The sequence below is a fragment of the Hakea prostrata genome, chromosome 1, assembly GCF_041222555.1.
Source record: "Hakea prostrata isolate BN-2017 chromosome 1, UWA_Hpros_2, whole genome shotgun sequence".
Classification (NCBI taxonomy): domain Eukaryota; kingdom Viridiplantae; phylum Streptophyta; class Magnoliopsida; order Proteales; family Proteaceae; genus Hakea; species Hakea prostrata.
The window spans coordinates 43,872,688-44,016,866 of NC_142600.1; the positions used below are offsets into that span (position 1 = coordinate 43,872,688).

Consider the following 144,179-nt stretch of genomic DNA (forward strand, 5'->3'; position numbering starts at 1 on the left):
GGCTAAGGGAAGGATAACTGAGGATATTTACTTAGTCATTCGGAAGACCCCCTTTTGTAATATCCAGCCCTATTCTAACCTTGACCCTGACCCGGATCCACTGTTGTATTCAGGTCCGAGGACCCGAAGCGGTGGAAGAAGAGATTTATGGACCATTCTGATTGATGATCATGATTCGGAGACCGAGCCCATGGACATTGACAATGATACCCCTTGCTTAAATGCATTGTCGGTGTTTAAGGAAAGTCTGCGCATCGGAGAAGATTAATATGGTTGATGCACCAAATGACCTCTTGTGCACAATCCGAAGGTATTCCCCGAAACTAGACTTCTTGATTGAATTGTGGAAGAAAACCTCACTCAATTTGACCTTGTATAGCCTTTCAAATCCCTACTTGAAGTTGTTGTTCTAAACCTGAGTTTTCTGCTGAAAATATTTTGGTCGATACCATCGACCAAGGACCATCGACCAAAATATCCCAGTCTGCCAAGTTAATGATTCCATGGAATATTCCTTTTCTATTTAATATGACCTCGAGCCTTGAGCCTTTTGCAATCATTTTTCTCACCTGGGAAAGTGGGGAGAGCTTCCCAAAGCAGCTCCTTGGTTAGTGTGAAGGGTATCTCATCAAAGACACTTAGTTTATCATTGATTCTTGTCTTCATCTTCTACACTAAGGTATGACTCCTCATTCCACTCTCTACCCTACCATTTTCTACTCTTTTCTATTGTCATCTTGCTGATGGGACATTTGGAATGGTGCTGCAACCTTGCAACCACCACCCCAAGTGCCTACTCATTCTCAATCCATGATTCCCTTAGCCATTCATTGATGCTAATGCTTATATCTCATGCCTAGCATATGTATTCGATGATTTACCTATTAACATCATACCATTTGATATCAAACTGAGCTATAGAGTATATTATGTTTATGTTTAACATTGTCATATGATTCCAATCGAATTTCTATTAGTTCCTCTAGCTATTGCATGCTATTCCTCATCAATGCAATCAATTCCAACTCATGCCATGATGTTTATCACTTGAACTTGATAGCTCAAATTGGGGCTTTTTAATTGGACCATTGGATTGGGTTGATTCCTTGATTTATAGTGTCCTACTACTGTTGTTAAGTATGCCTCCAAGTTTCAGATTGATCCGAACACCGGAAGTCTCATTTCGGACCAAAATCCCCAAAATCCACTATTCTGCCCGAGGACAATTTTGGTCGATACCATCGACCAAAGTTGTTGCTGACAGCAACCTTGGTCAGTTTTGACCCAAATGACATCCAATCTTCCCGACTTCTTTTCTAACTTATTATTGATGTTTGTTTAGGGCCTTAACAATTCTATTGGACTATTCTTGGTATTCTCAATTCATCATCAACTCATCCAAGGTAAGGATGGTTATCTCCATAAACATATAAGTCATCAAATATTGAATTGTGCTTTATTTAAAGAATGAAATCCCTTAATTTCCTTTCAATCATTATAAGACTGTTACATATGTGTTAGAACAGTAACATTTAAATCTTTATACTTTTGTTGTGTTACTTTATCATTTTGATTTGCTTATGTTTATAATGATTCGTTTCAATATCATGATTTGATTACTATTATGAATATGCATTGGATGCATGAGAAATGATGAGATTGGATGTGTGATTGCTTACGTATGACTTGGGATTTGAGGGTGTCCTACTGCCACTTCTGTCCTTGGGCATCGGAGGGAATAGTATGGGGTGTTCTCTGATGGTGCCTATCGACACTCTCCCGAGTTATTGGATGACATACATAGGATTGTCTAGTTGTGTGGCTAGGTTCATCCTTGTCGTGTCAGACCCGAATCGGAAGGGCATTGAGACCGAACAACCCGTGGTAGTGTATGGTTGGATGGGCGCTCTAGGCCGGTAACCAATCCGGTAGGGGACATAAACCATGCTACGGATACCTGAAAGGGGCCATTTATTGGTAGAGTTGCATATGGATAGACTTGGGCTCACGGGTGCTCAAGACCGGTAACCAATCCGTGAGAGGACGTGAGAGCTTGCTGTTTACTATATGTGGATGACCAATAGGGTTGATGAGTCCGAAATCCGGGATTTCGCTGACTCTAGTGTGAAGGATACCGGAAAGGATCGCCGGGGGCGAGGAATGGACGTATCTGAATCGACTTGACCGATCGAGTAGATGACTTGCATTGGGCTAGGCTTTACTTGTGACATGCGCCAGTACTTGACCAAATGGTGATGTGAGAGAGCGGTGACCGATCCCCTTACCATGGTTTTTTGATGACTTTACCGATCTTCCCCGGGCATTCCCAAGATATGGAAATGGGAGAGTGACTGACGACCCAGAGAAGTACTGTGCTATGACTTAAAGCATGTCTACCTTAGAGACCAGCATTCATAGAGTTAGGTTCATATCTGCATCACATGTTCCATATCACATTGCATAATTATATGTTCTGAATGTGTATGATTTCTAATTATGGAATAACTTCCTTGCTGAGTTCTTCGAACTCATTCCTTTTTGTGCAAATGTTTTAGATTACATTCCAGGTACCGAAGATTACGATGGCACCTCCTATGAGGCGGACTATGATTCCACATACTACCCTCCGGGTAGTGGCATCGGTGAGGATCCGTATATTGGAGCCGAGGAGGATTACTATCCGCACTGTGGTTAGCCCCACAGTTGTGCGGCAGCGGCAGCGCTGGGTTTACTTCATCCGTACTGTTGAGGAGACTACCATTAGTATAGAAGAAAACCTAGCATAGTGCCCCATTCCCCTGGTGCATTTGTGGAACCTTGGATATTGTAATTAACTTGTCTTTGAATTATTCTGGTGACATTCGGATATGTAACTAACTGGATTTACTTTTTTTCCGCTGCTCTGAGAGGGTGGCTACCACACCTTCTCACCCTTTATGATTTTGATCACACTTTATTATTATCTATATTCCGCACTCTGATTTAGTTAATCTTGTCTTATTCATGATACTTAGTATTAGTTGTTTTTACCATTGATTATTACTGTTCATGATTGTGTTACCGTGTATGTGGGAGACATGGACCTCAGATCATTGATCCTTGGATTGTGGATCACATCCCGGGTATTCCAAATGGGGTACCGGCTGGGTGGATGTGACACCTTTGCCGAGCCAATTGCGGGATATCAGTTTCCCCATAACTTTCGTTTGCCTACCTTTTCTACATTCGATGGCTCTGGAGATCCAACAGCTCACATTGGCTATTACCAATAGACCATGGCAGTTTCAGGTAATTCTGATGAAATTTTATGCAGGGTTTTTGGTTCATCTCTTACTGGAGCAGCACAAAAGTGGTTTTCGAACCTCCCCTCTGGAAGGATCTAAAACTTTGATGAATTGGCGCGCAAATTCATAGGGCGATTCCAGAGTGGAATACAGGTCAAAAAGACAGAGGAAACTTTGTTTACTGTCAGACAAGGAAAAAACGAATCAATCAGAGAGTTTCTGAAAAGATTCAACAAAGTAACGATGGAGATAGAAAATTTGGATGAGCAAGTAGCCAAAACTGCTCTATTCACGGGACTTACTAATCGGAAACTCCTAGAGTTATTACTACAGGATATGTCTGTGACTTATGCTGAGTTGGTACAGAGATGCCAGCAGCAGGCTGAAGTCATGAAGATTCTAGATGCGCGCCAAGGAGATAATAAAATCTCCAATAAGGAACAGAAGGCTCCTGAGCAGAAGCAGAAGCCAAAGAAAAATGTCCGTGATCGGGTTGGAAAATCTCAGGCTTGGCGCCAAAGGTCTCCCGGTAAAAGTGAGTACACTCCATTGAATGTTCCTCGGGTTGATATTTTAAATATCATCAAACGAAAAAATATCTTGAAGTGGCCGCCTAAAATTCTTTTGAAACTCGGAGAGCAGCAGGATCGAGAAAAGTATTGTCGATTCCACAAGGACTATGGTCATTATACAAATGACTGTCGTCATCTGAAAGCAGATATTGAGAGATTAATATCTCAGGGACACTTGTCCAGTTTTGTTAGCAGAAGGAGGGAGGAGCCACGTGAGCCACGCGCGGCTGCTCCTAAAAGGGATCGTTCGGTTAGTTCAGAACGATCAAGGGAGGCTCCGAAGTCTAAGAAGGGCAAGGAGGTGATTGAAACTACTCGGTCACCGATCCTTACCATCTTCGAGGGACCAGAGCCCGAATCACTCCGGAGTTTAAAAACAAAATCCAAATTTGTCGGAACCGGAGAGACGCAGAAGCGAAAAAAAGTTGAATGGTGAAGATTCTATCACCTTTAGCGAGGAGGACGAAAGAGGCGTTTGTTTACCTCATGATGACGCCATAGTCATCAAGGTAGAGATTGCACGTGGGGAAGTGCATAGAGTTTTGGTTGATACAGGGTCTGCAGCTGACCTAATTTCTTATGAAGTGTATCAAAAATTGAAGGTGGATCAGAACTTGATGGAACCTTCATCCACACATCTATATGGTTTTGCAGGGTCATCTGCGGTGGCGGAAGGATCGGTCCAGTTGGACTTATCTATTGGAAGTTTTCCTAAGGAAACAACCGTCCGAATCAATTTTTTGGTGGTTCGGGAACTGCCAGCTTACAATATTATCCTCGGGCGACCATCTTTATCCAAGATAGGTGCTATTGTTTCGACAAAACACCTGAAGATAAAATTCCCGACTGATATGGGAATTGGTCAAGTCTCCTCTGACCAAAGGATCTCTCGGCAATGTTACGTTGCCTATTTAAAAGACAAGGAGGGCCCAAGGAAGGTAACTGCCCTACCTATAGAAGTTCAAGGCGATCGGGAAGAAGCAGAGATGCAAAGACCCGAACCAGTGGAGAAGCTGGAACAAATCCAGCTATGTACCGAGGATGAGAAAAAGATTACTTATGTCGGGTCTGAACAGCTGGAGGAATTTAAAGATGAATTGAAGTTATTTCTTCAACAGAATAAAGACGTATTTGCATGGTTTGCTGAAGACATGCCAGGAATCGATCGGGCTGTCGCAGAGCATAAACTCTGGATAGATCCTAAGGTGAAACCAGTGATACAGAAAAGGAGAAATTTCTCCATTGAAAATTATGAAGCCGTTCGTAGTGAAGTTGAAAAACCCAAGAATTCTAGTTTCATAGAACCAATTGAATGCCTAACTTGGTTGGCCAACGTGGTAATGGTAAAAAAGGCGAATGGGAGGTGGAGGATGTGTATAGACTACACAGATCTTAACAAGGCTTGTCCTAAAGATTGCTATCCGTTGCCTCGGATTGACCTCTTGATATGTGCGACTGCAGGATATGAAACTCTAAGTTTCATGGATGCCTACTCAAGGTATAATCAGATCCTTATGAATAAGGAGGATGAGAAGTTTACAGCTTTCATGACTGATCGTGAAAGCTATTATTATAAGGTCATGCCTTTTGGCCTGAAGAACGCAGGAGCAACATATCAGAGGGCCGTCAACAAGATTTTTGAAGATCTGATAGGAAAGAATGTTGAAGCTTATGTTGACGACATGCTAGTGAAGAGCTTTACAAAAGCAAATCATATTGCAGATTTGACTGAGGTATTCTCAGTACTACGAAAGTATCAAATGAAGCTGAACCCAGAAAAGTGCGCCTTTGGAGTCTCCTCGGGCAAATTTTTGGGCTTCATGGTATCACAGAGAGGAATTGAGGCTAATCCTGCCAAAATACAAGCTCTGGTTGATATGGAGGCTCCCAAAACTGTTCGTGATGTGCGGTGTTTAACGGGGAGAGTTCGTTGCTTTGAATCGATTCATCTCCAAGTGCGGAGAAAAATGTTTGCCTTTCTTCAAGGCACTCAAAGATTTGAAGGGCAGCAAGGAAGCAAAATGGACCGAAGAGTGCCGAGAAAGCTTTTGAGGAGTTAAAAGAAGCACTTGGACAACCACCGATCTTGTCCGGACAGGAGAGAAGGGGAAATATTACAGCTATATCTAGCGACGTCCCTTTCATTGGTCGGTGCGGTACTTGTTCGTGAAAAAGATAAAAAAACGGTGGCCGATTTACTATGTAAGCCACGTGTTGCTAGATGCGGAGACAAGATATTCGTAGATTGAGAAGCGGGCTCGGCTCTCATGATGGCCGCCGGGAAGCTAAGGCTATATTTTTCGAGCTCATCCAATTCGGTATTTACAACTTTTCCTCTTAGTAAAGTTCTTAATAAACCCGATTTATCCGGAAGGATGGTGTCCTGGTCGGTTGAACTCAGCGAGTTCCAAGTGAGCTTTAAGCCCGGAGAGCGCAATCAAGGCTCGGACATTAGCCGATTTTGTAGTAGAAACTCTCGCACCGGTGGAATCCACCATCAAGGATCCCATTATACCAACCACTTGGGAGGTATATGTGGATGGTTCGAGTAATAAAGATGGAGCAGGAGCTGGAATTTTATTAAAAAGTCCAGCAGGATTTATTATTCGATATGCTTTGAGATTTGCATTTGAAGCAAGTAATAACGAAGCAGAATATGAGGCTCGATAGCTGGACTTCAGTTGTCAAAAGCATTGTCTATTGCAGATGTTACTATTTATAGTGACTCTCAACTTATAGTCAACCAAGTCCAGGGGGAGTATGGTATTAAAGAACCACGCTTGCAAAATTATCAAGAGATAGTGCAGGCATTTCAAAACCAATTTCGGAATTTGAAGATATCTCAGATTTCGAGGAATGAAAATTCAGTGGCAGATGAGCTATCCCGACTAGCCAATGCCAAAGAAAAGAATCTAGACCCTTCGGTCTATATTGAAGAAATAACTTTTCCAAGTTATCATGAGAAAGAAATTTCTTATATTGAAGCAGAGCGTTGCTGGATGGATCTGATAATCGAGTATCTGAGAGATGAAAAATTACCTGAGGATCCGAAAGAGGCAAAGTTGATCAAGATACAATCAGCTAGATTTGTCATTCAGAATGGGAGACTATACAAAAGATCTTATTCTGGACCCCTTATGAGATGTATAGGCCCCGAAGGAGCAAAATCAGCTTTGGCTGAGGTTCATGAAGGAATTTGTGGAGCTCACATGGGTGGACGAGCCCTGGCCCACAAAATTCTAAGACTTGGGTTATATTGGCCTAAGGTCCAAGAGGCTGTTATGGAATATGTTCGTCGGTGTGGTAACTGTCAAATTCATGCTACAGTATCGAAGCGCCTAGCTGAAACCATGACTTCAATTCTAGATCCCATTCCCTTTGCGATGTGGGGAATTGATATCATGGGCAAATTCACCAAGGCGTCAGGCGGACGGGAATATCTGATAGTAGCAATTGATTACTTCACGAAATGGGTTGAAGCCAGTGCACTGGCAGCAATTACTGAGAAAAAAGTGGAGAAATTCATGCTTGAGTCAATCATATATCGCTTTGGGATTCCAAAGATTACTGTCATTGACTATGGTACTTAGTTCGACTGTCCGCAATTTGAGCAATTTTGCGAAACATATATGATCGAGCATCGTATGTCCTCAGTGGCATACCCCCAGAGCAATGGACAGGTAGAGGTTACTAACCGAACGCTACTGGAAGGAATAAAGAGAAGACTCGAAGCTGACAAAGCTTCTTGGGTCGAAGAACTTCATAATTTATTGTGGGCCTATAGAACTACGGTTCGAACACCCACAGCAGAGACTCCATTCAGGTTGGCATATGGATCCGAAGCATTGGCACCAGTGGAGATAATGGCGGGGACATTACGAGATCGAGAGTTCGAGGAAAAAGCAAATGAGCAAGGACTGCTTGATAGTCTTGATCTGTTGGACGAAGTTCGGGCAAAGGCAATAGCACGAACTCAACATTATCAAAGAAGGATAGCGTCTCATTATAATACTCGAGTGAAGAATCGTCGGTACTTAGCCGGAGATTTGGTGTTTAGAAACACCTTAGCTTCCGACCCGCGTCACCAAAGAAAATTGGACCCTTCATGGGAAGGACCTTATATGGTTGTGAAACCAGTTGGTTCAGGAGCTTACAGGCTGAAGAACATCAACACCCAGAAAAAGTTGGATCGGTCGTGGAATGCCAGGCATCTCAAAAAGTTTTATCCTTGATGATGATTTCAATTTTGTTCGCGAAGTAAACATTTTCAACTCAATCAATGCAATTTTTGGCTTTCAACAAATTATCTTTTGATTGGGGGGCATCATACACCACATTCAAGAACAAGATCCAACTATAAGGCATCGGATGAAAATCCGTGTGGGTCCTTCAACACTTAAGGAATTTTTTCGGATCTTCTTAAGTCGAGGCATCGGATGAAAATCCGAGTGAGTTCCTTTTGCAAGGCGTCGGTTTGAAACCCGAGTAAGTTCCTTCAAGACTTATTGAATTTTCGAATTATCCTTAAGTAAAGGCATCGGTTTAAAACCCAAGTGAGTTCTTTCTCAGACTTATTGTATTTCTCCTGAAATCCTTAAGTAAAGGCATCGGTTTAAAACCTGAGTGAGTTCCTTCTCAGACTTATTGTATTTCTCCGGAAATCCTTAAGTAAAGGCATCGGTTTAAAACCCAAGTGAGTTCCTTCTCAGACTTATTGTATTTCTCCGAAAATCTTTAAGTAAAGGCATTGTTTCAAACAACTAAGACCTAATTCAACAGCGATTCAAGTGGCTAGCAAAGTTCAAGATGAAGTTAATTTCTTATTTCTTCAAAAGATCGAAAGAGGCCAGTATCAAAACAATTACAAGAGTTGGGTACCAGAGAAGCCCTATTATCCGCCATTACTTGTTTCAGTAAACTACAAAAAGAAAAAGACCAGTAAACTTACTGATTCAGTGAGGCAAAAGCTTGAGAGCAAGAAGGCGCGAAGCAGACAACAAAGGTTCAAATTCCGGACAGGAAGAATGAAACCTACGAAGACAACGAACCGCTTTTAAAACACCCGCATGAGTGTTCGGGAATCTGAACGATCGAGATTGATTCAAAATCGACAATCGAGATTGAAAGACGTTTTGAAAGTTTGAACTCACGAATCCGAAACAGGCGTTCGGAAACCGTCGTTTGGATTATGTGAGCCACGACAGATCGACTGCAAGGAGACACTTGGCCTTACCCTCACAACGCTCGAGGAAAAGTGACCACCGCATTAAATGTGATATGACATTTAATGGAGCACGCAGAGACTATCGCCTGACGAAGAACCCAGTTAAAAACCAAGCCCTCGGGATCGACCGAAGGCTTGGTCTCGGGGGCTCGTGATATGGAGAAATTATGATCGGACCGGGTTCATACAGTTCGACCCTCGACCCCGGTCGAGACAGAGGGAACCGACTCGCTCCCGAGCGAACCGGATCCAGAAGATGGCTTGCTGAGGAAGAAAACTTATTTAGCTACAAGCACGCCCTAATCCTACTTATGGATTAGGTTAATTACCCTAATGATGACAGACTCGAATTGACGGCTGCGGCTAATCATTATCAAAGGGATAATCATCACATAACCTAAAGGTTATCTCAGGAGTCCTCTACTAGTCCAAACTAGTAGAAGTCTATTGCTCAACGGATCTAACTGTTAAGATCCAACGACTACCCGAAGAAGGCTCAAGTGCATCCAACGAGGGAGATTCGAAGGTACACTCTATATAAACCTCACTACCATACGAGGTGAGGGGATGGAAAAACACACAATCTGAGACTCAGATTCAGATTCAGATACATACTGATAGACGTAAACTATCGGCGGCTTACGATCTAGATCACCTTTCTCAGTTCTTTATTCCTTAGCTCTGTGCTTCTAGCAGAGCCGTTTGTGATTAAGTTCATCAATTGACTTAGCCTTCGGAGGTGGACTCCCGACCCCCGCGGTCGGGCCACATCTGACGCTTTCGTTTTGCAGGTCATCACGAGGAGATCTAAGGGCTGAGCAGATTTTGGACGCATCACATGTATTCTCAAATGGTTAATGGGACTCCACAACTTCTCGTAGTGGTCATGGAGGGATTATCAAGACATCCTTTGGATCATTTATAACTGCTCGTATGAAAGCAGGTTGGGCTTTATCTGCACCACAAATGGAGCTGGAAGCAATGTATGACATCCTTCAAATTGCTTCTAATATAGGGATAAATAATATCAAGTTATTTTTTGATTGTCAGGCTGTGGTGTCCAGTTTACAAGGTGCTTCTAGTACTTTGGATTGGAATTGTTCAAACTTAGTTCAGCTCATTAAGAACTTTTTGTTGGGATTTGACACTTGTGTAGTATTACATATTTCGCGAGCAGACAATGTTTCTGCTGATTTGTTAGCTAGAGGTGCTCGTTATTTGGGTATGTCTAAAGTTTGGTGGATGCAGCCACAATGATGTCTTGATCCTTTGTACTCAGTTCCTATTGGGAGGATTTCTCCATACTTGTTTTTGTGAATGAATTTCTTTTTTTGTGTTTGGCCAAAAAAAGCCAAAAAAAAGAATTTACCGTCCTTTCATTGGGTTTCAAGTAACGAAAGAGAACCTAGAAATTTCGGGCAGTAGCTAGAAGTCTAGAACACGGGAGACTTTTGCATTGATCAGAACCACGTGGCTACTCGTAGAACGGGAGGGGCCAAAGTTGACAACTGTGTTACACGTGTCAACTTTTGGTTAACTAGTCAAAGAAAAGTACGAAGCGACAAGCGACTACAGACGTGAGCCGAGCTACTGTAGAGTGGGCATTGACTGTAACAAGAATAAAATATGTTCAGTTGCTGTTGACGTCCCATCTTTATAGGCTTATAGCTTCGTACCAAACTCCGGTGAATCGTTTTTCATTTTATGCAGGTCATCAAGAGTTAGCGACAATGCGTGTTTTCTCCTTCTTCCAGACAGCTTCTCGAGCTTTCCATGAGTACCCGTCGCTCTCTAAGCTGATTGTCATCTTCACAGTCAGGTCACCTCTTTTGCTGGCTTTCCCTGTTTTATCTCCCTAAACCTCATAGTCGAATTGTTTCTTCCAAATTAGAGTTCGTTTTACCTATGATTGCTTTTGTAAGTGGAGTTATTAGGATTCTTACGGACAACTTTACTGTTGTATCAAAAGAATGTTAAGTTTGGATGACTGCTTCCCCCCCCCCCCTTCTTAGGCGATCGCACTTGATGTGCTATAAAATAATGACCTAATGCTCCAAGTTTAATTTGTTGAATCAATCCTGTAGTTTAGTTTGATCTCACCGGGAACTTAACATTTGTTTTGTTCACTACAAGGCTTGTATAGCAGTAGCTAAATTGGAGGGTTTTATCCGTGTTAACGAAGTTAATTTCATTAGTCAGTTTAGGCACAGAGATAATAACATAATTAACATAATAGAGCTGCTACTTTCTCTATGTGTTAGATCAGTATAGACTTTAAATGAATAAGTATTTTCCTAAAAAGAATCATTACTCCCTTATGTTGGTAAGTTTATAGTCCACCGAACCTCAGAGCAGGAGTAGGGTATAGGAGGTAGTCCTCGTTGTTACTATGCTTTACATGTGGTATGAACAATTGTGTAAATTAGGTGGTGACACCATCACAGGGTTGCTTGATTGGTAATTACCAACACGGTCGTGGGTTCGACTATGGTATTTGTAATGTCCCCATCCACTATGTATAAGCACCCTTGTACCAAAAAAGAAAACAGGTGGTACTACTCGACGAGAGCATCCTAGTAGATAAAATCTAATTTCATTAGATGAGTGCAAGTATTCGATTTGATAAATACAACAAGGACAGTTAAGATAAAGTCTAATAGTTTATCCCATACAAGTGCGTTGACTTAAATTCTATATCTCTCTTGTAAGTCTCAGTACTTAGGATATAATCCATCTTTATATTCAACTTTCGTTTGAGACATCTTCTATAATTAGCAAGTTCTAATACCTCTGTATACTGTTGCATCAATCATTTTGCTTTTAAGGTTTTTTCTGTATTCCAAATCAACTGTCATAATTCATATTTTCTACAGGCATTTTCTATTTCTCTTCTGGTTTGGAACATTCTTATGGTTTTACATCAGATCCTACAGTGCAATTACAATTTTTCGGTAATATTGTGTACACAGAGAAACTAACAAAGTTGAGATTGTTGGATGTTTTGGTCCATAGCCTATGAGGGAGTTAATGAGGAGTTACATTAACAATGAGGTGATAGCTTTTGAGGGTTGATTGCATTTTTTCTTGTAAATAGATGAAGAACTGAAAATAGATGAAGTTACTTTAAGGAGAAAGGGGGAGGAATACAGCAAGGAGAGCCATCCCTCTGTATGGTGATACTTACTCTGCCATCCATAATTATGAACACTACCCAAAGAACAAAGAAGGGACTCCATTTTTTATTCCAACTGATAAAGGCTTCATGACATGATCATCACCAAAGGACACTAGTAGGTATTAGGATAATAGGATCCATTTGACATATTCTTGTATGGGCCTAGTATTGTGTCCTCTAAACTGCCAAAATTTATTGGGACTAAGACTTATACTTTGCATATCCTATAATAAGCTAGGGAGTTGGTCTCAGTATGGTACGTGTGGCCTCTGTTCTAGGACTGGAACCATTTGCATGTGTAAGAGTATCATCAAAAGGGGTTGAATTGCTGCTTTTCATGGGGGGCAGGATCGTATCTGTGGAAATAGAAGACTTGGAATTTGATAAGTTTACTTAACCAGAACTTGTTGGCGGCAATTTGTATTTATACTTTATGTTTGGTATGGTTCAATACACTATAAATGACTTACAATAGTTATCTTCAGGTGGTTACAATTTGATAATGATAAATAATTTTAAATGCCAAATTTAAAATTCTAGTTTTGAATTTGAAATTCAGTTGCATGAAAACAGGTGAGTTGTTTATTGTTAACAGGCCCCCTCAAGTTGAAGGTGGGCCATTGTCAAATCTTCAACTTGGACTTTATTTGTTCATGGCGACAATGGGAAAAAGGCTTTGTAAAAGTATCAGTAATTGGTCACACACAGAGATGAAGCATACCTCAATTTTCTTTTGTAAGACCAGTTGTCTTACAAAATGAAAATTAACCTCTACATGCCTTGTTCATGCATGAAACAAAGGGTCGACGGTGAGATATGTTTCTCCTAAGTTCTCGCACCATAGAATTGGTGGCTTCAATTCTGAAACTCCCGATTCTTGAAGTAAAGATTGCAGCCAAATGTCCTCTGCCGTAGTGTCAGCTAATGCTCTGTATTTGGATTCAATTGAAGACTGGGTGATTGTATGTTGTTTTGTTGTGGACTAAACACTTTCATACATAAATAGCTTAACCACCAGTTGAATGTCAATCTATTGACAACCGGCACGATCCTTATATCACCAGAGGCATGGAGGATGTTAGTTGAGTGTGTGTCAGAAGAAGGCCATGTGTCATGGTTTTTTTTTTTAAATAGTGGAGAAACCATTTCACACTATCTAGTTCTGTTCAGTGGGTGCTAGGAAGAGTTGACAGACCTTGTTCATTGAAAATCAGATGTCTGGTCTGGTTAATGTTGCATATTGTTGAGCTTCAAGAACACTATGGTGTGTTGATGCATCCTTAAAGGTGGGCTAAGATCTGGTTAAAAGTCAACCTTGGTGGTCACTGGTGTTTAAACCAGTATTGCACCATCCATCTTCATCCATTGCAGCAGATCTGTCACATACGTTTGTTTGGAAAGAAGTAATCCACTTAGGTGTTTGATTCCCTTTTACCAGGAAGTAATGTAGGTCTCCCTAGTCATTCATCACAAACTTCTTTTTTTAGGAAACGATGATGTCTTGAACCAGTGGTGGGATGGACCGTATGATTGTACCATCATCTACATGAACAAACATGTAAACAGTTCCACCAGCTTGGCATTGGTTGAAAAGAGAGGTATTGGTCCTTGAGCTGATAAAGTCAATAGATTAAAGGAATTGACCAAGCTGCTGAAACTAGGCCCTTGGAGCCTGCTTTTGGCCATATAGAGGCTTTTGCAAGTGACAGATATGGTTTGGTTCATCTAGATTAATGAAACCTTGAGGTTGACTCATGTACCCCTTTTCTGTTAAGTTGCCATTTAGCAAGGCATTGATGGCGTCTAGTTGACGAAGCGTCTACCCATTGGTTGTTTCCAATGAAAGGACTAGTCGATATTGGTGGCTTTGACGGAAGAGCTGAATTTTTTGTGTAATCCATGTGCTCATATTGATCGTAGGCTTTAGCCACTTGGCAGGGCTTGTATCTGTTTACTGTCCCATTTGGATTTTTCCCGATTGGGTAGATGCACTTTGAGACCTGAACACTTGCATTTAGACGAGGTAGCACTAAATCCTATGTGACATTTTTTAACAGAGCGTTAAATGCCTCCAATATTGCTATTCACCCTTTTCTGGACTTTTGGACATCTGTAAAATGGGTGGTTCTTGTTCAGAATGGGCTTCAGTCATGTGGGCCAAAGAGTATTTGGATGTGGACGAAGACACATTCAGTCTATCTTGATTGGAACAGGGTTCATGCTATACCCAGACCCAAATTTATGTGCAAATTTGAGAATGGAGAGCCACAACTGCATACCTCACAAGCTGTGGTCATAACATACATAAAATCGTAGACTGGTATAAAAAGACCATTCGAGGATAGTCGCATAGTCTCATAGATGAGGAAAGTGGTAGATTTAAGCAGACCTGCTGCTCCTTGCTGCCCCATCTCTTCTGGGTTATGTTGCCCACTTGAGCAGATTCAGCTGGGTTTCACCCCTGGACTCTAATGCATGCTTGACAGGCTTCTAGAGTCTGATTTTAGGATCCTAATTCATCCTACATTTAGGTACAAAATTTGACCCTAATTAGGTCATTCGCATAACCGTGTTCATTTCCTTCTTAAAAGCCTTTGGTTGATAGGGCTGCCCTCCAAAATTTAATTTGCACTATGGGGATTTCGTTCCTCACATTGCTAATATGTTATTTGGAATATTATCAGTTCTTAGGTGATTTGAGTCTCTAACATGCTGCCCAACACTGTCATTGGCTAGAATGCATTAAATTAGACGTTCTAGATGACTACACCTAGGGTTGTTTACAGCCCAATGCAGAGCCTAGCCACCACTTGAACATCATTCTTCATCTGATTTAGAATGCTAAATAGCTATGACATGAGGGCATCATCAAATTCGCCCATTTAGGGTTCCAAATTCAAGACCAATTTGTGGCTTTTTCTATAGACCAACATTTTTGAATTCTCTGCTGTTTCAGGGGTGCATAGCCATTAAATACATCATGAATTTACTGATTCAAGACTGATTAATAAGGGTAAGCATGTTGAACATACAATTAGGGCCTTGGTGGTCTTGGTTTATGGCACATCGTGCCAATTAGGTTAAATTAGGACTGTTGTGAGCTCAGACCTAAGTCACCTAACAGCTTATTTACAGTCTAGCTGTCACATTTATTACATATTCCCGCGTTAACCCTAACCCTTGTTTAACAATGGTTAACAAATTTGGCAGACTAATACAAGATTAAGTTCATTGGGCTAAGGTATTGGGCAAGATTGGACTAACTCCTTATAATCAGCCTGGGTACCCCTTCATGGTAGAAGAGTGACTGCTAAGATCCCTCCATGTATATGTCAAGGATGTGAGAAAAGTAAATCAAACATCTAAATTCCTGCTGGATGACTCGTGGTAAGTGACTATCCTTTAAACACTCTCCTTATGACATGTAGAGTGCCTTCATGTCTAATGGTAAATGTGACAATATGGTTATGAGTGTCCTTTGGAGTTGGGACCACCTGACTACTCTATATAGGGGCTAGAACCATGACTCTTCGCCTTAATGGGAATACTTATATAGGCCTAAGTGTTATGCCCCTTCTATTGTCAATGTATAACTACCCATGGAGGCTTTAAAATGCCTAAAAGTGCGATGGATCACTTGTGTGCCCCACCTGGCTTATGTGGAACCTGCCTCATCCACATTCCCATGATGAATAGGACCCTTGTGTCCTTATACTAAATTAGAGACCATCTTGAAACATTGACATTAAATATGAATGATTTCCCATGATGAATAGGACCCTTGTGTCCTTACACTTGATTAGAGACCATCCTGAAACATTGACATTAAGTACGAATGACATCTTTTGGTCTAATGATGCATACAGAAAAATGGCGATGAATGGCCCTATGACTTGTTGACTATGCTGGGCATGAACCAGAAACTATTATATTTTATCAAGCCATATAATTTGAGAGAGCCTTGGTAGTCTAATCACTTTGGTTAAGTAATAGGTTGTGATTCTAGCCTATGAAAATCTAAGAAACTCGTGGACCCGGTCTAACCTTGGTTACAACACATGTGGGACCTACTTAGTAGTTAGTATGATCCCCCATGTATGATTCACCAACTTGGAGTATAAGTACCAAAAGGTAAAGCTTGAGCAGGAACAAATGGATATTAACAATTCACCATCCAAAGAAGCCTTAATTGGGAATGGCCTACTTTTAGAGACATTTTGGGGATAGAAAAATCCCATCGAGAATTAACTTGACTGTTGGTTGGTTGTTGACTGCAAATAGGATTTGAAATCCTTCCTTGATTTGTAATGTGTTTATTTTGTTTTCCTAGTTTGACTAGACCTATGGAATTCGAAGGACTAGGGGCAAAGCTAAGATAACTTTAAGGCATCGTTTGTTTGCTAGATAAAAAGGGGTGGGAAAAATAAACATGAGGGACCCACTTGTAATGGGGTGGGGGAATAGGAAAGAAAAGGAAAGGAAATGATTTTGTGGAGAAGTTGCAAATGTGGGTCCAACTTTTATTATATTCCTTATTTTCCCACAGTCACAGTAAATATGTGAGACTTTTAAAAGAGATGGGGTGGGGAAAGTGACATGCTGCTATGAGCAGACAATCTTCTTAATTAAGGAAGCTTGTTGGCCCAGTTTTCCACTGCATTGAACCAAACAAATTATGTTTTGGGATTTCATGAAAAAGTTTACTTTTTCCCACCCTACTTCAAATTCAGCAAACAAACAATGCCTAAGAGAAGTTGTGAGAAAGGATATGCGTAGATTAGGCCTTGTATCGAGTGTGGCCGCAAATAGAGCTGATTGGATGGCAAGAATCCATGTAGTTGATCCCATTTAGTTGGGAAAAGGCTTGTTGTTGTTGTTTTAGTTCGATTCAACCTGTAACAGATGTAATCACTTTAAATTAAGTTTGAAGGCATTGGAGGCTTCGAAAGTTTCTCACTGGCCAATGGACGATTAGCAGCATTCCATTGGTGAGGGATACACTTTACCTTGTGCAGTATCTTCACCCTGTATTATGTTTGGACCCAGGTGTACACTCCCAAAAATAACCCCTTTTCCCAATAATTTTCTTAATAAACGGAAACCTTAGTGGTGAATGTTGGATTTAGAACTGTTTGATGTCCCTCTTGGATCATGGTAGGAAAATCCAGTTTTCCCCTTCTTTGTGTGTGTTTTAAATTTTTTCCTTTTCAGATCCAAACTTAATTTCTTTGAAAAGCTAATCTTTCTTTATATTTCGTTTCAACTCAAAAGCTTAAGAAACCATATTTGTTTTGTTCTTTTTTTTCCTCATTTATTTTTCATCTTTGACATGTATACACTATATTAATTATTGCAGTAGTGGTGGTCTTGTGGCTTATTCTGATAAAGAATCAAATCATGGTGCAAATAATGTTCATTCATCTCAAACGGATTATGAGAAGAAGCGAGTGGTGGTACTTGGAACTGGTTGGGCTGGGACAAGTTTCCTGAGAAATATTGATAGTTCATTGTATGATGTTCAGGTGGTGTCACAGCGTAACTATTTTGCATTTACCCCTTTGTTACCGAGTGTTACATGTGGGACGGTAGAAGCACGGAGTGTTGTTGAGCCAGTCCGTAATATCATTAGGAAGGTAAAGTGCATATCTTATATTCATAGCATATCATATATTCATATGCGAATAATGCATCATTGATCTGTCCAATTATACAATTCTAATTTGCATTCTACAATCTTGTCATTGTAATCACTCTTTTTATATCGTGTCCTGTTGCTTTTATTTGCCTACGTGAGTCACTTTGGATCTTTTGGGATTCTGAAGATTTGGATGCTAACACTGTGGAGTTGAGAAAGGACTATAACACATAATGGTGCACCATTCCTACTATAGATTATTGTTGAATGAACTTCACCCCAATGCATATTGGGGATGTTGTTTGTTAAGATATTATTCAGGAAGTTGTTCTTTATCTATAGCCCCTAATAGGGTATCTGTAGTATACTGTTTGGAGGAAAAACAACTCTAAGAAGGAAAAAGGAAATACAAGTCAGAGAAGGAAGGGAAAATAAAAAACAGAAAAGTGGATGTTTGAGTCACTTATTTGGACCCAAACTCCTGTTCACTCCCTAAAAGTGTCCAAAATTACATGGAGGTCACAGCCGTTAAACACTGGATAAGAAATCAAAACTTGGAAAAATATTTTTGTTTAGGGTTTTAGGTATTACGAATGGAGAAAATTGGAAGGTACAAGAATCAAAGATCTACAGAAAGAAATCGCTTTCTCGTCTTCATCGTTTTCTTCTCTGAGAAACAGAAAATCTATACCAGAGAAAATCTCCAGAAACCATATATCTTTCAAAAATTGATTTGTTATTTCCTAAACCCAGGTTTCACACACACCTCTATTGATCAAATGGAAAAGCCCTAGACAATCCCCTCCTTTCCCCCGCTGGATATCACCCACCACTGCCCCAATTTTGTCTTCTCGTGTTACAAATGTTTCCTCTCTTTTAAATAGAAGAAGAAAGCTCTGCCTAGCATCCGAGGGTTTCCTGATGCCCTAAGAAAAGAGGTCTTATGTGAAAAACTTTGGTCTTTGGCACATTTGACTGGCGCTTGCGACTCCTCCTCCACCTCCTCCTCTATACACGGGTGTTCACAATGTTGTTCAAGCAACAGAACTGCAAAACAGAAAGAATGACATGTGATTATTAAGTTCATATAACATTGCAAAATCAATGTTGGGTCACTTTGGCAAACCAAAGTTAGTAATAAAATGAACTACAAAAATCAACAGAATTGCAGATGCTCTACTTAATTCAGTTTTCTGCAACTCTCAAGTCTCAACACATTGAAAAGTGGAGACAAGAGAGATTTGGATTCTTTAAATTCAACATTTGATTTATAGATAGATATAGATTTTCTTTGAAGATGTTCTTGTAGAGGTATTTGAGTTATACCCAACTGATGTTCTAATATAGGTGATTGGATTGGTTATGGTCCAACGGTGTTATGGGCCTTATGGAAGAGTCCAACTATCTGTATAACCTAGAATTGTCAATATAAATACTAGCTGGAAACGATGGTTTGGGTATTCCAAACTAGATACTCAAGGTGTAATGCTTTAAGAAACCTTGTGCTTAAAGCTTAAACCCTAAAAGTTCTACCTTCCAAGAACCAGGAGTTTGGGTTTAGGTTTAGGCTGAGAGAAAACCTTCCCATTTTTGCTCTTCTTCACTTTCTTATTTTTCAGCCTCTGAGTGATAATTTTAGATGTTGTCCAATTCTTCTATTTTTTTTGGGGTTTTGTTTGTTTGTTTGTGCTTTTTTTTTTTTTTTGGGGGGGGGGGGGGGGGATTGATTGGAGGAAGATATGGTTTTATGTTGAATCCTTAAACAACTCAGTGGTCGCCGGTGATGGAGGTGATGGTGGTGGATGGTAGCATTATCGCACGAATAAAGGGTTGGGTATGGAATGAGAATGAAGGGCGTATGGTATGAGAAAGAAGGCTATATTGGTAATTTTATCTCTTTTAATTTTACATAAGCGTATTTTGGTCATTTAACTAGTGAAGTTTACTGGGCTTAATGGTGTTAGATTCCCTTGTGACCCAAATGTAATTTGGGCATATTAGGGAGTGAACAAGAGTTTGGGTCCAAAATTAGTGACAAATGAAAAATTTTCTATAACATAAGCAACTCAAGTAGGACTTTTATGATTAGTGATGTAGCCTTAAAGGATTAGGGTTAAAGTCCATTATCTAATATGGAATCAACAATCAAAATTAGGGGTTCAAAAACCGTGTGTGTGATGCCCCATATTTACATTGTACTATTTATAGTATTGAATGTGTTATTGTTAGGTTCCAGAGGAAGAGAGGACTGAGTAAGCCAAAGCTATGGGAATGAATGAAATAGTACTTTATTAACTGAACTGGTAAGTGGGACCTATAGATTGTGAACCAGCCTTAGTTTTACTGACCCAATTCTAGTTAATTGTAAATAGTGATTAAATGTGATAAAAATGGATAATTGGACCAGAGGAACCTATTTGGTTCAAAGATGGTTTCTTGAAGGGGGGGCAATTGGAATTTTGGTTTAAAGATGGTCAAATGGTTTAGTCTGGTTCATGATTGGACCGGACCATATAAGCTGAGCTTGTCTCTTAGATTTGCCCTAAATCTCATTCTATTAGCAAAGAAAAGGGGGGGAGAGAATGATTGAGGGTTAGAGGAAGAAAAAAAGAGGAGACAGAGGAGGGAATTGTAAAGTAGTAGGAGCAAATTCAAACCTTAGAAAGAGAGATTGAACTCAAGCATGCAAGCTGAACCTAAAGGATTTAGAATTGGACACACTTGAAGTGGTGTTAAGTTGGATTTGAGCTCAGATCTAAGGTAAGACTTGAATCTGTATGAGATTAGGATCTTGAACTCATAAATAGACATTGAACGTAGCAATTGAGTTAATTTTATGAATTTAAGATGGTTACGGTCAAATATGAGTTTCAAGATGAAATGAAAGGAAGGTAGGGTTGAAGCTTTATTTTTGGCAGATTGACCCCCTATAGTATTTGGGTCATAACCCTGTCATCATGGCTCCAAATTATATGGTCTTGGTAGCATTTTAAAGAGAAGTTGAAGAGCTACGAATGTTGTGAAATAGGAAATTTCCAAATTTGGAAAGGGATCTAGGTCAATTGCCCCATGCAAATAGGACCAAAATGGAGTTTGGGTTGTTATAACAGCAGTGAGCAGCAGGCTACTCTTTTCTGCCACACGTGTTTTGGTTCCATCTGCCAATTTTGCAGGGTGGCCTACTGCTCGCATCAAATGCTTTTGGTTACCTTGGGTCCAAGTGGTTTCCAAATGCCCCGTTTAACCCAGTTTTTGATTTCCTATTAACCCCACATAAATGTTAAAATTAATGGTACCCATTTGAGATCTTAAATTGAATGAAATGGGTTGGGCATTATGACCTGGGACCTCAATGTAATGTTACTCTTGTCGAAGGTACGAATTGTAGACCTTATGGAATGGAACAAAATGTCTTGTAGGAGGGGTGCTAACAAGGAGGAGGGTGGACTGACACTTGATCTTTAAAACAAAAAGGGTGAACAAGACAAGGTTGGGTAAATAGTATTTATCATCTTATGTTAGTGTATAATTGTGATGCTCTTAATGTTCTTTTATCCTTAATGATCATGTTGACATGAGATTGTTAATATGATTATGTTGAAAACACCAATAGTGGTAGAATGGCTTATTTTGATCAGTGTGATCTCAAGCCCTCTATTTATAATAAAGTAGAAACAACACTATTACATAAATACCCTTACTTGGGTAAGAAGAAATAGAAATTTACATGAACACAAACTCTAATTCAACTCCTAGTAGAATCCAACACTCCCCCTCAAGTTGAGGCATATATATTATAATCATACCCAACTTGCCCACAATAGGAAGGAAGTCTCTTTCTTTCAAACTGTTGGTAATACTCCATATATATCAATTCTATTTAATTGACGGGGGAAAAATTCCTTACCTGGATTCGCTTTCCCTTTTATGAAGTATTCGCAGCGGAAGTAAATCTAGAGCCACGTTCTTGTTCCACCTCCAAAGCTCTACCGGGGTGATTCCACAATCACTAGGAAAGGGAATAATTTCCACAACCCAAATGCCGTGTGGGAAGAAGATGGAAGAGTGATCTAAAGCAAAGGAAGGAAACCTCCAATGGGTTTCTCCTTCCTGCGTTTCTTGAAGAGAGGGAGAGAGATATGGGAGCTGCCATTTGTGGAAAAACTTACGTAATGCAATCACCCTCAATTATGCGGTGGTTACCAAAATATATAACCCTATTTTGTAACCGCCCTAATAGTGAGTTTCCAAATTTGCCCTTGGGCATTTAATTTATTAATTATATTAATAAATTCCAATAGCTCCCACTTGCACAAAGGCAAGTGTTAATCTTTCAATGTGTCCCAGACACACATGTATATCATAGATATACACATTCAATCTCTCTGCTATGTATCCTAGATACATAGACCTCTTGTGTCCCAAACACACATGTATATCCCAGATATACATATTCAATCTCTCTGCTATGTATCCCAGATACATAGACTCTTGTGTCCCAGACACACATGTATATCCCAGATACATAGACCACCTGTGTCCCAGACACTAATATCCACAAGTCATACTGGCAAAATGGGTTGTGCGACCGGTGATATACCTGCACGCGTGAGCCCCAAACTAGAAACCTTCCCAGAAGGCTAGAATGGCACATCACTCAAAGAAACATATCAAATAAGCATTAGTATAACATAGTGTCCTAGGTTTATTCAAACTCACCAGACTGAAGGTATCTCGATCCCTCTGAGAGATCACCTTCTTGTCCTTAAAATGTTCACTACTGTAATACATACAGTTGGCGCCAGCAAACACTTTTAGGGTGCAGTTGAATCAAACCTTTCCTTTCGCCCCAGACCATCACTACACTTAGGATTGTCTCCTTTCCCGGTAGTGCCCCTTTAGGTCGAATATATCATGACCATAGGTAACACCCCAAAGTAGCCACATCAATCCTTCGTTTCATGATGTCGTCGAAAGTCCCTAAGAACACTAATGGACCATAAGGTCCAGGACTCACACAATGTGAGGAGCAGGGATCCATCCTCTCATTTCCAATGATCGCTAAGCACACATAGTATGATATACGTGCTATGGTGGAGCATTCTATATACAATAGAACGTATGTCCATCTCAACACCATACAGGTCTTAGTCTAGTCGCAATCTCTTGCGCCTAACCCGAGTATCTTTATTGTCGCCACCCTAGCGCCACATAAAGTACTCGCACCTGGCTCCTATAGGCAACATGAATAGTGGGAACATTCATGTTGATTCTCTTCACAATAGAGAAACTCATATTGATTCCAAATCAAGGTGACATCATGATTATGAACTGATCTACACAAAGTCATTCACAATCCATCTCATCTCTGCTCGCCTCCAAGGCACCAGAGGCGAATGCTTGTGTGAGTGAGCCATTCTCTTGCCTATTGACAAATCTTGTTTTATGCTAGAAGAACACAATCATACAGAAAGTGAATAAAATAAATGCTAGTATGAACTCATATTACTTAATAATAAGAAAGTTTCAATACAAAAGTAAGTCAAAATCTACGCAAGCCCAAGGATTTTACATGAGAAATAAAAACATCTTTGGCTATAGGTTTGGTAAAAGGGTCAGCTACCGTCTAACTAGTAGATATGTGCTTAAGTACAACTTTCTTCATTGATATAATGTCTCTAACAAAGTGATATCTCAACTGTATATGTTTGGTCTTCCTATGATACTTGGGGTCCTTAACATAGCTAAGAGCTGCCGTACTATCACAGTAGACAAGGGCAGCCTCTTTGGATGTCATCACAATTCCAGTATGTCGAAGGAATCTTCTCAATCAAATAGCCTCTTGAACCGCTGCTGAACATGCCATATACTCTGCTTCCATGGTCGAGAGGGATATACAGGTCTGCTTCTTGCTACACCACAAAATGGCCCCGCAAGAGCTTCCTGCACGCTCTTGCGAGGTATTTACTACTTGAGCTGACAATGTCATTCACGATCCGTCTCATCTCTGCTCGCCTCCAAGGCGCCAGAGGCGAATGCTTGTGTGAGTGAGCCATTCTCTTGCCTATTGACATATTTTGTTTTATGCTAGAAGAACACAATCACACAGAAAGTGAATAAAATAAATGCTAGAATGAACTCATATTACTTAATAATAAGAAAGTTTCAGTACAAAAGTAAGTCAAAATCTACACAAGCCCAATGATTTTACATGAGAAATAAAAACATCCTTGGATATAGGTTTGGTAAGAGGGTCAGCTACCATCTAACTAGTAGATATGTGCTTAAGTACAACTTTCTTCATTGATATAATGCCTCTAACAAAGTGATATCTCAACTGTATATGTTTGGTCTTCCTATGATACTTGGGGTCCTTAACATAGCTAAGAGCTGCCGTACTATCACAATAGACAAGGGCAGCCTCTTTGGATGTCATCACAATTCCAGTATGTCGAAGGAATCTTCTCAATCAAATAGCCTCTTGAACCGCAGCTGAGCATGCCACATACTCTGCTTCCATGGTCGAGAGGGATATATAGGTCTGCTTCTTGCTACACCATGAAATGGCCCCGCCATTCAGCAAGAAAGCATATCCAGAGGTTGATTTGCGCTCATCAATGTCTCCAACCCATTCGGCATCACTATAGCCAACTAAGCGCAAATCCAATCCTTGGTAACACAACATGTAGTTACTCGTTCCACTGAGATATCTCAATATCCTCTTGACTGCTTTCTAGTGCTCTATGCCTGGGTTTGATTGGTATCGACTAACCAAACTCACTGCATAACAAATATCCGGCCTAGTACACATCATAGCGTACATTAGGCTACCCACTACACTGGAATATGGAATTCTTTCCATCTTGGTTTTCTCCTCTAGAGTCTTAGGATCCATGTCAAGGCTCAAATGCAAACCCTTCTCCACTAGAGTATCAATTGGTTTGCAGTTGTGCATCTGGTATCTTGTCAAGACATTGTCAATATTGTCTCCTGAGATAAACCCACTAATCTCTTTTGCCTATTTCTGATAATCTTGACACCAAGCACATAGCTTGCTTCACTCATGTCCTTTATTTCAAATATGGAGGACAACCATTTCTTAACGGTTTCCAATAGCTGCTTGCTATTGCTAGCCATAAGTATGTCATCTTCGTATAGTGTCAGAATGACATAATTACCATCAGATCTCTTGGTGTAAACACAGTGGTCTTTCTCAAGCATGGAAAAACCTTTTTCGATCATAGCTTGGTGGAAGTGTACATTCCACTGTCTAGATGCTTGCTTTAAGCCATATATGGACTTCTTAAGCTTGCACACTTTGCGCTCAAGTCCATTAGCTTCAAAGCCTTGAGGTTGATCTATATAGATCTCTTCCTCAAATTCTCCATGGAGAAAATCAGTTTTTACATCCATCTGATAAAGCTCCAAGTCCAACTGAGCAACAATGGCTAGAATGAGGCGACTTGAGGCAAACCTAACCACAGGGGAAAAAGTTTCCTCATAATCAACGCCCTCTCGTTGGCTGTAGCCCTTAGCCACTAAATAAGCCTTGTATCTCTCAATAGATCCATCCGCTTTTCTTTTGATCTTGAGAACCCACTTGTTCCCAATTGCCTTTCGGCCCGGCGGCAAGTCAACCAAGTCCCAGACATGATTAACTTTCATCGACTCCCAACTCTTCCTCTATTGCTTTCAATCATTCCTTTGAGCTTGACCCCGCAAGAGCTTCCTGCACGCTCTTCGGTTCATGCTCATCGACTGAAGTCATCTCATAGTCGATCTCTTCAGGAGTTACCATGTAGGCTTCATCCTCTATGTCGAAACGTCGACGAGGAACTTGCCCGCGCCCACTACGACGCAAGTGCATGTCAGATTGCTCACCCTCTGAGGTAGCTATCACATCTGCACTCCCACTCCCACTAGGATCTTCTGGATGAACCCTAGGTTCATTATCCAAAATTTGAATCCCTGGAGTGACAAGACCACTATCTTGTATCTCAAAGAATTCCGATGATTCTTTGTTAACTCCTGAAAGAGATGGAAAATCATTCTCCAAGAATGTTACATCCCTAAACTCAAGTTCCGTTCTCCTCTCACTCTCATCTAGTCCAATGAAGACATGGCCCTTTGAGGGTTAAGAATATCTCACAAAGATACACTTTCTTCCTCTGAATCCAAGCTTTCCATATTGGTGAGAAGTAGAGTGAACATATGCTACACATCCCCATGCGTGCAAGTAACTCAAATCTGGCTTCCTTTTGGTCCACAACTCATATGGTGTGGAAGGAACCGATTTGGTTGGAACTCTGTTAAGGATATAGGCCACAGTCAGCAAAGCATCTCCCCAATAAGAGATGGGTAGATTTGCCTGCGCCATCATGAATCTAACTATGTCTAGCAAGGTTCTATTCCTCCTCTCAGCAACCCCATTTTGTTGTGGAGTCCCTGGAATAGTAAGTTGTCTAGATTTCCCCTTTTCATCACACAACCCTTTGAACATATCGGAGAGATACTCTCTACCTCTATCCGTTCTAAGAGTTTTAATCATTTTATCTAACTGATTCTCAACTAAGCTCATGAATTTCTTAAAACATTCTAGAGCTTTTGACTTATGAGAAATTAGATAAATGTGACCATACCATGTATAGTCATCTATGAATGTGATGAAATAAGCCTGTTCTTTTCTAGTATGCACATTCATGGGTCCACATACATCTGAATGGATAAGTTCTAAAGGAAGAGAGGCTCTCAAAGCCTTTTTAAATGGTTTTCTAAAACCATGTCTTAAAAGATAAATAACAAAAACAAGATTTCGCCGAATGTCTGGAGCATACAACACATCATGGAGTAACACCGTCTAGCCACCTCGCAAAACTAATTTGCATGTGCCTATGCCATGAACCTCCACGGTTGAGCTGTTCCCCATCGTTATTCTTCTGCTTCCTCTTGGAATACGACGGTATTCCACGAAGCTCGAGCGTTCCCTTGTTATGTGTTCTGTCGCACCTGAATCAACAATCCACAAAGGATTTAGTTCAGCAAGCATAGTAGAACTTGTTATATAACAAGATGAGGTATAACACACAGTACATACCTGTTGCTCAGTGCAATCACGAGCAAAATGACCAGGCTTTCGGCACTTGAAACAAACCAAAGCTGATTTCTTCTTGCTAGCACTAGTCCCCCTTGAACGCTTGGGGCCACTCTTGTTTTTGTTCCCACCCTAGTTACTTTGCTTGGACCGCTGAGGTTGAGCTTTCTCTCTCTTGCGCTTGAAGCCTACACCCTTACTAGTGCTAGCTTTAGCAGCAAATACATCAGTTTGAGGGGCATCGGCTAACATCCGATCCTCATCAAGCTCAAGGTGCTTGGCAGCTTGATCAAAAGTCTTGACCTCATTAGCATGAGTCAAGAAGATCTTCATATGCTCCAAAGTCTTTGGCAATGACCTGATGACTGCGGAGACTTGCTCCTCATCAGTCTTCTGGCGCCCACATGCGCTCAACTCACTAATCATGTTAGACATGATGGTTATCTGCTGCCTCATGGTATGACCCTGACGCATCTTATAAACGTCAAAGGTGAGACCGAGCTGGCGGCCTCTTGTGGTGGAAGTCCCTCCCGTCTGGAACTTCACAGCCTCCCATAAAGACTTTGCAGTCCTATGCTTCTCATAACGAAGCATCAGGTCATCCCTCATGGAGCTCAGGATTGTAATCCTGGCTACCCGGTCTTTCCTCTTCCAAGCATTGTATGTATCAAGGTCCCTGCGCGATGCTGTGCAGTGGTACCTTCCTCAGGTGCGTTCATGGTCTGGTTTATGGTCTCCAACATATCCTGCTCTTCCAGGAGATATTGCACATTTCGGTGCCAGAGGTCATAATTCCTCTCATTCAGCTTATCTCCTTTAGTGAGGTCAGCAACTATGCTCTTTGTAGCAGCCATTTATTCTAGAGATATTACATACAAAAATGAGTTCAATAAATCTAGCATAAAACACAACTCATGCAACAACAAATCACACTAGCATAGTCAACCTATGGGATAAACACTTAAACCAAAAGAGATGCTAACAAACTTTCAATCAAATTCTCATGCAAACCCACATAGACTTATACACTAGTTTCATTCTGTGCAAGAAACATGATTGATAGACCCATAAATAAAAAACAGTTTTATTAAAATAAAACATGCAATCATGTTAATGCTATGAGGTGGTTCACACAGAACACTTCTACCTCAATAGCTCCCACTAGGCCCCATTAGGCCCTCAATGCTCAAACATCACATAGATTGTGAGCCATTAATGTTCAGTAAATAGAAACACATTCAAAATTGGACAAAAAAACAACGTTTTTACTGATTTTTTCATGAACGAATTTTTTTTTCAAAAAACGGTAAAAACACGTTTTTTTTCACACCAAAGCTTGCTAGCTGTAGCTTCGTACCTTGCTTTAGCTCTAGCTTCCGCACTTCACTCGGTTCCACCAAATAATGAAGGGGGCCTTTTCAGATCCTCCGAAATACGGAGACCCAGAATCCAAAGTCTTACGAAAAAATAGGGATCATGGTGTAATTTCTCAATCTAAGTCGCTCCTCTCCTTTACAGTCGAGTTGCTTTCGCTCCTCACTTTTCAACTTTGAGAAAAGGATATGTGTGTTACTGGCTATCGAGTCGGAAAAGAAGAAAGAAGTACTTCTTTGACTTCTGGCTTCAGGACGGAACTCCGATCGGAGATCAAAAGAAGCTGAAAAGAGATAGGGGTGATTCTCTTGAAAAAAAAAAAATCATCCAAAAACACAAAAAAATCCAACAATAAATTTTAAACAAAATTAATTATCATGGATAATCAATTCATGCAAAAAATTACAAGGGAAATTCTCAAGGATCCTCCCATTCGGAGCCGAACCCAAAACATAAGGGTTTCCAAAAACCCTATCAATTCTCGCATGGGTTTCGTATTAAACCCTGGATTATCAATTCATGCAAAAAATCATAAGGGAAATTTACAAGGATCCTCCCATTCGGATCCGAACCCAAAGCATAAGGGTTTCCAAAAACCCTGTCAATTCTCCCATGGGTTTCTTATTAAACCCTGGATTATCAATTCATGCAAAAAATCATTAGGGAAATTTACAAGGATCCTCCCATTGGATCCATACAATGAAATTAAACAATGGGGAGGAACAAAGAACTGTGGGAACCAATGGCTCTGATACCAATGTTGGTAATACTCCATATATATCAATTCTATTTAATTGACGGGGGAAAAATTCCTTACCTGGATTCGCTTTCCCTTTTATGAAGTATTCGCAGCGGAAGTAAATCTAGATCCATGTTCTTGTTCCACCTCCAAAGCTCTACAGGGGTGATTCCACAATCACTAGGAAAGGGAATAATTTCCAAAACCCAAATGCCGTGTGGGAAGAAGATGGAAGAGTGATCTAAAGCAAAGGAAGGAAACCTCCAATGGGTTTCTCCTTCCTGCGTTTCTTGGAGAGAGGGAGAGAGAGATGGGAGCCGCCGTTTGTGGAAAAACTTACGTAATGCAATCACCCTCAATTACGCGGTGGTTACCAAAATATATAACCCTATTTTGTAACCGCCCTAATAGTGAGTTTCCAAATTTGCCCTTGGGCATTTAATTTATTAATTATATTAATAAATTCCAACACAAACCCTTAGTGAAAACATCTGCCACTTGGTCTCTAGACCTCAAAAAAGGCATGTAGATAAGCCCTTGTTCTAGCTTTCTTTTGACAAAAAACCTGTCAATTTTAATGTGCTTAGTTCGATCATGTTGCACCGGATTATTAGCAATACTAATAGCAGAGTTGTTGTCACAGTATAACATTATAGGGTTTGGAACTTAGACTCTAATATCTTGCAGCAAGCCTTTCAACCATAGTAGCTTACAAATTCCACGAATCATAGCTCTATATTTAGCTTCGGTACTGGATAAAGCTACCACATTATGTTTCTTACTTCTCCAAGAAACTAGATTACCTCCAACAAAGGTACAATATCCTGAAATTGACTTTCTGTTTTTTCTGGAGATTCGGCTCAATTAACATTAGTGTATGCTTTTACTTTTAAATTATCAGTGGGTGACAAAAGTATTCCTTTTCCAAGAGTTCCTTTCAAATATTGTAATATTTTGGTAACAACCTTCATATGAGATGAATATGGATCATGCATGAATTGGCTCACTATCCCCACGGCATAAGCTATGTCTGGCCTAGTGTGGGACAAGTAAATGAGCTTCCCAACTAGCCTTTAGGGGTATCAACTGCTTTACACCCCAACATTCCCACTTTTGATAATGAGTCTAGGACGTACTTTCTTTGGGATAGGAATGTATCCTTCTTTGATTAAGCTACCTGAATCCCTAATAAGTATTGTAACTTCCCTAGATCTTTAATCTCAAACTCTTTGCCAAGGAAGTTCTCAACTTTTGAGTTTCTTCACCATTATTCCTTGTGATGACAATATCGTCCATATAAATAATGAGAAGTGTGATGTTAGTAACTGACTTCTTGACAAATAGTGTATGACCAACATTGCTTTGCTTGTACCCAATAGAAGTCATTGCCTTCAGGCGGTGTCCAAACCAGCATCTAGGAGATTGTTTTAACCCATAAATTGACATCTTCAACCGACAAACTTTCCCTGTAGTTTTATCATCGGAGAAACCATGCGGGATCTCCATATAGACTTCTTCCTCTAACTCCCCATGTAAGAAGGCATTCTTTACGTCTAGTTCGTGCAGATTCCAGTCTTTGTTCATAGCTACAGACAATAGGACTTTGACAGTATTCAGTTTCGCAACAGGGGCAAAAGTCTCCTGATAATCAATCCCATGAGTCTACGTAAACCCCTTTGCAAAGTCTTGCCTTAATCTGTTGACTGATCCATCCATGTTTTGTTTAATCACAAACACCCATTTGTAGCCCACTGATTTTTTTCTTGGAGGAAGTGTAATCAGCTCCCAAGTATCATTTTTCTTCATTGCCTGCATTTCCTTTACCATAGCTGCTTTCCATCTTTTATTAGCATAGGCTTCCTGCCAATTTTTAGGAACATATATAGATGATAAAGATGATATAAGAGCACGGTAAGAGTCAGACAAAGAGTCATAAGAGACATATTTAGCTATGGGATGCTGAGTACAAGATTTGACTCCTTTTCTCACAGTAATGGGAAGATCAGAAGAAGATACCTCAAGGGGAACTGTAGAATCTGATTCTGGAGCAGGAGACTGAAGTGGTAACGTGTCACCTTTCTCCACCTGCTTTAGCCGATTGTAATTCTTCCTCTGATAAGTTTGCGCCTCTTTATTTTGGTCAATCTGGTTTTGAAAGACCTCAACAATGTGCCCTCACAGAGTGGTCTCTCCCTGACTAGGTTATTCACACGGTTCAAAAAACGAAGGGGGAGGATTAGAGTCCTCAGGTATACTGGCTGAAGTCTCCCCTTGGTCAGGAAACTCTTCTTGAACTCTTAAGTTGTGTTGGTGTGTGATAAGAAGATCTAGAGTTGGAAAGAACACCTCTCCTTTAGGACTCTCCCCTTGGAGAGGTGTATAGTAAGGGCAAGACTCATTAAAAATTACATCCATGGATACAATGGTTTTTCTGGAAGGAGGATGATAACATTTGTACCATTTTTGTGGAGCAGAATACCCCAAAAATATGCAGCGTAGGCAGCGAGGAGCCAGCTTACTCTGGTGGGTTGTGATTCTGGCATAACACACACATCAAAAAATCTTTGGGGGAATAATAAAAAAAGAGGCTCCTTGGAGAATCTTATTAGGACATTTAAAACCAAGTATCCTACTGGGCATCCTATTTATAAGGTAAGAAGCAATGAGTATAGCATCAGTCTAGTATTGGTTAGGTACATTCATAGCAATCATAATTGAACGAGCTATCTCTAAAAGATGCTAATTCTTCCTTTCAGCAACCCCATTTTGGGCAGCTGTATCAACACAACTGGTTTGGTGTATTATGCCGGAGTCAGAGAGATATCTCTGAAATTCACCATCAATATAGTCTGTGCCATTGTCACTGCGAAGGATCTTCACAGTGGCATTGAATTGAGTTTTAATCAACAACAACAACAACAACAACAACAATAAGCCTTGTCCCAACTAAATGGGGTCGGCTACATGGATTCTTGCCCTCCAATCAGTTCTATTCGAGGCCATGCTAGATACAAGGCCTAAGCTATACATATCCTTTCTCACCACTTCTCCTAAGGTTATCTTAGGTCTACCCCTAGCTCTTCTAGTTCCTTCAATTGAATTGAGTTTTAATCATATTATGAAAATCACGAAAACATCGAAAAACTTCATTTTTTTGTTTTAAAAGATAAATGCATGTAGAATGAGAGTGCCAATCAATAAAACTAACAAAGTACCTATGGCTAGTGATACACACACGTCGGCAGGGGCACCACACATCAGTATGAATTAGCACAAAAGGAATAGATTTTCTATTATGAAGAGAAGATAAATAAGTAGAACGAGTCTACTTCACAAAAATGCAGGCTTCACAAAAAAAATCATCCTTGTTACAAGAAGAAACCAAATCAGGAAATATTTTTTTAGGAGTTCCTAGAGGGGGGCGATCTAGCCTACGGTGCCACTGATGAAGGTCTGATATTACCGAATGGACCTGATTAGAAGATGTAGTCAGAGCAGAAGTAGATCCTCCAATTGGCTTGAGCAAATAAAGTCCATTGTCTAGTTTACCACGTCCAATCTCCTTCCCCGTGACCAGATCCTTGAAGACACAGTAAGATGGGAAAAAAGTCACTTTAATTCAAGTCATGTGTAAGACTATTGATAGAGAGCAAGTTAGTAGAAAAAGAGCGAAAATGTAAAACTTTAGACAAAGAAAGTGATGGAGAGTGCTGAATGGTCCCTTTTCCAACAATAGAAGAATAGGAGCCATCAACAATTTGAACTTTATCCTTTCCAGAAGTTGGAGAATATTGTAAGAAAAAGGAGGATATACTTGTCATATGATCTGTGGCTCCTGTATCAATGATCCAAGGAGTAGAAACTGAAGAAATTGAAGAAACTTGGAGGCTTGTAAAAGTTTTACCTGAAGTAGCAAGGTAGGAGTTGGTATGGGTAGTAGAGGAGGCAGTGGTAGAGGCTGTATTTACAGTAGAAGACTGCAGAATATGTCGTAGAGTAGCTAACTCCTCCTGTGAAAAACCAATGTCTACAGAGGGTGTTGTGGAAACTGTCTCAGAAATATGAGCTTTCGATTTTCCTCTTCTTTGTGTTATTTTTTTCTCAAAATCCGCAGACTTCTCATGGAGCTTCCAACAATTGGCCTTGGTATGATATGGTTTATGACAGTGGTCACACTTAACAATCTCCTTAGCTGAATCATATTTAGTGCTATCAGATTGTAAGGCTAATTTCTCCACAATAGGAGCTTGAAGCATGGTTAATCGATGGCTTTCCTCACATTGAACAAGGGCATAAGACTATTCTAGTGTAGGAAAGGGAGAATGACTTAATACTTGCACTCTGATCTGATCATACTCCATATTCAAACCTGCTAAGAAGTCATATATCTGAATCTTATCAATGTGCTTCCTATAAGTAGTCACATCATCTGGATTAGTGGGGTGATAATCCCCATAATGATCCAACTCTTGCCAAAGATATCGCAACTCAATATAATCTTGGGCCACAATCAGTTCCTTTTGGGTAGTCTCATAAAGCTTATTTTGTAGCTTATAAATCTGTGCATCATTCCCCAACTGTCCATATGTTTCAGTAGTAGGCCTTCCAAATATGGGCTGCAGTATCAAATAATAGGTATCCACGAGCAATATTTGGATTCATGGAATTCAAGAGGAATGACATATTAAGATAGTCATTCAAGATCCATTTATTCTGTGGAAACCCTGTGGTAGTAGGTTTGATAATGGTGCCTGTAATGTATCCAACAAGTCATTTTCCTGCAATAATTAGGTCAGCAGATCGAGACCAAATCAAATAATTTGTTCTATCAAATCTTACCGAAAGAGGATGAAGAGTGGGATAATGTTCGGAGCCGGTGGGAGCAGTATTACCATCGGTAGTTGCCATGTTGAAAAGATTGTTTGTGGTTCTTCAGTCTTCACCCTTAAAAAATAACTGAAACATCACAGAATGCAATAGCCAACCACGATTCTAGAAGTGCATATAAACACCATGTTTCTCTCTTTTTCTTTTCTTTCTTTCTCCTTTTTTTTTTTGTTGGGAAATTACAAACAAGTCCCTTGAAAAGATGAAATTACAAATAGATTCCTAAAACTATTAGAAATTACAAATAGATCCCTAAAACTATTTGAAGTTACAAATAGGTCCCTGAAACTATTTGAATTTATAAATAGGCCCCTAGAATTATGCAAAGTTACAATTAGGTCCCTGAAAATTTGTAAATTTGCAAATAGATCCCTGAAAATATGTAGATTTACAGAAATATCCCTAAAAGAATGTAAATTTGCAAATTAAAGCCCTCAATCATCGTATTTATGTTTTCTGTTGGGCTAATCGATCCTAAAACCAGCAGGCGTATGAGCCTGAAGTCTGGTCTTCAGGAGCGTCTCTTTCAGACGAAGAACAAGAGAAAAGAAATCGAAGAAATAACTCACTAATGGAAGTTGTAGAAGCAACGGTAGTTGCAGGAGCTGAGCTGAAGCTGTTGCAATTGCAGAAGCAGCGGCAGTTGCAGGAGCTGAAACTGAAGCTGTTGCAGTTGCAGAAGCAGCGGAAGTTGCTGATTTCTTCTTCTCTTCTTCTTTCCTCCGTTTTCTGTTCTTATTCGTCGAATCAAGACGGAACTGAATTGAATTTCGGAACTGAATCGAATGTCTTCTTCTCTTCTTCTTTCCTCTTTTTTCTGTTCTTATTCTTCAGTTGGCAACCAATATGGTACTGAAAAACTGCCAGCAGTAGAACTGAAGAATGGTGATGGGTTTTGAAAAAAATTCAGAAGAAGAAGAAGAAGGTAGGTCTCTTCCCTAATCGAACGATAGGTTACAGAAAATTTCAGAAAATTGAGAATTTATGTGATGGTTGCAGAAAATTCCTGCGACCGTTGCAGAAAATTCTTCTACGATGGGTTTCGTAGAGAAAAAAGAAAGAAAAAAAAAATCCTAATCGAACTTAGGCTCTGATGCCATGTTGAAAAAACCAAATAGCGGTAGAATGGCTTATTGTGATCAGTGTGATCTCAAGCCCTCTATTTATAATAAAGTGGAAACAAAACTATTACATAAATACCCTTACTTGGGTAGCAAGAAATATAAATTTACATGAACACAAACTCTAATTTAACTCCTAGTAGAATCCAACAGATTATGGTCTAAGATTGGAATGGTTGTCATATTTACATGTTTGTTTTGATATTGCGTGAAATGTCATGATGCCATGGTGTAATTTAGGATATTTTTCCATGTTTAATTGCTTATCTATGAACCATTTTAATGATGGCGTATGGGTTGTTTCTTACAGATAAAAGAGAATGGTTCATGATTGTAATTGAAACTAGAAATGTTAAAAGATATAGACTGAGAATGAATAAAAGTATTGTGCTGTTGAGCACAACCTCTGTAAGTCTTTCTACCTACTGTACCCAAATGGGAAAGTATGAAGTAAGACTGGAAAGACTGATGGTAAAGCAACTTCCATGTATGTTTGGGTAAAAGGTTTTCTCAACCTTACCATGTTCTTTCATGCAGGAAGTGTGGTGATAGGTTAGCGTGGTGAAATTTTCTCGTTATTGTTTGGCTTCTGCTTGACTTGTTTGTATGGGAGTAGTAATCATTTCAACAGTAATTTGTTTTCTTAAAATGCTCTGAAACATAATCCCATCTATCTGTATTTTCTATGACAGAGAAATGGAGAAATTCAATTTTGGGAAGCTGAGTGTACCAAGATTGATGCAGCAAAAAGGAAAGTTCATTGTCGGCCTATTCAAGCTGACGGTTCAGACGGGAAAGAAGAATTTATTGTGGACTATGACTACCTGGTGATTGCCATCGGAGCTCGTTCCAACACCTTCAATACACCTGGTGTTGAGGAGAATTGCCATTTCTTGAAGGTAACTATAATTGGCTGCAACTGAAAGGAACCTGGGAAAATGATACCATGCTGACAAGAAGGATTGCTTTCCATTTCCTCACTTCCTGATCATATAGGCTCTTAAATTATACTCTCTCTCCTTCCTTAAGATGTGGGCCTTCTGTTGACAATCTGTCTCAGATGCCCTGATTACTGGTGAGTGGGAGATTCCACCACATTGGCAGCATGCAGAAGTGTCTCCCATAATTTTTATTCACCTCGTACTAATCTTTATATAACCTTAGTATTGGCAGTGTAATGCTTTGATTCTTGGAAGGAAGCTCCAAAAGACACTGGATTTGGTTGGATTCTACAGTTGTTAGTGAATCCTATCATCCCTTATGCTTCCTGCTTCTGTTTTGTGAAACTCCTTCGTATGAAATACAAAAGAAAATTTGATAATGGTGTGTGGTATTTTGGTATTGGTGAGAGAACTAATGTGGTTTATTTCTTGTCTGCAAAGCACTGGTATTTCAGTAATTTTCATGAGAAATGCGTTTCTTTATGCAGGAAGTGGAAGATGCTCAAAGAATCCGTAAAAGTGTAATTGACTGTTTTGAAAGGGCCAGCCTACCTAACCTCAGTGAAGAAGAAAGGAAGAAAATTCTTCATTTTGTAGTTGTTGGAGGTGGTCCAACGGGTGTGGAATTTGCTGCTGAGCTTCATGACTTTGTCAATGAAGATTTATTTAAGTTGTATCCCAAGGTCAAGGACCTTGTAAAAATAACACTTCTTGAGGCGGGAGGTCATATTTTGAACATGTAAGTTATAGAATGCATTTTATTTTCAAGTTATGATATTTACCAATTCTTATTCTGTCATTGTGAAAGATGTCTGAACAGTTTATTCTTTTAGTTGGAAGTTATTGAACGTGTAGACCAGAAAGATTGATAGACAGGAAGTATTGAGGAAGAAGAAGATGGAGGTGACAAGGAGGAGGGAAGAATGAAATGGTAGAATGTTGTGCATCGGAATGACTCTCCAATACACCTGTATTTCTTCTCTAGTGGAAAATGAAGAAATTTCATACATCTCCCTATGGAGGTAAACAGAAAAAACAACATTATATAATAAGGTAACTAGTTAATAGACTAGTTCTTAAACTACCTGTGCATTACATGAATTCACACTCAAGCTCTTTCCTAGCTTGCATAGGAGAGTAACAAACTGAATGGAAGAAAGTTCCTTGGTGAAGATGTATGATATTTGATAACCAGTCTTTATGGAATTCCATGTTTGATCCATATCATCTTTTCTTTGATGAAGTGACTACCATTTCATTATGAATTGCCTTGTCATGTTGTGCTGGGTTGAGTGCCATGTTAACGGCAGCTTTTTTGTCCCAAACAGTCTCATGGAAGCTTTAGTATCAACCCCATTTCTCAAACTAGCCTGTTAAACTGCAGAAGTTCACCTATCCCATGAGCCACATCCTAAATTCTGTGTCTGCACTAAATCTGGTTACTGCTAATTTCTCCTTGTTTATCCAGTGACCAAGTTACCCCCATAGTTGTCAAGGCGCTAGGTGTTCCAAGGTGTTTGAGCTCCTGCTCAGGCACTTCAGGGTTTAAGTGGTGCCAAAGTGTGGTTAGATGCTATAAATCACTTTCAAGTACTACGTTTTAGTATATCAGTTTTATTTACTTTTAGTAGTCTAATATGTAGTGAAATGTAAATTTTCATTAGAAAACAAACAATATCCAAGAACTAACAAAGATGCTAAGTTATAAATATATGCCAATATTCATGCATAAAACTTCAATGTAAGAAGACCATCACATCATCACAATTTACAACACAATGGCATATAAAACTAATTTATAAATATAAAGGGGAAAAGAGGTTGTTGAAATATGTGAGCATACTTTAGCATCCTTTAAGAGTGATCCCACAAAGATCTTCAATGAAAGAAAGCTTTTACATAGGTATTTCAGTATTGAAGCCCAACTTCATCGGGTCATGTACCCTGGGTAATGGCTGTACTCAAGGAAGCACTGTTGTCACAGTAAATCTCACAGATGCTTCAGTATCAAAGCCCAACTCTTTTAAAGGCTTTTTTAGCCATAAGGGTTCAATCAAGGTTTTCAAGGCGACCAAAGCGATTGGGGTTCCATATAGGTAATTAGGCGATAAAGCAGCGCCTTGGCGGCAATAAGGCGACCAAAGCGGTTGGGTCAAATTTTTTTCAATACAACTACTTTTAAACTACTTTTTAATACAACTACTTTCTATAATAAGTTAAAAAAACATTCAATAGTCACATTCATCCAAAAAAGAAAGCATTCGAGAATCATATTTATGAAAAATTATCCAAAAAAAAAAAATAATACAAATATAAGTTCATCTCATCAAGCATCATAACAATGACTATGTACAATAGGGCGAACACGATAAATTAATAGATCTAATTATTTTGATTTCCAAGTCATTGTCCATTAAATGATTTATTGATTCTCGATGTTGAGTATGACTTATGCTTCACATTCTGTTGCCGACGGGCAAGGGTTGCGAGGAGGCTGCCCTGGTAGGGGTTGTGGGCAGCATCCCTGGAGCTTGTAGAGGTCCTATGTCACTTTGGGCCTCGGAATTCCTTTGCAATTTGGGACTCGATTCTGAAATAACTAAGCACTATTAATTTATATATGATTTTGTAGAATAAATTTTGATTTAAAAAAATTACGAAAAATATATTATGTACAAAATGTAAAAAAAGCGGTTGCTTTAGCGTCTAGGCGGCAATAAGGCCCATAAGGCGACAAAGCGGTAGTGCTTAGGTGAAAAATGGCAAAAAAAAAAAAAAAAAAAATCACGTTAATTAAGTGGTTGAAAAACCGCTTTGCCACCTAGGTAGACGTTTTGACAACATTGGGTTCAATAACCTTGTACTTTACCTCAACACTAGGTCTAGCCACCACGTTGTTTTTCCTCTCCATGTGACTAGGTTAGTTGCCACAAATGTGCAATAACCAGATGTAGACCTATTGTTTGAAATAAATCTAGCCTAGTCGGCATCTGTGAAGCTTATATTTTCAGGTGATTGTGCCTAGGATATAATGGTTCTTCTTCAGAGAGGACTTTAGTTATCTAGAATGTAATATCCAAGTGTCTGCTTTTAGAAATCATATGTAATTACTTGATAGTGCAGCCCAAATTTGGAAGGCTACTACCGAAACATATGGACAGTTGGGAATGATGCACAGGTTTATGAGCTACGAAAGAAGCTTCATGAGACTTCCCAAAAGGATCTAACTGTGGCCCAATATTATGCCATGTTGCGATCTCTTTGGCAGGAGTTGGATCCTTATGGAGATTATCATCCCATTAACCCAGATGATGTGACTACTTATAGGAAGCACATTGATAAGATTCGGGTATATGACTCTTGGCCAGGTTTGAATGTGGAGTACGATTAGATCAGAGTGCAAGTCTTAAGTCGTTCTCCCTTTCCTACACTAGAACAGTCTTATGCTATTGTTCAGTGTGAGGAAAGTCGTCGATTAGCCTTGCTTCATACTCCTATTATAGAGAAATCCACCTTACAGTCTGTTAGCACAAAATCTGATACGGCTAAGGAGATTGTCAAGTGTGAGCACTGTCACAAACCATATCATACCAAGGCAAATTGTTGGAAACTGCATGGGAAGCCTGCTAATTTTGAGCAAAAACTAACACAAAGAAAGGGAAAATCAAAGGCTAATCTTTCTGAGACAGTTTCCACCACACCCTCTGCAGACGTTTGTTTTTCACAGGAGGAGTTCGCTACTCTGCGACGTATTCTGCAGTCTTCTACTGCCGGTACAGCCTCGACCACTGCTTCTTCTACTACCCATACCAACTCCTACCTTGCTACTTCAGGTAAAACTTTTACTGGCTTTCAAGTTTCTTCAGTTTCTACTCCTTGGGTCATTGATACAGGAGCCACAGATCATATGACAGGTTTATCCTTTTCTTTCTTATAATATTTTTCATCTTTTGGAAACGATAAAGTTCAAATTGCTGATGGCTCCTATTCTTCCATTGCTGGAAAAGGGACCATTCAACATTCTCCATCATTTTCTTTGTCTAAAGTTTTACATGTTCCCTCTTTCTCTACTAACTTGCTCTCTATTAGTAGTCTTACACATGACTTGAATTGTAAAGTGACTTTTTTCCCATCTTACTGTGTCTTCTAGGATCTGGTCACGGGGAAGGAGATTGGACGTGGTAAACTAGACAATGGACTTTATTTGCTCAAGCCGATTGGAGGATTTGCTTTTGCTTTGACTACATCTTCTAATTCAATCCATTCGGTGATATCAGGCCTTCATCAGTGGCACCGTAGGCTAGGTCACCCCCCTCTAGGAACTCTTAAGAAAATATTTCTTGATTTAGTTTCTTGTAATGAGGATAATATTTTTTGTGAAGCCTGTATTTTTGCGAAGTAGACTTGTTCTACTTATTTGCCTTCTCTTCATAATAGAAAAACTATTCCTTTTATGCTAATTCTTACTGATGTGTGGTGCCCCTGCCGACGTGTGTCTATTACTGGCCATAGGTACTTTGTTACTTTTATTCATTGTCACTCTCGTTCTACATGGATTTATCTTTAAAAACAAAAAAATGAGGTTTTTAGATGTTTTCGTGATTTTCATAATATGTTTAAAACTCAGTTCAATGCCATTGTGAAGATCCTGCGAGTGACAATGGCACAGAGTATATTGATGGTGAATTTCAAAGATATCTCTCTGACTGTTGCATAATACACTAGATCAGTTGTGTTGATATGGCTGCCCAAAATGGGGTTGCCGAAAGGAAGAATCGGCATCTCGTAGAGATAGACCGTTCCATTATGATTGCTATGAATGTACCTGACCAATACTGGAGTGATGCTATACTCACTGCTTCTTACCTTATGAATAGGATGCCTAGTAGGAATCTTGGTTTTAAATGTCCTAATGAGATTCTTCAGGGAGCCTCTTCTTTTGTTATTCCCTCAAAGGTTTTTGGATGCGTGTGTTATGGCAGAATCACAGCCCACTAGAGTAAGCTGGCTCCCCCCCCGCGTCCTACGTTGCATATTTTTGGGGTATTCTGGCTACTCGAAAGGGTACAAATGTTATCATCCTCCTTCCAGGAGAACCATTATATCCATGGATGTAATTTTAAATAAGTCTTGCCCTTACTACACACCTCTCCACGGGGAGAGTCTTAGACGAGAGGTGTTTTTTCCAACTCTAGATCTTCCTATCACACACTAACACAACTTAAGAGTCCCCAGAAGAGTTTCCTGACCAGGGGGAGACTTCGGCCAGGATACCTGAGGACTCTAATCCTCCCCCTTAATTTTCTGAACTATGTGAAGAACCTAGCCAGGGGGAGGCCACTCCTGTGAGACACACTGTTGGGGTCTTTCTAAACCAGATTGACCAGAATAAGGAGGTGCAGACTTATCAGAGGAAGAATTACAACTGGCTAAGGCAGGTGGAGAAAGGCGATACGTTACCACTTCAGTCTCCTGCTCCAGAATCAGATTCTACTGTTCCCCTTAAGGTATCTTCTTCTGATTTTCCTATTGCTATTAGAAAAGGGGTCAGATCTTGTACTCAACATCCCATAGCTAAATATGTTTCTTATAACTCTTTGTCTGACTCCTACCATGCTTTTATATCCTCTCTGTCATCTGTATCTGTTCCTAAAAGTTGGCAGGAAGCCTATGCTGATAAGAGATGGAAGGCACCTATGGTAGAGGAAATGCAAGCAATGAAGAAAAATGACACATGGGAGCTGGTTACACTTCCTCTAGGAAAAAAACCAGTGGGCTGCAAATGGGTATTTTTGGTTAAACAAAATATGGATGGATCAGTTAACAAGTTGAAAGCTAGACTAGTTGCAAAGGGGTTTACCCAGACCTATGGGATTGATTATCAGGAGACCTTTGCCCATATTGCGAAACTAAACACTGTTAGAGTTCTGTTGTCTATAGCTGTGAACAAAGACTGAAACTTGCACCTACTAGACGTAAAAAATGCCTTCTTACATGGGGAGTTAGCAGAAGAAGCCTATATGGAAATCCCACATGGTTGCTCCGATGACAATACTGCAGGGAAAGTTTGTCGGTTGAAGAGGTCAATTTATGGGTTAAAACAGTCTCCTAGATGTTGGTTTGGACGCCTCCTGAAGGCAATGACTTCTATTGAGTACAAGCAAAGCAATGCTGATCATACACTATTTGTCAAGAAGTCAGGTACTAACATCATACTTCTCATTGTTTATGTAGATGATATTATCATCACAAGGAATGATGGTGAAGAAATTCAAAAACTGAAGGACTTTCTTGGCAGAGAGTTTAAAATTAAAGATTTATGGAAGTTACAGTATTTCTTAGGGATTGAGGTGGCTCGATCAAAGAAAGGTATATTCCTATCCCAAAGAAAGTATGTCCTAGATCTATTATCAGTAGTGGGAATGTTGGGGTGTAAAGCAATGGATACCCCTATTGAAGCTGGAGCTAAACTTAAAGAAAAAGAAGGAGAACCAGTGGACAAAGGTAGATATCAAAGGCTGGTAGGGAAGCTTATTTACTTGTCCCACACCAGGTCAGACATCGCTTATGCTGTAGGGATAGTGAGCCAATTCATGCATGATCCATAGTTAGCTCATATGAAGGCTGTTACTAGAATACTACAGTATTTGTAGGGAACTCCTAGAAAAGGAATACTTTTGTCTCCCACTGATAATCTAAAAGTAGAAGTATACACTGATGCAGACTGGACTGGATCTCCAGACAGGAAATCAATTTCAGGTTACTGTACCTTTGTTGGAGGTAATCTAGTTACTTGGAGAAGTAACTCAGTAAGAAATAGAATGTGGTAGCTTTATCTAGTACCGAAGCTGAATATAGAGTTATGGTTCATGGAGTTTGTGAGCTACTATGGTTGAAAGGCTTGCTGCAAGATATTGGAGTCCAAGTTCCAAACCCTATGATGTTATATTGTGACAACAAGACTGTTATCAGTATTGCTAATAATCCGGTGCAACATGATCGAACTAAGCACATTGAAATTGATAGCTTTTTTGTCAAAGGAAAGTTGGAACAAGGGCTTATCTGCATACCTTTTGTAAGATCTGGAGACCAAGTAGCAGATGTTTTCACTAAGGGTTTGAAAGAAAGAGATTTTCTTCCTATTGTAGGCAAGTTGGGCATGACTAATATCTATGCCTCAACTTGAGGGGGAGTGTTGGATTCTACTAGGAGTTCAATTAGAGTTTGTATAGGAGTTAAATTAGAGTTTATGTTCATGTAAAATTCTATTCCTTGTAATAGTGTGCTTTCCACTTAATTATAAATAGAGGGCTTGAGATCATTGATCAATAAGTCATTCACCACAATCGTTTCTTTCAACAAATCTGGCAAATAATGTTGGCAGCCGCAAAGATTGTATCTCCCTCAAAATGAGGTCGGACATGCATAGTGGACGTTAAAGTTCGAGCAACCTTGAAGAGATTTTGATTATTGCGTTTAGCGTCCCTATTTGAGGTGAGGTGTCAACACAATTGGTTTGGTGGATGATACCCTGATTTGTCAAACAGGATTGGATTTCTCCAGCAATATATTCAATCCGTTTATCAGTGCAAAGAATTTTAATGGATGCTTCACATTAAGTGATAAACCATTTTGTGAAAAATTTGAAAGTAAGCAAAAACATCACTTTTTGGGTCAAGCAAATAAACCCAAGGGGTTCTAGTGCAGCAAAGTAAAAGTAACAAACCAACAATATCCATATGAAGAATCACAATGTAAAGGCCCCACACATCGAGTGAATAACCAGAGAAAGGAGTAGTACTACGATTATTGGAAATAGGATAAATATGTTTTCTCTATTTGGCCAAAATGCAGGCATCACAATAAAAATCATTAAAATTACATTGTTTATCTAATTCAGGAAAAAGTCTAGCTGAAATAGATAAAGCAGGTGACCAAAACGACGACATTGAAGCAAGGTGAAAAAACAAGGAGAGGAGGAATTGGAGACCGTAGGCAATGCTGATAGAGAACAATCAAGCAAGTAAAGCCTCCTAGTCCGTCTACCGCTGCCATTCTTGCGCCTCATTTTCAAGTCCTAAAAAGCACAATGAGAAGAAATCATGGTTGCAAAACTTGGCAAACAACAAAGTCGGTGGTGAACCATCTGCAATGCGAACAATATAATTAAGAGGAACATGAGAGTAGGAATGAAATAACGAGGATGAACCAGTCATGTGATCGGTCACTCTAGAGTTAATTATCCTTGAGGAAGGACTTGCAGACACTATAGCAATTGGAAAAAAAATACTTGAGGTGGAAGGAGGTTCAGAGGAAGTAATCACGACAGATGCAACAATAGCACAGGATGTTGGCGTGGAAGAAGATATCTCAAGTCTAGTCAGTGACTGACGGGGATGCTGAAGCTCATCTGAGGAAAGGGGTGGTGGTGCATGAGAGTCCTCCAAATGGGCTTGATTGGTGCTGCCTATGAATTTCCACCATGACTGGTATTATGACCTCCATTTATAGGAATTTAGTGGTAGATTATGTAATTTTAAGCATTTATCCCTTGTGTGACGCTCACATCCGTAGTAGTCGCACTTTATAGGAGTACGGGAAGTCGCCAGTATGAGTTTGAGAGCCTCCTGTACGGCCGTACCAACAACCAATGCAGAACTTTCAGTAGTAAGATTGTGGACCAGAGTAGTTCTATGGCTATTTTTAGTATCTAGCGCAATATACACTTACTCCAAGGAAGGAAAAGGCTCCTGCGAAAGAATGTGAGCACATATCTGGTTATGTTCAATATTGTGACCAGCCAGGAAATCATGAACATGGAGCTTGTCTTCCCACTCTTGGCAAACAACAAAGTCGGTGGTGTAGGTTGGGGTAAAATGCCTATAGAAGTCAAGTGTCTCCCACTCTTGGCAAACAACAAAGTTGGTGGTGTAACTGTGTAAGTTGGGGTAAAATGCCTATAGAAGTCAAGTGTTTGATATCCTTGAAGAGTATCGTGGTGAAGAGAGTGAGGTCCATTTATTGTAATTGATGATTTTTTCTTCTTATTTTAAAACATTGTACATTGGTAGCACCTTTGAATATGTGTCTTTGGCAACTTTCCGAACCGTAGCAACATCAGGAAGGAGCTAACTTTCACCAATAGCAGGCTTAATATAATTGAGTAAAATGAGGCATTCATCAGTTTCCCACTTCTCTTGAGCTGAAAACAGGTATCGTAGATTTAACTGTCGCACCGTGAAGATGACCAATAAGACCTTGAGCACCCACTGCAAGAGCAACAACACAAGACTGTCTAAGGATAATTCGTCCCTTTGAGTTTAACAGAGTTCATCTGGAATGGGGAAAAATCTTGCTCACAAATAACAAAAGCATCCTTCGTAGTAGACAAGTCAGAAAAAGTTGTAGTAACAGACTCGATAGGCATCGCGCTGGTTTAAGTAATAACAGATATAGGAAAAATCACAGATCCTTCGTACAGAAGGAATTACACAATGAATGGGTATAGGAAGCCCTTGGTAGGAGAAAAGTGCTCGCTGCTAAGGGAACAAAGGCATGGAAGAGAGCTGCAGGCCTAAAAAGGGTAGAAAGAAGGTGATTGAGGGGTTCAAAAGGGTACCGGCAGGGTAGCGAGGCCCCAAGAGGGATCACAAGATGATGCACTAGGAACCTCATGATAGGGGCTTAAAGGGCTGCTGATGGCTGTTGGTGGTCCTAAGAACCTCGCGGTGGCTGGCAGTGGTCCTTAGGAACTGTCGGATGGTCTGGCAGGATTCTTGGGACAAGGCACAGGATTAGTCAGTTCTATTTCTCGATGGGGGCAGGGAAGGGGTATAACTCAGCGGTAGAGTGTCACCTTGACGAGGCTGGAGGAGATCCTAAGACCTGATGGTGGAGAGGTGGAAGGGTGGTGGTGGCGTGTTAAGATGCTCTAGGGTTTTTCAGAAATTTCTTAGATCCTTAGATCAAATTCCAAAATATTTTGGCTCTGATACCATGTTGAATGGTCTAAGAACTTATGACTTGTGTTAGGGAGACAGTCAGTCTGTATTTATAATAATGGAAAAGTTCAGAAAGACTAGAAATTCCTGATTTGGGATTATTACAAATAGGACAATTCTACCCATTGTTCTTAGGATTACAGCAGACCACAATGTTCTCCTAGTTTTTGGTTTTGCTCAATAGGAGAATTTGCTGGTTTACAGCCCAAAATGTTTCTTTCTTTCAACAAATCAAAAATATACTTTCTTTGACATATTTTGGTCACTTTTTAGACCTTTACACTTAAATTCCCAAAAAAGAATTTCAAGCAAACCAAAACTTTGAGCTCAAACTGTTGAGCCAAATAGATTTTCAGGCTAGTTATTTCACCACAATGTTATTAACATTGACAATGAGAGCTGAGATGGTACCATTACCTTGTTAGGTAAATGGAGTGTGGCTAGTTTGGCTATGGGAATATCCTTTCTTTTAAGTAACATGCCTGAATCACTCAATCGTGTCATTGGGGACTGTTTTAAGGCTATATGATGACCTATTGAGAAGTCTCACTTTTCCTTAGCTGAAGTTAGTTTTGAAAACTGGGTGGATTTGCATGTACACTTCCTCTTCCAAAGTCACCATGGCGGAAGGCATTCTTCACATCTAAGGGTGGGGTTTTCCTGGGTACTTAAACAAGTCACAGGAAATACTTATGTCCTCAAACAGAAAGCAACTCAAGGAAAGCTAGTAGAAGGCCTTGTTGTTTCCTTTAACTGTTATTCACTTGTTGTTAGTCTAAGCTAAGTTTGTATTTTCTGGTTACTTTCTAATTTTTGTATTGTCTATTATATAGTTGCTTAGTAACCAAGTTAGACTTCTTAAATTTAGCAGGGATTTCCCAGATGGTCATTGTCATAGTTCTCTGACAATCAAGAAGAATTACTTGGGGATCAAGTCAGTCTTTATTTTAATTTTAGTAACAAAGTCCTGTATAATATAATGCAATTATGGTACTAGGATTACCCCTTAAGGAGGCTATGTCAACCTGAGTCTGATCAGGCGCCTTCACATCAGCAAGCTGCATAGACCCATGTTTGAAGGATCTGTGTGTCAATTTCCATCAGGACAGAGTTAAAAATTATGGACACTATTTTGCCTTCCATAGACCTCCAATCTGTCAAGGTTTGGAGTTTATTGCTGGCAGCTTCATCTGAAATCATAGTACCTTTTTAATTTCAATCTCAATCACACTACCTATTATTTATATCCCTTCAGTTAGTGGTCTGTTGTCATTTCTTGAATTGTTTCTCTCTCTCTTTTTTCCCCCGTCAACTTGTTCTGATGATAGCTTATAGAACCCATAATTATTCAGGTTTGACAAACGGATCACTTCTTTTGCTGAGGAAAAGTTTCGCAGAGATGGAATTGATGTGAAAACAGGATCAATGGTTGTAAAAGTATCTGACAGTGCCATCTCCACTAAGGAAATGGGAAGTGGTGAGCTTTCTTCTGTGCCATATGGGATGGTTGTCTGGTCGACTGGAATTGGGACTCGCCCTGTCATTAAGGATTTTATGAATCAAATCAGTCAGGTTTGTTGATGTGTTCCTGTACAACTGTATGATCTTCCACTGTAGTTTGAATTTTACTCCATTTCCTGGAAGTCTTGCAGGTGTTGTTTATTACTAGTTTTCCTTGGATTTTCTCTACGTGTAGTTGAGTTTTTATTTATTTATTTATTGTTTTCTGAGATATCTTATGCTAACAAATGTCTACTGTTGGAACAGGCTAATAGGCGTGTTTTGGCAACTGATGAATGGTTGCGTGTTGAGGGATTGGAAACCACATATGCACTTGGTGATTGTGCCACAATAAATCAACGTAAAGTCATGGTATTTGCCCCATATATTGTTGCTCTCTTTATTTATTTATTTTTGTTTTTACCCAAAAATAGGAATTAACAAGGTGGTTGTTCATTTTCTGTCTATTTGTTAATAATAATATTCGTTAATGGTTTCCTTAACCTATATGATTGATTTTATTTGACTGTTTGTCTATTCAAATTCAAGACGTAGATATTTGTTTTCTACCCATGGGATTGATTTGGAGGTCATACTTGGTGCTTTGGTCAAGTGCTCACTTGCTAATTGTTTGGTCATGGGTTGACGTCCTAGAAACAGGGGTAAGGCTGCATACATTTGACTCTCCAGGGCCTTGTTAAATGCAGGTGCCTTGTGCACTGGGTATTGTCATCTTCAATTATGAAATTCGTCAATCTTAGCTCCCATTGGAGTGACACCTAGGTAGGGAATAGTAAGTAAATATTTAGGTAGGTACTAAGTCTCGAGATGGGTGTTTGCGCAAATATTTGAGTCCATATTGCATGCGACTTTCTAATGTTGAATTCGATTGTGTAAGCAGATTTATTCTATAAATAAAGTGTGAGTTATTTAGAGATCCTCACAACGATAGTGAGGTTCCTATTCTCTCCATTGAGCTCCCTCTCATCGGGTTCTCTGTTTCTGCATCTCTTCTTCTTCTTCTCAATCTCTTTCTTTTCTTACTTTCTGGAGTTCACAATCTTGCTAGGTATATCCCTTAGTCCCACCTTGCTAGAATTCGTTTACAGCTCTGGCTATTGCTGTTTGTTGGAATTGCTTACTATCTCTGACAGTTATCCATGGTTGTTGGCTTTTCTCTCCCTGTTGTTTTTCCCCTTACTCTTAATGCATTATTAAATATTTGTTGGGTGCCTCTGTTGCCTGCTATGTTCCGCACAAAATTGATTGTGATTTTGACATTTGTTCATAAGCCTACAGATCCTTACGGGTTGATTTGGTTTTTATCTTTGTAATGCTTTGTAGTAGACCTGTTTATTTCCCTAGTGATTACCCTATATGTATTCCTTATTTTGGCCTTAGATATTTTTTTACAACTCTAGCTATTGCTGTTTGTTAGAACTGCTTACTATCTCTGACAGTTATTGATGGTTGTTGGCTTTTCTCTCCGTTTTTTTCCTCTTGGTGCTTCAGTTCATACTTGTTGGGTGGCTCTATTGCCTGCTATGTTCCGTGCAGAATAGATTGTGATTTTGACATATGTTCATCTTACTAAACCTACAGATCTTTTGGGGTTGACTTGGTTTTTATCATTGTGATGCTATGTATGGACACGTTTATTTCCCTAATCATCATGCCTTGCTATTGTGTTCATGTATAATCGGTGGCTTGGTTCTATTGTTGTTTTTGTTTCTGTCTTGTTTGCATGGTAGAAGATCTCGCTCTCGAGCAAGATCTCGCCACCTTGGAGAACCAAGATCTCGACCATCTTGGCGAGAGCTCGGTTGAGATATGCAATTTTTTGGCATCAACTCGGTGGCCCATCTCGATAGGTTTTTGGATCCCAATTGGGCTAAAAATTGATATTTAGCATATTTTAAGGCCCTTTGAACACATTAGTGGCCTTGGATTTTTTAGAAAACAACCCTAAGTATGATTCTAAGTCTACCCATAGTGTGAAACTGAAATGTTGTAGGATCAAGGAATGCTAACATGTAATATAGAACGTTTAAGGCATATAAATGAAAAACAAGTGTATCAAATGCATCAAATAACTTAAATGTCATCAAAATTCCATCCATATGAGTATCACAATCTCATTTTCAAGAATAGAACAATAGAATTATACAATCATTAGAAGTTCTGTATAAGTCATTAAATCGTAAGTTCATAAGACAAGCAGAGAATGATTGATCTTCCTTTGATGTTGTAGATGTGCTAAGTGTAGTTGCAAATGAAAATCCAACCGAAATCTGCAAAAAAATGGGCAAAAATTAAGAGCTCCAGCCGGATATGGTGAGATCCTAGGTAAGATATAATGAGATATGGCAAGATATGGCAAGATCTTGAGCAAGATATCCCAAGTCTTTGCTCTCGATCTCCATCTTGTCTCGCTTCTTTGAAAAAGCAAGATATCTCACAAGATCTTGTCGAGATCTCGCGAGCTCTCCTACCATGCTTGTTTGATCATCTAGGCACATTGAATAAATCCCACCCTTCGTTTAATGGGGGTGGCCCACTGTTTGTAATCCACCTTTGATAGGTGGGATTTGTTCTGTTCCGTTTTATATGTCAAGCATACTTCCCGCTACCAGCGACCTATATACATGTTAGGTAGGCAACTAGCACTTTTATTAAGCAGTCATCTTGTATGGATCCTTTTGAGCAGCTTTCTACTGTTCTCATGTCTTTCCGCCTTTATTTTGTCGTAGTGTCACTCAAGTGTTTTGCCATGCTGATGACTAAATGCGGTGGTGATTAGGATAGGGCAAATGTGAGGTAACAACTTTTCTGAGATTAGATTTGCTTCCTAGATGGTTGGATGATAGATCCCTAATAGGTAAAACCATGGAGTTGGAAGATGATATGTGGATATGAAGGATAAATATTGGTTTTATTTAAAAGACAACACGCATGTCTCAACTTAGATGTTGGATGACCTCAAACTTTGGTATTTGAGAGACCATAATAATAGAAGTAGAGTGGACATAATTTTGTACGAACATAAAAAGGATGATATAGTAGAACTTAAGAGAAGGAGACTCTTGGCTTCTTTCCTTTGGAAGTGTTGGGAGTCAAAGACTATTAAGTTATAAGGGTAGTTCTGTCTATTATTGTTCTTTGTTTTATTTAGTACCACATTAGGTACTCTTGTATTCTTTCTTTCGTATTATCATTATAAATAAGAGCTTGCTACGCCACATTGACATAAGTCAGGATTCACTCAATTCTTTCAGCATGGTATTAGAGCCACCACAAATCTGAAAATCACCACCGCTACAAGCCACCAACACCTGAAGACCATTACCACCGTACAACACAAATTGCCTCCATCACCTTCTGACCCATCCGCCACCTCTTAAACCTATCGCCTCCATCTGTTGTTCAAAAACCACCTGTTACGATGGCCTAGAACTAGAGCACAAAAATTCTGCCAGGTTCTAGGGCCACTTGCACTTGTGTTTTTCATCACCAGCAATCTGAAACCACTCAAAAACCAAAAAAATAGGCCTAGGATGTTCAAATCACATATGCGATCATCCTAAGCCCTTAGAAGCATTGATCTCTATTTTTTGGCCTTTGCAATTCCTTTTTTATCCCTGCAATCCTCTAGATGCATCACCTAAATCATGCAATTCCTTTAGGAGAGTTGCAAGACGTAGTTGACACCTTATAAACCCTACGATTCCCTCGTTGATGATAAAAAATATTTTTTCCTACCATAATTTTTTTCCGATTGTTGGTTCTTGTGATGGCTGATCCTACTACACATAATTCTTTCTCTGGTGTCTTTAATGGATTTCCTACTTCCTCAAGATCGTGAGTTTTCTCCACTTCAGATGACTACAGTCAAGCTCAGTGGACCAATTATCTCTAATGGTCTCATCCCATCTCTTTAGCCATTGTTGCTCGTGGTCTTACTGGCCATCTTGAGGGGACTTCTTACCAAGCCTTCCTCTCCTTGTCTACAATTTACCATTGGTATACAGTTGAATGTTTGGTCATGGGATTTCTTATTAATTCCATCAAACCAAGCATAGTAGAGACCTATCTCCTTCTCCCAGATGTTGTTACTATTTGAAAGGTTGCTCAATATACATATTCTAGAGTAGGTAATAATGCACAATGCCTTGAAATTAGACGGAAGATTCAGTTGCAACAAAAAGACCTTACTCTCTCTCAATATTACAATACACTTCGAGGATACTACCAGACCTTAGATTTCTATAGAAAATTTACACCAAAGAATGCTGAAGATGATATTATTTATTAAAAGTGGGAGGACAAGCTTCGAGTCCACGACTTTCTGGCAAGATTAAACATAGAGTATGATCAAATTTTGAGCACACATCCTTTCCCATAAGCCATTTCCCTCCCTGGAGCAAGCTATGCCGTGGTGGATACAAAGGACACTTAACGGATAGCTATGGTGGATACACAAACTCCTAATTGGTTTGCATTGGCTGTTGTTTCTGGTAATCCTAGGCCTAGTTTTGGTGATTCTCGACCTCCTGTGAAGTGTGAATATTATGGGAAGGAACCCCCAACCAAGGGTAAGTAGTTTCATGAATGTCGAGCAAGTTCTTATGGAGGTGGAAAGAGTGGAAGTAGGGCCAGCAATCCTACATTTGCAAATCAGGCTATTCCATACATCCTGAGTACTTTAGCATCTATTTCCTTAGACGAGATCCAATCTCTTTCCTTACGTGATGACCAGGCTTGATAGATCCTCTTCCAAGTCTACTTGTAGCGTGAGTGTAGCATCTGCCGTTACCTCTACCTTTGTTTCCCAGCCTCCTACAGGTATTTTCAGTTGTCATAGTGTCAATTCTATTTATCCCTCCTAGATAATTGACTGTGATGCAATCAACCATATAACAGGCTCATCTTCCTTATTTCACATTTATTAATCTATTCCTTTTGCTCAGGATGTTTGAATAGATGATGGTTCCCTATCACCTATTTTTAGAAAGGGCTCTATTATTTGTTCACCTAAACTCACCTTTTCTTCTGTTTTGCATGTTCTTAAATTTTTGGCTAATTTATTGTGCATTAGTAGTCTAACTTGTGATATGAACTACAAAATAACCTTTTTTTCGTCTCATTTTTTTTATTACTTGGAAACAGGGTGTACAATTGGCAGTGGTAAACAGAAGGGGGGAGGGCTCTACTTGTTGGACAGTTCTGCATTAGTTTTTCCTACAGTTTCTGCATCATCTTCTCCTGCGTTAGTGTTTTTGTTATAGTGGCACAATCGTCTAGTCCACATTCTCTTGTCAGTTTTGTTTAGGCTATTTCCTGATTTAGTTAAAAGGTGTAATTGAATGATTTAGTTAAAAGGTGTAATTGAATGATTTTTGTTGTCATGCTTGTATTTAGGAGAAACAAACTAGACGTATTTATCCCATTCTGATAATATAAGTAAAGTTCCTTCTTTTTCTATTCATTTTGATACGTGGGGTCCTTCTCGGACTGTGTTATATTTGGCCATCGTTGGTTTGTTACATTCATTGATTGTTACACTAGAACTACATGAGTTTACCTCTTACACCAAAAAAAGTGATGTGTTTTTCTATTTCCAGAATATGGTTAAGACCTAGTTTGGGGCTATGATAAAAATCCTTAGGACATAAAAGGGGACTGAATATTTAGGTGGTGATTTTCCCTCTTACTATTATGATCACAAGATTATCCATCAAATTAGTTGTGTAGATACACCTCCCCAAAATGGGGTTGTAGAGCGCAAAAATAACCATATTTTGGAGGTAGCACGATCTTTTATGTTTTACTATGAATGTGCCCCCTCAGTTTGTGGGTGATGGGGTTCAAACTGCCATCTATCTCATTAATAGGATACCTTCACGTGTCTTAGACTAGTTCTGTCCTCTGAGGTTCTTTTTGGAGCAACAAACTTTATTGTTCTCCCTAAGGTCTTTGGATGTGTTGCATTTGTTCGCAACCATTATAGTCACAGTAAGCTTGACCCTCGCGGGTTACGGCGTATATTCTTAGGCTATCCCTTACGCAAGAAGGGTATGCTATCCTGGGTCTCATAGATTTTTTGTGTTTATGGATGATGTTTTTAAGGAATAAGTCCCTTCCCCCCCCCCCCCCACTCTTCTTAAGGGGGAGAGTATTAGTGAAGGAGCTCTGGTGTTTCTTAAGATTCTTCCTGAAATTCCTACTATTGAGTTTCCTTTGGTAGATTTTCCGTTAAAAGATGGATTGACTAGATAGGAATAGCTGGTGGTTGATGTGCTGGGGAGTTTAAACCTCCTCTGAAGACCTACCAAAGGAAACAGAAAGTTCCACCAATGAGCCACGACAATTAGAAGCACTACATCCTTGTTCTGAAGCAACCACTCCTCCTGGTGAGTTTATATCTAATCTTGATTTGCCTATTATAGTAAGAAAACAGCCACGTGCCTCCATTGGACACCTTATTTCTAACTATGTGTCATATCAGTCCCTATCCCTAGAATTTCAAAGCTTTATTTCCTCTTTGTCTTCCGCCTCTATCCCTAACTCATGGTAGGAGGCAGTGTCTTATTCAGATTGGAAGAAAGCTATGGATGAGGAAATGCAAGATCTGAGAAAAAATCAGACATGGGATTTGGTATCTTTACTTGTAGGAAAGAAGACTGTTGGGTGCAAATGGGTGTTTCTAATAAAACACAAAGCAGATGGAACCATTGAGAGATATAAGGCAAGACTAGTAGCCAAGGGCTTTGTTGAGACTTATGGCATTGACTGCTAGGAGAGCTTTGCCCCTGGTGCCAAGGTGAATACTGTTCGGGCTATTCTCTCATGTGTTGTAAACCAAGGATGGAGTCTTCAACCATTAGTTGTGAAGAATGCTTTCCTACGTGGAGAGCTGTAGGAAGAAGTATATATAGATGTACCCCCCTAGCTATTCTAGTCCAAAGACCTAAAGGAAGGTGTGCAGATTAAGAATAGCCTTATATGGTCTAAAGCAGTACCCTAGGGCATGGTTTGGAAGATTTAACAAGGCGATGGTCTCTTATGGCTACGGGCAAAGTAATGTAGACCATACCTTATTTATCAAACGGGATGGATCTCATACTATGGTACTCCTTGTGTATGTGGACGATATTGTCATCACAGGAAGCCGTGAGGAGGATACTACAGCCTTGAAGACCTTCTTGAGGATAGAGTTTGAGATAAAAGACCTAGGCAAGCTTAAGTACTTCCTTGAGTTGGAGTTGGCTTGCTTTGCTAATGGTGTCTCTCTCTCTCGAGAGGAAAGTGCACCTTGGACCTATTAGAAGAGATTGGAATGCTAGGGTGTAAACATGTAGAGAGTCCAGTAGAGCTTAATCAACACTTGAAAGCTATGGTTGGAGAAGCAGTTGACAAAAGCCACCAAAAATTGGTTGGAAAGTTGATTTACTTGTCACATACTAGACTGGTTATCACTTTTGCAGTCAACCTTGTCAGTTAGTACATGCATGGTCCTTATTCTTCACATTTTTATGTAGTATATCGGCTCTTGAGGTACTTTAAAGCATCTCTAGGAAAAGGCATGTTAATTTCTTCCCATGGATATATTAGAGTTCAAGCATATACAGATGCAGATTGGGATGATGTCCAGATGATAGGAGATCTATATCAAGCTATTGTGCTTATGTGGGGGGTTATCTAGTGTCATGGTGAAGTAAAAAACAGGCTGTATTGCATGGTCAAGCGCTGAAGCAGAATTTAGAGCTTTGGCTTAAGGCATTTGTGAGATGATATGGTTAAATGGTCTTCTCCAGGAGCTTAGGACAGACTTATGAGAGGCTATACAGTTGTACTCTGACAGAAAATCAGCAATTAATATAGCTCACCATCCAGTTCAACATGACAGGACAAAGCTTGCAGAGATTGACAAGCATTTTATTAGGGAGAAAATTAAGCTGGGATGATTTGGGTTTCCTTTTGTCGCTTCTGACAATCAATGTGCTAATGTTTTCACAAAGAGTTTTGTGTGTCAAGTTATTTTTAGCATCATTAGTAAGTTGGTCATAATAGACATCTATGCACCAACTTGAGGGGAAGTGTTGTGAGTCAAGACTCAAAGAGTATTAAGGGTAGTCTTGTCTATTATTGTTCTTTGTTTTATTTAGTCCCAATTCGGGTACTCATGTATTCTTTCTTTTATATTATCAGTATAAATAAGAGCCTAATATGTCACACTGACATAAGTCAGGATTCACTCAATTCTTTCAACGGGAAGGGATATGAAGCCTCCAGTTTCCTCCATCCAACCAGCTGGTCCTCTGTTTATTGGCTGAAAAGGGAGAGAGGTTGTGGCACTCACCAAATTAAAGAACGCTAGCTCTGTAGGGATTTTGATGCTTCTTTGGAAGAATGTCACTAAATTAAGAGCATCTAGGTCGATTGGCTCTACTCAGGTCCTTTGATATATGGTTCTGCTTGGGGCTGCTCCTATCACCTCTAATGCCTGTTGGAAGAGTTAGATAAATCCTGACTTGTGTCCAATAACACAGGAAGAGCTTTATTTATACTTGAAACCTACTAAATACAGAACAAATAAGATCTTCCTAGTGTGGGAATCTTACAAGGAAAAAATATCCTATCAAATCTACTTTCAATTAGGAAAGAACATAAAGAGAAAATAAACTAGTTAAAGCAATAAAAGCAATAAAATCAGTCAAATCTCTAGATCTTCTCCAACAGATTTTGACTTGCAACACTCCTCAAATTGGAGCATAGATGTTTTTTATGCTCAACTTGCCAATGACACTACTAAACACCTTTGTGCTTAAGCTCTTTGTAAGCACATCAACTTGCTGCTCATGTGAAGTAACAAAAAAAAGTGATATGGATCAACCCATATTCAATCTTCTCTTTGACGAAATGTCTGTCAATCTCCACATGCTTGGTCATGTCATGCTATATTGGGTTATGAGCTATGCTGATTGCTAACTTAGTGTCTGAGTATAGCTGTATAGGAGCCTCCGGACCTAATCGCTTGAAGCAGTCCTTTAAGCTTTAGTGCCTCACAAATGCCTTAAGAAGTTGCCCTAAACTCAGCATCAGCACTTGACCTTACAACCACAACATGTTTCTTGCTTCTCCGTTGCCAGGTTACCTCCCATAGATGCACAATATCCAAAGGTGGATCTCCTATTATTAGGCATCCTGCTCAGTCAAAACATTTTTATATGCCTCAATCTTCAAGTTTCCATGAGCTGAAATCAAAACCCTTTTTCCTAAAGTGGCCTTCAAGTACCTTAAAATCCGATACACTACATCAAAGTATGAGGAGTAGAAATTGTGCATATACTGGCTAAAAAGACTATCTAGAAACGTGATGTCTAGCCTTGTATTAGAGAGAGAGATCAACTTCCCCTCTAACTATTGATACCTCTTCTTGTAGGTTAGACTCAATGGGAGTCTAAAATTCACCCTAGCATCCCAATTTTCTTGAGAAGATCCAATGTATACTTCCGATGAGAGAGAGATACACCACTAGTGGAATATGTTAACTCAATAACTCCATCCTAGGAAATATCTGAGTTTTCCCATATCTTTGATCTCAAATTCAGTCCCTAGAAATGTCTTTAATGCTGAAATCTCATCCTTGTTGCTAGCGGTGATCACAATATAATCCACATATACTATAAGTATAGTAGTATCGGAGCCATCTCTTTTGATGAGCAAAGTATGGTCTACATTGCATTGCTCTACTTATAGCTATTAGATATCATGGCCTTATGGAACCTTTTAAATCATGCTCTTAGAGATTGCTTCAGCTCATACAATGCCCTCTTCAACTTACACACTTTCCCATGAGTCTCGGCACTAGAATACCTAGGTGGCACATCTATGTACACCTCTTGGAATTCTCCATTTAGAAAGAAATTCTTCACATATAACTGTTAGAGATTCCACCCTTTATTCACCGCACATGAAAGAATAGTAGGAATTGTGTTTTCTTGGCAACAGGGGCAAATGTCTCCTAGTAGTTAATGTCATAAGTCTGAGTGAAGCCTTTGGTCACCAATCTTTCCTTGTCTCTTTGCGGGCCCATTTGCCTTGTGCTTGATCACAAAGACTGATTTGCCCCAACATTCTGCTTTCTTATAGGCAAAGTCACTGATTCCTACATTTTGTTTTCTCAAGAGCTCGCATTTCCTCATGTATAGCTTCTCTCGGTTTGAGTGAGATAAGGCTTCTTGCTAAGTGTTAGGAGCAGAAGTGGAGGATAAAGAGGAAATGGACTTTAAAATTTTGGGGATAGGGACTGATATGAAACATAATTAGAAATAGGATGTTTGGTTTAAGTCCACGGCTTCTTTCTCAATGCAATTGGTACGTTTAAGGTAGAATCAAAAGGAGGGTCAGGGCCAGACTCACCTGGAAGAAGGGATTTGCAAGACTAGGAACCGAAGCTTTCAATTGGCTCGTTTATGAGGGGTCACTTGCTGCTTTCTTTGATAGGTGTTTTGAGGTCTAAGCCCCCCCTGCACATCATCCATTTGTTGTTCATGTCCCGTCACTTTATCTTCCAAAGGAGAATCATCTGTAGGAACTAGAAGAAATACCAAAAGGAGGAATTAAGATCGGAACCTCTTCATTAAGATTCTCCCCCTAAAGAGGTCTGGGGAAAATAAAGTAACTTAAACTTGGAACATAACATCTATAGTGACAAAGAATCAATAAGAACCAGGATGATCACACTTATACCCCTTTTGTGTACAAGGATAACCTAAGAAAATGCACCGTAACCCATGAGGATCCAACTTACCATGGACATGGTGGTTTCAAAGGCAACACAATAGAAAACCTTAGGTAGTACTATAAAGGCAACTGTCCTTAAAAGAACCTCAAGGGGGCAATGCAGGTCAAATATTCGAGAAGGCATTGCATTAATCAAACAACCTGTAGTAAGAACCGCATCACCCCAAAACCGAGGAGGCATGTGATTAACTAAATGTCTGTTCTTGCATTCAACAACCCCATTTGAGATTGAGGGTCGACGTAACTGGTCTGGTGTATGATGATGTAGTTAGCTTGGTAGAGGGGAATGCCCCACCCAAGCACGCAATCCCATATCCATATGAAGGATTTTTACTGTAGCCCAAAACGGAGTCCTAACCATACTGTGAAATTTTTTGAAACATGAGAATACATCACTCTTTTAGTGTAGCAAGTAAACCTATGTTGTTTTAGTGCAACAATCAATAAAGGTAACGAACTATCTACGACCAAACAAAGATACGGTCCAAGAAGGACCCCACACATCAGAATGAATAACTGAAAAGGGAATAGGACATCGATGGTCTGAAATATGGTAAACATGTCTAGTCTATTTAGCTAAAATGCAAGCCTCATAATGAAAATCATTCAAATTATACCTTTTAACTAAATCAGGAAAAGTTTTAAGGCAAAATGGGAAAAGGAATGTGGCCAAGACAATTATGCTATTTTAATGAGGTAAAAAGTACAGGAGAAGTGGAACTAGAGGCCGTAGAAAGAGTTGATGGAGACTTGTCCAATAAGTAGAGTCCCCCTTTCTGTCTACCACTGTTAATTGTACTCCCCATTTCTAGGTCCCAAAACACACACAAGGAGATGGAAAAAAAGTTATTTTGCAATTCATATCACAAGTAAGGCTACTAATAGATAGATGGTTAGCAAAAACTTAGGAACATGAAAAAACAGAAGTTGGTGAACATATATTGGATCCTGCCTAGAAGATGGAGAAAGTGACATCAGCTATTTGAACAACCTGAGTTAAAGGAGCAAAGGAGTAAGTATGAAACAAGAAAGATGAACCAGTCATATGGTCATTTGCCTCAGAGTCAATTATCTAGGAGGGATAAGTTGAATTGATGTTGTGACAACCAAAAATACTTATGAAGGACTGTCGATCAGCAGAGGGAACAAAGGCAAAAGCTACATCGCATTGAAAGTTGGTGTTGGAGAAGATACATAAAGTTTGGATATTAACTGGCAAAGGTGTTGGAGGTTGTTTGGGAAAAGAGATGTTATAATACATATGGCGTTAGAACTAGGTTGATTTGCAGATGCTTGATTGTTGCCCTTATTTCCACTCCTACCTCCGCCATGGGAATTTGTTGGATGTCCAAGCAACTTCCAACACTTGTCCTTTGTAGGTCTCTCTTTTCCACAGTACTCACGCTTCAGTGGAGAGCTAGAACTAGACTTATTATTGCTAAAACCAGCCACTAATGCAAATTGATCAGATGTCTGAGTGTGTACCATTGCTGTCCTTCAACTATCTTTAGTATCAACTATAGCATATGCTTGCTTTAGAGAAGGAAAAGGCTCACGGGAAATCTGATCATACTCAATATTCAGTAAGGAAAAAATATCGATCGAAATGGAAATTTTGACCTTGAAAAAGGTCGAAACTTCCATGTTTCAGTCGAAATTTCGACCGAAACTAGATACTTTTTATCTGACTCTTGAAAACTCAATTTCGAGCCTTAAATGCACTCAAATTGATTTGGATTCTTGCATACTACCTATTTCAAGCATAATAAACACTATAGAACTACAAGTTTACTAAAAAAACCATTGAAAATGTAACATCCAACTTTCCAAGTATATACTACATGTGAGAAGAAGCGAGAATGTTTGGTTTTTACAAGTCTATTCTATTCAATGTCTCCCTCTTCCGTCTGCACCCCATACAAATGACAATAGAAGTCTCATGATGTTCGCCCCATATAGTTTTGGACGTAGTCAGTAATTGCATCTCTGTACGTGGCCTCCTATTTTTAAATATAAAATATATATATATATATATATATATATATATATATATATATATATAAATAAATAATTTAAAAATATATAAAATACACACTATCTATCTTAAAAATATCCACAACATGCTCCAAAAATTTCATACATGCTTCCACTAATACTCTCCTATTTTAAAGTTTAAAACAGAAATTAATTTTTTTAAAATATTTAAATATTTTTTTAATTATTTAAATATATATTAAATACAGCAAAATTATATAATTAACAGAAAAAAAAATTAATTCAACACCATAACAGCAATATGGTGTCTCAATTCTCACATACATTAATTTGAAGCTCATACATGTACTATATATATACATTTTTAACAATATACATAATTTACTAAATAATTTTTAATAACAGAAAAATAAAAAAATAGTAGGAAGAATCAAAAAATAATTTTGACACTACAAATTTATAGATCAGTACTCTAAAGTAAACATACTTAAATTTGGGAAGCAATCTAAGATGATTTAAGGCACAAACAAAACAAAAAAAAAAAAAGAAAAAGAAAAAGGAAGTTGGTTAGTCACCTTTCAAGATTTGAGAAAATGCACAAATGGAGGAGCAAATCTAGTGTATGAATGAAATTGACTTATAGAAATTAGATGAAAAGAGGGATGAAAGCAAGAGAAATAAAAAAAATTCAAAAGAGGGTTGAAATGTCTCTGGCGATAGGGGTCGAAACAGATAAATTTAGCGATAGGAGTCGAAATGGCTCGAAATTGGACATTTTAAAGGCTATAAGTGTGTCGTTTCGGCTCGGTATGCTATTGGGCCGAAATATCGTGTCGTATCGACTGATATATCGGTCGATACGACACGATACATGACACTTTTCGTGCCTGTCCACTAATTTCGTTTTGAATTCAAAATATGCAAACATATCGATCGATTTTTGTTCCATGATATTCAGCCTTGCTAGAAAATCATATACTCTGAGCTTGTCTTCCCACTTCTGGTAGGCAGCAACATCCGCAGCACAGGATGGAGTAAAGTGGCCATAGAAGTTAAGAGTCTAATAATAGCCTTAAAGAGTGTTGTAGTATTGAGACGGGGTAAGATCCTTTTGTTGCAACTGATGAATTTTCCTTTTGATTTTAAAGCATTGAGCATCATTTTCAACCTTGAAATACGTTTCCTTGGCAACTCTTCAAATCGTGGCAGCATTAGGGAGAAGAAGGTAACTCTTTGCAATACTTGATTCAATGGAATTGAGAAGAAATTCCATAACTAAGCAGTCATCGGTCTCCCACTTATCCTAACACCAGGTGAGGAAGGCATGATAGAAGTTCCATGAAGATGGTCAGTAAGATCACAAGCACCAACCACAAAAGAAAGAAAATGAGATCAACGAAGGTAATTGGTCTCATTAAGCTTACCAGTGGTCAACTGGAAAGCAGAAAAATCATGGTCTCGAAAAATAAATGAAACAGGAGGATTCTTAATACCAAATGTACCATAAGAGGCAGAAGTAACTACATCAGCCATCGCAGGAACAAAGAAAAAGGAATAAAATTGTTAGTAAGAGAAAAAAAATACTCTTTTTATTATTATTTTTTTTCTTTTTAATGTCATAAGATGCATGGGTTTGTTGGTGGGGTTTAATGGATCCAATTGGTCTGGTTGGGTTTTTTATGGGTTCAATGGCTATGATTGGGTTTCTTATTGGTTCGATGGGTTCACTAGTTCTGGGTTCAATAGGAAGAAGAAGGGAATGGTTCAATGGGTTCAGTCAGTTTCGATGGTTTTTATGGGCTGGTGATGTTGAGGGAGTTGCGATACCAGTTCGGTTGCAGACGATGGAGTGAGAAGGGAGTGGAGTGCAATGGCTTCTAGCGGGATGTTTATGATACAAAAACAGGGACAGAGTGAAAGTAATGATTGCGATACTAAAGCAGATTAGTCTTGCTAGGTTTTTTGAGGGTTTGATGGAGGTTCTGGTTTCAGGTTTGGAGGTGGCAGAAGTTCTGGTTGGAGAAGTTGCAAGTGGCGATGGATTTCTTGCAAGTTTGAAGGTGGTGGAAATTCTGGTTGAAGAAGTCGCAGATGATGCTTCTGCAAATTGGTGGGACAAAGAGAGAAAAAGGTTGCCAATGGATTTTCTGCAAATCTATTATTGCAGGTTAGTTCCGGCAGTAGATTCTGCTTTCCTTCTCCTTTTGCTTCTTTTTCTGTGGTTAGCACACGGTAGGATGTTGAGAGAGAAGCTAGAAAAGGGACTTTGGTGGTGATGGTACTCAGTGAGGGATCAAAGTTGGCTCTGATACCATGTTGGAAGAGTTGGAGAAATCCTTGTGTCTAAGGACACAGCAGGAGCTTTATTTATAATTAAAATTTACCAAATACAAAACAAATAATATCTTCCCAATGTGGGAATCTTACAAGGGAAAAAGGATCCTATAAAATCTACTCTCAGTAAGGGAAGAAGAAGAACAGAAATAGAAAGTAAACTAACTAAAAGCAATCAAATCAGCGAAATCTCTAGATCTCCTCCAATCAATTCTGGCTTACAACAATGTCTCATGGGGTTGGTGCCAAATCCTTGCTCTTCATCTCCCTACACTTAAGGGGATGGTAGATCTCAGTCCTTTAGTTGGACCATTGGCACCCAAGAGGCACTCTCCTTCACTCTATCGGCTTCAAAGCCTCTCACAGCAGTGGCAAATTGAAATATGCTTCCAGCTGTTGCTGAACTTTGGAGTGCTCTCTACTTAATAAGTAGAAAACCTACTGGCTCCTCTAATAGCAAAACTTGGCTGCCCTCCTCCTCTGGCAAGTTCAGCTCCAAATCAGCCTAGCATCACATCAGTCTCGAGGTCTTCTTGGCCCCCAGTCAAATCCTAGTTTGGTGCAAGTGGTATGTTCCCACTTCCCAAGCGCAGCTTCATGGCTTGGCGTGTTTTCTCTAGTTGCCACCCAGTGCAATCTTTCCTTTGAGATTGGCAGATTGTCGTTCCCAGCAGTTGCTTCCTTTTTTGGATTGCTTCTGAAGACTTAAAGCGTCTTTCTTTGCTATGTCGCTTGCTCATGCCATTTGGAAATGTGTTGTCGCAAAATGGTGGTCTCAAACCATATGCATCTTCCCTTCCAGAAGGGAGTGGATTTAGGTGAACATGGCTTTTGGAGATTCCATTCTATCTGGCTTCATTGGAAAGCTGGCTTCCTGTGCCACCATAAATCACAACTAGATGGATCATAATCTCAGGAAATGGATCTCCAACTCTAGAGTTCTTCGTCATATTGGGACTTCATCTCCTTTGAAGTCAAAGGAAAAGTTTCTTCTTCATCTAGTTCTTGTAATAACTCTCCTAGATCACTGGGAGTCGATCCCTCCAAGGCATTTTGGTCTTGGATTGGGATATGTTTTTTTTTTTGGTGGGAGAATTTCTCTCTCTCTCTCTCCCCCCCCCTTGATTTACTCTCTATTAACTTTTGCTCCCCTCTCAAAAGTTGTCTCTAATTCCCCCCAAATACTGAACCCTTCCCTTATCTTTCTCCCTTGATATTTTTAAATGGTCAACTTACCCTCGATTTTTGCTTTTCAGTTGATTAAAGCAATTTCTTTCTTTTATTTGATCAATTTTTTTCCTTCCTTTTCTCCTTTTTTCTATAAGAAGTTACTATGATATTTTGATCTTCAGTCTTTAACTTCCTTTTTGTCGCATCATGTATTCATCATAATATAGAGGAGATTCCATGTAAGAACTACCATATAACTTCATGGTAATTTTTCTTTTCTTTTTCATTTTTTTTTTTGGGGGGGGGGGGGGGAGGGGGTGGGAGACTAGGGAAGATTAGGAGTTTTAAAATTAGAATTATCGTGTTATTCTAGGTTGAAACTGGGGGAGGGGTGAATTAGTGTATTTTAGAATTCTTTTTAATAAGAGGACACTTCTTTAATCTCGAGTCAAGATGGGTTAGAACGATCCGATAGTTATTAACCATACGGACGTGTCTACCACACACCACAACGTAGCTAGGTCTACCAGACAATGTTTCACCATTCTACAACTGAAACACTCCAATGTATGCCAAAAAAAAATAAAAAAAATTCAGACACAAGACACCGAACTTATATGGTTTAACCAAACTGGCCGTCCACGGAATAATGCCTTGAGAGGATTTCATAATTACTCAATACTCTCCTAGTAAAAATTTGTTCAATAGAATGATTAGAGAGCACCTACTTTCAATGCATTCAATTGATGGAGCAGCCACTCCAATAAGAACTCTTTCCCTCACAAGATAGTGAGGCTCCAACCTCAAACTTACCTCTGCTTCTTTACCACAAGCAGCAACTACTGGTGCTTAATGGATTTTGATAAAAGATGGAGGAAGGAAAAAAAATTACAGTCAATCACGTTTAATGAATTCTTATAAAGAAGTGAGAAAGGGGGGGAAAAATGTATAAAAGAGGAAGAAGAAAATATAAAAATAAATAAAAAAAAAGCATATCCAGGTATAGATCCCGACAGAAAGGGGGAAAAGGAAGGGGGGAAAAATAACGAACAACAGTTAAAAAATTCATAACCTCTTAAAAAGGTAAAAACAAAGGGTAGTTTGGTCATTTTAAAATATAAGGATAGAAGGAGAGGTAAAAGTTCCTTTTTTGGGGGGAATCAGAGGTGAAACTTTAGAGAAGGGAGTAAGAGTAAATAGAGAGTAAGTACAAGGGAGAGAGAGCAATTTTCCCTTTCTTTTTCTCCACCTTTACTGGGGTAGTTTATTTACTGTTAGTCTTGAGAAGCACCAAGATGAAGTGATTATCCTTTTAAGGCAACCTAAATGGACAAGTTGAGTTAGACTTCAGATGTTATGAAGGGGGTCCATGGTGGTTACAGAGCTGGAGAGAGGGACAAGACTGGGGCCTCAATTATTAAGTCTGTAGTAGTTTATGATCTTTCTGTCATGAAACTTACTTTAAGAGTGAATAAGACCAGCAAAATAGACCTCTTTTTAACAAGAAGGGTAGACATACTGAAGTGTAAGGACTGTAATTTTATCCCTGTGGAGAGCCTAACCACCTTGCATAGACTGTTCGTCCTGGATATATGGCTCAGTGCAATAGCGTGTAGAATCCATGTAGCCAACCCTATTTACTTGGGGGAAGGCTTGTTGTTATTGTTGTTGTTGCAAAAGGGTGGAGGAGGAAATTTATACCCCCTAAGGTAAAGTGATGGTATTAACTATTAAAGCGGAACTGCTGAGGACGTTTACTAATAATGTGCGTAATACCCTTCCTCCTACCTACTAACCATAGTTGACATTGTAGATGTTCTGCTGAAGATTGAAAATGCTGGATTCCTTTGGTAATCAGTTGTGATGAACAAGTAAAGCCGTCCTTGTTTGTCATTTATATCAATATATTGAATGCTGAGTTTTTGAACATTTATGTTTTAATTTGAAGTTTGTGCTTCAGACGTCTCTTTTGTTACATTGTTTCCCCATAAGACCCTTTTATCTTGTTGGAAGTTGCTCTTGGCTCACAACTTAACATTAGCTGAACTCGAACACGGTGACCTTTTCAAAATTTGATGATAACTGGGGATTGACTGGTAGTAATCGGTCTGTTGGTGTTATAAGACTTAGAGTTCAACGTGTAGCTTTGGAATTTTGGATGGAATTCACTTTATTTTGGATTCAGGAGTTCCTAAAAACGATAGCAGTGCCCTGCCCTATACTTTTCCATATAAATGACAACCTATTGTGTGAGACCCATTGTTTGTTTGTTTTATTTGGAAAGTAAGGGAAAGCTTGGAGAAGGAGAAGCACAGATAGAGGGTACATTAGAGGAAGTGTTTCACAATCCTTGGTATGTTAACAATACATGATCATCTTTCCTCACTTGAATTATTATTTACATCGTATGATTGTGAATCTGTTCTATATGGCATTATTTATTGTTTGATTGGTTATACCCTCACTATCATGCTTGAACCTATAGGGAACCTATGATCTTTATTTCAACCCATTCATGTAATTGAGAATTGTTGATGTTTCAATGTCGCAAATAAGGAAAGCGGATTGCGGAGCATATAAAATTAAATTAGGAATGTGGATCATGGAGAATATAAATTCAAGTGGTCAAGCTAGCTGAGTTGGTGGAATATTGTCTTTCCCTTTTTAGTTAGATTAGATCTTATGATTGTTAGATTTATATTGTTATGTATCCTAAATTAGTAGTATGGATCCCATCATATATTGGGATCTAATCTTAAGCTTGTACCAATTATAAATAAATTGCAAACTCGATTTGCTTGAGTTGTCCCTCTCTCCCATTTCTTTTTTCTTGCTTTCTTTTCTCTTTCTCTCTTGTCTTCTCTCTTCTTTGTCTTCGGTTGATCTTCAGTAGAAGTTCTGCTTTCATTACATGGTATCAGAGCCTATCTACTATAGTTGTGATCCACCCACAAATTGGATCTTGGTAGTTCTTGTGATTGTCCGTGCGTGGCAACAGTAGCCTCAAGCTGCAAAAGTATTGTAATTGTCATAATGCATTAAATATGAAGAAGACAATTGAATCTTTATGTTCTGATAATTGTTCATCTCTGTAATTAGTATATAGCTGATCCTTTGAAGAATATGTCCAAGGAAGGTATACCATTCCAAATCACGAGTATTAAGTTCAAGGGAGTCTAAAATTATTAACTTTGGACGAGGGTGATGTACACCTTTATCCATGCCTAAGGTAAATCAAAGTATTTAAAGGAGGATTGCCTCGTTGTTGATTCGAAGGTTGTAGTCTTGATTTCCGCACATGAAACATGGATCGTGATTATGCTGTCGTCAAGGTGTATATATAGGATAGGTTTGATTATTCTATTGCTAATAATATTATGCTTTATGACACGTCCATGCAAATCCTGGAGGACTTGCATATTTCTTATGGCCAAGAAAAAAATATTTTGCATTTATATGACTTACATGATTGGATGTTTAGTCACTCTCAGAATGGCTGCCCATTGGTGGAGTATTATAGTGATTTCAAGGGATAGTGGAAGGGTTGCAACAACATCAACCTCTAACCACTATAATCTTGAAACATTAAAGACATAGAGGGCTGAATTTTATGTCTCAAAACTCTTGTCCGGTTTCGACCCAGAATTTTCTACAGGTAAAAGTCAGATTTTTAACATCCAAAACTATTCCTACCTTGACTGATGCATTGTACAAACTGTTGCGTATTAATGGAAGTAAAAATCCTCAAGGAAGCACAGAGAATGCAGCCATGTTGCTGGTTGTGGCTGCTGTACCTATCCATCATGTGGTAGCGGTGGTAACTGAGAAAGAGGAGGTCGCACTCTGCCACCAAATTAATTAAAAGGTATTCGATTTTGTTCTTACTGTGGCAAACAAAATCTCACTGAAGAAAATTGTTGAGATAAACATGGTCGTCCTAAGTGGGTAGAGAATTATGTTAACATGACAACAAATGTTGGAGAAACTCCTACTGATCATTCTTCTAGGCCTACTCTTTGTGGCATCCATAAGTTCTTCGTCTCCTAATGTAGACCTCAATCAAATCTTGAAGCGCCTATAATAGTTGAAGAAGGGCCAAAGTACACCGTCTTTTAATCTTGCTCAAACAGGTATGTCTACTAAGTCTTATGCTTTGGGCTCCTAGATTGTAGACTTTGGGGCCCCTGAACATATGATTGGTATATCCCTATATTCAGAGTTTTCTAAGTTTCCTAACCCTACCCCTATTGTTATAGTCAACGGGGAGAAGTAGTCAACAGTCGGGAATGGAAGTGGTTTTCCTTTAGCAAATTTGAACCTTTCATATGTTTTATATGTTCTAAAATTTTCAGTTAATCTAATTTCTATGAGTCGTATTGCCAACGCCTTATATTATTTTGTGTTGTTCTTCCCGTCTTTTATTGAATTTTAGGATTTTCAGACCAATAGGAGGTTTGGTGGAAGAATTGAAAAAGATGCAGTACTGACTAAATTTTTTATTCTTCTGCTGTGAAGGCATATAGTGTGTCTCCGTTGGATTGGCATTATTGTTTGGGACACCTTTATATGAGTAGGCTTAGGTTGGTAGTACTTGATTGCAAGAATGTTACTTCAATAAATTGTGAGGTATGTGAGTTAGGTAAAAATCTTTGGACAGGTTTTCCTACTATAACTGAACCTAGAACTACAAGTTTGTTTTCTTTAGTGCTTCCAATGTTTGGGGCCTAGTAGCATTCCTCATAGATGTGGTTTTAGTATTTTATTGTTTTTATGGATGACTTTCCAAATTTACTTGGTTATTTCTAATCAAGGATTGGAGTGAATTATAAAAATAATTACAGATTTTTTTTTGTTGAAGTTTCTACTCAATTCAATACCTCTGTCAAGATTTTTTGGACTGATATCACCTTGGAGTATATGCAAAATTAGATTTCTTATTTATGTTCTTATATAAAAAAAATAAAAAATAAACCTTCATTAATTCTGTTGTCCTACACACCACAACAAAATGGTGTGGCCGATCGAAAACATAGGCATTTATTAGAAGTAATGAGGTCTCTTATACTCCCTATGCATGTTCCTAAACAGTATTAGCTTGATGTTATACTTATAGCACATACTTTGCTAAAATGGATGCCATCTTTAGTTTTACAAAATGAGATACAGTTTCGAGTTGTTTATCCAAAGTCACACCTATTTTCTATGTCACCTGAAGTCTACGTATGTTATGCACATGTTTTGCCTAAACCAAAAGATAAGTTTTTGACCAAGGCTCATAAGTGTGTTTTTCTAGGTTATTCTCGGTTTTCAAAAAGGATATAAAGTTTTTGATCCTGTGACTGAGCGTTAATATGTCACGTTTGATGTTACTTTCTTTGAAGATACTCTGTTTTATGATCCTAACCAATTGTATGAAGATGACAAGTTTGATCCCCCATATGTGTGGTTGTTTCGTTTTCAACTAAGGCCCCTAGAACAGTTTAGGTGCTTGAGGAAACACCATAATATTTTGAGCTTCCCTTTGGAGACCTAGACAAACCTCTTATATCTCCAAGTCTGGACGAGGTGCAATTCCAATTTCCACCATTTCATTAGTGAAAGAAACAAAACCAGTCATATGGTACAACCATTGATATCACTTCTTCTACAGATCTTCAACCAGCATGGACAATCCTGATGATCTTCTCTATTAGCCCATTTGAATTCTCTTATTGTTATTGGTGGCTAACTTGGGATGGCCTCTCTATCAGTTAGACGCAAAAAATGACTTTTTGTATGGAAATTTAGCTAAAGAGGTATATATAGAGTAACCTCCTGGGTTTGTTGCTCAGAGGGGGATTTTACTAAAGTATGTCGACTTCACAAGTCAATCTATGAGCCAAAGTAGTACCCAAGAGCAGGTTTGAAAAGTTCAGCTCCATATCATTTGGAGTGGGTTTTTCCGAGCGCTATTTGGATCACTTCGTCTTTGTACGCAAGACAAAGTCTGGAATTTGATTACTAATTGTGTATGTGGATGACATAATTGTTTCTTAAGGTGATGCTACAAGCATCGAGGAAGTGAGGACATTTCTTGGTTCTCGGTTTCAGATAAAGGACTAGGGTCATTTGCAATATTTTCTTGGAATTGAGATTCTACGAAACAGTCAAGGTCTTAGTCTTTCTCAACCAAAGTATGTGATGGACTTGTTACTAAAACCAGTATGCTTGGATGTAAACTAGTGGCCACACCCATGGATCCTTATCTCAAACTCACTAAGGACGATGGTGAGGATTCCTCTAATCCTCAGAGATACAGGTGGGTGGTAGGTAAACTTATATACCTCACGGCGACTCCCCTAGACTTATCATATTCTATAAGAGTCTTCAGCCAGTTTATGCATTCACCTAAAAAGCCGCATTGGGATGCAGTGATTTGGATCTTACAGTACTTGAAGAAGGCCCCAAGAAAAGGATTAGTGTACAAAAGCAATTAGCACCAGAAATTGTGTGCTTTTTCAAATGCGGATTGGACAAGATCAAAAGATGATTGGAGATCCACCACTGGTTAATGTACATTTCTTGGAGAGAATTTGGTCACTTGGAGGAGTAAGAAGCAAGTTACAGTGGCTCGGTCTAGTGTTGACGCAAAGTATTGGGCTATGTTTCACACAGTCTCAAAGATCTTTTGGGTCAAATCATTCTTAAAGGAAGTTGGAGTTGAGGTTGAAGAGCTTGTTGAGATGTTCTGTGATAATTAGGCTGCAATCTGCATAGCAAGTAGTGCATTGTTTTATGAGAGAACCTAACATATTAAGTTGGATTTGCATTTCGTGCATGATGCAGGTATGTGAGGAGTCATTACTACACCCTATGTTGCTTTTGGTGAACAAGTTGGAGTACATTTACTGAGTCCTTACCTGGTGCAGCCTTTGTGAAAGGATGTCGCAAGCCCGGAGTTGGTGATCAATACTCGCCAGCTGGAGGGGGTGTTAACGTTTCAATGTTGTAAATAAGGAAAGTCAATCCTGGAGAATATAAAATCAAGTGGTCAAATTGGCTGATTTGGTGGAATATTGTCTTTCCTTTTTTAGTTAGATTAGATCTTATGTTTATTAGATTTTATTATGTCATGTATTCTAAATTAGTAGCATGGATCCCATCAGATATTGGGATCTAATCTTGAGCTTGTACCAGTTATAAATAAAGTGCAAACTAGAGGGTAGTGGCTTGCTTGAGTCGTCCCTGTCTCCCATCTCTTTTTCTCATTTTCTTCTCTCTTTCTCTCTTGTCTTCTCTCTTCTTTGTCTTTGATTGTACTTCAGTAGATTTCGTTACAAGAATCATTTGGACAACGATGAGAAATCCCATGGTGTGCCAAAAGGATTTTAGGGATGACCTCATGACCTTTTGAATACTTCTGAACTGAAGTAGTAGATTAGGGAGTCCAACTGATTTAATCAACTTAACTTATGCAACAAATGGCTTCCCTATAATTTTAACCCATTATCATGGGAACTTAACACTAAATGAGGTGGAACATCCTCCATAATGCTTCCTAAGATTTGATAGTTCTAATTTGGATGAAGTTGCATGGAATTACATAGTTGGCCCTACCATTCTCATTTCTAAGGTGGCCATCGTTCTATGCCTTAATTGACTAGTAGTGAGGGGTGGAGCTTCCCCATGCCACCCCCCGGGGGGATTTTTCTATAATTCCCTTCAATCCATTTGATCTTCTTTTCCTCTTTCCATGTGTGAAATACCAGCACGTGCCCTCCCCTCCACCCCCACCCCTTATATATATATATCGATTGAAGAAATTTTCTAAGTAAAGATATTGGTAGAAGTTCATTGTCAAAGGTTACAATTAAACCCAATTTTGTTTGGTAGAAACAATTAAAACTCAGTTAGAAACCAAATCTCATCAGTCTCTAAAATTTCTCACTTTTTTCGCTCCTCTTTCCTCATATGCGGGTTAGGGAAGAGCCAAAGTATTAGCAGCTTCCTTGGATGAGATTTTTTCTCAACTTATTCCTAAATCATCTCCACTTTTGTAGTTCTTTATCCCAAGAATTTTTGCTAATCTACAACTATACCTTTTTAGGGATTGCTTAATTGCAGGTACTTTTTCTCTCTCAAATATTATTTGTATTCTTTTTATTTTGAATTTTTATATTGAAAAATGAGATATCTATAACTTGTTTGTAGGGTAACTGAAAAACTACCATCATTTGTTTGATTTGTATCTTCTAGCCTTTTTATTTTATTTTTATTATTATTTTTTTTTTGTGTAATTTTGATTTTTGGGTTCAAGCTATTTCTTCCCACAGACCCACCTCCACTCCCCTCCCTATTTCTTTTTAAGTATTTTCCTTACATGCCTCTTTAATATCTACTTGGATTTCAGATTTTATTATCTATTGGGTTATCCAGATTTGATATCCCCGATATGTTACATTGATCTCTTTACTCCCAATCCCTTTGGAACATCTTTATTACATGATTTTGAGGTTTAAGAGATGCACTTATTTTAACTATGCTCTAGAGTTTGTCATACAATTTCTACCATGTAGTTGTTTCTAACAATTTTTTAATCTCACTAATGATTTTGTCATTCTGATTTAGGTTTAGGCAATTAGGTTTTAATTTGTTATTTACTTTTGTTGCATTGTTGATTGCAAGTTTAGGAGAGGGTTTTTTATTCAGCTTTCCAGATTTAACAATCAATCAAATTGAGTGGATATAGGATTAGGAATTTGGGAGAACAGTCTGCTTTTGCAGTTTCTTTGTGAACCGAGTGGTGCGGTTTCTTTAGGAGTCCCCCCCCCCCCTTACATTTTCCAATGTTGAGTCTTAGCTCAACTGCTGCTGGTAGGGGTCAACCAATGGTTGGAACAAAACAATATTTGGTCCTGGATTTGTCTAGCACCTGGTGTAATGGTGCATGTTGTATTTATGCTTGTTATTATTGTGCTTGTTTAGGTCAAGAGGCAATCATTGTGGGGTTGTATATGGCACACATCGATTCTATATATTTAATAAGTCATTGATCAAGTGACTAGGTGTTTGGTCTTAATTTACAAAGTGTTTCTATAGTCTTATATTATGTTGTATGCATGCATGTATTATCTTTGATTTGATAATGCATTGGGAAAGGAAATGATATTGCATATTGTGATAAGGGTAAGTAAAGAAGGAATATGATGTATGTCTTGGTTTTAGGTTGTTTCATATTACATATTATCTATCTCACTAGTTGCATGCATTCACATGAAATTGAAAAACGATGCACATGTATTGATAAGTGATGACATCATCTGTACTGCCATTAGGAGTATTTTTTTCTTCTTCTTTCGTATGGGGTGAATACACTGCCTGTTAAGAAAGTTGATTGTGGTAGAATGGTTTATCGATCAATGATCTCAAGCCCTCTATTTATAATTAAGTGGAGAAGTACACTATTACATAAATATCATTACTTGGGTAACAAGAAATAGAATTTTACATGAATAAAAATTCTAATTGAATTCCTAGTAGAATCCAACACTCCCCCTCAAGTTGAGGCATAGATATTAGTCATGCCCAACTTGCCTACAATAGGAAAGAAATCTCTTTCTTTCAAACCCTTAGTGAAACATCTGCTACTTGGTCTCCAGATCTTACAAAAGGCATGCAGATAAGCCATTGTTCCAGCTTTTCTTTGACAAAAAACCTATCAATTTCAATGTGCTTAGTTTGATCATGTTGCACCGGATTATTAGCAATACTAATAGCAGTTACAATATAACATTATAGGGTTTGGAATTTGGACTCCAATATCTTGCGGCAAGCCTTTCAACCATAGTAGCTCACAAACTCCACGAACCATAGCTCTATATTCAGCTTTAGTACTAGATAAAGCTACCACATTTTGTTTCTTACTTCTCCAAGTAATTAGGTTACCTCCAACAAAAGTACAGTAACCTGAAATTGACTTCCTTTCTAGAGATCCAGCCCAGTCTGCATCAGTGTATTGCTTCTACTTTTAGATTATCAGTGGGTGACAAAAGTATTCCTTTTCCAGGAGTTCCTTTCAAATACTGTAGTATTCTGGTAACAACCTTCATATGAGCTAAATATGGATCATGCATGAATTGGCTCACTATCCCTATGGCATAAGCGATGTCTGGCCTGGTGTGGGACAAGTAAATAAGCTTCCCTACCAGCCTTTGGTATCTTCCTTTGTCCATTAGTTCTCCCTCTTTTTCTTTAAGTTTAGCTCTAGCTTCAGTAGGGGTATCAACTGCTTAACACCCCCAACATTCCCACTTTTGATAATAGATCTAGGACATACTTTCTTTAGGATAGGAATATACATTTCTTTGATTGAGCCACCTCAATCCCTAAGAAATACTGTAACTTCCCTAGACCTTTAATTTGAAATTCTCTACCAAGAAAGTCCTTTAACTTTTGAATTTATTCACCATCATTCCCTGTCATGACAATATCGTCTACATAGACAATGAGAAGTGTGATGTTAGTACCCGACTTCTTGACGAATAGTGTATGATCAGCATTGTTTTGCTTATACCCAATAGAAGTCATTGCCTTTAGTAGGCGTCCAAACCAGCATCTAAGAGACTGTTTTAACCCATAAATTGACCTCTTCAACCGATAAATTTTCCCTACAATATTGTCATCGAAGAAACCATGTGGGATTTCTATATAGACTTCTTCCGCTGGCTCCCCATGTAAGAAGGCATTCTTTATGTCTAGTTGGTGCAAGTTCCAGTTTTTGTTCACAGCTACAGACAACAGAACTCTGACAGTGTTTAGTTTCGCAACATGGGCAAAAGTCTCCTGATAATCAATCCCATAGGTCTAGGTAAACCCTTTTGCAACTAGTTTAGCTTTCAACTTGTTGACTGATCCATCCATATTTTGTTTAACCATAAACACCCATTTGTAGCCCACTGGTTTTTTTCCTGGAGGAAGTGTAACCAGCTCCTAAGTGTCATTTTTCTTCACTGTTTGCATTTCCTCTACCATAGTTGCCTTCCATCTCTTATCAGCATAGGCTTCTTGCCAACTTTTAAGAACATATACAGATGACAGAGAGGATATAAAAGCACGGTAGGAGTCGGACAAAGAGTTATAAGAAACATATTTAGCTATGGGATGTTGAGTACAGGATCCGACTCCTTTTCTAACAGCAATAGGAAGATCTGAAGAAGATACCTCAGGGGGAACAGTAAAATCTGATTCTGAGTAGGAGATTGAAGTGGTAACATGTCACCTTTCTCCACCTGCTTTAGCCGGTTTAATTCTTCCTCTAATAAGTCTGCACCTCCTTATTCTGCTCAATCTGGTTTTGAAAGACCTCAATAGTGTGCTTTACAAGAGTGGTCTCCCCCTGGCTAGGTTCTTCACATGGTTCAGAAAGTGAAGGGGGAGGATTAGAGTCCTCAGGTATACTGGCCGAAGTCTCCCCCTGGTCAGGAAACCCTTCTTGAACTCTTAAGTTGTGTTGGTGTGTGATAGGAAGATCTAGAGTTGGAAGAAACACCACTCCTCTAGGACTCTCCCCCTGGAGAGGTGTATAGTAAGGGCAAGACTTATTAAAAATTACATCCATGGATACAATGGTTTTCCTGGAAGGAGGATGATAACATTTGTACCCTTTCTGAGTAGCAGAATACCCCAAAAATATGTAGCGTAGGCCACAGGGAGCCAGCTTACTCTGGTGGTCTGTGATTCTGCCATAACACACACATCCAAAAAATCTTTGGGGGAATAATAAAAGAAGAGACTCCTTGGAGAATCTCATTAGGACATTTAAAACCAAGTATCCTACTGGGCATCCTATTTATAAGGCAAGAAGCAGTGAGTATAGCATCACTCCAATATTGGTCAGGTACATTTATAGCAATCATAATTGAACGGGCTATCCTTAAAAGATGCTGATTCTTCCTTTCGGCAACCCCATTTTGGGCAGCCGTATCAACACAACTGATCTGGTGTATTATGCCAAAGTCAGAGAGATATCTCTGAAATTCACTATCAATATATTTTGTGCCATTGTCACTGCGAAGGATCTTCACAGTGGCATTGAACTGAGTTTTAATCATATTATGAAAATCACGAAAACATCGGAAAACCTCATTTTTTTTTGTTGTTTTAAAAAATAAATCCCTGTAGAACGAGAGTGACAATCAATAAAAGTAACAAAGTACCTATGGTCAGTAATAGACACACGTCAACAGGGACCCCACACATCAGTATGAATGAGCATAAAAGGAATAGATTTTCTATTATGAAGAGAAGGTAAATAAGTAGAACGAGTCTACATCGTAAAAATGCAGGCTTCATAAAAAAAATCAACCTCATTACAAGAAGAAACCAAATCAGAAAATATTTTCTTAAGAGTTCCTAGAAGGGGATGACCTAGCCTACGGTGCCACTGATGAAGGTATGATGTTACCGAATGGATTGGATTAGAAGATGTAGTTAAAGCAGAAGTAGATCCTCCAATCGGCTAGAGCAAATAAAGTCCATTGTTTTGTTTACCATGTCCAACCTTCTTCCCCGTGACCAGATCCTGGAAGACACAGTAAGATGGGAAAAGTCACTTTGCAATTCAAGTCATGTGTAAGACTACTGACAGAGAGCAAGTTAGTAGAGAAAGAGGGAACATGTAAAACTTTAGACAAAGAAAGTGATGGAGAATGCTGAATGGTCCCTTTTCCAACAATGAAAGAATAGAAGCCATCAGCAATTCAAACTTTATCTTTTCCTAAAGTTGGAGAATGTTGTAAGAAAAAGGAGGTTAAACCTGTCATATGATCTGTTGCTTCTATATCAATGATCCAAGGAGTAGAAATGGAAGAAACTTGGAAGCCTGTAAAAGTTTTACCTGAAGTAGCAAGGTAGGAATTGGTATGAGTAGTAGAGGCTATAAAGGCAGTAGAAGACTGCATAATACGTCGCAGAGTAGCTAACTCCTCCTGTGAAAAACAAACGTTTGTAGAGGGTGTTGTGGAAATTGTCTCAGAAAGATTAGCCTTTGCTTTTCCCTTTCTTTATGCTCTTTTTTGCTTAAAATCAGTAGGTTTCCTATACAGTTTCCAACAATTGGCTTTGGTATGATGAGGTTTGTGACAGTGCTCACACTTGACAATCTCCTTAGCTGCATCAGATATAATGCGAACAAACTGTAAGGCTGATTTCTCCATAATAGAAGTATGAAGCATGGCTAATCGACAACTTTCCTCACACTAAACAAGAGTATAAGATTGTTATAGTGTAGGAAAGGGAGAACGACTTAATACTTGCACTCTGATCTGATCGTACTTTACACTCAAACCTGCCAAGAAGTCATATACTCGAATATTATCAATGTGCTTCCTATAAGTAGTCACATCATTTGGGTTAGTGGGGTGATAATCCCCATAATGATCCTACTCCTGCCAAAGAGATCGCAAAGCGGCATAATATTGAGCTACAATCAGTTCCTTTTGGGTAGTCTCATAAAGCTTCTTTCGTAGCTCATAAACTTGTGCATCATTCTCCAACTATCCGTATGTTTTAGTAGTAGCCTTCCAGATTTGGGCTATAGTATCAAGTAATAGATATCCACAGGCAATATTTGGAATCATGGAATTCAAAAGAAATGACATAATAAGAGAGTCATTCAAGATCCATTTATCCTGTAAAACACCTATGGTAGTAGGTTTGATAGTGGCGCCCGTAATGTGTCCAACAAGGCCTCTTCCAACAATTGTCAGGTAAGAAGAGCGAGACCATATCAAATAATTTGTTGCATCAAATCTTACCGAAAGAGGATGTTGAGTGGGGTAATGTTCGGAGCCAGTGGGAGTAGTACCATCAGTGGTTGCCATGTTGAAAGAATTGTTTGTAGTTCTTCAGTCTTCACCCCTTCAAAGTAACTGAAATGTCGCAGAATGCAATAACCAAATCACCCAAACAAATGATAGAATTCAAAAAATGCTTATAAAGAATACCATTTTTTTTCTTTTCTTTCCTTCCTGACTTTTTTTTTCCCTTGTCTTTTCTTTCTCTCTTCTGTTTTTCTTTTCTTTGGAAATTACAAATAAGTCCCTAGAAAAGCTGAAACTACAATTAGTCCCTGGAAAAATTGAAATTACAAACAGGTCCCTGAAACTATGCAAATTTACAAATAGGTCCCTGAAACTATTTGAATTTACAAATAAGCCCCTGAAAAGTCTAAATTTACCAAAGAAGCCCCTAAAACATCATATTATGTTTCCTTCTGTTTTTTGGACTAATAGACACTTAGTAAGGAGGGAAAACAAAACCTAAATATGGTTTGAAGAGATTAAGATGAAAAAGGCTTAATCCAAGGGTTGAAATAAGAGATTTAGACGAAAGAATCAGATGAAACTCACTTTTTGAGATGAAAAATCAATGGCGGTATTCTGAGATTCACAAGAATCAGCAGGAATGGATGAGATTCTGTTTGGCTTCTCTTGAAGCAGCAGAAAGCAGCAGAGCAGAGACAAACAGCGGTAAGTAGCGGCGACAAGCAGTGGCAAGTGGTTCTCTTCCTCTCTTTCCTCTTCTTCATTCCGTCTGTTTTTGTTGTTCTTGCAGATTTCTGTCCAAAACTGAAGAACGATAGGTGCAAAAAATTCCTGAACGATAGGTGCAGAAAATTTCAGAGAATTGGGATTTTTGCGATGGTTGCAGAAAATTCCTGCAGTGGTTGCAGAATTACGGTTGTAGAATTACGAGAAAATCTGCGATGGGTTTTGGAAAAAAAAGAAAAGAAAATCTGCGATGGGTTTGAAGAAAAAATAGAAGAAGATCCTAATCAAATTTAGGCTCTGATGCCATGTTGAGAAAGTCGATTGTGGTAGAATGGCTTATTGATCAATGATCTCAAGCCCTCTATTTATAATTAAGTGGAAAGTACAATATTACATAAATACCCTTACCTGGGTAACAAGAAATAGAATTTTACATGAATACAAACTCTAATTGAACTCCTAGTAGAATCCAACACTGCCTGAAACAGAAAAAATAAGAAAAACGGGGGGGGGGGGAAGCGTTGAGGGGACTTGGCTATCAATGCCTAGAAGGGAATGGCATAGAAGAATCTAGTCTTTAGGAAACAACAATAAGCTTGTTCCTTGGGGAATGTAACAAAGGTTTGGGCACAAGAACATAAGAGGTTGGAGCTGACATCCTTGCAAATGGCCTCCCAAATCTGCTCAAGAAAACAGGATCTGGAGGTCTATCTACGAAGGTTACGCTCCAACCAATATGGGCAACACAAGCACTAAAAAGAAGCTTCCCACAGTGTTAGCGATGGGGAAGCAACCTTGGTGGGAGGTCTTGAGAGATCTCGCTATTTTGAGATAGCGAGATGAGAGGAGAGACGAGATCTGTGAGATGGGAGATCTCGCCACATCTTGCCATGATCTCGCCACATCTCGCCGAGATCTCACCTCTCTCTCACTGCAACCATCAAAATTTGCCAGAAACTTATTTTTTGCTAGAATTCTTTGGGGATTCAACTTCTAAACATCTTTAAGACATCTACAACATCAACTTATCATCATTCAAGCCTATTTCAACTAGATCTTCAACAAAGGTAAGATTTTCCCCCAAATTTGAATTTTTTTCAAATAGAATATTCTAAAATGGGTGTGTGAGTCTAGTGTAAATATATGTTGATCCATAAGCTTTGATCTAACTTTCATGGAAACCAATTTAATGTGACATTTAAACCTATATGTGACATACTATAGTGATGAGTTGACTTGGGAGTCATATGTGGCCACCGTTCAGAATCAGTTGATGTAGAATACTGAGTGATACTCTTGCTGTCTTGTAGTCTTGTAATCTTATTACTCACATACTCTTGTGATTGTGAACTTATGCATTATGATTTATGACTTACTAAAACTCTAAAACTTCTTATGGTTGTAAAATTTTGAAGACATGTAAGTTCTTTGATAGTTTGATGTGTAATGTATTTAATACTTTATAGTTGATAACATGAATTACTTGATATCTCTACATTTCGGTTTTACAAATAGGGTTGACTTAGAAGACATACTTAAGGTTATTTTCTCACAATTCTAAGGCCACTAATGTGTTCAAAAGGCCTTAAATAGACTAAATGCCAAATTTCTGCCCAATTGAGGCCCTAAAAACCACCGAGATGGGTCACTGAGATTACGCCAAAATTTTGGTAAATCTCGACCAAGATCTCGACCAGAGATCTCGCCATCTTGGTCGAGATCTCTCTATTTTGGAGTGGCGAGATCTCGCTCGAGAGCGAGATCTCCCACCATGGAAGCAACCAAAGAGAGGTGAGCCAACAACACTTTATCTCGAATGGTTGAGGGCCTCTAAACAAGGGCCAATGTTGACAACAACACGTGTCAAAATCAACTTAGAGAGAACATGCAAGCAACGAAAAGGTGAGCCGAGTCTTCTAAGGCAAAGCAAATGATGCATGGGGGGCTTGGATGGAACAGCTAATGAGAGGGGACTAGGTGGGCACAAAATGAGATAAGGCTCTCCAGGCAACGAAAGCTTGGAGAGGGATTTGACCTTTGAACTGGACAAGATTGCTCTAGAAAACCTTGGGGGGAAGGGGTTCTATTATAGTTCAAATTAGAAGCGGAGGAAGGAACTTTTCTTGGAGGGTAGCCAAATGAGGGAGTCTCTGAGAGGGAAGAGGTTTTGAAGGGGAGGAAGGAGAAAATCTGATGAAAATCTAGGGAGAGGGCAGGGAGATATTCTAGCTTCGTTGGTGAGGAGGAAGTCTTCTCTTTCTGTATTTCATTTTTTTTGTTTTTTTTTTTTTTTGGGGGGGGGGGGGTGGAGTGTGTCTAAGGATATCAGAGTAGACTGATCTAGTTCCTATAGAGGATACCAAGAGGTTTTAGAAGTCTAACCAGAAGAAGATGTTGGAGCTGTCGGCGATGGAGTGGGTAATGATGGGGAGCGCTTGAGGGCAAGGATGGATCTCCAACTCCTAGAGGGGTTAGGAAGGGGGGAATGGTCTAGATAAAGTCGTCCTTGAGGAGGTAAGAGTAGACACAATTTACCCAGGGTGTTCTTTTTGAAGGAGAGATTCCAAATAAGTTTTAGGAGATTGCCAATGTTATTGTGAAATCCAGCCCAAACCTAACCAGGACACCCTATTTGTTTTGAGATAAAGAAAGACTTGTTTGGTGTTAGACCTTAATGTTAGAACTTGATTTCAGTTTTATTATCTTTGAAAACCTTAGGAGGTCATGTCCGACCTTTTCCTTAGGGATAAATCCAATGTCCCGAAGTGAAGGAAGAAGTCCTTGTGGGCCCTCTTTATGGAAGACATGGTGTTTGACCCGAAACCTATGGACATTGATGATGATCCCCCTTGAGTACATTGTCAGTGTTTAGTGAAATTCTGCGCATTGAAGAGGGTTGAATTAGTTGAAGTACCAAATGAACTCCCATGCTCAATCCGAAGGTATTTCCTGAAACTAGACTTCTTGATTGACTTGTAGGAGAAAACCCCACTCAATTTGACCCCGTATAGCTCTCTGAATTCCTGTCCGAAGTTGCTGAACTATTTCTGGATTTTTCTGCTGAACTGCCTTTGGTCGATCCTCCTTGGTCGATGCCATCAACCAAGAGCATCGACCAAAGTTTCCCAGACTCGAAGTTAATGATTCTTTTGGAATATTCTCTCATCTATATATGCTAGCCTCGTGTTTTGAACCCTATTACACTCATCTAAGCCACTGAGAACAAGAGTGGAGCTTCCCAAGGCACTCTCTTGGTATTTGTGATGTATTCTTGCCCCCAATCATTGCAATCATTGTCTCTTAACTCCTTTATCATCTTCTAAGGTATGATTCTCTCTCTTGCTCTCTATCCTACTCACCTCTCTTCTTCTTTTTACTGATGAGACCATGGCCAAGGTGTTGCAACCTTGCAAACACCTTGCCATGAATGTCTCTTCCCATTTACATTGATTTGCCTTCATTCTTGCTATGCCTCACTTGCATCTTGATCCTTGCATATGCATTACCATGATTCCTTGCTTAGCAACTTGATTTCTTGTACTAGACTGAAATGTGGAGTATGATTAGTCTAATTTCTGGCTTGCAAATGATTGTAATCTTGTTCCTAACCCATTCCCCAACTAATTCTCTAGCTTCCCTTTCAATTACATCGATTTCTGATGAATGCTAGAATTCTTGTCTTTAGAACATAGGATCTCTATTTGGGGGTTTTCATTTGGACTATTGGATTATGATAATACTTGTTAGGTAGTGTTCTTACATTGTTATTAATCATCCTCCAAGTTCCGGATCAATCCGAGCCCCGGAAGACCGATTTCGGACGAAAATCCACCTTGCAGCCTTGGTCGATGCCATCGACCAAGAGCATCGACCAAACATGTTGTTGACTGCAACTTCACCCAGTTTTGACCCGTTCGACCTCCGATTTTCTCGATTTCTTCTCTAACCTTTCATTTATGTTTGTTTAGGGTCTTAACACTATTTTTGGATCATTCTTTTGTGACTCTTGGATCATCATCAACTCAACTTAAGATAAGGATGGTTATCGCCATAAATACATAGGCTATGTGCCTATGCCTTGATATTCATAACTTAGCGAACATAGTTTCTTTATTTCTTTTGGATATCATAGGACTGCTGTATATGCTTTAGAACAGTAACATTGTGTTTATATATGTTCTTGTTATAATGATTAGTAATTCTTGTTACTTTTATATATGATGAATCATTTCAATGTTATGACTTAACTTCTATTATGATGATGTATGAATTATTTATGGTATGATGGACTTGAGCATGTAATTGCTTAGGTATAATTTGGAATTGGGAAGTGTCCTATTGACGCTTCTATCCTTGGGCATTGGAGGGAATAGTATGGGATGTTCTCCGAAGGTGCCCATCGACACTTTTTCGGATTATTGGATGACATGCATAGGGCTTGTCTAGTGATGTTTGGCTAGGATGTCCCTGTCGTATCAGACTCGAATTGGAAGGGCATTGAGACCGAACGACCCGTGGTAGCAGTGGGGATTTGTGGGCACTCAAGACCGATGAAATGATCTGTGAGAGGTCATGAATCACATTGTGGGAACCATTTATTGGTAGGGTTGCAAATGGATAGACTTGGGCTCATGGGCACTCGAAGATCGGTGGGTCATATCCGTGAGAGGACGTGAGAGCTTCCCGTCTACTATTTGTGGATGACCAATAGGGTTGGTGAGTCCGGTGGGTAATATCCGTGACTCTAGTGTGAAGGATACCGGAAAGGATCCCGGGATGGGAGGAATGGATGTATCTGGATCTGACATGATATGACTAAGTAGATGACTTGCATTGAGCTAGGCTTTACTTTGACATGCGCCAATACTTAGACCAAATGGTGATGTGAGAGAGCGGTGACCGCAACCCCAGCCATGGATTGTCCAAGAGGGATGCAGGACCCAATTCCCCCTGGTGATTGAGTGACTGGGACTTACCTAAAGAAGTATGGTGCTATGACTTAAAGCATGTCTACCTTAGAGACTAGCATTCACAGAGTTAGAATCATATTTGCATCATGTGTTTCATATCATATTGCATTATGTTATGGTTTGTATCATATGGCTTATGTTTTATGGAATAACTGCTTTGCTGAGTTCTTTTGAACTCACTCCTTTTTGCAACATCTTTTGTTAGACTCTATTGCAGGTACTATTACTATTGACTATGGCGGTCAACACTCTGAAGACTAAGTTGGTGACTCATACCACACTAGTTACGGTGAACAAGTTGATAAAGACTAGTAGTCCGAGATTGGGACTTATCTGGAGCAATTCGGTTTTGCACTTATGTGTTAGGGATGGGATATCATTTCATTTCCTTTTTAACCTTTTATTTAATTCGTTGAGACAGTAGTTTAGTTTGTTCCCTTGTCACTTTGGGAACCGGTTGAAATCCTTATTTTTTTGTCGACCTACCTTCCGCTATTATTATAGGATGGGTTTCCCCCCTTCTCTTCACACTTTGACTATTTATTCTATTTGTATCATTTCCGCACTCTGATGTTCTTTGTGATCCTTTTGAGATCCTTTATTGACTTTTATTATTAAATTATTTGAATACAAAGATTTGTTCTTGCTTTGATTATATTATTGTGCTAAGTGACTATGATCGTTCCTAAACTTGATCGGTAGGACTGTGATTCACTCCCTCGGGTAATCCAGATAGGGTACCCCCTTGGTGGATTTAGGGTGGGATGTGACAGTTATAGTCCCTAATCTTCCGAATGCCAAGATCTCCTTCGGATTTGGGCTTACAGACAGAAGCCTAGCTGGTTGGGTGGAGGAATCTCAAGTCTTGACCTTTTCAAAGGGAAGCTACAGAAGAGATATCTCATGGCATGGATGGTGGATCTAGGGAGAGCAAAAAGACCGCACTAGTAAATATAGGAAGACCGAAGAACTGATTTTTGTGAACAACTTTGCCTGGATAGGATATTCCCCTCCAAAGCTAAAGCTTTTGATGAATCTGGTCAAGGAGGAGGGATGTAGTGGTGGGCACAGAGATGGGCGGGAATGAGAGGGAGGCGTAGATACTTGACAGGGAAGGAGCCCAAAGAGAAGCCATTGATATGGAGGAAGGACGAGGAGAGAGAGCCAAAGGTGCCAGAAAGGACGAGTTTAGACTTGAGGATATTAATGCGAAGACCAAAGAGGGATTCAAAAAGCTGAAGAGAGGCCATGATATTGGAGATAAGAGGCAAAATCAGCTTTGCAGAAGACCATGAGATTATCAATATCAATGAAGGCAAGATGAATGAGGTTGGAGGATTTGCATTTGGTGAGAGGGAGATGAGGTGGAGATATGTTTTGGACTGGATGCTCTAAGAGAGGATTTCAAGAACGAGGGAGAAGAGAAAAATGGGAAAAGGGGCAGACTGGATCCCAACATGAGAATGGAAGAAGCCAGCCATGGAGCCATTGACTAGCATAGAGAAAGAGGGGGAGGAAATAGAAAGTAGTTGATTTTACTTACTCTAATGGTTGATTAATGTTGTTAGAACTTTTGATAAGTTAATTAACAATAGTTTATTCTTTCTTTTCACTGTTATGCTTAATTGGTTTCTCTTTTATGCTATTGGTAATTGTGATCTAATGGTGGAGACAGGGTCGTTCAAAACCTATAAGATCTTGAACTGAGGTGGGGTGTCTATGTGCATACAAGTCATGCCTTAAACCTATGGTTTGGGATGGCTGTGCCTCTGACAATGGGATCAAACCAATGGAAGAGGGACTTCGAGGGAGGCAGCAGTGTGATGGTGAAACAAGATGATGGCTTGTATTGAGAGTGTTGCCAAAGATGTGCTAGGTGAAACAAAGGATGGTTAACAAGCCTTAAGAGAGACTTAGAGGTGGATGATGATTTTTAAGCAGCCATTAAGTCAAAAGAATAAATGTTTTAAGACATGGCAAAGGACTAAATAAGCAGAAGATAAAATGAGGTGTATGATGATGCAAAACAAAGACTGAAGAAGTAACAGAGTATGGGGATGGTTTGTGTAATGAAATATGGAGGTCTCTATAACCTCAAAGCTAAATAAGTGCAGAAAGCTATTTGTTAAGATAGCTATGATGAGAAAGAATGGGTAAAGAGTTCCATCAAAGTTGTTCCACATTTTTATTCCTTCATATTATCTTTTGCAAGACTTGGTGACAAAGGGGATAGTTGGCAATGGATGTGAAGAGAAACGGTCTACCTTTCTGACTCTAAGGCACCTGTTTTCCCTCTTGATCAGTCTTATGTTTGTGGAAGAGTGACAGTACTACTAGACACCCAGTGATGTTTTAGCATCAACATTTGGGTCATCTATCTTTTAATATTATGAAAAAGCAATTACCACATTTGTTTACTTTGTTTTTTCTTCTTATGTTTCTTACTGTGAACCATGTATGTTTGCTAAACATTGTCATTCATCTTTTCCTAATCATGGTAATAGATCTAATTTTCCTTTCATTCTGATGCTTGGGGTCCTGCTTCTATTACTTACTCTGTCTAGATGTTATTTTGTTTCTTTGTGGATTATTTTTGTGTTCCACTTGGACCTTTTTATTGAAATAAAAAATAATACTTATGATGTTCTAGAAATTTTTTACCTGTTTTGTTCATACCCAGTTTGATACCATCATCCAAATTTTTTGTTTTGGTAGGAGAGGGCAAGTATATGTATGGGGTAGCTAAACATTTTTTTACTGATTGTGAGACCAATTTATCTAGTTGCTTGTATGATCCTCTATAGAATGGAGTGGTTGAGATAAACCATCACTTGTTGGAAATTTCTAGGAGTATCCTTTTTGATATCCATGTCCATAAGATCTTTTGATCTTTGGCTTCAAATCCTCTCTAGCAACTGCTTCACCCGAAGCTTCTGTCTGGCCTCTTTCTGCTGAAATGTTCAGTGTGTCTGCTATGTTCATGTTAATAAATCAGCTTGAGCAAATCTTGGCCCTAGAGCACTTAAATTATCTTTCTTGCCTATTTAGCTTACCAAAAGGGGTATAATTGTTACCTTTTTTCCTCCCAAAGGCTACTTCTATCAAGAGGTTTTACCAAAGGCTACTTCTATCAAGAGGTTTTACCTTCTTTTTGAGTCTATTACTTTCTTTCTCCATATCAACATCCTCTTTAGGGGAGAGCAATGGAATTGAACAGATTGCCAGTGATACCATCCTGTTTCTCACTTTGTTTCCTATTTCCACTTCTCTACATGATATTAGGAAACATAAAAAGCAATTGTGTAAAATAAAATAGTGAAAGCCTGAAGGGTTAAGGAAAGAGGACTTGACAAGAGTCCCTTCTTGATCCACATCTGGAGCTGAGCTTCCTTAGTCAGGTAAGGCTCCTCCTCTGTCAGAGTTAGATCTTTCCATTATTACTTGAAAGGAAGAGTGAACTTACACTAATTTCAATGCTACATGTGTCTTCTGTAATGCTATTTTTCCTACTAGTGTTGCCTTTTTCTTCTGTCCTACTTCCTCTTCCATCCCAAGTGGTGTCACTAAGGTTTTGCCTGACCCAGATTGGAAAAAGGCCTTGTTTGATGAAATGATGACTCTTGAGAACAGTTCTTAGACCCTTACTGATCTTTATTGAGGGAGAATTCCATTTGGATTCAGATAGGTCTAACAATCAAGTACCAATCTGATGGTACTGTGGAGAGATAATAACTAGTCACACTTGACCAAAGGGCACAGCCAAGTATATGCCATTGACTATCAAGAGATATTTGCCCTGGTGGCCAACCACAACTTAATTGGAGTTATCCTATCAATGGCAGCCAATAGAGGTTGGCCGTTTTATCCGTTTGATAGAAAATACTCTCCTTCATGGTGACTTAAAAAGAAGGGCTTGTATGCATTCTCCAACTGGTGTTAGGTTTCCTTCAAAAGAAGGGGAAGTCTGCCTTCTAGAAAAGGCACTTTATGTCTTGAAGCAGTCTCGTAGGGGTGGGTTTGAGCGGTTTAGGCAAGCCATTCTAAGGAATGAGATGAGTTAAGCTGACCAGACCATATTTATTCCAGCCTGGAGATGTTTGGTTACAGCCCTCATTGTTTTTTGTTGATGACATTGTTGTGATTGGGAATGATAATGATGAAATAATTAGATTGAAATCATTCCTAATCCAACCATTTGAGATTGAATATCTTGGACTGTTGAAGCACATTTAGGTATTGGAGTATGTAAATCATAGAAAGAGATCAATATTTGTTAGAGAATGTTTGTTTTCGGTTTTTTGAAAGAGATAGGACAGTTGTAGTATAAACAAGCTAGTTCTCCAATTGATCAAAGTCAAACTTTGTGGAGACTGGGGCAGGAGGCAAGGAAGTCCAACAAATTTATCTCGCCTTGACTCAGCCAGACGTCACTCATGCAGTTGGGTGGTGATTAGTTCATGCACACCCTCAAGAGAGGGCACTTGGATACTATTTATTGGATCATCATGTACTCGAAATCTACTCCAGACAAGGACTCTTATTTGCCAAGTATGTCCACTTGAGGATAGAGGGCAGAATAATGCTGACTTGTCTTGCTCTATTTCAGACACTACATAAGGTTAGTGTAGCTTTGTAGGTGGAAACTTGGTAACTGGGAGGTGTGAAAAGAAACCAGGTGTTGCTAGATCGAGCACTGAGGCAGAATTTAGATGTATGGCTCATGAGTATGTGAACTTAAATGGCTTTGCAGTTGACTAAGAGTTGGGCTTTGATTTTAAGGATTCTGTGTGGATTTATTGTGACCACAAAGTAGCTATAAGCATTGCCCATGCAACATGATTGGACTAAAGACTTTGATCTCGGTAGGCACTTAATCAAAGAAAAAGCTGGATTAGGGTTATATCTGCACTCCTTTGCTATAAGACAGGTGACCAAATGGCAAGCATCTTCAGGGTATCATCCCTAGCTAGTTAAAGCTCTCTTATACTAGCTGAGAGTGCATGGCAGTTATTCTCCGGCTTGAGGAGGGAGTTAGGGTACTTTTGTCACTGTCTTGTAACGTCTTGTTACAAGACAAAGTAAGTTGTATTTTTCCTTGTTTTACTTTAATCTCCCTAGGGATACTTAAGGTTATTTTAATTGAAAGGAAAATTTGGGTAAGCTTCATACTCTTGCACAATCAATTCTCTCAATCTTTCTACTTCTTCCTTTGGCTGCAACATCCTAGTCTTTTACCTGAACTGACCCATCCCTAACTTCTAACTTTCCTAGGGACTCATTCCTTGTCAACCCAGTACTTTCTATGCAAGTTGGGATGTATGACATTAACTCTCCCTTTTTCAGGGAGACCGGGGGGGGGGGGGGTTAGGGGCAAGGATGTAAGTTTCCTCTTTTGTTTATTGAGTGATGTATGATAGTGTTGTGAATAGTCACAAGTCACAACGTGATACGCCACTATCTTCTCCATCTTTTTCTTTATTCTTTACATCCTTAAACATTCAACTGTCAAATCAAACTTGCACTATACTACTTTCTCTTTTTGTAGACTATAGAATGTAACTTCTTAAATTGCATGTTATTTCGTTATTTTGTTCTTCCCTTTTCATTTTCTTTTGGGAATCCACATCCAGGAGGACATTGCAGTGATATTTGATAAAGCAGACAAGGATAATTCTGGTTTTCTTACAATTCAAGAAGTCCAGGATGTCATTGAAGACATTAAAATCAGATACCCTCAGGTGGAACTCTATTTAAAGAATAAGCGGATGAAAAATATTGTAGATCTGCTAAAGGATTCAAAAGCAGACGATAAAAAGAAATCTCTTGAACTGGATATTGAAGAACTGAAGTCAGCTTTTTCGGAAGTGGATTCCAAGATGAAAAATCTTCCTGCAACTGCTCAGGTGATTTTTGGGGGTACTTTTTGATACGTTTAGCTTGTTTGCACTGTCTGGTATTTTTCTAATAAACTTCTACTTAAATATCCTTTTGATCATATGGTGGGTATTCCAGGTTGCTGCTCAACAAGGTACGTACCTTGCTAGGTGTTTTAACCGAATGAAAGAGTGTGAAGAAAATCCTGAAGGTCCTATCAGGTTCAGAGGAGAAGGACGCCATCGGTTTCGTCCCTTTCAGTAAGTTCAACTACTTTTGATGTCCTACTTGTGTTCTCCTTAAGGCTCAGTTTTGATTTTTCTGAACTTACTACATATAATGTCTTTGGGCTCCTTTTCTCCAAGTAAAACCTATAAATATAATTTTCAGGTGAAATATGTATATTACAAGAATATTTTACCTGAAATTTCCTTTTCTGTAGTTTTTAACTGAAAACACCATCTTCGTCCTCACATGACAAGTGGATTCCCCTGTTTTGGGGGCTGCTGGATATGGCATCTGAATTACATATCCAGTGTTAGGAATGAGGTGAATCAGCTTAAAAATCAAAAGCTTAAAGCTCTATGAACCAGTCAAATGTTACTAAAAGTGTTATGAGAATTGTTCTAAGCGTGGTGCCTAGATTCATAGTCTAATCACTCTTGACCCATTTGATGTTCTACACCTCCTGGCCTATCGTTTTTATAGTCCAGAACTCCTTCCCGCCAAACCAGAACCCTGACACATCCTCTGTCTAGGGTAAAAGAAAAGAAAAGGAAAAACACTCTCCCCCTTCATCTATGTTTAGCGTGTACGCTGTCTTAATCCAAACTTGAATTAGTACTCCTCCATTGATTCCTCGTTGAATCACGGAAGAACCGTCAGTTGATTCCTCAAGTCACATTCCTGTTCTAAATTGCCGTTGTTTTTGCATTCGTTGAGTTCAATCTTCAGATATAATTTATTTTCGTGCTTGGTTTTAAACTTTGATTTGAAGAGTCAAAATCAATCTCGGGTAAAAATTGTAATAGAACCTGCAGTTTAGAAAGTCAGAACAGTATAAACACAGAAGAGAAGAGTGGAGAAGAAGGAAAAGATAACAAGGAGAAGGGGAGAGAGTTACATGATCCTCACCTCCTTACACATGCTTTATTAATTGTTAAAGTTCTACTCTCAGTCTAGGGATACTTTCCCAAACTGAGTTACATCAGAAAGGAAAGAAAATATTGCACTCATAAAATATAAAGTATTCAAAAAAAATTCAGATTAGAGGAATCTTCAAAGATCTTCAAATCTGCTTACAAGAGATCTTCACGTATCTTCAAATGTTACTATTCTGGACATCCGAGCAAAAAGGAGGAAGGGAAACAAACTGAGACAGAAACTGAAGAGAGGAACAATGAGCATGTGCACGACTGATGTGCACCCTCTTGATACACAATCTAAAAGCATAAAAAAAGTTGGTTTAAGAGTCTCTTTATCTTTAAATATTCATTTGATCATCATTATTTATTTATATGGAATAGAAAGATGAATTAAATCTGTGCGTGTAAAACGACATGTCTTATCTCTATTCTTCTAGTATTTTCAATTTTCCTGATTTAATGTACTACACTATTTCTTGTATACGGATCAAATGTAACAAAGTCTTTGTCCAATTATTTGCAGTCTATAACCTTGTATTCATATTTTGCAATTCATACTAGTCACTTCCAGATATTCAGTTATATCATTACTTCTGTTGTTTCCCAGTTGCCATGATTAACTTCCTTTGGCCTTCTCTTTTCTTCTCCAAATCATGTTAGTTATATTAAATAATTATTCTTTTTTTCATTTGAAGAGTCAGGAGGTATGCTTAATATGTCAGGGAACCATAACCATTACTGGGTTATACAAAACCGAAGGGGTACATGTTAAGAAAAGGCACCAGTTTGTGCTGTCCGTTGCCATCCCCAAGGGCAATAGTAGTCCTGCTTTGTTGCTTTAATTGTTGCTGGGATGGTTCCCTCCCATGCCAGAGTGCAGTTTCAGGTGTTGAGGGAGCCCAATTATTATGGGGAAAGTCGTTGAAAGAAAGGAAGGCTTTTGTTTTACCTTTTTATAATTTATTTATGTATTTTAATGTTTTTTGGGAGTGGGGGAGAGGAAGTTAGGATATTTTATCTGGAGATAGGGCGGGGGTTGCTGGAGAAATTTGGGTGTGGTTGTGCAGTTTGGGTTTTAAGCGGAATGTGAGTGGAAGACAACAAACAGAAAGTGGACAATCAGTTGATTTAGAAATTTGATGTGTTGAGTGTTCCTTAGGATCATTTACCTATTTTGTTGGTAAATTCTATATCTCTATACTCAAAATAGAAGGGAGAATAATCCTTACCTGGATTCACTTATCCCAATATAGAATAATTGCAGCGGAAATAAATTGGATCCACGTCCTGGTTCCTCCACGAAATCGTCACCAGTTTAATTCCACAATCACGAGGAAAGGGAATGTATTCCACAACCCAAATGCCGTGTGGTTCTTGGGAGAGAGAGAGAGAGAGAGAGAGAGAGAGATCTTAGAAATCTCATGTATGTGTAATGTGATCACACAAGTGATGTGGTGGTTACCAAAATATATAACCCTATATTTTGTAACCACCCAAAAGTGAGTTTCCAATTTTGCCCTTGGGCATATTATAAATAATTAATAAATGCCAACATCTCCCACTTGCACAAGGGCAAGTGTTAATCTCTTTGTCTTCTCACCAGACAAAAATTATGTCTGGTCCACTGTGGACCAACGGCATCAGTGATTCTCTTTTACAAATTTCGGTTACATGGAACAAAAAAAATCCGTTTTTCCTCCCAAAAAATTCATAAAAAAAACACATGATAAATCCAACAAACATTAAACAAAAAATATATATATTCATCATGGATTATCAATTCATGCAATTTTCACAAATGGAAAAAATACAAGGATCCTCCCACTTGGATCCGAACATAAAAAATTAGGATTTCTATTAAACCATCGATCTTCCATGGGTTTCCGTTAAACTTTGGATTCTCCAAGTGAGTTTCTATAAACCCTTGATCCTCCCATTGGATCCATTCAAGAAAAACAAACAATTGGGAGGAATGAGGAATCGCAGGAACCTAGGCTCTGATGCCAATGTTGGTAAATTCTATGTCTTTATACTCGAAAGCTTCTCCTTCCTACGTTTCTTGGAGAGAGAAAGAGAGAGAGAGAGAGAGAGTCGCCTTTCTTAGAAATCTCACGTTTGCGTAATGTGATCACACAAGTGATGTGGTTACTAAAATATATAACCCTATATTTTGTAACCGCCCAAAAGTGAGTTTCCAATTTTGCCCTTGGGCATATTATAATTAATTAATAAATGCCAACATATTTTAACACTTGTCTAGTTGCATTTGCATCTGATCTCATTTACTCATGTTGTGGTTTTCATATGATGAATGATAACTGTGATTTATGGTACAATACGTAGATTTCTACCATTTGTACCAGGGTTTTGGTAACACTACCATTGCTTTTCTTCCCAACAATTTGACTACAATTAGCGAAAATAAAAACACAACTTGTTGGAGGATCCAACCCAAACCGTAAGTCATTAGGTGGAAAAGAAAACCCAAACAGATGTGATATTACAGCTCTGTAACACAAGATCCATCTAATATTAGTGATTACTTGGCTTTTCCATCTAACTGAGTTGACTGTGAGAAGAAACAAGGAAAAAGGGGGAAAAAATTGAGTTATTGTTGTGGCTTGATTTTCTGATGCTTTCCCTCTGAAGGTACAAGCATTTGGGGCAATTTGCTCCCCTGGGAGGAGAACAAACTGCAGCTCAATTGCCCGGAGATTGGGTTTCAATAGGTCACAGCAGCCAGTGGCTTTGGTATTCTGTTTATGCAAGGTGATTTCTTTGCTTCTTTGCTTTCTTAGCTATAATCTGCTTGAATGCTGCTTCTGCTTCATGTTTGTTAGCTTGTCAATGTGTCTGTTAGTAGATAATTGGACACTCATATTTGTTTGTTCCCTATTTCAGCAAGCAAGTCAGTTGGCGAACAAGGTTTTTGGTTATATCCGACTGGACAAGACGATTCATTTTTGGGAGAGACTCAAGTCGCATCTGAGACACAACTTTGAATTCTTGCAGGCTGCTTCCAAGTTTGTGCTCGCTCTCTATGCATTGTTTCCTCGAATTTGTTACTGCTTCCAGTTTGAAGCCTGCTATCAAATTAATCCGTGCCTTTCTGTGGGTTCTTCTACTCTGGTGGAAGACATAAAAATAAGATGAAAAACTTCGTCATGGAAACAAACAATATGTGGCGTCTAGTAGCCATTGCGCAGGAACTGTGGCTTTAGGGTAACATATCCCACAGAACAGAAAAATGGCAGGGACATTGTGTAGGTTGATTCTATGTATATTGTTGACCTTGCCCATACCCTAGTCAGGGTGACACTGTTGATTGCATGGATGATAATTTGGTCAGTTTCCTATACATGTATCCAGTCCTTGTGCCTTAAAGAAATGTATTTCCTCTATTTTGCTAGTGTTTTACCAAAAAGAAGAGAAAAAGAAATGTGGAAAGTGCCATTTTTTATTAGTGAGACGGAAACATATGGCAACACTACATTTTGATTGTTGATATGAAGAATCAGATCTGACAAAACCGAAAAAATTAATAGTATGTGGGATATACTCGCCAACCACCAGTGATATGGGTGGTGTTAGAATAATACGTTTGTCACCTTGAATTTCTCTTCTCTTTACTACAAAAAATGTAGGGAATGGTTGGGGCGGCTTTTAGAATATTAGGTTGTTAAAATAATATATGTTAAGAAACTATATATATTTAAGCAGCAGAATGACAGATAATGACAAACTAGTAAGGAACACACCACGTTTTACTTGGTTTGGAAGGTGGATGAGTCTTTGTGACTCGCTGTCTCATGCACCAAACTAATATCAAAGGTGTATAAAGATGCATACGCTCACACCTATTCTCAAACAAGAATACAAGATGCGGTAAAGAAACTGAATGATATACAACCTATACTGTCCAAACTTCTGTGATCTTACCAAGCAAAGGAAAACACAGATGCATGGGCTTCATCCATGCTTCCGTGAAGACCAGATCTTCATCACCTAGAGATCAAGCTAGAGAGAACACCACAAAACGTAAAGCAGAGCACTACCAAGATAGAAGAACCCTAGAGACCCCAAATAGACTCAAATAACATCGACAACAACTGAACGTAAAATCCTGAAGAGCGTTTTTTATACAATACAAGTGGTTGACCATAATGCCCCTGGAACAAATACATAAGACCACCATATCCTAAATTGAATATAAAAGGACAGAAATAATCCTGGGATGAGCATTATATTATAACATCTCTCCACCCTGACTCTAATATTAGCTTCGCAGAAAATGGAATACATATAACTCATTACTAACATATAAATATAAAAGAAAGGGTAATATGAAAGACTTTGACTGCAATTTCATGTTGATGAAAATTCAACCTTTGAATTTCAAGGTGATCAAGGAAGGTTAAGTAGAAAGACTTTGACTGCAGTGTTGCAAGTGAATGCATTGGTTGAAAGTGCGTCGCTTAATGCTTCATCTAGAAGCAAGAGCAAGAAGGAAAAGAAGCTTGAAGAAGTCAATGTAGTGAATAACTTTGTTGATGTTTTTCCAGAAGACTTGTCAGGTTTGCCTAAAAAAAGAGAGCTTCAGTTTACCATAGAGTCGATTCCAGAAGCCGCCCCAGTATCAAAAACCCCGTATAGAATGGCACCTACCGAACTAAAGGAAATACAAAACCAGCTGAATGAGCTCTTGGATAAAGGTTTTATACAGCCTAGTGTATCACCTTGGGGAGCTCCAGTTTTGTTTGTGAAGAAGAAAGATGGTAGCATGCGTCTATGCATTGACTATCGAGAGTTGAACAAGTTGACCATCAACAACAAGTATCCACTACCTAGAATAGATGATCTCTTCGATCAATTGAAGGGTGCAGCAGTGTTCTGGAAAATTGATTTGATGTCTGGATATCACCAACTTAGAGTGAAGTCTAGTGATATTTGCAAGACAGCTTTCAGAACACGGTATGGTCATTATGAGTTTAAGGTCATGCCTTTTGATTTGACGAATGACCCTGTAGTTTTTATGGATTTGATGAACTAAGTATTTCACGATGTCATGGTTAAATTTGTAATTGTGTTCATCAATGATATTCTGATTTACTCAAAGAATAAAGAGGAACATGTGAAGCAACTTCATTTCACTTTGCAAAGGTTAAGAGAGAAGCAACTTTTCGCTAAGTTCAGATCTGGAATTGAAGGAGAAGATTGAGAAGATTTCTTTTAATCCTGATGCGAAACCCGATTTCTATATGTCTACTGATGGTGCATTGGATTTTAGAGGAAGATTGTGTGTGCTAGTAGTTAAAGAGCTTAAGAAAAAGATTATGAGAGAAGCACATCAGTTAATTTTCATAGTGCATCTAGGAAGTACAAAGATGTAAAGAGATTTAAGAAAACGTTTTTGGTGGATTGGTTTGAAGAATGATGTAGAAGATTTTTTGGTGAAGTGTGACACTTGTCAACATGTGAAAGCAGTTTGACAACCGCCATCCTGATTACTGCAGCCTCTTTCTATTCCTAGTTGGAAGTGGGAAGACATTACTATGGATTTTGTGACTAGCTTGCTTCAAACAAGCAAAGGGAATGATACGGTATGGGTGATCATTGATAGATTGACTAAATCAGCTCATTTCATTCCTATGAAGATTACTCACACTATGAATAAGCTAGCAAGACTTTACGTGGACAATGTAGTGCGACTACATGGTGTTCCAGTGAGTATTGTGTCTGACAGAGATCCTAGGTTCATCTCAAGATTTTGGAACAGTATACAAAAGGCATTGGGAACCCAATTGAACTTGAGTATAGCTCATCATCCACAGACAGATGGACAATCAGAGCAGACAATTCAGATTTTGGAAGATATGCTCAGATCTTGTATGGTAAAAATATGGGAGGAAATTGGGATGAACACCTAGTTTTGGTTGAGTTTTCCTATAACAATAGTTATCAATCAACTATAGGCTTGGCTTCGTTCAAAGCACTTTATGGAAACACTTGTAGGACACCTCTGTATTGGACCAAGACCAGTGAGAGAAGAATTCTAGGTTCGAAAATGATCGAAGCTACAAGTGCAATGGTGGACATGATTAAGGAAAGGATTAAGTCAACTCAATCAAGACAAAAATCTTATGCGGATAAGAGAAGACTGATCTTGAATTTAAAGTAGGGGAGGTATCACCTATAAAGGGGGTAATGAGATTTAATGTAAAGGGAAAGCTTAGTCCTTGTTATATTGGACCTTATGAGATTCTTGAGGATGTTGGATCAGTGGCTTACTGTTTGTCCTTACCGCTTTCTTTGGTTGAATTTCATGATGTGTTCCATATATCGATGCTTTGACAGTATGTAGAGAATCCAGAAGATCTACTTCAATGAGAGCCTGAAGGTCTAGGTGCTAATCATCTTATGATGAAGAGCCAGTTGAAATTTTGGACAAGGACAAGTGTGGAATCGGACCATCCCTTTGGTAAAGATCCGGTGGAAGAATCATGCCCCCGAAGAAGCTTCTTAGGAGAAGGAAGAAGAGATGAAGAGAAGTATCCTCATATCTTTGGAAACCCAGGTACGCTTTCAATTTTGAGGACGAAATTTCTGGGGAGGATGTGAAATCCCTCACAAACCCTAATCCGAAAATATATGTTGTAGGTCTAAAGACCTGAAGTCAAGGTAGAAGACAGCTATGGACCCTCTCTGTTGAACCTATTGGCTCTGACCTAGAACCAATGGAGATTGATAGTGAAGATTCCGTTATGGAAACTTTGTTTGACTTTGAGAGAAGATGTAGCTTGAATGATGATGGACTTGGGAAATGGACTTTGAGCACGGTATTGACACTTTCGGAAGGGCCTACACAATCAGGTAAGACCCTTTCTTAAGTTGGAAGAGGACCCAAGTGGTGAAGTTCGCTTCCGAGAACCAAAATTCAGCAATTGGACTTAAGGCACCGCCTTGGTCGATTGCTTTGGTTGCCCCAAGTGACCAAGGTAAGCGACCAAAGCAAGCCCAAGGACAAAATTGTCTATTTTGGGGAAATTAAGTTTTTGGACCCCTATATATTCAAACCTCGATCTAATTTGTACCACTTTGCCTCTTTGCCTCTAGAGAACCTGAGAATAACTCTAGAGCTTCCTCCTCAAGCCCAAGGTTGATTCCAAGCATCCAAGCGAAGTTCCTCCATTGAATCTTCTTTTACAAAGTTAGTATTTGATTCTATTCTCTATTGATCTATTCTCTCTACTGTTTCTACTCCTTGTTTTGATTGTGAGGAAGGTCTTACACTACTATAAAGACCTAATCTTATATCCTCATAGTTTTAGAGTGAATTCCAATTCACTCTTCCCTCCGTAGACAATACGGTGTGATTTCGATGTTTTGACTTAGCATGAGACCATGATCTACTCTTACTGTAGTTGTTTGATTCTAATCTATCTTAGATCTATTACTAGGTTGTTTTCTATGCATGATCTACTGTTTTCTTATTGTTAGAATGAATCCCCATTCATTCTAGTTTTTCTGTGAGAATCCGCGGATCAATCCTATTATGTGATTTATTAGGTTTCTATTCTAATGACCTTGTTTGATGTTTAGATCATCATAGATAGTCTTAGTATGTTTTTCTTTTTAAATTATATTAATCTCAGAGTGTTTGGACTTCAAACGAAGAGTTTCCGATCAAAGTTGGAAGTTATTGTCTGTACACATTTGCTTTGGTCACCTGCATTGGTCGCCCCAAGTGACCAAAGGGCCAAGCAACTAAAGGGAGCCCTGACAGTAGGCTTTGCCTGTTTCGACTCCGTTTCGTCTTTGATCATTGGGGGTTTGTTCCTTATACTCTATACATGTTTAGGGTTGTTTTGGTGGTTTTTGACATGCCCTTTTATCTCTTTCTCGAAGTTTATGAAGCGAATATAAGGTGAGTACATTCACTCACAATTTACATAATTGCATCTTATACTTTGTTAGATTGTGTTTGCATATGACAGCTACTATTTAGAACTCTTTTCTATATTGTTTTACTTCTATAATTATAGTAGGCTATTCATGATGTGATTTTCATACTTGAATTGAATATGAATGATGGAATTGTGAATGAACTTCTATATGATGATTTATGGAATCATGATGCGTTGTGATTGCTAAGTGTGGTTGTGGATTGGAGAATGCCCTTTCGGCGTTTTTGTCATTGGACATCAGTGGAGGTGGTATGGGACGCTTTCCTATGGTGCCCTTTGACGCTTTCTTCAACTACTGGATGACATACATAGGATCGGTCTAGATGTGTTTGGCTAGGGAAACCCTGTCATATCTGACCCTATTGGAAGGGGTATTGAGGCCGAGTGACCTGTGGTAGCAATGGAGATTTCTCAAAAGACATGAATTAGAGCCATGAGAGGACGTAAATCACATTGTGGGAGCCATTCATTGGTGGGTTGCACATAATAAGCCTAGGCTCATGGGCGCTCAAGACTTGTAACCAACCCGTGAGAGGACATGAGAGCTTTTTGTTTATTATATGTGGATGACCAATAGGGTTAAGAGTCTACCTATCTAAGAGGGAGACAGTGATTCTAGAGAGGGAGATGCCGGAACGGACTGCCTACACACAAAATGGAGGCTATCATACTAGAACTAACTGTATAGTGCACGGAAGGGAGGTATCCGACTCCAAGTAGATGTGACTCAGTAGATGACTTGCATTGGGCTAGGTGTAACCCTGACACGCGCCAATACTCATGCCAATGGTGGTGAGCGATAGTGTTGACCTAAATCCCAGCCATGGAATGTCTGAGATTGATGCAGGACCCAATTACCGCGAAGAACCCAAAAAACATGCTTCAGAGCTGTGAGGGAAGAGTGAAGAGCTATGGTGTTCTATCTTAATGCGTGTTTGCCACGAGAGACCAGCATACTTAGAGTTAGAAGCATACTTGCATTAATTATCTCATATCATTGCATCATATTTGTTCTGAACTGCTTGTAGTTGTTTATTGCAATTGAACTACTTGCTAAGTTCTATTGAGCTCACCCTTTGGGGAATATGTTTATAAATTTTGTTGCAAGTACCGATGACTTCGAGAACCAAGACTACGAAGCCACGACGAGTGACCGGTACTCTATGCAAGGTGTTGGCTATTATGAAGATAATAGTGAAGATCCCTTATGTGATTATGAAGCGTACCAAGATTAGTCCTATCCTAGAGTGGGAGCATTCATTTTTTATTACAAGAGTCTACGAATATGATCATACTTTATTTGAGTTGAAAGAGTTGTATGATTAGACGTAGATTGATTTTTGACTCCTTAGTCTTTATTTCTTCTAGACTTTTATCCAGTTTTAATAGTTTAGAGTTACTTTAGAGTTTTGATCTACTCTTCCACATTTAACCGATAGAGTTATTTTCTGTTATACTTTATAGTTATTCATTGATTGGTATCATTTTATTCCGCACTCTGATTATACTCCAAGATTATTTCTTTGATTTGTTTCTTAATAAAGTTAAATATTGATTATTCTTTGCTCGTGATTGTGTTATTGTGCAATGTTGGTAACTCGACCATGGGACTTGTGGATCACACCTCTGGGTATCGTGGTTAGGGTACTGGATGGGGGAATGTGATAGAAAGAATGGCTGACAAAGTGGGATGGCCAAATATGGTGTGGATAAGTCAAAACTTCTCCCTAAGCAATAGCTGTTTGTTGGGTGTTTGTGTCATGAAAATGAAGTGGATGAAATAATTCAGCAAAGGTGTCTTTATTACCTCAAGATGTGATATGTGTTTGAAAGTGGCAGAAAGTATTTTTCACCTTTTTTTTTTTTGTTTTTTTTTTTTTGGGAACAATATGCTTGTGGATTTGGTATTTTTGTAGATGGCAAAATCATCGTTACAAGCGTGATGCCCCACATTTTATTATATTATTATTTTAACACTATGCAAGAATGTTTCTATACCCAATATTATTAAAATTAAAGGATTGTTGATGGTTGAACCATGTGTTAGTGTTGGAATTTATTAATATAATTAATAAATTAGATGCCCAAGGGCAAATCTGGAACTCACATATTAGGGCGGTTACAGAATATAGGTTATATATTTGTAACCACTGCATCACTTAAGTAAAAGTGATTCATTCGTACGAGAGTTTTTCCAGAAAAGAGGCGGCTCCATCTCTCTCTCTCTCTCCCTTTTCTCCAAGAAACGCAGGAAGGAGAAACTCATTGGAGGTTTCCTTCTTTTGCTTTAGATCACTCTTCCATCTTCTTTCCACACGGCATTTGGATTGTGAAAATTATTCCATTTCCTAGTGATTGTGGAATCTCCCCGGTAGATCCTTGGTGGTGGAACGAGAACATGGATCCAGATTTACTTCCACTGCGAATACTTCATTATTTAGAGAAAGCGAATCCAAGTAAGGATCTTTCCCCTGTCGATTAAATTGAATTGAACTATTTGGAGTATTACCTACATTGGCATCAGAGCCTAAGGTTCCCACGGTTCTTTGTTCCTCCCCATTGTTTATTTTTATTGTATGATCCAATGGGAGGATCAAGGGATTATGGAAACCCACGGAGAATCCAGGGTTTAATACGAAACCCATGGGAGAATTCTTAGGGTTTTTTGAAACCCTTAGGTTTTGGGTTCGGATCCGAATGGGAGGATCTTGTAAATTTCCCTTATGATTTTTTGCATGAATTGATAATCCATAGTAAATAATTTTTTTAATATTTATTGCTGGATTTTTTTTGTGTTTTTGGAAATTTTTTGGATGAAAAAACGTGTTTTACCATTTTTTGGAAAAATTTCGTTCATGAAAAAATTCGAAAAACGCTGTTTTTTTGGTCATTGTGGACCAGACGGACGACCGTCTATTGTCAGACAATACACAGTGACCCAGACGGATTTTCCGTCTGGGAGAGGGTCATCCGTCTGGTTGCAGAAAGACAGACGGATTCCCAGACAGAGAGCCGTCTCAGAATCCTTCTGAATTTTTCTCTAGTTTTTTAATGTGTTTCTATTTACTGGACATCAATGGCTCACAATCTATGTGATGTTTGAGCATTGAGGGCCTAGTGGGAGCTAATGAGGTAGAAGTGTTCTGTGTGAACCACCTCATAGCATTAACATGATTGCATGTTTTATTTTATTAAAACTGTTTTTAATTATGGGTCTATATTCATGTTTCTTGCACAGAATGAAATTAGTTTATAAGTCTATGTGGGTTTGCATGAAAATTTGATTGAATATTTGTTAGCATCTCTTTTGGTTTAAATGCTTATCCCGTAGGTTGACTATGCTAGTATGATTTGCTGTTGCATGAGTTGTGTCTTATGCTAGAATAGTTGAACTCATCCTACTATATAATGTCTCTAGAATAAATGGCTGCTGTCACATCCTCCCAGCCGGTACCCTAACTGACATACCCGAGAGTGTGATCCACAACCCCGAAGATCAAGTATCGAGGAAATCATCCTCCCACATATACAATAACATAATCATAAACAAGAAATAATCAAGGTTTAATATTATAAACAATGTTCAAAACAAGAAATGAATAAATAATATAATCAGAGTGTGGAAAATGATACGAGATATCTGTAGATATCAAAAGAAGTAAAATGAAGCGGAAACTCACTCCACAAAATACAACGGAACTCAGTATGTAAGTCTAAAAGAAATAAAAACTAAATCAAAGGAACTAAGAGAGATAACTAAACATAAGAGTTTTCTATTCTATAGATGACGTCTTCAAAATAGTGGACTTCGTCAATCCATTTGAGACGTTCCAAATACACGTTGTCTTTAATCGTAGTACGCAACTTGATCAACTGAGGGATCATCAGAGTAATCTTGATTGTTGCCAACACCTTGGGTGTAGTACGCTTCATCGGCTTGCGCTTCATTGTACTGTTCGCCATAGTAATCAATACCTGTAGAATAGTCTAACAAAACAATGTACAAAAAGGAATGAGTTTCGAAGAAACTCAGTAAGGTAGTTAATCCATAACAACATAAATAACATGGAAGCAAACCATAATAAGATGCAATGCAATATGAAACAAATAATGTATGTATGCATCTATACTCTATGTATGCTGGTCTTTATGGCAGACATGCTTTAAGTCATAGCACTGTACTTCTTTAGGTAGGTCACGCATACGGCTCCTGTTGGTAGTGGGTTCGGCATCCCTCAGGACAAACCATGGCAAGGGGTTAAGTCAACACTCTCTCTCACAACCATTTGGCATAAGTACCGGCGCATGTCAGGGTAAAAGCCTAGCCCAATGCAAGTCATCTACTCAGTTACATCAACTCAGGTCCAGATACCTCCATTCTTCGCCCCGGGCGATCCTTTCCGGTATCCTTTCCACTAGACTCCTAATAGTCCTGGACTACGGACTCATCAACCCTATTGGTTATCCACATATGGTAAACGGGAAGCTCTCATGTCCTCTCACGGATATAACTCACCGGTCTTAAGCGCCCATGAGCCCAAGTCTAACCATATGCAACCCTCCAATACATGGCCCCCACAATGTGATTCCCGTCCTCTCACGGGTTGGTTACCGGTCTTAAGTGCCCGTGAATCCCCATTGCTGCCACAGGTCGTTCGGTCTCAATACCCTTCTGATTTGGGTCTGATATAACGGGGACATCCTAGCCAAACACTGCTAGACAGCCCTAGGTATGACAATCAATAACTCGGGAGAGCGTCGATGGACAACCCTGGAAACATCCCATACTATTTCTGATAATGTCCAAGGACAGAAGTGTCAAAAGGACACCTCTCAATCCCAAATCATACCTAATCAGATACAATCTCAGATCAGTCATGACATACACAGTCAACAGTTCATCATATACCAAGGAGAATATAAAGTCATGATCTAATCATTAACAACATAATAATAACCAATTCATATGAGTATGAATAATGAAAAGATAACCTAAACAAGTGCTACTGTTCTCACAATAGTATATCAGAAGTAAAAGTATACAAACAGTAATTAAACTCATAGTTTCTTAAAGATAGAAACCAAAGAGTATGTGATCTATGTAGTTAAGGAGATAACTGTCCTTACCTTCTAACTCGTAAAGGAACTTAGAGAATCAAGTTAAACCTTGACTAAACCTGAGAAAAGAGTCTTAAACAAGTGTATACAATGAGTTAGGAAAGATACATAGAAGGAAAGATCACAATTCAATCAAAACAGACCAAGAAAGGGGTTGCTGTACCCATTGGTCGATTGATTGGTCTACTGCCCCAATCGATCAATGAGTCGACCAACAGAGACAGTAGCCTTCAAAAATCAGAAATTTTAGAATATGAATCCGAATTTGGTGGTTCAAAAGGGTACAAAATAAGGGGGAAACTTCAATGGAATCATCCAAGTCTATAGAGGACATCAAACCATTAATCAATTCAAGTTTCCAGGTTACAACATAGGAACCAGAAAGTTAACATAATTAGGTTAAACATAGATCATGAAGAAAACATAGTGTGATCAAGGGTAAATAATTAGAGGATGATAGGATACAATTCTAGTAAAGAAAATAAAGTGAGTGTCTTCTAACATGATCAAAATAGGGGTTCTTGATTTTCCCCAAGAAACTAGGGTTTCACTCTTTTTGGCTCCTATGAAAAGGTTGAAGTACCGGATGAAGGGAGGTAAATTGTTAGGTCAAATACAACAAGAAGAATTAAAGAATATTGAATTTAGATCAACCTCCACATTACCCATGAGGTTTCCCTCACATGGGGGTTACCAAAAAGGTTCTCCTGATGACCACACAAGGTTAGGGTTTCAAGGTTTAGAGTTTCCAGGATTCAACTGGCAAGGGTTGAGATCATGATGATGATCATAGATCTCAAAGAACATGATGAGATCATGGAATAGATGGTTGCAAGAATGCAGCATCATTTTCCTGATCTCAATCAAGAACAGATTAAAGAAAAGAAAATCAGCGATAGAGAGGAAAGAGATCATAAACATACCTTTGATGCAGGAGGATGAAGATTACTTGAGTTCTTGCGAGATATCAACAAGGATGCAAGGGAATTGATTAGAATAGGGTTCTAACTCATTCCAGAGGCTTAGGAGGTAGATGAGGCGGAGTATTCCCGAGACTAAACTTAAATAGAGTAGCCACGACCTAAATTTCAAAAACAGACTCAATTGGTCGATTGGTCCAGTCGACCAATGAGTGAACCAATCAGAACAGCAACTTCAAAACAGGGAATTGAAGGCTTAGATCAAGTCCAAACATCAAGGGGTTTTGCACACACCTAAAGTGACATACCTAGTAGGTAGAAATGCCTTCGAACCAATACAGAGAGCACTCCAAGTCTATCAACTAATCCAATCTTCATCAGAGTGCAGTTTCCATAAATGGAACACTGACATCCACACTCAAGGATTCCAATCCAGCCATCAAGTCTTCTACAGAAATGGCCCAAAGATGACTTCTTGCCTTACTTCGGGTTGCTGGACCTACAAACAACAGGGTTTCCGGGTCAGGGTTAGGGCTAGGTTTCACAGCTGCTACAAAGAGCATTGTTGCTGACTTTGCGAAAGGAGATAAACTGAATGAGAGGTATTATGACATCTGACACCGAAAGGTGCAGTATCTCCTAGAAGAATAGAACATGCTGGAAACCATAAACTAGACCATGTCCCCACCTGAGGAAGGTACCACTGCACAGTATCGCGGGAACCTTGAGCTTTACAATGCTTGGAAGAGGGAAGACCGGGTAGCTAGGATTAGTATCCTAAGCTCCATGAGGGATGACCTGATGCTTCGCGGTTTGAGAAGCATAGGACTGCAAAGTCCTTGTGGGAGGCTGTGAAGTTCCAGTACGGAGGGACTTCAACCACAAGAGGCTGCCAGCTCGGACTCACCTTTGACGGTTATAAAATGCGCCAGGGTCACACCATGAGGCAGCATATAACCATCATGTCCAGCATGATTAGTGAGTTGAGCGCATGTGGGTGCCAAAAGACTGATGATGAGCAAGTCTCTGCAGTCATTAGGCCTAAGTCTTGGGAGCATATGAAGATCTTCTTGACTCATGTTGATGAGGTCAAGACATTTGATCAAGCTGCCAAGCACCTTGAGCTAGAGGAGGATCGGATGTTGGCTGATGTCCCTCACACTGAAGTGCTTGCTGCTGAAGCAAGCACTAGTAAGGGTGCAAGCTTCAAGCGCAAGAAGGAGAGAGCTCAACCTCAGTGGTCTAGCCAAAGTAACAGAGGTGGGAACAGAAACAAGAATGGTTTATGAGACATGGTTTTAGAGTTGTATTTGAAAACAATTCTTTGGTTTTGTATCTAGGTGATACATTTTATGGTTATGGTTTTCTTAATAATGGTTTTATTGTATTGGATACAATTGATTATTCATTTAATTGTAGTAATGCTTTTGTTTGCCAAAATACTGTGTGTATTGATTTTAATTTGTGGCATGCTAGACTAGGGCATATTGGCTTAGATAGGATGAACAGGTTAGCAAGAGAATGTCTCTTAGGCCAAGGTTCACTATCTGATTTGCCAACCTGTGAGTCATGTCTAGCAGGAAAAGCAACTAGAAAACCATTTAAAAAGGCTTTGAGAGCCTCTCTTCCTTTAGAACTTATCCATTCAGATGTGTGTAGACCCATGAATGTGCATACTAGAAAAGGACAAGCTTATTTCATCACATTCATAAGATAACTATACATTATATGGTCACATTTATCTAATTTCTCATAAGTCAAAAGCTCTAGAATGCTTTAAGAAATTCATGAGCTTAGTTGAGAATCAGTTAGATAAAAGGATTAAAACTCTTAGAACGGATAGAGGTAGAGAGTATCTCTCCAATATGTTCAAAGAGTTGTGTGATGAAAAGGGGATATCTAGACAACTTACTATTCCAGGGACTCCACAGAAAAATGAGGTTGCTGAGAGGAGGAATAGAACCTTGCTAGACATGGTGAGATCCATGATGGCGCAGACAAATCTACCCATCTCTTATTGGGGAGATGCTTTGCTAACTGCTGCCTATATCCTCAACAGAGTTCCAACCAAATCGGTTCCTTCCACACCATATAAGTTGTGGACCGGAAGGAAGCCAGATTTGAGTTACTTGCGCGCATGGGGATGTGCAGTATATGTTCACTCTACTTCTCACCAATATGGAAAGCTTGGATCCAGAGGAAGAAAGTGTATCTTTGTGAGATCTTCTAAACCCTCAAAGGGCCATGTCTTCATTGGACTAGATGAGAGTGAGAGGAGAACGAAACTTGAGTATGATTTTCCATCTCTTTCAGGAGTTAACAAAGAATCGTCAAAATTCTTTGAGATACAAGATAGTGATCTTGTCACTCATTGTCACTCCAGGGATTCAGATTCTGGATAATGAACTTGGGGTTCATCCAGAAGATCCTAGTGGGAGTGGGAGTGCAGATGTGATAGCTACCTCAGAGGGTGAACAATCTGACATACACTTGAGCTGTAGTGGGCGCGGGCTGGTTCCTCGTCGACGTTTCGACATAGAGGATGAAGCCTACATGGTAACTCCTGAAGAGATCGACTGTGAGATGACTTCAGTGGATGAGCATGAACCAAAGAGCGTGGAGGAAGCTCTTGCGGGGTCAAACTCAAAGGAATGATTGAAAGCAATAGAGGAAGAGTTGGAGTCGATGAAAGTTAATAATGTCTGGGACTTGGTTGACTTGCCGTCAGGCCAAAAGGCAATTGGGAACAAGTGGGTTCTCAAGATCAAGAGAAAGGTGGATGGATCTATTGAGAGTGTGAAATCAAGCTTAAAACCTAAATTAGACACCCTATTTGTTTTGGATGAAGAAGAACTTGTTTGATGTTTGACCTTGAAGTTGGACCTTAAGTATGGTGTTGATATGTTTAGAAGGTCCTAGAAAGTCAGGTTGGACCTCTCCCTTAGTGTAGATCTAAAGGCCCGAAGAGATGTGAAAATCAACTATGGGCCATATCAGTAGAAGACATAGTGTTCGACTCCAAACCCATGGAAATAGACAGTGATGCCCCATACTTGAAGACCTTGGTTGATTTAGAAAAGAGACTACGCCTTGATGAAGAGAATATTGGTTGATGACCTTAGAGCTTGGTTAGATATGATTCAAAGCCATTTTTCCATGATAGGTAAGTTGTAGTTTATGTGTTTAAAGTTTCGTTTGATTCCGAGTAGTGGAAGGCCCTCAAATCCCTGTTTCCGACTAACTTGACAGTCTGGGTCGACTGGGCCAGTCTACCCCACCAATCAACCCAAGGATGTTGAACTTGAGTAGAATCTTCTAAATAGGGTTATATTGCTATATATACCATAGGACTTCGTGTTTTTAGTATCCCTAGCCTCCAAAACACCTAGAGAACGAAGGGAACTCATCTCCAAGCCTCCATTGGTGTGGAAGAAGATCTACATTCAACTCTCAAGCTTTCTCTCTCTTGTTCTTCAATCAAAGGTTAGTATTCAATCTATTATGTTATTGATTCATTCTTACTATGAGCATCCTCTTCTCTGAACTGAAATTATGAGAAAGATATTGCATCTCTGCAATCATATCTTCTACAATCTCTTCTCATTCTATATGTTATGATTTCATATTCATTCTCAACATGATTTTCATGATTTCTTCTTAAACTATGATCATGTTCTTATTTTGATTTCTTCTAGCATATTAGATGCATCTCTATGATCATTCTTACTCTTGATTTATTGTATTCATGTACTAGAATGAGATCTCATCATCTCTAGTTCATCTCTTTCATTCATAGCATGTTTTCAATGAAAACTATGATTTTTACCAAATTAGAAAGTATGATTCTAAATTAGTAAGTATTGATTTTGATTAGTGTTTGATGTCTAAACTATGCTTTTTAGTCTTAGATTACTGTTTTAGAGATTCCTTCCAAGTTTCGTAGCATTCCGGATTGTGTAGGATAGGTTTCAGGTCAAAAATCTGATTTTGACCCGTACTCTACATTGGGTCGACTGGGTCAATCAACCCCACCAATCAACCTGCAGTGACAGCAACTCCGTTTTTTATCCGTTTCGACTCCAATCTTTTGGAATCTCTTCTTATGACCTATACATGTTTTGTCAAGCTTGTTTAGGTGATTTTGGATCTGTTCTCTGATCTCTTATTTGAAGACTATAAGTTCGGATTACGAGGTGAGTATTCCAACTCAAAATATGTCTATTTACATGTCTTTGTGTATTATGACATGAATGCATGATTTAACTACTGTTGTTTGGTTTCCTTTACATCATGATACTTCTGCAACTACAGTAGCTTGTCCACATTGTTAATTTCATATTAGAATTGATTATTGATTATGAGTATGTGTTATGGACTATGATGTGGATATGGATGTGAATATGACTTGTATGGAATCATGATGTGATGTGGATGCCTAGGTCGTAGTTGTGGAATGGGGAATGCCCTATTGGCGTTTCTGTCTTTGGACATCAGTGGAAGTGGTATGGGACGCTTTCCTATGGTGCCCCTTGACTATTTCCCTAACTACTGGTTGACATACCTAGGATTGGTCTAGCAGTGTTTGGCTAGGAATACCTCTGTTATATCAGACCCGATTCAGAAGGGTATTGAGACCGAATGACCCGTGGCAGCAATGGGGATTCATGGGCGCTCAAGACTGGTAACCAACCCGTGAGATGACATGAGAGCTTCCTGTTTACTATATGTGGATGACCTATAGGGTTGATGAGTTCGTAGTTTGGGACTATGCTGACTTTAGTGTGAAGGATACCGAAAAGGATCGCCAGGGGCGAGGAATACACGTATATGGATTTGAGTTGATATGACTAAGTAGAAGACTTGCATTGGGCTAGGCTTTACCTTGACATGCGCCAATTCTTAGACCAATGATGATGTGAGAGAGCGGTGACCTAAACCCCAGCTATGGAATGTCCCGAGGGATGCCTTAACCAACTACCACCGGCAGAGCCCAAGATGCCTAGATGGCTGAGGGAGAGTGAATGACCTTCCTAAAGAAGTATGGTGCTATGACTTAAAGCATGTCTACCAATAGAGACCAGCATACATACATAGAGTTAGAAGCATACTTGCATATATTGTTTCATATCATTGCATATATGTTTGCCTGTGAATGCATGTGAAGATGCTTATTGTGTTTGGATTACTTGCTAAGTTCTTTTGAGCTTACCCTTCGAGGGACTTGTTTTTAGATGACATTGCAAGACCGAAAGAGAACTCGTGCCCCAGCACGAAGGACCTTTCCATATATGGTACAGCTCCGGATGTCTTTGGACAAGGTAATGAACAGCGTGGCAGCTTGTACACAAACTTGGGCTGCATTGATGGCTCCTATTGATGGCAGCCAGCATCGTCTTATTCGTCGATGGGATCGTGCACTAGATGCTGATTTGAAGCTTCAAGAGCATGACCCTAAAGCGAAGAAGATGAAGGCTGAAGAAGAAGAAGAGCCGACTAAAGATGTGGATTAGATTCTCTTGTTTCTTCTAGACTTTTATTTTACTTGTATTAGCTTAGAACTTGCTTTAGATTTCGATCTACCTTCCGCAGATGTTGTGGGGTATATTTCCGCTATACTCTATAGTTGTCTTTTGATTTAGTATCTTGTTATTCTGCACTCTTATATTCTTTAGTGATCCTTCTGAGATCCTTTCTTGACTTTATTATTATTTTATTGGAATACAATAATTTTTTCTTGCTTTTGATTATGTTATTGTGCTAAATGGATATGATCGTTCCTAAACTTGATCTTTTGGGCTATGGATCACTCCACCGGGTAACCCAGATAGGGTATAGGCTGGGTGTATTTGGGCGGGATGTGACAGAGAGATTCAAGGCTCGTTTAGTGGCTAAGGGCTACACCCAACGAGAGGGCGTTGATTATGAGGAAACTTTTTCCTCTGTGGTTAGGTTTGCCTCAATCCACCTCATACTAGCCACTGTTGCTCAGTTGGACTTGGAGCTTTATCAGATGGACATAAAAACTACTTTTCTCAATGGAGAACTTGAGGAAGAGATCTATATGGATCAACCTCAAGGCTCTGAAGCTAATGGACTTAAGCGCAAAGTGTGCAAGCTTAAGAAGTCCATATATGGCTTAAAGCAAGCATCTAGACAGTGGAATGTACGCTTCCACCAAGCTATGATGGAAAATCGTTTTTCCATGCTTGAGGAAGACCACTGTGTTTACACCAAGAGATCTGATAGTAATTATGTCATTCTAACACTGTACGTAGATGACATACTTATTGCTAGCAATAGCAAGGAGCTATTGGAAACCATTAAGAAATGGTTGTCCTCCTGTTGCTTGTGTACCAAGATGTTACGCAAGTGCACGTGTCGCAATCAAGTAATAAATGATAAGTAGAGTATCGATCCCATGGAGAATTCTATCATTAACTTTCAATGTAAAAGTAAAATTGATTTAAACGAGATTAACAATGTTGATTTGTGATTGACTAACTAAATAACTAAATGACAGGTAATAAAACTAAGGAACTAAAATGGAGATTAAGCAATAGAAGGAACTTAGTGAGTGAAAAGAGTGTTGGGAATCAAGTTTCCCCTCCCCTGAATTGAATAATGCAAATACTAAAGTAATACTACAACCCCAAAATATATCAAGAACTTGGAATGAATGGCAATATGGTATTTTCCAATACAATTAATCTAGCATCCTAAATCAACATCTGCATATTCCTATGAAGAATTTAAGTATGAATGCAATTTAAACCCAATCCAATCAATGGTAATGTGAGGTAATTGGGTATTCCTACCCAACCTACTAATTAACACAAATTAATTAAAGATTATGCTAACTCACACAATTCAACAAACATCTAGGCTGCATTAACTTTCCAGTTAACTCAATCATAGCATTTGATCATGAAAGATCATTCAAAAATCGAAATTAATCAATATATATCATGCTGAATTCATTGACAAAAGGTTGTATTGTAGTAAGACTAAAGAACACATGATAAGTACATCTCAAAATTCAGGTTTAGGTACTACTATCATCCCAACACAACACAAGTTTAGCTCATAACAGACAATAAAAACATAGCAGTAGTTATAATTAACATTCAGCTAGAAGATGAGAAGATAAGTTTAAAAAAATGAAAAGAACTAAAGCTTCAATGCTTCCACAAGAGCTCCAGCCTCTTCTTACTTTAGATCAACTTCTCCAGCAACCTTCCCTTGCTTCCGCAAGGAGTCCAGCTCTGGTTCTTCCTCTCCTTGCTTCAGTCGTGTTCTCTATTCGCTTCCTTAGCCGTGTGTTACAATGTCCCTCTCTCCTCTTTGCCTCTCTTCTCCTCTTTTGTCTCTCTTTCCTCTATAAATGTATTCAATCATTAGGGTAGAACCTGGTCATAGGATTAGAATATTCCTCCTGAGATCAAGGGCTGAGAACCATCATGTATTTACAAGAATATTGTCCACTTAAGTTAGCCATTTCTGGTCATTTCCATTTGAATTGGATCTGAGAATATTCTGCTCCGTTGCTGTAGCAATGTTGCAGCAAACTTCACAACAAAGTTAGAGGACAACTTCTTCTCCTATTATGGCTCTTTACCTACATTTTTCAAGAGAAAGAGAAACAATCAAATTCATCCACAAATCTTAAGAGAAATTCATGTAAGAGTGACAATAATGAACTAAACAAGATGCAACATATTAAGACTAAATAAGACAACATCTAATGATTACTATTACTAAAACAAAGACAAAATACTCCTAAATCAAGCCATCTCAAGTATGAAGTTACCAATCTTAACTCTATTTCATAGAGTTATCACCTCCGTATTTGATATGAAGGACATGGGTGAAGCAAGCTATGTGCTTGGTGTCAAGATTGTCAGAAATAGGCAAAAGAGATTACTGGGTTTATCTCAACAGACCTATATTGACAATGTCTTGATAAGATACCAAATGCACAGCTGCAAACCAATTGATACTTTAGTGGAGAAGGGTTTGCATTTGAGCCTTGATATGGGTCCTAAGACTCCAGAGGAGAAAACCAAGATGGAAAGAGTTCCATATTCCAGAGGCATGGGTAGCCTTATGTATGCTATAATGTGTACTAGGCCGGATATTTGTTATGCAGTGGGTTTGGTTAGTCGGTACCAATCAAACCCAGACATAGAGCACTGGAAAGCAGTCAAGAGGATATTGAGATATCTCAGAGGAACGAGTAACTACATGCTGTGTTACCAAGGATCAGATTTGCGGTTAGTTGGCTATAGCGATGCCAACTGGGCTGGAGACATCGATGAGAGCAAATCAACCTCTGGATATGCTTTCTTGCTGAATGGCGGGGCCATTTCGTGGTGTAGCAAGAAGCAAACTTGTATATCCCTTTCGACCATGGAAGCAAAGTATGTGGCATGCTCAGCTGCGGTTCAAGAGGCTGTTTGTTTGAGGAGATTCCTTCGACATACTAGAATTGTGATGACATCCAAAGAGGCTGCCCTTGTCTACTGTGATAGTACGGCAGCTCTTAGCTATGTCAAGGACCCCAAGTATCATGGGAAGACCAAACATATACAGTTGAGATATCACTTTGTTAGAGACATTACATTAAGGAAGAAAGTTGTACTTAAACACATATCTACTAGTCAGATGGTAGCTGACCCTCTAACCAAACCTATAGCCAAGGATGTTTTTATTTCTTATGTAAAATCCTTGGGCTTGCGTAGATTGTGACTTACTTTTGTACTGAGACTTTCTTATTATTGAGTAATATGAGTTCATTCCAACATTTATTTTATTCACTTTCTGTGTGATTGTGTTTCTTTTAGCATAAAACAAGATATGTCAATAGGCAAGAGAATGGCTCACTCACACGAGCATTCGCCTCTGGCGCCTTGGAGGCGAGCAGAGATGAGACGGATTGTGAATGACTTTGTGTAGGTCAATTCATAATCATGATGTCGCATTGATTTGGAATCAAGATGAGTTTCTCTATTGTGAAGAGAATCGACATGAATGTTCCCACTATTCATGTTGCCTATAGGAGCCAGTGCGAGTACTTTATATGGCGCTAGGGTGGTGACAATAAAGAAACTCGGGTTAGGCGCAAGAGGTTGCGACTAGACTAAGACCTGTATGGTGTTGAGATGGACATACGTTCTATTGTATATAGAATGCTCCACCATAGCATGTATATCATACTATGTGTGTTTAGCGATCATTGGAAATGAGAGGATGGATCCCTGCTCCTCTCATTGTGTGAGTCCTGAACCTTATGGTCCATGAGTATTCTTAGTGACTTTCGATGACATCATGAAACGAATGGTTGATGTGGCTACTTTGGGGTGTTACCTATAGTCATGATAGATTCGACCTAAAGGGGCACTACCGGGAAAGGAGTTAATCCTAAGTGTAGTGATGGTTTGGGGCGAAAGGAAAGGTTTGATTCAACTGCACCCTAAAAGTGTTTGCTGGCACCAACTGTATGTGTTACAGTAGTGAACATTTTAAGGATAAGAAGGTGGTCTCTCAGAAGGATCGAGATACCTTTAGTCTAGTGAGTTTGAATAAACCGAGGACACTGTGGTATACTAATACTTATTTGACATGTTTCTTTGAGTGATGTGCCATTCGGCCTTCTTGGGAAGGTTTCTAGTTTGGGGTTCACGCGTGCAGGTATATCACCGGTTGCACGACCCATTTTGCCAGTATGACTTGTGGATATTAGTGTCTAGGACATAGGTGGTCAATGTATCTGGGATACATAGTGAAGAGATCAATATATATGTATATTTGGGATATACATGTGTCTGGGACACAAGAGATCTATGTATCTAGGATACATAGCAGAGAGATTGAATGTGTATATCTGGGATATACATGTGTGTTTGGGACACATTAAGAGATTAACACTTGCCCTTGTGCAAGTGGGAGCTGTTGGAATTTATTAATATAATTAATAAATTAGATGCCTAAGGGCAAATCTGGAAACTCACATATTAAGGCGGTTACAGAATATAGGTTATATATTTGTAACCACCGCATCACTTAAGTAAGAGTGATTCATTCGTACGAGAGTTTTTTCTAGAAAAGAGGCAGCTCCATCTCTCTCTCTCTCCCTTTTCTCCAAGAAACACAGGAAGGAGAAACTCATTGGAGGTTTCCTTCCTTTGCTTTAGATCACTCTTCCATCTTCATTCCACACGGCATTTGGGTTGTGGAAATTATTCCCTTTCCTAGTGATTGTGGAATCTCCCCGGTAGATCCTTGGTGGTGGAACGAGAACGTGGATCCAGATTTACTTCCGCTGCGAATACTTCATTATTTAGAGAAAACGAATCCAGGTAAGGATGTAAAACCCAGCCCTAACCTTGACCCGGAAACCTTGTTATTTGTAGGTCCGATGACCCGAAGTAAAGTAAGAAGTCAGCTTTGGGCCATCCCAGTAGAGGACTTGGTGTCTGGCTTTGAATCCATGAAAGTTGATGATGAGGTTCTATTTATGGAAACTGAATCCTGATGAAGATCTAATTAGTTGATGGACTTGGAGTGCTCTCTATCTTGGTTTGAAGGCATTTCTACCTATTAGGTAAGTCACTTGACTTGTGTGCAAAACCCCTTTAGGATTGGATTTGATCTGGACCTTCAATTCCCTGTTTTGGCCTTGCTGTCAGCATTGGTCGACTGATTGGTCGACTGGGCCAGTCGACCAATCCACTCGACCAATGAGTGCTGTCTTTGGCAATTAGGTTGTTCTTGCTCTATTTAAGTCCAACCTCGAGTCCACTTCGTATTTGCTGCCTCCAAACCCTCTGGAACGAACCAAAGACCTCTGCAAGTCATCTCTCTTGCATCCTTGGTGTTTTCTTGACGGATTTTCGTCGGAACTCTTCTTTTTGCATCAAAAGGTATGTCTACTCTCTCTTCTTCTCCTCCATCTTTGTTTTTCTTTCCTTTTTGAGTTGAGACAGTAGAAGAGATGCTGCATTCTCTGTTGCAAACATCTCTCGAACATGTTCTCATGATCATCCTAAGGATTTAAGGCTAGAACAATGATCTTAACCATGATCATTGCAAGCTTTTGAAGGATTCATGATCAAACTATGATTTAATCTCTGTTAAACTTCTAATCTGAATTCTGATCTCTTTGGATCTTCTTTTGTTGATCATGTTAGTAGTAATTACTGTGTTTTCTTTCCATGATCCATAATCTATAGATTTCTAGATGTTCTCTTCTACCATACTATGTGTTCTTCATGATGCATGATAGTTACATATATGGTAGGTTTTATTTCCTTATTTAGATTTATGCTTCTAAGCCTTATTCCATGAAGATCTATCTATGTTTTCATGTTTTCATTACCGAAAGCAATGATCCATCCTCCTATTGTTCTTGTCTTTGTTTTCTATTTCAAATTCATCAAGATCCATGGTTGAGTTAATTATGGTAACTTTTTGTTTCCTAATTTGGATCTTGATATCTTGATTTGATTGGTGTTTTGAGGTCCCCTATATGTTAGAATACTACTGATGTAGTCTACCCCTTGATTAGTACCCTTTTGAACCACCAAATTCGGATCTCATATCTTAAAACTCTGATTTTATAGGTTATCGTTCGCATTGGTCGACTGATTGGTCGACTGGACCACTCGACCAATCCACTCGACCAATGAGTACAACAACTCCAGATTTGGTCTGTTTCGGATGTTTTGATATCTTTTCTGTTAGGGATCTTTCCTAATATGTTGTATATACTTGTTTAGGACCTTCTTCTCAAGTTTGCCAAGATCTTACTTGATTTCTTAGGATCCCTTTGCGAGTTATAAAAGGTAAGGATGGTTATTTCCTTAATTACATAGATAGCATGAATCTAGTTTCTATATTTGAATATCATTAATAAGTTTCCTAAATTAGATTCTTACAATGATATACTACTGTTGCATAACTTTGATTACAGTAGCATTACTTATTCATATTAAATTGATTCATGTATGATTTACTTACCAATGTTATACAAGTGATTGTAATTACTGATTTCTTTCCATATATGAAGTTACCATATATGTGATGATATGAATTGATGCATGTGTATGCTTACGTATGGTTTGGAAAGGAGAGGTGTCCTTTCGACACTTCTGTCCTTGGACTACTACGGGAATATTATGGGATGTTTCCGGAGATGCCCTCTGGACACCTTCCTAAACTGTTGGATGACATATCTAGGATTGTCTAGTAGTGTTTGGCTAGGATGTCCTGTTATGTCGGACCCTAATCGGAGGGGTATTGAGACCGAACGACCCGTGGTAGCAATGGGGATTCATGGGCGCTCAAGACCGGTAACCAACCCGTGAGAGGACAGGAATCACATTGTGGGGGCCATTTATTGGTAGGGTTGCATATGGTTAGACTTGGGCTCACGGGCGCTTAAGACCGGTAACCAACCTGTGAGAGGACGTGAGAGCTTCCCGTTTACCATATGTGGATGATCAATAGGGTTGATGAGTCCGTAGTCCGAGTTGGTCGGTGCCATAGGATACGTTGACTCTAGTGTGAAGGATACCGGAAAGGATCGTCGGGGACGAGGAATGGAAGTATCTCGGATCCGACTTGATGTAACCAAGTAGAAGACTTGCATTTGGCTAGGTTTTACCCCGACATGCGCCGCATTTATACCAAATGGTTGTGAGAGAGTGTGTTGACTTAACCCCCGCCAAGGTTTGTCCCGAGGGATGAAGGACCCATTACCAATCGGCTGCTCAAGACCGGTGAAATGATCCGTGAGAGAATCCAAGATATCTTAAATGGTTGAGGATGTGAGTGGACTTTCCTAAAGAAGTACGGTGCTATGACTTAAAGCATGTCCGCCAATAGAGACCAGCATACATAGAGTTAGATTCATTCATTCATTGTTTGTCTCATATCATATTGCATTTATGTTTGTTCGGAATCCCGCCATTTATGTTATTATGGATTTTTAATCGCTTTACCGAGTTTCTTCGAAACTCATTCCTTTATTGTACAATGTTGTTAGACTATCCTGCAGTACCGAGTACTATGACGGTCCCTATGAAGAAGCGCAAGGCGAAGAGGCATATCCCCAGGAAGGTGATTGCGGTTACCACAATTACTCTGAAGATCCCGCGAGTGGTTATGCTCCGTACGATGCTTAGTCCGACCATTGAGTGGAAGCGTCCTTGTGCTATTTATGAGATTTACACTTACAAGGATGTTGTCTATAAAGTGGAGAATAATTTAGTTACCCAATGTACTTGTTACTGGGATTAGGTTTTGTCTAGTTTATTCTTTTAGAGCTACTTTTCCGCTGGATGTAAAGTGGGATTTTTGCTTCACTTTACTTATCTGTTTGATACTCTGATTATATCTATTATTCTGATTCATTTATGATTCATTCTTCTTTATTGGATCTATGATTTATCTTCCGCACTCTTGTTATGATTGTTCATGATTATGTTATTGTTTATGTGGGAGGTTGATCACTCGATACCTGATCTTCGGGCTGTGGATCACACTCTCGGGTATGCCAGATAGGGTACCGGCTGGGAGGGCGTGACAAAGGATCTTTCCCCTGTCAATTAAATTGAATTGAACTATTTGGAGTATTACCTACAGTTAGGATGGTTTGTTTCATTGTCTTACAAAGGACTCAGGTGTAATTAAAGGACAATTTAAAATAGAATTGGATTCCAAGATGTATTTTGACCAAAACCCAATACTGCTTGTTGACTTCGCGTACGGTAGAATTAGATTGAACTGAATATGGGAAAATGATCAATATAATTTTTTGGACCCGAAATACCATCAATTGAATCTTCAAATGGGTATCATGTAAGTAATTGGAAGTGATCCCACAAATGAAGGCTCATAATAAGTCCACTAACCTAAAGTAATTGCAATTATATGTTTGGGTGACATATGTGAGGCATTGATATAATACATACAATATATTATATATATTTTTTATATATCTAGTGGGTAGTGGGGGTGGAGGAAGAGGGGAGGGACATGTCTCACCTCCCCCACCGCCCCACTAACCTTCCACCTACAAGTAGAGGAGGAGGTGGATGGGAGGATTGTTATATTAATGCAAACACATATATGCAATCGTTAAAGGGTCATATGTATTAAAAGGTGGAAAAATTGTACATTATCATTCATACAATAAGGAACTAACACTCATTCCTACAACAGTTGCCCCCAGTACACCCAACCTCATTGGTTCCTACTCACAAATAGGAAAAGGAAATACGTTAGAATCTAAACCTAGGACATCCAAAAGTGTCTAGATCTAGTTCACCATTTATCGTTGTTGTCCTAGGAGTATTAATTGCAGAATTCCCTTGTCTGGATGCATTATTTTCCAAGAAATCAGCAGGCCTATTGGTCTCTCTATAGCAATGAGAAATCTTCCATTCAATGCTTCTAAAAAAATATTGGAGGCCTCTCCACTGCTGGAGTATGATCCAAGATATTTCCCTCTATTGTATAAGAACCACCACATCCATTGAATTACATCCAATCCATAGCTTCTACACCTCCAACCTTTTCGCCCATTCTAGAGTATGAATGAATGCCACCATTTTAGAAAAGAATTGGATCTCACACCCAAGAAAATTCTGAAAATAAACAGCACTCTTGTGGCCTCATTTTGAAACAATGCACTGGCCCCTTCTTTGCTAGGATTACCTAAAGAACTGCTATCAATATTAAGCTTCTCCAACCAGCATGCGGTGTGAGATCCAAAAAACTTCTTGTTAACGAGGTATACTCCTAATGTAAAGTCTCCCCAACGCTCTAGATTGGGCATGGACCCCTTGTGTAACCCTTCTTCCCTCAATAAAATTTCCCTCAAACACAAAACACAAAATTAAGGGAGAAAAGAGAGAATTTAGAAGAACGTAGAAGAGAAGAAACCATAGAGAGAGGAGAAGAGGAGAAGAGAAAGAACAGTTTGAATCATGAAGGCCCTCAATTTAAGGTAACTTGTGATTCTTCTCCTTAATTTTGATAAGAATTCCTCTATATGTTCCAATTCGAAAAACCATGCATGAAATTTGACAATCATCATCTTAGATTCTTAGAAAAATTGAAGAGGCGTTTGCTGAAATTATGTTCATATTTAGCTTCGATTGTTGGGGTTATGAAGTTATGGATTGTTATGTAAAAACCTTGAATTTTAATTTTGAAGGATTACCCAAAATTAGGTAATCCGGACTTAGAATCCCTAGTTTTAGACACAAATATGGAATTTATTGCATAATTAGTTCTAATGAATCTCTATAAACAAAAGCCCTAAGTTTTTTTAGTGTAATTTGGACCTAAATACTGAATCTAGGTTGAATGTATGATTCTACAGTATCGTCTAGTCATGCAGAAGTTACACTGGAGGATACTAAGGCTTTTCCACTTGAATAACCTACTAGAATTGTGAATTGAGTGAAGCTTAGCCTTAGCAAGGCCATACAACCAAAAGCCTCGAAGTTTGGTTTGAAAATGGGGCAAAACATGAATCTCGTTAATGAGTGTAGGACTTGAATGTATGATTCAGGTATATTGACCCTCCACTCTTGTCAAACGAAGTGCTAAGACTCTATTGGATTATTAAACTTTGTATGGATCCTTGCAAAAGGAAGAGTTAAACTAGATTAATGAAATTCTAGAGTCATGGTCTAAGATCCATAAAGGAAGAGTGTATGACAGAAGAGTGGAGGGATGACCCTGAGTGTAGGGTCATCATAAATATATATAAGGCTACACTAACATTATTCATTCATCGGTTTAGGTGTCAATTAGATCGTGAACAACTCAAAGGAAAAGAGATCCATTCTAAAATAGCATAAAATCATTCTGATTTTGAAGAGAGATATTCAAACTGGAAAAACAGGTGAGTATTGTAACTTAACTTATGCCACATATACAACTGCAACATGTAATGTGTGTATTATAACTCAACTCAAGGACATATATGATTGTAGTGTATGATGTGAGTAACATCACTCAAGTCATGTGCATGTATGATTGTAATGTGCTATGCATTACATGATAAACTCTATAGTCATACTATATTTTGTAGATGAATGTTTTTGTGAAATGAATGATATGAGAATATGAGTGAATGTATGACTGAATTAAATAACTGTAAGAACTTAATATTTAATCTTATGATTGTATGATTTGTAATATACTACATTACCTCATTTATACATGATTGTATTTAGGATTGAAATATGTATTTGTTTCAAACATAATGATAAGTGGTTGTTCTTATGAAGAATTTTATAAACACATGATTGAAATGGATTAAAAAACATTGTGCTAACGAGCATAGTCCTTATGGCTAGACTGTAAACTGATAAGATTGAGTCTAAGACAATGGTAGCAATCAATCAGGGCCTTATGCCTTGAGACTAAAGCCATTTGTGGTGGTAATATAAAATAAAATAAAAAGAAGAAATAAAGAAAGAAAGCTATTGAAATAAAATCTAGAGATGTATAATGAAAAATACAATTTTTTTCTTGGTATTTGGTAGCTTTAAATAAAGGAGGAGGAGGGGGGGGGGTAACTATTTTAAATATATGGGGTTTTGCTCCTTGTTCCAAGGTGATTCGAATTCTTAACCTTATATTATGATATTTTAGTCTTTATCAACTAAGCAACTCCCTAGGGTTAAAACACATAAGATATTTCTTAACCCAAAGGAAAACCAGACTATTTGATTGAAGGGTAGTAAGAAGTTTTTAACTATCTAGCATATTGCAGCAAAAGTTTTTCCACTATTCTTGATATATTGGATTGATTTGGCCACCTTCACTCATTGGATTTAGACTTCATTCAATGTTGATTTCATATGAAAGAGATTGAAGATTTGGATGATAAGCCTAGCCCATACAAGAATGTTATTCTATATGGTTTCCATATAGTGCCAAATGCATCTCAGGGTGTCTTCTTGTATACTACTACACATGGAAAGGTGAAAATAAGCATCAATATGATGGGCAACTTGTACTCTAGAGTGGGTGCTTTGACACGTACTATGATCTTTGGTATTAGCACTTTGAAATTGAGGGGAGGAAGATGAATTCCCCAACATTAATTCAAGCCAAAAGGATAAGTGTGAAATCCCCCTAAACCCTAACCCGAAAATCCATATTATAGGTTCGAAAACCTAGAGTGCGGGAAGAAGGCAACTGTGGAAGTTGAGACCATTGGACTAGACTCCAAACCAATGGAAGTAGATGGATATGATGCTAAGTTGGGAGTTCTTTCAAAATTTGGAAGAAGATCTAACTCGGACGTTGACGGACTTCGTAGACGGATCAAGAATACAGTAATGACATGTGTAAAAGGTCTCGAAAAATCAGGTACGATTCTTCTATAGCATAGAAAAGGACCCAAGGCTAAGCTAGGGCCTGTGACACCCACCCAAATCTAGCCCGGAAACCCGATCTGTTTTGCGTGAAGTCGGGTTTTGTTTAATGTTGACTTCGAAGTTTGACCGTGATTTCCGTTTTACTATCTTTGAAAATCTTAGGAAGATGTCTTTGTGGGCCATCTCAGTAGAAGATATGGTGTTTGACCCAAAACCCATGGATATTGATGATGGTGTTTCCTTATGGAAACCTTATTTGATTTGGTGTTGAACTATTTATTTGTGAAGAAGACCTTGATTGATGGACCTAAAGCTTAGTTGGACCTGGTTTGAAGACTTCCCTCCATACTAGGTAAGTAGTACGATGTATTGAAAGAAGCCCATCCAAAAATATTGAAGTTTAGCCCATTAAATCCCTATTTTTGAATAAGCTGTCCAGGCAGTGGCATTTTGGTAAATATCTGTTTTGAAGGTTTTCAAAAGCTTTATTTCCTTTAATTTCGTGGTAAACTATTCCCACCATGTTTCTAAACCTCTAGATAGTGTGGGATCGACCTTTGAACTTCCTCTTTGGCAACCAATCAACCACCGGGGTCAATTTGGTCAGTTTGGTGAAACCCTAGTAACTCTTGAACTCTTTGTGCTATCTAAAAGGGGGAACTCCATGTGTTTCACTCTCAATCTGTTTCTAAGCCTTGGGAGAACGTGGGAAGATTCCTATAACCTCTCCTTCGAAGCCAAGAAAGATCCTCAAGCATCTCTTCAGATTTCTTCATCGGTTTCTCTTCTAAAATGTTGGTATTCAATTCGCTTCTTCTTTAATTCATTCTTTCTTCTCTACTTCTGATTTTCTGATCATGAGAAGGGTATTACACTGCTGTAATAACCTCTTCTTTAATTCTTTTAGCCCTAGAGTGAATCCCCCAATTCACTCTATGATCTTGAAGCCATATGGCGATGATCCTTGAATTTGATTCCACCAAAGCTCTTAATGATACTTTCCCTAATTTCCTACCTATCTTTATTATTGTGGGGAAGGTCTCATATTATTACCATGACCTTCCCTTGTGTCCTCATGATTGAGGAGTTGATCCTTGTTTTTCTTTGGAACAATTGGCAACCCTTTTATTTTCTATTAATTCATTGGACTCTCCCCAAAACCTTTCTTGATTGTAAATTCTTTGCCTAAGGGTGAATCTTTATTCTCCCTAGTCTTTTCGTGGGATACACGGATTCTTGTTAGTAAATCCCTAATTGTATGATTTGAATTTGTTTCCCTTCACTTTAATTGAGAACCTTATTTTCTCTCATTAGTAGACCCTTCCTAATTCCATTCTTTATTTTGAAATACTAATGAGATTTTCCTTTATCTATCTTGGGTTGTTTTTGTGAGAATTAATTATGGGTAACTCTCATGGGAGGTAACCAACTCTCATGAGAGGTAACCATATATGAAACCCTAATGTTCTTTTATCTGTTGGAAACTTCCCAACACTTTTTCAGATTGTGCATTCTTTGTTTCTCTTTCCCATGGGTGAATCTTGATTCTTTGTTTCTCTTTCCCTTGGGTGATATTTGTGTTAACCTAAACTTGATCACTATATTTTATTCATGATCCATGTTTAACCTAATTAGGATTTCTAATTATTCTTTCTTCGTTCTTGTTCTTGATTGAGATCAGGAAGAAGATGATGCATTCTTGCAACCATCTATTCCATGATCTCATTCTATTCTTTGAGATCTATGATCATCATCATGATCTTAACCCTAGCTAATAGATTCTTGAAACCTTAACCCTAACCCTTGAATGATCTTTCTGGAAACCTCTTGTAACCTTCCATGTGCGGGAAACCTCATGGGTAATGTTTCTGTTAACATAAACTAGATTTCCTATGATTTCTTGTTATTTTCTTGATAACAATCATTCCCTCTCTTTCCGTGATCATAACCTTTTGATGAGCCATATGTTATGATGAAACCCTAACCTCTTTGTTACAAACCTATTATGATTGATTTTTCGGACTATGATCTCCCCCATGTCTTCATTTGGGTTTGGTTGTACTTGGTCTTCAACCCCATGAGCAAAGCACCCTTGTATAGCAATATACTTGGGGGCGGTTACTAGTGGCGGTTGATTAAACCAAGCGACCGCCCGGTTCTGCTTGCGGGAAAATGCCCTATTTTGCCCCCTGTTCGTTATAAATAGCATCCCTCGCCCTATTAACGCATTATTATGTTCGGGATTGCTATTTTGGGCGATTAGGCGGCTGTGGAAACGTGCGGGACTCGTGTCCGAAGTCTTGTTAATGATATGAAACCTTTTCTCTTCTATTCTTGGTGATTCTGATTAAGGTAATGAATCTCCATCTTCTATTCTCTTTCTTTTTAACCTCTAATTGATATGAACCCATCTCCTTTTTGTTAGTAGTTACCCATTTGATTTGTTGTACTCCCTTTTCAATGTTCTTGATGAGATCCTTTCCAGAAACGAATCCCTGCATTTGTTTAATGGATGGATCCCATCAAGGGGAATGATTTGGGTAATAAATCTTTGTTAATTTTAGGGTTTCTTGTTATCCCCTTGTTCTAGACCTTTTAAGCTTGAAATTCGGACTAAGATCATCCCAAAAAGGATTGAAATCGGATGATAAAAAGTCTGATTTTCGGAGTTGGAAACTGTCTGAAACAGGGGCGGTCGCTTGTGGAGGTCGCTTAACTTAAGCAACCGCCACAAGCAACCGGCTGGTTTCCAGTAACTGTGTAGGTTTGATTTTTGAATTGTTTTGACTCTTGACTCTTATACATTCTTGTAACCCTATGCCTAGGTGTTCTCTGTTTCAAATAAAAGTCTTATAATAGTTTTTGGATTGCAAGTTAGAGGACTTCTACTAAATTACAGGTAAGGACATGCATTCTTATTTATATGCAATTACATATACATGATGATTCAGTTGTTCTATTTACTATTCTTTGATCATGTAACTTGCTGTAATTGTATAAAGCATGTGAATCTTATTGTATACTTGCTGTTAGTGGTTTTCTTTGATGTACTTCATCTTTTATGATATTGCACAACTGTTCATGGTATGATAAAGAGTGATTGTAGTGTAGTTGTGATGGAAGGGGTATTCCTTTGGGATATCTTGGCTTGGGATATCGGAAGGTCGTGGAATGGGACACATGCCCGCTGATGTCTCCAACACTATCATGATTACTTGATGACATACTTAGGGAGTCTAGAATTGCATGGCTAGGTACCCCACATGCTATTACCCTTTCGGCAGGGGAATTGAAGCCGGGTGACCCGTGACAATGGTGACGTGACTATGTTTCATCCAACAGCGGTAACCAGTCCGTGCGGAGACTCAGTGGTCCACTATTGGTCATGTAATGGTAGGGTTGCATATGTTAGGGTTGGGCTCATGGACGTCCAAGGAGCGGACCGGGTGTCGCGAGGAGTCATGAGAGCATCCGCCCCAATAATATGTGGATGACCATAGGGTTAAGGAGTGGAGTCCAACAGAGGTATCCAGTCCGTGAGGATTCTTACTCCTAGGTTGCGAAGGATACTCGAACCGAGTTGGTTGGTGCCATAGGGGAAGTATCTGGACTTCATATAGTATGTTACCATTATGACCTTGCATTGGATTAGAAACCCCGACATGCGCCGAGTACTCATTGCCAATGGTCGTGGTGAGAGAGTGTTGACTTAACCCCCAGCCACGGTTTTGAGAGCCAGGTGTGGACTTACCCCTTTGCCCAGGATCCCTACAGAGGTAACCAGTCCTTGCCGGATCAGAGTGATGAGACTTACCCAGAGGAGGGCTGGTGTATATCTTAAAGCATGTTAGCCATTAGAGACTTGCATAGTTAGATCTTAGTAGCATTCATATTTCTGCATATCATCCATATCATTTCATATGTGCATTCGTGGATTGTATTGACATATATATGAGAATTGCTTGTTCCTTATCGAGTTCGTTGGAACTCATTCCTTTCATTGTATGTATTATATAAACTGTACAGATGGTTGCACAACGTCGGAAGTTGGGAATGATTCGTATAAAAGAGCCTTCTCGTTTGAAGCTGATGTGGCACAGACAGTGGTACATGGACTTGCAGAGCATGAAGCCTCCTGAAGATGAAGATTATCTAGTTATTTATTTTGCTTCCGCTGAACTCGATATTACATTTGATTCTTGATTCTTTCCTTTGATTATTTCTTGGATATTTATTGGAGTATTTGGACTCCTGTAACCTTTTTATTAATTATTGCACTATTCTTGCTCTTGATTACAGGTATTTGTATTTATTATTATTGATAGACTAAAACCATGGATCCTGTGACGGATCGCACCCACGGGTCGTCGGGCGGGTAACCGGGCCTGGCGGGCGGGGTGTGACAGAGTGGTATCAGAGCCCTGGTTTTACGAAGTCAATAATAGTTAATACAAGTATTAGATGAGCAATCTGAGTCATAGATCCAGAAGTGACTCAAGCTGTCTTAGAGGTGAATAATAGAGAACCTTGGATTAGAAACTTGAACAAATGAAGCATAATTCACAAGTTTGAATAATGCACAATAATTACAATTTATGACTTGTACTTGGGTAGTAGTCATGGGTTAAAGTTTAGTTGTCAGTTTTAAGTTATTGTATGTGTCGAGTCATGAGTTGTCCTTGTGAGTGAGTTTTGTTGTGAGATATTGTTGGGAGTAAGTCGTCATATGAGTCTGAGTCATGTTGTCGTCATGTGTTGTAGTATGAGTTTGAGTCGTGTTGTCGTCATGTGTTGTCATACGAGTTCGAGTCGGGAGTTGTTGTTTTAAGTTGTAATTGGGAGTAGTGGTTGTGAGTGGTCGTTATGAGTCATAACTAAACATTGAACAATTGTTAATGCAACAAAAGAAAAGCATAATATACAATAACACAAGTAATACAAATTTAACTTCACTAATCACTTAGGTTTACAATTCTGAAAGTGAATACATCTGTGTTGACATAAAAGGAATTCCTAGAACTGTCTGTCTTGGTAATCGTTTCTGAGAATCAAGCTGATCTTTCATAGTTTGAGATTCTTCCTCTAGTTGTGTCAGTCAATCTTCTATAATGTATATGTGTGTCTCTATCCTCTCCTGTTGAGTCTCTATCCTTTCTTGTGTGGAAGTTATCGCCGACAACTAAGAAACCGCACCCGATGCCTCGAAAGTTGAATTTGATGGACCTCCCACCTCAAACTGTCGAGTTGGAATAGTTTCCTCCTCATCTTCCTAAACCTCCTAATCCTGAGTTTCATCCTGAGCTTGAACCTCATCCTAGTGCTCATTCTTTTCCTCAATATCCTCATCCTTATCATCATTACCCTCATCAATCATCATCTTTCATCCTGAGCCTAAATCTAGTCTGAAGTTTTAACTGTTGTCTTCTTATCCTCGTATAATCTCTGCTTGTGTGTTCTGTGATGTAGAAGACCTTGGAAACCCTATAACCTTTTGGGAAGCCTAGAAAACTTTTCTTCATGTTCGTTATTCATAGCCTTTGTTCTTATCTTCGTTCGATTTGTCAACTGTACATCTCTCGCATTCTTATCATCTGCTTTGTTTTGAATTACTCTTTGCCATTTATGAAGTCAGCCAAGAGTCCAGTGTTCCATACCTAATCCTAACCTCGTTGCTGTGCCAAATGCATACGTACCATATGCATTGTTTGATTTATTCTCTGCCGTATAAGTTACCTAGTTTCGTTTGGTAGAAGTTTACCCCGAAGCTTACCTATTCTTTCTTCGATTTTTCTAGTGCCTTCTATCTCCCTTTGATAGGAGGGTAATCTTAAATCATTCCCATGACTGATCCTTCTATCCTTGCTGTTCTAAAGTGGATCTCCGTACACTCTTTAACCTTGTGAGAATTCTCCACATGATGATTTCGAAGAGAAATCAAGTGTGATCTTCATGAATTGTTATTCCTTCTAATTGTTTCAAGACTTCAAACTTTTCATCTCCTTTTATTCAATCAAAGATTAATAATCTCTTTTGTATTGTATTGATCTACTCTTACTATGTTTTATTCTTTGTGGTTGAGGCTAGGAAGAAGATGCCGCATCCTTGCAACCATCTCTTCTACAACCTCCTTTCATTCTTATGGTTTTATGATCTTCATATTGATCTTCGCCATGATCCTTGTGAAATCTTCATGAAGCCATGATCATACTTTCAATTTGATTTCAAAGCATGTTAGATTTTCTCTATTGATTTTCTTCAAAAAAAAATGTTATTTGTTTTCCGTTGTTTTTGGGAGAAGAAAGTCAAGATAAAAGCGATGTATCTCTATCTCTTTGGAAGCCTAGTACTTTTCGAATTTCGAGGACGAAATTATTTTAAGGGGGGGAGAATGTGACACCCAGCCCAAATCTAGCCCGGAAACCCGATCTGTTTTGCGTGAAGTCGGGTTTTGTTTAATGTTGACTTCGAAGTTTGACCGTGATTTCCGTTTTACTATCTTTGAAAATCTTAGGAAGATGTCTTTGTGGGCCATCTCAGTAGAAGATATGGTGTTTGACCCAAAACCCATGGATATTGATGATGGTGTTTCCTTATGGAAACCTTATTTGATTTGGTGTTGAACTATTTATTTGTGAAGAAGACCTTGATTGATGGACCTAAAGCTTAGTTGGACCTGGTTTGAAGACTTCCCTCCATACTAGGTAAGTAGTACGATGTATTGAAAGAAGCCCATCCAAAAATATTGAAGTTTAGCCCATTAAATCCCTATTTTTGAATAAGCTGTCCAGGCAGTGGCATTTTGGTAAATATCTGTTTTGAAGGTTTTCAAAAGCTTTATTTCCTTTAATTTCGTGGTAAACTATTCCCACCATGTTTCTAAACCTCTAGATAGTGTGGGATCGACCTTTGAACTTCCTCTTTGGCAACCAATCAACCACCGGGGTCAATTTGGTCAGTTTGGTGAAACCCTAGTAACTCTTGAACTCTTTGTGCTATCTAAAAGGGGGAACTCCATGTGTTTCACTCTCAATCTGTTTCTAAGCCTTGGGAGAACGTGGGAAGATTCCTATAACCTCTCCTTCGAAGCCAAGAAAGATCCTCAAGCATCTCTTTGATTTCTTCATCGGTTTCTCTTCTAAAATGTTGGTATTCAATTCGCTTCTTCTTTAATTCATTCTTTCTTCTCTACTTCTGATTTTCTGATCATGAGAAGGGTATTACACTGCTGTAATAACCTCTTCTTTAATTCTTTTAGCCCTAGAGTGAATCCCCCAATTCACTCTATGATCTTGAAGCCATATGGCGATGATCCTTGAATTTGATTCCACCAAAGCTCTTAATGATACTTTCCCTAATTTCCTACCTATCTTTATTATTGTGGGGAAGGTCTCATATTATTACCATGACCTTCCCTTGTGTCCTCATGATTGAGGAGTTGATCCTTGTTTTTCTTTGGAACAATTGGCAACCCTTTTATTTTCTATTAATTCATTGGACTCTCCCCAAAACCTTTCTTGATTGTAAATTCTTTGCCTAAGGGTGAATCTTTATTCTCCCTAGTCTTTTTCGTGGGATACACGGATTCTTGTTAGTAAATCCCTAATTGTATGATTTGAATTTGTTTCCCTTCACTTTAATTGAGAACCTTATTTTCTCTCATTAGTAGACCCTTCCTAATTCCATTCTTTATTTTGAAATACTAATGAGATTTTCCTTTATCTATCTTGGGTTGTTTTTGTGAGAATTAATTATGGGTAACTCTCATGGGAGGTAACCAACTCTCATGAGAGGTAACCATATATGAAACCCTAATGTTCTTTTATCTGTTGGAAACTTCCCAACACTTTTTCAGATTGTGCATTCTTTGTTTCTCTTTCCCATGGGTGAATCTTGATTCTTTGTTTCTCTTTCCCTTGGGTGATATTTGTGTTAACCTAAACTTGATCACTATATTTTATTCATGATCCATGTTTAACCTAATTAGGATTTCTAATTATTCTTTCTTCGTTCTTGTTCTTGATTGAGATCAGGAAGAAGATGATGCATTCTTGCAACCATCTATTCCATGATCTCATTCTATTCTTTGAGATCTATGATCATCATCATGATCTTAACCCTAGCTAATAGATTCTTGAAACCTTAACCCTAACCCTTGAATGATCTTTCCGGGAAACCTCTTGTAACCTTCCATGTGCGGGAAACCTCATGGGTAATGTTTCTGTTAACATAAACTAGATTTCCTATGATTTCTTGTTATTTTCTTGATAACAATCATTCCCTCTCTTTCCGTGATCATAACCTTTTGATGAGCCATATGTTATGATGAAACCCTAACCTCTTTGTTACAAACCTATTATGATTGATTTTTCGGACTATGATCTCCCCCATGTCTTCATTTGGGTTTGGTTGTACTTGGTCTTCAACCCCATGAGCAAAGCACCCTTGTATAGCAATATACTTGGGGGCGGTTACTAGTGGCGGTTGATTAAACCAAGCGACCGCCCGGTTCTGCTTGCGGGAAAATGCCCTATTTTGCCCCCTGTTCGTTATAAATAGCATCCCTCGCCCTATTAACGCATTATTATGTTCGGGATTGCTATTTTGGGCGATTAGGCGGCTGTGGAAACGTGCGGGACTCAGGTCTGAAGTGCTGTTAATGATATGAAACCTTTTCTCTTCTATTCTTGGTGATTCTGATTAAGGTAATGAATCTCCATCTTCTATTCTCTTTCTTTTTAACCTCTAATTGATATGAACCCATCTCCTTTTTGTTAGTAGTTACCCATTTGATTTGTTGTACTCCCTTTTCAATGTTCTTGATGAGATCCTTTCCAGAAACGAATCCCTGCATTTGTTTAATGGATGGATCCCATCAAGGGGAATGATTTGGGTAATAAATCTTTGTTAATTTTAGGGTTTCTTGTTATCCCCTTGTTCTAGACCTTTTAAGCTTGAAATTCGGACTAAGATCATCCCAAAAAGGATTGAAATCGGATGATAAAAAGTCTGATTTTCGGAGTTGGAAACTGTCTGAAACAGGGGCGGTCGCTTGTGGAGGTCGCTTAACTTAAGCAACCGCCACAAGCAACCGGCTGGTTTCCAGTAACTGTGTAGGTTTGATTTTTGAATTGTTTTGACTCTTGACTCTTATACATTCTTGTAACCCTATGCCTAGGTGTTCTCTGTTTCAAATAAAAGTCTTATAATAGTTTTTGGATTGCAAGTTAGAGGACTTCTACTAAATTACAGGTAAGGACATGCATTCTTATTTATATGCAATTACATATACATGATGATTCAGCTGTTCTATTTACTATTCTTTGATCATGTAACTTGCTGTAATTGTATAAAGCATGTGAATCTTATTGTATACTTGCTGTTAGTGGTTTTCTTTGATGTACTTCATCTTTTATGATATTGCACAACTGTTCATGGTATGATAAAGAGTGATTGTAGTGTAGTTGTGATGGAAGGGGTATTCCTTTGGGATATCTTGGCTTGGGATATCAGAAGGCTGTGGAATGGGACACATGCCTGCTGATGTCTCCAGCACTATCATGATTACTTGATGACATACTTAGGGAGTCTAGAATTGCATGGCTAGGTACCCCACATGCTATTACCCTTTCGGCAGGGGAATTGAAGCCGGGTGACCCGTGACAATGGTGACGTGACTATGTTTCATCCAACAGCGGTAACCAGTCCGTGCGGAGACTCAGTGGTCCACTATTGGTCATGTAATGGTAGGGTTGCATATGTTAGGGTTGGGCTCATGGACGTCCAAGGAGCGGACCGGGTGTCGCGAGGAGTCATGAGAGCATCCGCCCCAATAATATGTGGATGACCATAGGGTTAAGGAGTGGAGTCCAACAGAGGTATCCAGTCCGTGAGGATTCTTACTCCTAGGTTGCGAAGGATACTGAACCGAGTTGGTTGGTGCCATAGGGGAAGTATCTGGACTTCATATAGTATGTTACCATTATGACCTTGCATTGGATTAGAAACCCCGACATGCGCCAGTACTCATTGCCAATGGTCGTGGTGAGAGAGTGTTGACTTAACCCCCTGACCACGGTTTTGAGAGCCAGTGTGGACTTACCCCTTTGCCCAGGATCCCTACAGAGGTAACCAGTCCTTGCCGGATCAGAGTGATGAGACTTACCCAGAGGAGGGCTGGTGTATATCTTAAAGCATGTCAGCCATTAGAGACTTGCATAGTTAGATCTTAGTAGCATTCATATTTCTGCATATCATCCATATCATTTTATATGTGCATTCGTGGATTGTATTGACATATATATGAGAATTGCTTGTTCCTTACTGAGTTCGCTGGAACTCATTCCTTTCATTGTATGTATTATATAAACTGTACAGATGGTTGCACAACGTCGGAAGTTGGGAATGATTCGTATAAAAGAGCCTTCTCGTTTGAAGCTGATGTGGCACAGACAGTGGTACATGGACTTGCAGAGCATGAAGCCTCCTGAAGATGAAGATTATCTAGTTATTTATTTTGCTTCCGCTGAACTCGATATTACATTTGATTCTTGATTCTTTCCTTTGATTATTTCTTGGATATTTATTGGAGTATTTGGACTCTTGTAACCTTTTTATTAATTATTGCACTATTCTTGCTCTTGATTACAAGTATTTGTATTTATTATTATTGATAGACTAAAACCATGGATCCTGTGACGGATCGCACCCACGGGTCGTCGGGCGGGTAACCGGGCCTGGCGGGCGGGGTGTGACAAGGGCATTCATGGCCTCAATTTCACTCCTGAAACAAAAGTAACAAGGGTGGGTTGCCTGCCTTGGTCGCCCTAGGTGACCCCCCAGGCGACCCACCTAGTTTCGGGGGGAAAAGGGTATTTTTGGAAAAGTGATTTTGAAGCCCTATTTAATGAATTTTTGTTCTAAAACGTGTCATTATGTTCTAAAGCCATCAAGAGAATGTCGAGCTTCTCAAGAGAACCATCTCCAAGGTGAAGGAAGGTGTGGAGAGCATTTGTCAAGGTTTTTGAACGTTGTTTAGCTTTCTACAAGGTTAGTATTCATCTTCTTCGTTGTAGTTCTCTTCTATTGATTGATTCCTCCTACTACCAAGACCTAGTTGAAGGTTTTTCTACCTGTTGTAATAACCTAATTCTTCTATCCTCTTTACTCTAAAGTGAATCCTCATTCACTCTGGTTCATCTGTGAATCTTGCGGTTAGATTTTGGAGAAGACCTAATATAAGATTCGTTAGGTTTTCATTCTTTTTGCTTTGTTTGATCTCTAAACTATGATAAATCATGTTCTAGTATGATTTCATAATTTTCTAAATAATTTCGAAGTAGCATAGAACCCAAATGGGAAGTTTTCTGTTGATTTAAGCCAAATTTGTTCGTACATAGAAGGCTAGTTGATTGCCCTAGTTGCCCCAGGTGACCCACCCAAGCTTTGGCAGATTCATGTCCTGGTTGATTACCCTTGTGAAATCCCTCCTGACCCTAACCTGGACACTCTATTTGTTTTGGATGAAAAAGTCAAGTGAATGATTTTTGACTTGGAAGTTGGACCTTGAGTTTAGTGTCAATAGCTTTGGAAGGTCCTAGGAAGTCAAGTCAGACCTTTCCCTAAGTTGGTTGAAAGCCTAAGTGCTGGTTTTGACCTTGGAGATCCAAAATCAGCAAGCTGGAAAAAGGGGAACCTTTGGTTGATCCTCCCTTGGTTGATACCATCGACCAAAGTGGCTTCGGAAACAGAATTGTCTAATTTTGGATTTTGGATTCTGGATCTCTATATATATGAACCTTGGTCTAAACCTAAATATTTTGCCTCTTAACTGTTGGAGAACGTCGGGAGAACCCTAGAGCCTCCTCCTCAAGCCAAGCAAGATCCCCAAACATTCAACCAAGGATTTCCTCTTTGAATACTCTTTTTCAAGGTTAGTATTCAATCTCTTTCTTCTCTGATCTACTCTCTCTACTGTATCTTCTTATTGTTTTGATTCTGAGGAAGGTATTACACTACTGTATGACCCAACCTTTGATCTCTTTGTCTTAGAGTGAACCCCCATTCACTCTATGTTCTCCCTTGAAGCCATATGGTGTTTTTCCATGTATTTGATCTAGTATTGATAGCATGATCTACTCTTACTGTAGTTTTCTATTCTAATATGTATTAGACTTGTTTCTTATTAGTTTTTTTTATTACTGATCTACTGTTTTCTATCTCTTTGAATGAATCCCCTTTCATTCTAGCCTTTCCGTGTGAATCCACAGTTTTAGCCTAATAGGTGTTTTATTAGAATTCTATCCCGTTGACCTTGTTTGATGTTTAGACCTTCATAGCTAGTTTTAGTATGTTGTTTTAGAATTTTCCTGTTAATTTCGGAGTGTTCCGATGTGTTTCGGTGAGTTTCCGATCAAAATTGGAGATTTTTGTCCGTACACTGTCCTGCTTGGTTGATGCATCAACCAAAGGACCATCGACCAAGCATGTTGCTGACAACAATTTTCCCTGTTTTGTCTCCATTTAGACTCCAATCTTTTGGTTGTGTTTCTTATGATCTATACATGTTTGTTTAAGCTTGTTTAGGTGATTTTGGTCTTGTTCTTTGATCTCTCATTGAAGGTTACAAATATGGAATTCAAGGTGAGTATGTTCACTCACAATATGCATATTTACATGCCTTGTTGTGATATGAATGCATGATTTAGCTACTGTTGTTTTACTTTCTTTACATTATATTACTTCTATAATTACAGTTGCATATTCATATTATAACTTACATACTGGAATGGATCATGAATGGTATGAATAGTGAATTTGACTTGATTGTGTGATATATGGAATCATGGTTTCATGTGAATGCCTAGGTTGTAGTTGTGTAATGGGGAATGCCCTTTTGGCATTTCTGTATTTGGACATTAGTGGAGGTGGTATGGGACGCTTTCCTATGGTGCCCTTCGGCGCTTCCCCTGACTATTGGTTGACATACATAGGATTGGTCTATAAGTGTTTGGCTAGGGAAAACCCTATCATATTTGACCCTATCGGAAGGGAAAACCCTATCATATTTGTGGGCGCTCAAGACAAGTAACCAACCCATGAGAGGACATGAATCACATTCTGGCGGCCATTCATTGGTAGGGTTGCAGTAGTAGACTTGGGCTCATGGACGCTCAAGACCGGTAACCAACCGGTTAGAGGACATGAGAGCTTCCCATTTACTATTTGTGGATGACCAATAGGATTACGAGTCTACGTAGCCGAGAAGGAGACGGTGACTCTAAGGGGAAGGATATCGGAAAGGATCGCAGGAAGTGAGGAATGGACGTATCTAACCCTAAGTAGATGTGACTTAGTAGATGACTTCATTGGGCTAAGATTAACCCTGACATGCGTCAATACTCAGACTAGTGGTGATGTGAGAGAGTGGTGACCTAAACCCCCATCCATTGAATGTTTGGGAAGGATGCAGGACCCAGTTACCAACAGAGAACCCAAGATACCGGGAAGCTTGAGGGAGAATGATTTGAGACCTACCTAGAGGACTATGGTGCTATGACTTAAAGTGTGTCTGCCAATAGAGACCAGCATATGTAGAGTTAGAAGCAAACTTGCATTCATTGTCTCATATCATTGCATTTATGTTTGCTATGGTTTGTGTGTAAATGTTTATTGTGATTGAACTACTTGCTAAGTTCTTTTGAGCTTACCCTTCGGGGGACATGTTTTCTTTAGATTGTGTTGCAGGTACTAATGAATGTGAGATCCCGAACTACGAGGCCATGACATGTGACTCGTATGGTTTCCAAGATGTTGGAGACTACGAGCAATGTAGTGAAGCATACCCATGTGATGACGGAACGTACCAAAATTAGCTGGATCTTGAAGCTTTACTCCTTAGTTTCCTTTTCCTTTTTTTAGTTGTAATACTTTAGATTTCGATCTACCTTTCACTTTTGTTTGTGGGGTATATTTCCGCTATACTCTACAATTACCTTTTGATAAGTATCTTGTTATTTCCGCACTTTGATATTCTTTTGTGATCCTTATGTGATCCTTTCTAAATTGTTTCTTAATTTAGTTGAATACAATGATTTGTTCTTGCTTTTGATTGTATTATTGTGCTATGTGGGATATGATCACCTTAAACTTAATCTTCAGGGTTGTGGATCACACACTCGGGTATTCCAGATATGGTACCGGCTGGGTGGATGTGACAACCTTGGTTTCCCCAAGCAACCCACCCACTGCCAAGTTGGTCATTTGTTTCTCTTTTCACCATCATACCTATAAGGTTATTTTTAATTTTGAACCAACATATTAGCGTGAACATACTTTTTGACCTATATTTACAAGGTTACAAATTGATAGCAAGGTGAGGACGTTCACTTGCACATAACCACTGTTACATTCTTGATTGTTATGGAACTTGCTTATATGATTACATATTGCGGGTTTAAGGTTTAGGAATGATTATTATGACTATGGAATTTCAGTATACATGTGGTAAATGTTTATGATATATGGATCAACATGTGACTGTATGGACTTAGAATGACTTGTGACTGATAATGTGATTGAATCCATCTTGTAATGCAAATGTAGGTTGTGATTGTGAATTGGGGAATACCATTTGCGTGTTTTTATTTTAGGACGTTAGTGGAGGTGGTATAGGACACAATCCTATAAGGCCCTTGGTGCTTTTCATGATCACTGGATGTCATAACTAGGAAGTCTAGTTGAGTTTGGTTAGAAACCCCGTCATATCACACCCTATCGGCGTGGGTACGAGGTTGAGTGACCCGTGGCAGCAGTGTGGGGTGGTGGGCTCTCAAGACCAGTAGCCAACCCGTGAGAGGGCACAACCACATTGTGGGGGCCATTCATTGGTAGGGTTGCATAAAATAGACTTGGGCTCATGAGCGCTCAAGACCGGTATACAACCCGGGAGAGGACATGAGAGCTTCCCATCCATTATATGTGGATGACCAATAGGGTTAAGAGTCAGCATAGTCCAAGCTGGTTGGTGCCATAAGATACGATGACTCTAGTAGGGAAGGATACCGAACCAAGATTGTGAGATCCGTGAGGGGAAGTATCCAAACCTATGTTGATGTGAAACCTATGTTGATGTGAATGAGTAATTGACTTGTTTGGGCTAGGTATAACCCTGACAAGTGCCATTACTCATGCCGATGGTGGTGAGAGAGCAGTGACCTATACCCCAACAATGGTGATAGTCCGAGAGGGACGCCTTGACCCCTTACCGGGGATTTCAAGACTGCCAACCAACCCGTGAGAGATCAGAGTGACGAGACCTACCCAATGGAGGCTGGTGTTCTACTTAATGCGTGTCTACCATTAGAGACTAGCTTCCATTAGAGTATAGTTTCATACTTGCATTTTGACTGATGTCATATTGCACCATGTGATGTATTGATTTGGACTATGATATTGGTTATTTGTTTTTGAACTACTCACTGAGTTCTTTTGAACTCACCCTTCGGGGAATTTGTTGCTTTAGACTTTGCTACAGATCCAAATGTTATAGAAATCCAAGAATACGAGACACCAATGATTGATTTGTACAATGAACAAGATTTTGGGGACTATGATGTTCACGGTGAAGAATGTTCATGTCTCGACTGCCCGTATGGAGATTATTGATTAAGAAATATATTTTACTTAAGGATACATACCTAATATGACATTTAATATAATTTTGACCTTTACTTTAAACATTTTCAATTGTATACGTTACATTTGACATCACTTCCGCACTCTAATTCTGTTTTAAGATCCTTCTGAGATCTTTAACAATTGATTTATTTCTTTAATAATATTATACATTGATTTAATCTTGCTCATGATTGGAATATTGTGTGGAATGGTTGGTTGATTGTCTGAGACTTGACCTTTTGGGCTGTGCATCAAACCCTCGGGTAGTCAGCTAAATGGGTACCAGCTGGGGGGATGTGACAATAGGTCTTTCATTGAAGGTTGTATAGTCCCCTTCTCTGCCATAAATTTTTTTGGGTTGCTCTCTCCAGTGGTTGGGTAAAACTAAATATTGATGGATACTCAATTGGGAACCCAGGTCATGCTGGGGCTAGAGGTGTTTTTCACGATGAGAATGCCAACATCTCGTGTTCATTTCATATTTGTTTTGGGTTGAAAACAAAATTTGAAGCATAAATACAAGCATTTATCTCTAGATTGGAATGGGCAAAGCATCTACAGTTTCAAAATATTTGGATTGAAAGTGATTCGATGGCAACTGCAGTGGTAATAAGCCCCGTTTTCCTAACCTGAAAACCGAGTTGCACGTGCGAGTACACTCTAGCTGGAAGAAGTTGTGGGCTATCAAGATTGAGGCCCATATTTCAGCCCCAAAGCCCATGGATCTGGATATTGTTGGTGAAGAACGTGCCTTACTGGAACTGGAAGGAGAACCAATTGGAACTCGAATGGATTGGACAAATGGATATCCAGCGCAAGAAGGGTCGAGTTGGAAGATGTTCGCGAACAATGTAAGACACCTCCACATGTTGGTTGAGGTTGCAGCAGAGCTAGGGATCAACGGAAAGTACTGAAAAGTACCAGGGGTGGTTGCTTAAGGCAGTTGATTGACTGGCCACCTTGGCGGTCGATTGGAAAACCCTGCCTAAAAACCCTAATTTGCCCTCGGCACCCTATTTAAAGCCTTCCACTACCTAATTTCGCATTATTTTATTCGTGGAGATTGCTATGGACTAAGTAAAGGTAGAAAACACATGGTGGGTGGAGAAGAAATTCTATTCACAGGGAAATCTTGGAACTTGCTTTGACTTTCTGATCCAGATGAGGTTAGTTGATCACTCTCTTATTGTACATAAATTATATATTGTTAGAGGGTAGTCTTTATCTCTAAATTATATAGTGGTGATTTGGATTAGCTTAATCCTTTCCCATCGATGATCTCAATTGGATCCTGCCAGGAGATGGATTCTTATATTCAAATTAAGGGCTGATCTTGTTGAAGAAGATAATGTGGATTTAGATTATTCTTCTTTTGCGATTTATAGCCTAGTGACCTCTCTGGAGTTCTAAGAATGAAGTTCGGGCTTGAATCAATTCAAAATCAGATTGAGGATGGGTGATCAAAAGTTTGAATTTCGAACTTGAAATTATGCCCGAGTTAGAGGCGGTCAATCAAGACTGTTGATTGACCCAACCAACCGCCTCAACCGACCAGCTAGGTCACAGTGGCTATGTTGATGCTGATTTTGCTCAGTTTGACTCTCAGACCCTAATGTAACCTTAAAATCTTAATCTAGGGGTTTTATGGGATATGTTAGTGTATTTTCTTTGGAGATCTATCACATTTTTAAGTACTATTTCCTCTAAGACAAGTAAGGCCACAATTGCATGTATGGATGGTTTGGTGTTATGATGAACTACTTACTTTTCTGTACATGTCAATTGTCACATCCACTCAGCCGGTACCCTACCTGGCATACCTAAGTGTGTGATCCACAGCCCTGAAGAACAAGTATCGAGGAAATCATCCTCCCACATACACAATAACATAATCATGAACAAGATAATCAATGTGTAATAATATAAACAAGAGATCAATATAAGAAGAGAGAATGACAATATAATCAGAGTGTGGAAAGAATAATACCAATATATAATAATCAAAATGTAGAGTGCGCGAAAATTCACTCCACATATCACAGTGGAAATGTAGCTCGAAAACTAAAAGGGAAAGATTACAACTGATTCTCAAAAGAGAGAAAGAAAAGAAATAATCAAACTAAATTAAGGTCTCTTCGGTCTTATAAAGTGTATCTTCATAAACAAAAACTAAAGAAACTAAACACGACTGCTTCCACTCCAAACTGTCCTTACCTTAAATAGCTTCGATGAGTATCCGAAGATCAAAGAGAATGGTTCCAAACTTAGCAAATAAACCCTAAACAAGCATAGATACAACATTAGGAAAGAGGCCTAGAAGATCATAGGTCAAACGAATCAAATCGGACGAAGAACATAGCTACTGTCAGCCTTGGTCGATTGGGTGGTAGTTTGGTCCAATCGACCAAGCAATCGACCACCTAAATAGTATGAAGTAGAAATCTGATTTTTTTATCCAAAACTCATCTTCCGAGATTCAAAACACTCCGAAATTCCAAGGTATCATTAAGAACAGTAATCTAAGACTACCTAGCATAGATTAGACACTAACAATGGTAAAAAACAATACTTACTAATTTGGAAACATGACTTTCTAATTCGGTAAAAATCATAGTTTTCAATGAAAACATGCTATGAACTTAAGAGAGGAACTAGAGATGATAAGATATCATTCTAGTAGAACATAATCAATAGATCATACATGAAACTAACATGCAAATAGATCTAACATGCTAGAGAAATCAAAATCGAAAGAATGATCATGGCTTCATGAAGAAATCATAAGATTCATAGCTATGATCAAGTATGACAATCATTGGAATGAATGGAGATTCATTCCCAACCTTGAATACTGTAAAAAGAGGTGTTTGCAAGTATGCAATGCCTTCTTCATGATCATAGTACAGAGATTAGATCATGCAAGAGTAAATCAATAAGAAAATAAGAGATTACTAACTTTGAAGATGAACAAAAGATGAAGAACTTGAGATCTTGCAAGAGTTCTTCACAAACACCAAGGAGAGGCTTCCCACATTCTCTAAGGGTTTTAGAAACAAAGGAGGCTAAAAAACATGTACTTCTATTACATAGAGCACCAAAAGACCTAAATAGAGGATCTTGGTAGATTCTGTCCCTGTTGGTCGATTGGCCCAATCGACCAAGCATGTCAAGAAGGCCAAAACAAGGAAAAGAGGGCCCAAACCAAATTCAAATCCAATGACTTACCTAGTATAGAGGAATGCCTTCAAATCATGACCAACTACACTTTAAGTCCATCAACTAATCTCATATTCATCAAGGTGCAGTTTCATTTCCAAATCTATCAAAGCTTCCAAGTATGGAACACCATCATCAACTTCCATGGGTTCTGGGTCAAACACCACATCTTTCACTAAGATGGCCCATAGTTGGCTTCTTCCTTTACTTCGAGTCTTTGGATCTAAAGACAACAGGGTTTTCAGGTCAAGGTTAGGGCTGGGTTTCACATCAATGGTCTTATAACATGTTGTAATTATTGATATGCATGTTTACTTGTTAATGAAGTATCATGATTGATGATTAATGCATTTTACTACTTTGTTTGGTGTGGAATGATGTGTTTGGTGCGACTATGATTGGAAATACTTAGCTTAGTGCTCCTAGCTTGGGATATCAGGGGTTGTGGTATGAGACATTGTCCTTTGTTGCCCTTAGCACTCTTATGGTTGTTGTCCCACATAACTAGGGTCCTAGATTACATGGTTAGGTACCCCTACATGCGGCTACCCTTTCGACAGGAGTATTGAATCCGAGTGACCTATGATGGTAGTGATGTGACTCTATGTCATCCAAAAGAGGTAACCACTCCATGAGGAGGTTCAGTTATCCACTATTTATCATGTAATAGTAGGGTTGCATATGTTAGGGTTGGGCTCATGGGCATTCAAAAGGCAGCTTGGGTGTCATGAGGGGACATGAGAATATCTTGCCCAACAATATGTTGATGACCATAGGGTTAAGGAGTTGGATCCAATAGAGGTAATCAGTTTGTGAGGATTCACATTCGCAGGTGGAGAAGGATATTGGACCAACAGTGCACTAGGTATGAGGTATCTGGACCACATGTAGTGTGTTACCATAAGACCTTGCATTGGGTTTAGAATCTCCGACATGTGCTAGTACTCAGACCATTGGTTGTGGTGAGAGAGTGTGGACCTATACCCCTGCCATGGTTGATGATGTGGACCGCACCCTTTACCCGGGATCTCAATAGAGGTAGCTAGTCTGTGAGGGATCCAAGTGACAAGAGCTATCTAGAGAGGGTTGGTGTTACATCTTAAAGCATGTTTGCCTGAATAGAGACTCACATAATTATATTACTAGATGCATTTCATAGCTTTGCATTTCATTATTTCATCTTCTATTCACTACTTGATTTTGGTATATATATATATATATATATATATATATATATATATATATATATATATGTAATTGTTGCCTTATTGAGTTCATTAGAACTCATCCTTGTGGATTATCTCTATTTTCTTTAGATTTCTATACAGAAACAGGAGAAATTCCCATACGTGGGAAAACACCTCTTAAGAGGTACTGGAGGCGTCAATGGGATCTGGTCCTGATCAACACAAAGCTTCTTGCAGGTGCATGGAATGCTCTTATGGAACCTATTCACAAGAAGAGGGACCAAGTTGTTAGCCACTTGGACAAGTCCATGAAAGAAGGCCTCATGACTATGTGGATCGAGAAATATGAGATAGAGTACCCTAAGAAGTTGCAGGACTAATAAAATATGATGAAACATTCTTTGGATAATTCTTGTTTCCATTGTTACATATTTTATTACCTCCCTTGATTATACTTCTTTAAGACACTCTTTGATATCACTCACTGTTATTTCCTTGAATTTTGGAATCATTTATTCCTTAACATATTATTGAATTGTTCTTTGCTCTTGATTATGGCATTTGGTGTATTTATTATTACTGATGATGTAATTGAGGATCTTGTGGCTGTGGATTACACCCACAGGTTGTCGGATAGGTCTGATACCGGCGGGTGGGGTGTTATAGTACTGCTGCTCCAACATAAGCACTTCCCATGGTGGATTCAACAAAGATTGAGAGGAATCCTATAGTATCTCTAGGGTATGGAGTGTTGATCACACACTGTTACAGGAAAAATAACACTGCAACGAATTATTTGGCAAAGCTAGTAACAAGGGATAAGAATTCAGGTGCCAATGTCCCTTTTGCCAATGTTGACATAGCAAGCACTAAGATGGGACCAGCTGGAAAACCAATATTTTGGTTTGATCTCTAAGTCTTGATTGTTTGAAAGAGTGCACCGTGTTTTCTATAGGGTTCCGGTGAGTTTAGGTGTATTGGGTATAATTGTTGTTGCTGGATGAGTGACTGTGGCTCCCTGACATGACGTAGATAATGTAGTTTTGTAAATATTCTTTCATTAATTTAATACAAATGACCTCTTAGTTGGAGGAAAAAAAGAAAGAATGAAAGAAGAGAACAAGGAATAGTATATTCAACTCTTTAGCTTGAAGGGAAGTAACCTTGAACCAAAGTTCACAGCTGCCTACTTGGTAGGATGCTCATATTATAACTACTAGCAGCCACTGAATAAATCTAGAGATGTTTAATGAAAGATACAAAATTTTCTTGGTAATTGGTAGTTTTATCTAAGGGAGGAGGAAAGGAGGGGGGGGAGGTAATTATTTTAAATATTTGGGTTTTGCTCCTTGTTCCAAGGTGATTTGAATTCTTAACCTTATATTATGAGATATTAGTCTTTATCAACTAAGCAACTCCCTAGGGTTAAAATGCAGAAGAAATTTATTAACCCAAAGGAAAACCAAACTATATATTCGATTGAAGGGTAGTAAGAAGTTTTTTGCTATCTAGCATTGCAGCAAAAGTTTTTCCACTATTCTTGATATATTGGATTGATTTGGCCACCTTCACTCATTGGATTTAGACTTCATGCAATGTTGATTTCATATGAAAGAGAGTGAAGATTTGGATGATAAGCCGAGCCCATACAAGTATGTTATTCTAAATGGTTTCGATAAAGTACAAAAAATGAACCCCCAAAACCTAGCTTGTAGTATGCCAACATGTAGTATAATTAGAGTACAAAAATGGTATACATATTATCAAACTGTGCAGTGTGCACTGTATAAAAATGGTACAAAGGGTACATAAACGGTGTAAATGATATAAACTGTTTAGTGCAATTGTGTCACTATATCACATTCAAAACCGTCATTGTCTTTGTACTCCATGAGAAATCGTTTCTAAAAACCATATGATACCATTTCTAAAATTATTTAAAGAATGAATTTATACTGGTGATTTCGTTTTCAATTTCAAAATACAATTTGATACCAAATTGACCCCTTAAGCAACCTCTATTATGAGGCACTGACCCCCACTTTGAATTATTGTTGTTAACGTAAGAGTTTTCAAAACCCAAATCCATTAAAGATTTTTTATGATCTTCATGAAAAGTGATTGCAATTTGCAAACAAAAAGAAAAAGATCTTCATGAAAAGTGTGAAAGATTTTTGCACCCAAAGAGTACTTGTTTGAAATTTTAAAATGAAATACGCTTTTGCCTACTTCTTTGCGTCATATCTTTACGTACGTCACATCAGTCTTTCTTGTAGTAACAAACAGAGAAGCCTAGTTTTCTCGTGAGGGCAAAAGAAAAATAAAAGGAAAACA

At 39.0% G+C, this 144,179-nt stretch overlaps 1 protein-coding gene across 1 annotated transcript; it reads left to right on the plus strand.

The window, feature by feature from the left end:
• The first annotated feature begins 10,708 nt into the window (after positions 1-10,708).
• On the plus strand, positions 10,709-93,903 carry LOC149029014 (external alternative NAD(P)H-ubiquinone oxidoreductase B2, mitochondrial-like). The gene is made up of 10 exons (XM_089140117.1): positions 10,709-10,899; positions 17,612-17,888; positions 35,795-36,001; positions 36,532-36,782; positions 47,397-47,616; positions 47,812-47,916; positions 88,978-89,250; positions 89,360-89,481; positions 93,016-93,135; positions 93,268-93,903. The coding sequence occupies exons 1-10, from the start codon at positions 10,811-10,813 to the stop codon at positions 93,353-93,355; spliced, it is 1,752 nt and encodes a 583-aa protein (XP_088996243.1). The 5' UTR covers positions 10,709-10,810; the 3' UTR covers positions 93,356-93,903.
• Positions 93,904-144,179: the final 50,276 nt, after the last annotated feature.

Bases quoted from the DNA above. Each gene is read 5' to 3' on its own strand.
- LOC149029014 (XM_089140117.1), top strand. From the start codon at position 10,811: ATGCGTGTTTTCTCCTTCTTCCAGACAGCTTCTCGAGCTTTCCATGAG. The intron at 10,900-17,611 runs GTCACCTCTTTT...TAATTATTGCAG, and splicing joins ATTGTCATCTTCACAGTCAG to TAGTGGTGGTCTTGTGGCTT. The intron at 47,617-47,811 runs GTTTGTTGATGT...CTGTTGGAACAG, and splicing joins TTATGAATCAAATCAGTCAG to GCTAATAGGCGTGTTTTGGC.